This window comes from Limanda limanda, chromosome 23 (assembly GCF_963576545.1).
Source record: "Limanda limanda chromosome 23, fLimLim1.1, whole genome shotgun sequence".
In the NCBI taxonomy this organism is placed as follows: Eukaryota; Metazoa; Chordata; class Actinopteri; order Pleuronectiformes; family Pleuronectidae; genus Limanda; species Limanda limanda.
Genome location: NC_083658.1, coordinates 3,357,317 through 3,500,583, shown reverse-complemented (window position 1 = coordinate 3,500,583; position 143,267 = coordinate 3,357,317). Strand labels below are relative to the sequence as shown.

Sequence of the window (143,267 nt, the reverse complement as noted above, 5' to 3'; positions counted from 1 at the left end):
TAGGAGAGCAATACAGGAGCATCTGATATCCCACAGAATCATGCACTACATATTTATATCCGAGGCCTGAGTACAGAACCTGAACCTGTGCATGCATGGTGCAGGCGAGTGGTGAAGAGAATCCACATGCATGAAACAAACAAGATATTACGAAGGAACTGCTGCAGGATTGCGTTAGGATCTGACTCAAGGTGCAATACAACAAAGAGATTCTGCAGAAACTGAAACACATAACGACACCACATGAAAAACCACATTGCAGAACAATAACAACACTCGCTCACACTAACATACACACACATACGCCTGTGTGTGTCTCTACGAATACATATTTATGCAGGAGTGTGTGCGCGCAGCCCTGAGCGCCTCCTCATCATCACCGCGTCCAGGGCACAACGCGTGTACAGTGGGAAGCACTAGCTCCCTCCTCCATGCGTAGATTATGTAGGGCAGGTCGGGAATGCATTGTACCTCCATTCCATTTGAGAAAAACCCCGGCCGGTGAATGTGAGCAGAACCAAAAAAAGGGGAAATTCAAATCTAACAAAGCCACCTTCTCCTTCTTCCTCCTCCTCTTCTTCGGTTTGACAGAGGCGGAGTGGCGCATCACGACCTGTCTATTGTGAAGCCAAGGAGAAGAGAAGATGGACATCACGGACCAAGGAGCTCAAATGGAGCCGCTCTTACCAACGGTAAGACAACACACCTTTCACGTTAATCTACTGTTGAATCAGAACCTGAGCCTTTATGGAATTCCTCTTTAGAATAAAGCAGGCACAGTTTGGATGGAAGGGTCCCAACCATGTAGCTGGGATTCATTTCAATACATGCGTTTCAAGATGTGCCTCATTCTGACGGCTTCTGTGGCGCCAGGACATCACAAAGGATGTTGCGCACCAAAAATTGACAAAATGGATATTTTCCTCGTGTGCACTGTTCATATACTGCTCTCTGCAAACGCCTACGCCTTCTCACTGGAGGCATTAGTGATGTACTAGAGCTGGTTAAAATCTAAAATATAATCCATGCACTGTCTGAACAGTTTAATATCTATAGCAGCCAAATCATATGGTTTATCAATCGACCCAGTTTTTAGTTCCTTTATGTAACCTGCTGAGGATTCAGTGCTGCAGGTGCAAGATGTTGAGATGAAAACACATGAGACAAGACAAGAGAAATCTATGTCAAATGTAATGTAATGAGATCACTATCTTTATCATCATTGTTTATTCCAGTATTTTCATAATCTCAAGTGCAGACCTGCATGTGACACAAGCATCCCAGAGAAAGACTGATTTCACTGAGGCAAACAGTGTAGTCCCTCCAGTGTGGCATCAGGTTGTATCACCTATAAGAAGAGTACAACAGGGCTCACACAGCATCTGAGCCCACGAGCATCACATCTCAAGCACCACACACTGAGCCACTTGAGGGAAGACCCTCCTGTGGTCAGCTTCCCCTCTTTAGCATTCAGGTGTGATTGTGAGAGAAAGAAATCAGAAAAGCATATCCAGTGCCTTGGATGCACCGTCGATGCCACAGGAGGAAGATGAAATATATGGTTTCCCCACGTTTGAAGGCAGCCATTTCTCTGGAGGCAGATCAATACTCTGCCTCTATTTGTGGACGTGTTACATGAGGAATCATTTTCCATTCAGCAGCAGCAGCAGCAGCAGCAGCCAGTGAGAGCTGGTGTCAGGAGCTCCTGTGCTGTGATGGCTGTTTCCTCCGCAGTCTAGATGCTGTGTGGTCTGCTTTCCTGTCACCGTAAGACATTGCTGCTCCCCCCCACAAACATCCTTTTGCCTGCGCAACAAGCAAATGTGTTGTCATGGTTTCACCAGAGTGTGTATGGGCATGTGAGGTGTTCGTAAGGTGATAATCTCAGGGTCTTCACACTACACAACATGGATAAAAAAACTATTGTGCCCAATTCTAGCAAGTTACCAGGTTCCCAAGGTCAAGCATCAGAGGAAGTTCAATTTACAGCAGGAAGGCCTGTGTCTGAATGTATCATTGCTGTATCTCTGAGCTGCCTTCCAGTTTAGACAGCTCACTGGTTTCCTATATGCTTCAGAATCTGTCATGACAGTAACACACCAACACGACTCACTTTTTGTCCCATTGACTAATTTCTTGATGTTCTTCGACTTGCAGGAACAAAGTTCCCAAGAAAATGCAGATGTGGTGAGTACATTTCTTCACTTGGTCTGTAGCCTGCAAAACAAGGTCATATTGATTTGCTGGGAAATAACAATGATAACTCAATTTAATGCACTCGTTAAAAAATGGTTTCAAAACGCAGGATAAAATCATAACAAATCAATAGTTAAAGCAATAAAATAGGAAAGAATAATATAGAGGAGGTCATAAAAAGGCACAGACTGTGTAGTGGTGGAACTTAAATAGTGATCTTACTTTCTATACTTTTGCAAAATCATTCATCTACTACCTTCTGGGGAAAAATGTACCTCACAGTATATGTTTATCTTACAGCTATAGTTAATTTGCAGATGAGATTCTTGTTGTCTTCTAAAATATTTAAATAGATATCACATGCAATACTAAAAATACAGCTAATGCACGTATGATTCAGTAATGTCCTCATGACTCATATAAATGAGTCATAGGAGGGAGAATACTTTTTCCTATGATATTTGAGGTATAACTTGTTGTTAATCTGTCTAAATGTTAACTTAATAGTTTGAAGGCAGGAGTGGTTTTGCAGCTTTGTTTTGGTCCTTTTGTTCAGTTAAGGATCTAAATGATTTTTCCAGCTGAAGTTTTCCAGCTCAGGACAAGATGGTGAATATCCTCTAAAGGTTTAATGGTCTTCCGAACTAATTGGTGATATGTCGATAAATAATTAAAACTTAAAAGTGAAAGACACAGAGGCAGATAACAGGCCGGTTGCTCTCATTTCCTGATTGATCCGATGGAAAAAGCCTGATTCCATTCGGCTTCTATAATCAATAATTTACAGTAACATTGCACAACTCTATTTGGCTTGTATCTTTAATCAAGCAGCTTGTTAGGCTAGAACACAATGGCTGCTGGTGTTGCTGTGAATCCAGCAGGCTGTGAACAGGATGAATAAATAATAAAAGATAATGGGAATTAAGTGGAGTTCAGGCTGTGAAAAGCTCACAGAGTAAGCAGAGGCCTGAGAGGAGTTCTGATGCATGCATATCGTCGGACAAAATATTGCTTATGCAACCGTGGGCCGTGAGCCAGACTGAGGACAAGACTGAGCAAATGTCTGCCACTGACCAAACTGTGAATCTTCCACTCACTAAAGCTTTTTATTTATCCCACATTACTATTAAGAGGTGTCCCACTTTTTGTTGCATGATATCTTATTATGAGTATGTGAAATCAATATGTAGAAGGGCCTATTTCCAAGTGTTATGGGTTACAAGTTTGTTGTGTGAGTATATCAGGTTGTTTTTTATTGATATATTTTTGAGTAGATTAAACCCTCTAACTAAGTTTCCTAATGTCCCATGCTGAAGAAAATACGCACATATCCACCTGCAAAACCACAATGTGTCCTTTTACTCGAGGCTGTTTCATTGCAGTCTAACTCGTCTAACCAGGGTACAGCTAACAACGGAGCCACAGATATGAGAGTGTTTATTATTCAGTCATTTTACTGTTCAAATAGACTAATTTCAAACAATTCATTTAATCTTTGTGAATTTTGACTTGACAATTCGACCTGTTTTTACTTTCTTCTTGTTCCGGGTCAGAGTTTGACACTAGATCTAGATTTATTAAGAAAAAGTATGTAATTTAATTAATGTTTTGTTTATTTCACGCTAGTATGAAAAGACGATTGTCTGACCTGTAGGAGTTTGTGCATGCAATTGTGTATAGTCATGAAACAATCATGCATTTACTGATTACTACATATCTTATGCAAGTAGTTGTAGCAAGTCGTAATATTTTACTGATTTCATATAATTTGAGCCTGGATTTGAATTGAATAGATTTTAAAGAACAGCTGGCCGCTGCTCCCAGGATTTGTCTTTGGTGACTGTATATACTTTATCGTATATTTGCCTGTCAAACACATCATAAGGAGAAGGGAAGTGGCCCCGGTCCTGGATGTGACTCGGACCTGACTGCCATGGTCCTTATTACAACCCTGACATAAGAGCAGGCGCTCTGCCAGGCTGCCAGTTAGAGCTGGTTGAGTGGCCGGGTCAGAGAAGATCAGCGAGGACAGACGGAGGAAGTCGGCTAGAGTTTCCCGGTTGCTTGCTCTCTTGAGCGTGGTGTTCTTGGATCAGTGTGAAATCTCTGTTCGAGATCGGTGATCCCACTGTGCAGGCAGGATGCCTCCCCACCACAGCTAGGAGCCTGGACCGGCTGTGTTCCTCTCCACGGTTAATTATAGCCGTGTCAGTGGAGGAGATTGAAGAGGACATGGAGGTAGGTAGAGCGAGAGGGGGACGGAGCTGGATGGAGAGTGGGAGAGACAGATGGTTAGGTGGGAGAGAGAGGATAAATTAGATTTTGCAAATATTGTGTGAATATCTCACATCAGCCACCAAGACATCGTCAATGTAATTTACAGTCATATCAGGCAGTGCAGCAGAAATACTGTAGCTGCGTGTTCCTGTTTGGCGCACACCATGTCTCCATCACACTTTTACTGACAATGCACAACTGCCAGAGCTGCTTCTTTCCCTCAGGTAGATTCTGCAGACTCACACAAACATACACACACACACACTTAAAGATACACTAACCCTGCTACTTCTGTTTGCAGTTTGTGGTGAGCACCGTCAGCTTTAAGGTTAGCAGGGGCTCTGTGAAGCTACAAGGAGATGTGGTCTGACTCCCTGCCCCGACCCAAGGCATCTCTTAGGTAACAGAGCCACAGAGCTCGCAGGCTCAGCAGAGCAGAACTGTGCATGGCACAGCATCGGTGATGTCAGAGCGCTAATCTCTCTGGGGGGGATTGGCGGATGGACGCTTGTCAGAAACATTAGATGCTACCCTGGATGACAGTCGTGGGAGGCAGAGGGAGATACGGAGGCTGAGGCAGAGCCGGAGCTGTGCTGAGCTGAGCTCCCTGCTCGTGGTTTTTATGCTGCGCCCGTGGTGCTTTCGGAGCGAGGTTGCCGGCACACTCCAGCATGGGACGGATGAGCTGAGGGGAGGGGGCTGAGGAGTGGATAGGGTTTGACTTGCGAGCTCCACAGATAAGCTGACTCTGTCTTTCTTCGCTAGTCTCTCTTACTCTTCGCACACAATCCCAGACGCATTCTCTGAGCTCAGACTGGGGCTCCGGCCCTGAGCCTTAGCCTCTCATCTTACCACTGCCGCTAACACAAGGGGAGTTAGCGGGCATCCTGCCCCAACCTTTAGGAGACACCATGCTTTCAGTGGACCATCCTAAAGGATTTAATTATCAGGTAGGTTACTTTAACTTTGCACTCAAACGTATTCAGTCTTCGGGAGGGTGAGCATTTCTTTGACTTTCTTGCAGTTAAAATAGTAATTAGTTCAGCACCAGTGACTTTACTCGATATTGGCATCAAGCATCATCATGCATTTGTTTCTGGTTGAGTTTCAGACAATGTCATTATGCACTATTACTGTGACATGGAAGATAAACTGGGAGATTAACAATATTTATTGGAAAAGAAGCTTCCATGTAATCCCTTACATTGTATTTCTAGACCGTCTTCGTCTTTTTAATGCATGTATAGAAATCAGGCTGTGGGAGGGTTGGCTCCTGTGCTGCAGAGACGCCAGTTGTGCTGCAATGCAAAAGGTCCGGAGGAGGTTGGCTGACAGATGGGACTGTCATTCTGGGGTCAGAGTGGAGCTTATACCCGCTGCACTGACCCCGGTGATCGCTGAGGGACAACTGGGTGAACAAAAGCCAGGGACACCGGATTTGTTGGTCACATGTAAAAAGTATTTTCTTTTTGTGCTGTTGGGACATGCAGAGAGTTCGCCAACTGTCTTGAAATCCCCCAAAACATCTTGCCCTCCCTCCCTGTTTTGCTTTTTCTCATCTCCCTTTGTCCGACAAGGATATAGAGAGGCGATGATGTAGAGATGATCCCAGGGTACTGTACTTAGCATATTCTTCCCTGTGATGCTGCCGATGCTGATCCCGCTGCCATTGCCACGGTAACCATGGCCATCTGTAGGGATGAAAACCACGACAGCAGAGGCAGACAGCCAATCACAATGCTTGTACAACTGCCGATAATCCATCTTCTCTCTCAGCTGGCTGCAAGCTATAGAACCGTTCTGCCTCTTAGCTCATGTAGAAAGTCCAGTAAAGCAGATTGAAAGTAAACAGATTTACATTAAGACCCACTCTAATGGATTTTGCATGAAACGCCACGTTCATGTAGAGAATGCACGTACCCTACACCATCCCATCGAATATGATTTTTATCTCGCACCTCCTGGCCTAGATCTCACGGCAGAGAGATGTAAACATCCATCATCCCTGCTGTTGTGAAAACCTCAGGAGAGATCCCTGCAGAACATAGAAACGAGGTCACCTATCTGCTTCCCACTGCGAGATATGATAATGGACACAGATTCCTGGAGAGGAGCTTGGGAGAATCAATAGGCCTGTAATTTATCCTGGCCAAGAAAATGGAATATAAGCCAGTGTTGACACTTGAAGACAACCTCTGTGTTGTTTTATAGGAGGCTAGGCAGGAAGAATAACATCACTGGACAGTTCATACACGCTGACAGTGTTGGGTTTGCTGAAGTTATTTTTCCATTATGCCTTTTGTTTTCATTCCCATGCACTGGTAGAAATCTGACGATAACACTTGAGTTTTACTTTCATTTTTGTTTTGGACTGAGCCTCATTCCACTTTGGAATCGCTGTGTCTCTGACGCTGAAAGCCAAAGCTCTGGTTTCTGTTTACATCAATTTACCAGGCTCTCGAGTCTGTGCTTCTTGAGTCATAAACGTGAAGCTGCAATGATTCTGTCATGTATTTTTTCTGCAGTTTACATGAATTCAGAATTAGGATTTTCAAAGGATCACAAAATAGGGCTCCAAATTAATTTCAGCGTTGCTATTTAACATGACAGTTTAGAATTCCTTCATAACTTGAAATGGCTTGTAATGTTAACTCTCCTAATTAACCACATATTCAAATTTCACATAACGTTGTCTGTGGGAAATAACAAGTAGACTTTATTGTCCAGAACCAAGAGTACAAGCAGCTCTGACTTTATAAGACCCTCACTGGCCCCTTAAAGCCCCTGTCTTTCATACTCCACATCCACTTTACAGCCGTAGGAGACATTATGCAACTGGTTTCACGGGTAACTCAGGCTTCATCTGTAAAACAAGGAGAGTGCTCCTTCAAATGAAAACGCTGTCTCAGGTCATTACAAGTACAGTGGTCAGTACAGTAGCTTCTCGCTATGCACAGGCCGGATTACAGTGGAACGCTCGTGTTGAGGTTCAGAGCTGTGGCAGGGTGGTCTGCACGTTAGGGGATGCTGACTGGGCCGTCACTTTGGGAGTGGCATTCGCTCATAACTCTATCATCACACAGGGGTCAGAGTCGTGCAAGAAACTGGAACAAGATGGAACTGGAGCATGCTGTTGACAAGGGTTAGAGATGTGAGGTGGAGAGATTCTTGTCAGAGCAGGATGATGGAATAGCATCGTCTGAGTTCAGACGGGTCACTTTCACTGTTGTCTGGGTTTATTTTGGGACTGAAGGCCTATCAAGTGTACAGAACCATGCTGCAGGTACAGCGTCCTTTGTCCAATGACAGGTCAAGAACATCAGTAGCTCTCATCACAGTTGATAGGATTTCCATGTGTATGTGCACAAAGACAGCATGTTCGGTTGTTCTATTGCTTTCCCACAATGGTTGTTATTTTGTTCTGGTCACCTTCAGTCACCAGATGTCTTCACAAAAGCTCAGTTTGGGTTAGGGCCGGCGGTCCGGTGATACTGAGGACACGGTGGCTTTGTTGGCCATTTTGGGGCAATCACTCAATCCAAAAAGTCATTAGGAAGAGTGGTCGGGGCTCGGACCACACGTGCAGCACTCTGAGGCGTGGATCAGGGGCTCAGTGGTGTCAGATGAGTCCGTTTAGAAATAGGCCCAGCGTGTGAGCTAATGCATTACTTGGTAACACACTGCAGTAATGTGATTACTTTTCCAGGAAGCAAAAGTACAAGGGATTGTTATAGTTTTATTCGAGAACTGAAGTGTGTGTGGAGCTAGCTGCTGCAGGACAGCCAGTAAATTGTAGGACTGTCTTAGTATTTAATCACACTTCCTTTTTCCCTTGTTCCCTTTCAGAAACCGTGACTGCTTCTATAAAGTCCTGAATTAAGGGTCTGATTGTTTTACTAATGAAATCTTCAACTCAATTAAGGGTTTACAGAATGTGTTGAAACCTCCACTTGTAAAACCCTGGGCAAAGAACACTGATGCTACTGCAGGATATTGACTTTAAAGCAGAATGTGCCTTGAATTAAAATGAGATGAAGCCTTTGTCTTGAAGGTCACGATGCCCTCCTCACCATCACTGCATAAATGCAGGCGCTGTGCTCACACACAAGAACACACGTGCACGATGTAATATAACAGTGTGTGACATTAAAGCATCCCCTGCTCTTGGGTTCATGACAGGCCCGGAGCCTTTTGCACTCGTCCTCTGTGTGCTGCTCATTCATCCACACTGCTCCTCCCCATCACACCACGCTCCCTGCAGACGAGCTTTGTGCATTAACATGCCTATGCATGATGTGTGACACACCACAGCTTCCGTTGAATCGAATCTGTACATATACGTAGATTGTGTAGCACTAGTGTAAGTACACACAGAAACAAATCAATTACCAGTAAAGGAAAGAGGATTTACAATAAAAAATCACTTCAAGGTGAACAAGTGTAGATGTAATTTACGTTCATGTGTCTATTCATCATGCCTGGTCACATGTCTGCCCCTCCTCCACCTCTCCCATCCTTACTCCCCTGGAGTCTTGGTCACGTGCTTGCTGCTCCCGTTCGCCCTGAAGCCTTCCTCACCAACCAGCGGACCAACCGAGAAACAACTGATTTAATTCACTTGCCGCAGTGCATGCAAGGCCCTCCATCGCTGATCCCGTGGTTAGAGACAAGGTTTTATCCCGCCATAAAGGCTGGCAGATTAATCTCAACCCAGATTGGTAAGCCTGGGATGTGGCTCTCTGGGCTGGTCTGGGGTCAGCAATATGAAGTGGAGGAACCAGTGTCTATAAATAGACGTAGGGACCTGCAGGCGGGAGATTCTGGCTCATCTGTCATGCTGAGCAGGGTAAAGCCTTGTTTGGGACAAAAAAGAGAGGTGCACAGTATCAGGCTTAGAAATATCAGATATCACATTATTTCTGATAAACTGTTGGAACTGAAGATAGAGAAAAAGATACAGAGCGGAAGCCATTAGGGAAAAAGAGGTAGATTTTATTCTGCTACATTCACAGTTTTCAAGATAACTCCTTATTCGTTGTTTGTTAATAACAATCATGCGTTTCTAGTCAGAGGGCGAAAGGCGTAAGGATGTCATGCACAATAATGTCTGCATCAGTGAGTAATAGAATATAGCATGCACATGGCAGAAAATTGATTTCTTGCTTATTCCTGCGGAGTATGCAGGAACAATGTCAAAATAATTTAAATGTATGTCCCTTGTAAACGTCCAGACGAGTGTGAGCACATCACACGATCACTCATAATAATTATTACCATGGCAACAAATGAAACGTTGAAATTGACAATGTATAATACAAAATCAACAGTAGCAGTGGAGAGTTACATATAAAATTTGACTTAAGTCGATAAGCCTGTTGTCCTGGTGCATGCTGGGAGGCTTTCCTCACAGGACGCTACAGCATTTAAATATCATTGTCTGTGATGTTGTTTATTGCTGTGACAATTGTCTCTACTTAAGGCCACTAGAATCCAGAGAAATGTGTTGAGCTTTCTGGGGCTGTTTCTTTATATGGATGTACTGTATGTACAAGCTGGTGTACACCAGGTGAGATTGATTGTATATTAGTCTATTTATCAGTATGTGATGATATACATGCACACGTGTGTATTTTCTTGCTCATACAAACAGTTCTAAAGTGTACAGGTCGGACAGCAGAGCGGTGCCAGGATGCAGGATGGACATCAGAGGCTGCACGCTGTCTTAATTCAGTGCATTGCAACAGTGGTTTTCAAAGCCTCATCCTGTTGCCATCTGGTTGTTTTCTCCTTATTGGAGCTTTGGACTGCGCACTAGCTGAATTTAGTTGTGTGTATTACTACAAACAGGGAGACACTGTGTGTTGCTGAGGCCGAGGGAGTTTCCCTGGGGACCTGCACGGTCAACCAGCAGTGCCAGCCCCCCAGTCCTCTCCCAGGCTTGTCACAGACACTCACAAGCATCTGTGGCCATGAGGGCAGATTCTAGAGTTCTAGACATTTTCCTGTTGTTGTGAACACGTCAGATCTGTACAATCTCCTGTTGCGTTCTTCATATGTGAAAGACAAACTCTGGAAAATGCCCTAACCTTTTCATGTCTGATCACAGCAATGAGACAATGTCTGCCTCTCAGATTACCACTAACAGTCTGCCAGGGGAAAACTAGGGAACATCTGTCTTCAGAGAGTTGATGCTGAATCCTCAAGTGGGCCTGTGTGCGTGTGGTCGCATGTTCTCTGCGAGGGACTGAATGTAATGTCCCTGTGTACAGTAAGCCCATCATGTCGGCTCTCAGCATCTGTCCACACACTCCTTTGATACGCTGGCTTGTTTCTCACGTGTTTGTCCATGTGTGCGTCTGCGTGTGTGTGTGAGAGACCGTGTCCTACCACCAGTTGCTTAATCACAATGGATCAGAGATTGGAGGCCAGTGTCAGCCATAAGCCTCATATGTTTTAGCCCTCAGTTTATCATGTGCGTGACTATTAATTATTCTATTCATTACAAAATTGAAGAGCCACTTGTTGTCAAAGACGAGTCCCTCTTTCTTTTAATGTGATTGCTATTTACAATATGAACTAACCAGGAAAAGCACTTTGTTGCATCGGTTAGCACCAGCCTCTGTTCCCTGCACTCGACACATCCATGTGCATCGCTCTCCCTCCAGAGAAATCCGTCCTGCCAGAGATGTGGGAGGCGAAGCATTCACCTCCAGGCTTACGCACAAACAAGAGTTCTTGTTCGAGCCATGACTCAAAAACGGTGACACCTGCCACTCAGCAGATGAGCGTGGCTTTTTCACATTGTGATTGGCTGCCTTTTGTTGCCATGGTGACAGTCGATGGGAGTTAGCCTTGTAATGCTGAGTTTCTGTGTGTGTGTGTGTGTTATTTGTTTGTGTGTGTGTGTTTTTGTGTGCTCATTCAGGACATGTCCTCACAGCGAGGAGAAGGGGGGCGGGGCAGTTTCCTCTTATGTAATGACAGATGATAAAATACTCACATTGACTGTTGGCACTGGTGACTCATGTGGTTCATGTATTAACTCTATATATGTTAGGAGTGTGATAGGCTCTCTGTGTTTGTGTGTTAGTGCTTAATAACAGCCTCTTGTGTCTCTCTCTCTCTCTCTCTCTCTCTCTCTCTCTCTCTCTCTCACAGAGAACTGATGAGGAGGCGGTGGTGGACCGCGGGGGCACACGCTCCATGCTCAACACCAACTTTGAGAAGGAAGAGCTCGAAGGTAAAACCCATAAGTGATTTTTACATTGTTGAGTTTAGACACGTTGTTAGAATTGCAAAGTTAAAGGACACAAAATCTCCAACAGTTGTGTATCCCATGTTTCCCACAATGCAAAAAATCACTTTTAAACTCTATGAAAGGTGAAGGTGACTCAGACGGATGCATCAGGGGATATGTCCTTGTATGACCTTGCTTTTTGGGAAAGGCATTTTGGGAAACAAATTATTACTGAAACCATTAGGACTCCTTCTCATATAATACTCTGACTGCTCCATCAGTATCTATTGTTGTCATGGCAACAAGGCAAAGGTCTCACTCTTTGGTTCTGACACAGGGTGAGATGGGTGCTTTCATCTCAAGGACACTAATCGTTTGTCGATGGTTTCCGTGATGACTAGTCTGACGTGCAGGAGAAGGACCATGCTGTTGTCAGAGGGTTAAAAAGAGACAGCGAAAGTGTTTTTGAAGAATAAAGTCCTTCGCACATCAACATTGCAAAATAGTGAATAATTTGGAGGCGAATTTTTCCTGGGCCGAGTAGAAGCCACTGAAATGTGGCAGTAGAGGAAAAGAGAAAAGACATGCCATCAGCAGTATAGGTCAGGCCTGGAGGAGGAGAGCTATTTTTGTAGAGTCCTCCACTCATGAGTCGTGCCTCATGAACTCGGCTCCTCTACCTTATTGTTCCAGTCTGCCGGAATGGGCCTTTATTGTGAAATTCATTTGCAAAGTCAGTCTCTCCTCCTCCCTCTTCGTCCACCATACATAATTTACCAGGTGCTAACAGCAATTTGCTCCGGATGGTCGCTTCCACTGCAGGACAAGCTCTGACAGAGTGAGACACACTCCCTTACTACAAATGTGTTTTGACATTTTTCATTACGCTACCGCGAACCCCACTTAACCTTTATCCTGGATTTCTTTTGGCGAAGGACCCTGCATCAGCGACTGTCTTTACAGATGTCACTGTGCTCTTAGGGGATTTCCTAATATTATGTCTGTGCAATGCTCAAATCTGGTTAGTGAGCCATGATGCGATTAGTGACGTCTCCAAGCAGGTGAAAACTATTTAAGGTATTCACATATATTTTCCTCTTAGACTAAAATTAACTTAGACATGACATCCTTGATTGAATTATATTTTATTTTATATTTTGTAACACAGATTCTTAGGGTAGAATAACGTTATATTACGAGACTTGTGTCGCATTTAATGAGAAAAAAGTTAACAAAATGTTCCTCATTTAACACAGACGACAAACTGATCTGCAGTTGTCGCCCCTCTAACATGACACATAGCATAAAATGAAGACTCTATTCGCTCAATCGCAGATTTGTTTTCACCTATATGTGGCCCTAATACTCCTGAACATGAAATTGCTCTGGGTATCGTTCTGTTTGGTGTCACATTATGCTGGACGCTGTGGCGCCTCATTCGGTGCACGAGTCAGATAACGAGAACAGGGCGCCGATAGTCTTGTCTGTGTCCGGCCACTGAGTCATGGGCCGGCGGGAAGGAAGCAGCAGTCGGGCAGATCGGACGGAATTAAAAGAGGAGAAAGTCAACTCGGATTAATTTCATGCCGACCCCGAGGATGCACACTTCACACAAACACACACACACACAGCAGAGGAAGGTCTTTGTGCTCACATTAATACCCTTGCAGAATCCAAGCCTCATTATTTGTTCTGTATTGATGTACAATGACAAATTATGTCATCAAATTTCAAAATCCATTTCTGTATCCTCAAAGAGAACAATAGCTCCTTGTTTAGACACACGATGAGAAGGAGTCAGCAGTTTATTATGTTGCTCACGCTCTCATTTTATCCTGTCGCATAGTTTTTACCTTTGACCAAGTCGGCATCTGCACGACTTAACAGCGAGCTACAGATTTATTCCCTTTCCCACGATTATAAGGGGAATTAAACCATGTAGGAAGCTTCCTTGAATCGGATAATGTGATCATACCTCTGGCTTCTACTACTGAGGAAGAAGTGGCTTGGATATATTATAATAACATATTGAGACACTTTATTTATTCTCTTGCTATAAACAGGGGTCTGAGGCAAATCAGTACTGTTCGATAGAAAAATGAAAAACTTAGTAACGGACAGCATGATGAAAACATGATGCAGTGAGTGCAGACTGAAGGACAGACTGAAACTTGTTGCCTCTAGGTCACCGCACTCTCTACATCGGGGTCCATGTGCCCCTGGGCAGGAGGTCGCACCGACGTCACCGTCACCACGGACACAAACACAGGAAGAGGTCCAAGGAGAGGGACTCCTCGGCCGAGGATGAACGAGAATCCCCCTCGCACAGTAGGTGTCAGGAATGGACAGAAGCATGCACATGTTTAAGGAAACATTTACACCAAACTATTTGACGATTCCATATTCTTTCCTCCTCCTTTCCCAATCAATACTCGTCCTCCGCTTGTCCCGCTGGCTGCAGCAGACACACCAGCCCAGAGGGTGCAGTTTCTCCTGGGGACAGAGGATGGGGACGAGGAGCACATCCCTCACGCCCTATTTACCGAGCTGGATGAAATCTGTCTCAGGGAGGGAGAGGACGCAGAGTGGAAAGAGACAGCCAGGTATGACAGCTGTGGCATTCTCTGTTGCACCTGAGACTTTGATTCTGTTTATGAGAGAAAGCTTTTATGATGCAACTTTTATTATAGCTTCATAGCCATCAGGATGAGTCATCTACTTCTATTTGGAAAAGACACATTAAAGTTCTTTCTTTTGTTTTTCTGTGCAGGTGGTTAAAGTTTGAGGAGGATGTGGAGGATGGCGGTGAGCGGTGGAGTAAACCATATGTAGCCACTCTGTCTCTACACAGTCTTTTCGAGCTCCGCAGCTGCATCATGAACGGCACTGTGATGCTGGACATGAGGGCCAACTCGCTGGAGGAGATTGCAGGTAAACTCTCAGGGGCTGAAACATGTATGTCCCATAATCCTGTGCAGCTCAGTGGATAAACCTAGAACATGACTGTGGAGTTCCTCGCTCCGTTCAGGATTTGTAACAACATGGACCAGATCAGCAGATTCTATGTAAATTTAGCTTGACTGACGATCAAAAATGCTACAGGCTCATTTGACCTGGTTTAGGAGGGAATGAGGGAACTGTGTGTTAGTTTTTGAGGGCATCTGATTGTAGGAAAAACTGTGCTGTTGTAGAGATCTGCTGAACTGCGATGAAATCAGCAACAGTGGGTTGGTTTCTTGTTGTTGAAATAATCAGCTTAGCATTGCTCGCTGCCGCACCGGAGCACACACTGTCACAAGTCGCCTCTGTGAATCTCAAATGAAGTGTTTAAAGAATAATGTGGAGGCCTGTGTTTGTTTTTGCTTGTTTTTTTCCTCAGACATGGTTCTGGATCAGCACGAGGCGTCGGGCCCCGTCGGTCAGGATGCCAGGAAGAGGATCCGCGAGGCGCTGCTCAAACAGCACCACCACCAAAACCACAAGAAACTGGCCAACCGCATCCCCATCGTCCGCTCCTTTGCTGATATCGGCAAGAAGCAGTCAGAGCCTCATTCCATGGACAAGAATGGTGAGCATATGGTCTGAATGCACCTGTATATTGCCAGTTCTCTGCTCTTCCATGGTGACCATATATATGTTGTTGTGTGTAAATATGTACACAGTATTTTCCATGTTTATGTTGTAATCCTCTGCATGATTTTTCCAGTGTGCCCATCTGTGACTTGCTGTTTTACTGCTACTTGATATCTCATTTTCTCCTCTTGTGTTTTTCCATGTTTGTGTGTTTGTTCTCGTCTGCTGTGTTCTGCATGTGTGTGTGTACTTAACTAGTAAATGGCCTCTATTATCAAACCATAAAGTCTCCCAAACAGCCTGAAAAAGCACTCCCCAGGGACGCTTCGCCCATAAGAGCCTTTTCCTGCGGGGCATGGCCCCAGTGCTGCATGCCATGTCTGTCCACCCCTCCATCAGCTTTGAGCTCCTCCAGGAGCCATGGCAACATGACCCCAGATGCACCCTTTGGAGATACCAAGGTCAAACGTCTCAGTGTTCTTCATGCAGTCGCACAAGGCTACTGTCCCATCACACAAGAAGACACAGAGCTGGAGATTTGCACAGGCAACCAGGATGCCTCAGCTGACGCTATGCACTAAAAGTCCAGAGATAGTAGTAGTTGTAGTAAAAAGAAGACATTGGAAGAGGACAGTATCATCATGAGAGGTTAAAAAATGTTTATATGCAGGACGTTTCCCCCTGTTCTTATGCCTGAAAAGAGAGAAATCACCTTTTAGAACAATTTATTTGACGTGACTAGTTTGGTCCATGTCCCATTCACTAACATGGAGGAGGAGGGAGGAGCTGTTGTGTTCAGTCAGGGCTTGTGCAGTATATCTGTTTTCATGATGATGCTCTCCGCTTAAAGCCATTGTCGACAGTATGCGAGATCCTTAAACCCATATATGAGAATTAGGAATCATAATCTAAACTAAACTAATTACAAATAGTGGAAGTTATGCACAATAACGTCACCATCCTTTAGGACTTAAAGAAATAGTTAAACATTTCATAAATATGCTTATACCCTGTGTTGTACAGAGGAAGATTGATACCAGTCTGCATGTCTGTTTGATAAATTTGAAGCCTGCACCTCCCAGGCTTACTAATATAACATATTTTTTTGTTATTGTAAATATAAGTGTACGTCGTTTTGCAGATTTGGCTCTAGCTTCATATTTAATTTACAGCCATGAGTCAAGAAAGTGAAAAAGCATATTTCACCAAAATGTCAAACTATTGCTTTAAACAAAGTATTGTTGCACCCTCACTGAAAAGCCTTCCCTTAACATTTACTCAAACGGCTTCACATCACAAGATATTTTTTACAACTGACACGATATTAGGAGCAATCTTTGACTTGTTTCAGCAAAACTAAAATAAATGGAATAAGCCATTTAAATGAACACAAATAAGACCTTAAATGGACATTTTATGAAAGAAAGTTAAAGATTGCACCTCATGTAGATTGATTGGGAATTATTTAGTCTAAGTTTGAGTTTAAATCACCTCCGATCTTTCACATGAACCCTTAATATTAAACTAACACAGCAGGTACACTTTGAAAAAAAGGTACAACATTGCACCTTTTGTTAATGAAGGCGCAGCACCTACAGCAAAAGTCCACGGTTGTACCATGTTTTTTCGGAGAATGTAACTGTACCCTACAGTCACTCACTGGAGCCCTTTGTCTTTGTGTGGGAACGGAGTGTTGTGATAGGCTGAACGTTGACATGCTGTTGGTTTCCCGCTCTGCCCGACAGGCCAAACGGTCTCGCCTCAGTCCCAGCCGGCCAACAACGAGGGCAAACAGGACGTCAGCCGAGAAAACAGTGCTGTGGACTTCAGCAAGGTGAGCCAGCAGACCCACTGCTGATCCTGCTGTTTATCCACAGACACTGATAGCACTGGATATTTAACCAAGATTGGGTTACCAGTCTTTCCATGGGAAACTGACTAGAATTCAACAGGAGCAAAGATTATTTTCTTTTCTTTTATTGTGTGTGCGGAACGTCAGATCCAGACATTATTTAGAATTTTTATATCTACCTCTATATCAAACATTTATCCTGATGTCTTGTACAAAAGGTGTTTTTGTTTTTCTTTCTGTCTCACAGATTGACCTCCACTTCATGAAGAAGATCCCTCCCGGTGCTGAGGCGTCCAACGTCCTGGTGGGGGAGCTGGAATTCCTCGACCGCCCTGTTGTGGCTTTTGTCCGCCTGTCCCCCGCCGTGCTGCTCAACGGCCTGGCTGAGGTTCCCATCACCACCAGGTAATACACGGATCTCATCTCCTTTCTTTATTGTATGTCAAGTCTTGACAGATGTCTTGACAACATGTTTTCCTCTGTGGTGGACAGGTTTCTCTTCATCCTGCTTGGCCCTCTGGGAAAAGGTCCACAGTATCATGAAATTGGCCGGTCTATTGCCACGCTGATGACTGATGAGGTGAGGCATGTGATGCAAGAACATCAAGGTTAAAATTGCAAAAAGGGCAAAACTAATATATCAACCTGATTTTATTTGAAATAGGTTCTTTGTGTTTTGTTTTTGTGTGGAATAAATGTACTGGGATAAAAAGTGCAACATTTATCTCTAAAATACATTAGAGTGTAAAGTAAAAGAAAGTGGATAAACTTAAGAGACTCAAAACTACACTAACTGTGCTAAACAAGTAGAGCACTTGAGTAAATGTAGTTTCCATTGTTTACTTACTGTCGAAGAAGAGAAGAGATGTGAGCTGCACGTCTCCTAAGATGGTTTGGTATTTGGTTAAAGAGTCTTTATTCATAGAGTTGTCCCAAACAAGGACTAATAATTGTCAGATATTTTTACATTTAGTTTGATGGTTATATAAAGGATTATTATGGTTTGGGGGGGAAAAGAGAAAAAAAAACATCCCAGGTTTTTATTTTTCTCTAAGCCCGGGTCTCTCAGCAGAGGACGACCTGAGTACGTGACAGGATTTCCCACTGGGCAGAAATGAGCTAATGTTACTGACCACCGCCACTGCCAGATGTTACCTTGCTTCTCCCTGGCCCCAGACCCTGTGGGATGTATGAAAATAGAAGTATAAGGACGTGAGCCTACTGGGAAGGATCTGTACTCATCCATGTGTGCATTGGTTTTCAGCAAACACAGTCTGCATTCTATTTAAATAAATTGTTCTCCTATTCATGAAAAACAAATGACATTTCAGATTCTCAAAAGCACCTTATTCCTCTGAAGATTCACTCTCTATGATAATGTTCTGAAGTTTTTCGAAAATCCTCATCTCATCCTCATCTCCTCCACAGGTTTTCCACGATGTTGCGTACAAAGCCAAAGACAGGAACGACCTGGTGGCCGGCATCGATGAGTTTCTGGACCAGGTGACGGTGTTGCCCCCTGGAGAGTGGGACCCCTCCATCAGGATAGAGCCTCCCAAAAATGTGCCCTCTCAGGTGTGTGCTTCTTATATAAGAAAAATGAATGTGGAAAAAAGTGAAAGCACACAACGCCCCATTTTGTGTCTGCTCAGAGTCTGAGCTTCTCTCCCGATATGACTGTTCCTCCGTGATGCAGCCTTCTTCTCCGTGCCGCCTGCTGAGCCATGTTTAAACATCGGCATTCTCCTGCTTTGATGCTGCTCCCCAGGGTTCTGCTCTCAATAGCGACAAAACATTTGTTATTTTTTCCTCCGTTAGTTATTTGGCTGTGATTTGAAAACCATCCGCCATCTTGTTTGGGATAGAATCTTTCAGAGAGCTGCTACAGAAAAGGAATGAGTTTGTTCCAGGTCTTATTTAAAAGCCTCTGATGTTTGTTATTGTCCTTATGATAACGACCGCTGACAGTTGACTGACAGCGATCTTAACCACACAGGAAAAGCGCAAGCTTCCTCCCGTTCCCAACGGTGTGACGGATCTTGGAGAGTCCGAGGACCACGGAGGGCACGGTGGCCCTGAGCTGCAGCGCACGGGGAGGTGAGTGTTGGAGACACACAGCACAATCGGTGATGCACAGCCCTCAGCTCTCCAAGCGCTTTGTCAACCCGTCGCCTGTGAGCGGCCTCCTCGTCCCCAAACTGTAAATTTAGCTCTCTTAACAACTAGACTGATCCATTATCATTCCTCACACTTCAGCTCCACAGAGTCCTTTTATTTGAGTCCTGCCCGCTATGCCACACATGAAGTCACATTGTCAAGTGGGTGTACTCCCTCACAAGTAATGCCCACTCCTCCTCTCAATCCTTACTGCAAACACACACTTGATGAAATGCTACTTTATCTTCTCCCCACAGCAGTCACACTATCCTACTTTATACTTTACAAGTCAGATGAACTCTTACCCAGTGGTGTGTAGTTTTCTGACACGTGACCCCCAACATGATGACACAGGGATTATGTACAAATGTTACCAGCAAATGGCTCTTAAGTTCTAACCAGATGTAGAAATGTTTAGCAAAATTGCACATTTTCACAGATATTTTCCGCAGGTCAATATCTATAGATTTACAGAGGGGGTTAAAGATGAAATCACATCGTCATCATGCAGAAATCACCCCATTACTTCCAGGGAAGTCTTGGGCTGCAGGGGGATTCTGTGTGCTGATAGTACCGGGTGTTCCGTGGATTAATAGCAGAGGAGCGAGTGATGTGCTGCCGAGCTGCAGTGTGATGCAGCACAGCCTCTTATCCCAGCTCAGATTGGCCCAGGCCCAGCCATCAACCCCCACCCCCTCCTCCTGGGACACGCCATCGCTACTGCACAGACCAGAGATAACGCCCAGCCCACTGTTGCTATAGCAACCAGCCCCAGCTAGTTCACGCCGGTCCGGTGTTCCTGCAGCGGGAGAGCCGACAAATCCTTGTGCACACACAATCCTTTAACCCTTTTCAATATTTTTTCTTGTTGTTCAAGTGTGTAAATAAACTGGAAACAGCTTTAGTCGTCTGCTCTCTTTGTTCAGCAGAGAATGGAATCCCAGCATCTCTGCAGGTGATGCAGTCACAGAACATGACGCAGTTTATTTTAAGCAGTAGTTTGGCATTTTGTGAAATACGCTTGTTTACAAAAATAGATACGAAAATCAAGTTGCACAAGATCCCACATTTAAAAGCAACATGGGACGACACATTTTCTCATTTCTCCTCAGATTGTTTGGCGGCTTGATCCTGGACATCAAGCGAAAGGCCCCCCACTACCTGTCCGACTACACAGATGCCCTGAGCCTGCAGTGTCTGGCCTCCTTCCTCTTCCTCTACTGCGCCTGCATGTCACCTGTCATCACCTTTGGAGGACTCCTGGGGGAGGCCACAGAGGGTCGTGTGGTGAGAAACGACTACATGGCCGCAGCGCCTCAGCGTGAAAGTCAAGGACGCTGTATTCATGAGAGAGGGGTTTTGAAACAGTTTTCTGACTTCTGAGGTCGGATGATTTCTTAAATTTACATATGCCCAGGGAAAACACGACTCAGGAATCGGAAAGCTTTAAGAACTGACTCATCTCACTGAAAGGCACCTTGAAACAAATTGCAGAAAGATAAGAACATGCAATCTCCTAAAATAAGATTAATGACTCATGATATCTCAAAATTTGAATCCAATCCTTTACTTTACTTTGTTTTTAATGCTACTAAGCAAACAACAAAAAATGTAAACCTGATAAGCCTCAGGTGATTTTAAGAACAAGTTTATTTATTAGTGAGAAATGTCCTAATATCAACTGAGAGCAATGTGGAAGTGCGTGAGCGAAATAAGGACGTTAATCAATTGACTCATTATTGATGTTTCCAGAGCGCTATCGAGTCCCTGTTCGGCGCCTCCATGACTGGAATAGCCTACTCTCTTGTGGCGGGTCAGCCTCTCACCATCCTGGGCAGCACGGGGCCCGTTCTCGTCTTTGAGAAGATCCTCTTCAAGTTCTGCAAGTGGGTGACTTTCTTTTTTTTTTTGTTTTAGTATTGCTGGTGGATGTCCTGTCCTTCTGCTTGAGTAGAGATGCCATGTCTGATTGCTTTTCCCTTCTCTCCTCGTGTGTGTGTGTGTGTGTGTGTGTGTGTGTGTGTGTGTGTGTGTGTGTGTGTGTGTGTGTGTGTGTGTGTGTGTGTGTGTGTGTGTGTGTGTGTGTGTGTGTGTGTGTGTGTGTGTGTGTGTGTGTGTGTGTGTGTGTGTGTTTGTGTGTGTATGTGTCTGTGTCTGTGTCTGTGTCCTGTCTCTCCCAGGGAGTATGAACTCTCCTACCTCTCCCTGAGGGCCTGTATTGGCCTGTGGACGGCCTTCTTCTGTCTGCTGCTGGTGGCCACTGATGCCAGCTCACTTGTGTGTTACATCACACGCTTCACTGAGGAAGCTTTTGCTTCACTTATCTGCATCATCTTCATCTACGAGGCCCTGGAGAAGCTTCTCCACCTGGGGACACATTACCCCATCAATAAGAACAACAATCTCCAGACGCTCACACAATACTCGTAAGTGCTTCTTTCTTTTTCATTTGTTCTCTTTTAACTGTAGTAGACTGGATAGAAACTTTTTTCACAAGTTTGATCTAAACTTGAGAATAATCATCATATCTTTAAGTTGTTTTAAGTTTTACCTCTTGGAAGCCTTGAGGGAATTTCTTCAAACTTGGTACCAACTTTCAGTTAGACTCACAAATTAAATGACTAGATTTATGAGGTTAAGGTTAAACGTCAAGGTCACAAAACATGTGTTGGCCTCTTGAACATGATATCTCAAGTCAGTTGTCACTTGAAGATGATGTGGTTCGACTTCAGTGGTCAAAGGTCATGTGACGTCCTATAAAAATGAAAATAAATACATCTCATACTGCACTGGTGTGGCGGAGGCACACAAGTGCATAGGTTTACTTCATGTAAAAAATGTAGTCTTTGTTAGTGCAGCCTGTGTTGCATGCATGTATCACATATACAAGCATGTGCTTAAGTGTATTTGCTGCATCATGAAATGACAGATGGGGGAGTGATGTAGCCGTAGACACACTCAGTCTTCTTAGTAATGGCTTTTGCTTTATGGTGAGTAATCCCATGTTGAGCTTGTGTCGGGAGCATCATGCATGATCCAGCTACATTAGCGGGTTAGTGGGCGACGTCCAGCCAAGAGCTGCTCCTCTGGTTTGGTCTCTTCCAGTTTAGTGCACTGTAGGGGATGCTGACATTTTGCCAGCACAATGAGTCATGATGTAGATGGTTGGACCTTTTTGGAAGTGGTGTGTAATGGAACATGTGGCTACATCATCATTGATTAAAAATCCAATAAGAATGCTTTGGTCCCGAAGTTTCTGGTTGATTTTATCATTCATAATAAAGAACTGCAATCCTCAGCCTTTAACACACAAGTAATTAAAATCAAGCCTAAATATACTCTTATAATATGAAAAATATTCTCTCGATAGATGTGCGTGTGTGGAGCCCAGATACCCCAGCAATGACACTCTACAGTTCTGGGAGGAGAGGAACGTCACATCCTCACAGGTCAACTGGACCATGCTGGAGGTCAAGGTAAGGAACATACATATAGTGTAATACTTTAGGTTAAAGGATCATTTACGGCCTCGAGATACACAGAAACAAATAGATGGTTAAGATGTGGCTCTGTAAACTGTTGAGAAAAAGCAATCACAGTGTGAGTCAGACAAGAGGAGATACGTGATAACCTTTTAATAACAGCTGCTCGCACCGAAATTAAACCGCATGCAAAGAAGACACCAGAGAAAGTTTGGGGATATTTGTCACAGTCTGGCTCCGTGTTGTGTCTCACTTACCCCGCACGCCGCTTTATCAAGACGCGTCATAAGTCTAGGCGGGGATTAAGAGAATGTGGGCAGGATTTCAGAGGGTTTAGCGGCGCAGAATGAAAATGGAGATGCAGCGTGAAGAGTGGATTCTCTCACTGTGGATGGATCAGTCATGCTGGTGGCGTGCTGCTGCATCACTCCTACACACGTTTGATAGACGAGGCTGTGTGGCAGCGAGCGTTTCAGGATGTGGGGTCACATGAGGCCACTGGGATTCTGTGTGCTGTAAATTAAGTATTTATATGTAGTATAAAAACATAAAGCGTCGGGATGCATAGATATTTCTTTTTAGACTTCACTAATTCATCACTGACATTCATTATTGCCCTTATCCTCCCTGTCACTCGAATCATTTCCCCTGGCACTCTGCCTTCGCCTCATCATCCTGAATATCTTCATTATCTTTGCCACCATCATCATCATCATCATCATCATTATCACCGTGTCCTCTGGTGCCAGTAGGAGTGCGAGATGTTGCACGGCGAGTTCGAGGGCACGGCCTGTGGCCCCCATGGACCCTACGTCCCTGACGTCCTCTTCTGGTGCGTGGTCCTCTTCTTCTCCACCGTCCTCATGTCCGCTTTCCTCAAGGAGTTCAAGACGAGTCGTTACTTCCCGACCAAGGTACTTGTCACACTGTTATCCTACACAAGTAATAAAACACACATATACACTTACCCTCTTGGGTTGTTTTATCCTTAAATGTGTTTTTTTCTGTTTAAGTACACACACAAGTTACTTTTTCCAGGTGCATGGCTGCTAGAAAAGGATCAATTATGAATTTCTCCAATTACTGTCCTGAAATTATACAATTATAAATTTATAAAGCATCATTTTAGATTATTCTGCCATCTACTGGTTGTCCTGTGACACAGTGAAAGCCCTGCAGTCTTTGTGCACATTCTATGTGTGAGTTTTCTATGATTTATCATTGAGATGACACTCATGAGCGAAATATGTGGCGTGATGCTGACACACTGATGCGTAGTGTACCGCCGCCACCTTGTGGTGATGAGCAGTAACAATGTAGTCTGCTTGATTTGTGCATTATCTCAATGGACTTTCCTCTGACTTTGTGTGAATCGTGTCTTTGTTGGTCTTTGCAGGTTCGAGCCATCATCAGCGACTTTGCCGTCTTCATCACCATCCTCACTATGGTTCTTGTGGATTACGCCCTGGGGATCCCCTCACCTAAATTGCAGGTCCCCGACAAGTTCAGAGTAAGTCCAGAAAAAGCTTTATTTACAACTCTACTGTATATGCATTATATATCATAGTATATCATCATCATACATCATTTGTGTTCTTCCTTTGTGCCTCAGCCAACCAGAGACGATCGTGGCTGGCTCATAAACCCTGTGGGGCCCAACCCCTGGTGGACCACCATCATCACATTCATCCCAGCTCTGCTCTGCACCATCCTCATCTTCATGGACCAGCAGATCACGGCCGTCATCATAAACAGGAAGGAGCACAAACTGAAGGTTTTTAAGATTCTAGCCACAAAGGAAACTGAATTATTGAAACTCTACTCGATCTAAATGTCGCTGCTCCTTGTCCGGCTCCTGCAGAAAGGCTGTGGCTATCACCTGGACCTGTTTGTGGTGGGGGTGATGCTGGGAGTGTGCTCTGTGATGGGCCTGCCGTGGTTCGTGGCAGCGACCGTGCTCTCCATCTCCCACGTGAACAGCCTGAAGCTGGAGTCTGAGTGCTCCGCCCCCGGGGAGCAGCCCAAGTTCCTGGGCATCCGAGAGCAGCGCTTCACCGGCCTCATGATCTTCACGCTGATGGGCTGCTCCGTGTTCATGACCTCCGTGCTGAAGGTCAGGACGGATCCTCAGAATAACTATTTCATTTGTTATTAATTATTATATATTACAAGTGTTAGAAATGGGGGCAAGTGTTAGTTTGGATAGTTTTAATCCTGATCCTGAATATTTCTCCTACTTCAGTTCATCCCCATGCCCGTGCTGTATGGGGTCTTTCTCTACATGGGGGCTTCCTCACTCAGAGGGATTCAGGTGAGGCCAACCACTGAAGACATTTATTCATCTTTATTATTACCTCCAGGAAATGATTCTGGATGAACTCATAAACGTGTGTCTGTGTATCTGTGCAGTTCTTTGACCGACTGAAGCTGTTCGGCATGCCGGCCAAACATCAGCCAGACTTCATCTACCTTCGTCACGTCCCTCTGAGGAAGGTGCACCTCTTCACCATCGTCCAGCTAACCTGCTTGGCCCTGCTGTGGATCATCAAGACGTCCAAAGCTGCCATCGTCTTCCCCATGATGGTAATGTCACGATGAGCATGTTTGTCTGTCTTATTTCTGCTCATACTGCTTATTGATGTCTGTTTCCCGCGGCTCCAGGTCCTGGCCCTGGTGTTCATCCGTAAATTGTTGGACTTCGGTTTCACCAAGAGAGAGCTGAGCTGGCTGGACGACCTGATGCCCGAGTGGAAGAAGAAGAAGTTGGAGGATGCGGATGAAGAGGTGCAGCAGCAGAGCGTGGCTCAGATGTCGGAACTTTAAGTTTTCACCAATGCAGCTGCAACGCTGGTGCATGTGTTTCAGATTTTCTCTTTTGTCTCTTTCTCTAGGAGGAGCCCAGTATTATAGTTGAGGAGGAAGGCATCGTGCAATTGCCACTGGAGGGACCCTACAAGTAAGACATGTTCATCTTTAGTCATGTTATTTAATCACGTGAGTCGTACCGAGAACATTCTGCTAAACGCTTTGATAAACACCATGAAGAGCTTATGTTGTGTTTATCCTCTGTGATGTGTTTTCAAAGGAGTGACCCAGCCACAGTGAACATCACTGACGAGATGTCCAAAGGTTCCTTCGGGAATGTGTGGAAGAGCGTCAGCCCTGTGGAGAGCGCCAAGAAGGAACCAAGCGCTAAGAGGTCAGCCTCCTCCCCCACACGGCTCTCAGATATCCACACCACAGATACCTGCTGATTCCAGGACCTCAGTGTATTTTTACAGTGTGTTTTAGTGTTAAATCAAGCAGTGGCAGATATTTGTTATCGAAGTGTTATGGAATATTTAGGTTATATACTTTTCCAGGAAACTGAGTCGCCTGTTTGTTTAGATGAAAGGTTTTATCTTAGATCAGCGCTGCCCGCGCATATTTCCAGCAGAGTAGACTAACATAGTATCTCCTGCCTGCTTCTCTCATTCCATTCCACCCTAAGCTCCCCTTCCTAACCTCTCAGAAGCTGATATCCCAAAGGTAAGTGGTTCCCAGTCCCCGCCAGCATGGAGAGTGTTGTCCTGTGTGTTTACTGCTGATTGCTGCATGATGACGATGGTGTTGGTCAGTGATGGAAGTGGTGATTGAGATCAGTGAATAGATAGTGAGATAATTTGTCACAGCATGGCCTGGGGCGTGCATGTTACTTCAAGGACACATTTTATGATGTTCCCGCATGTTGTAAAAGTTATAAATGTAATAGCACTATAACTGCTTTCAGATATGCACTGATGTCTGGACATTTTTCCTAGTGAGTCCATGTGAGAACACAGCAGGATGCAGACGAACTTGGAAAGCAGATGAGGTTTTCCTGCTACCTTCTTCATATGTGAAAAGAGACTCGGGAAAATGTCTGGACCCAAATATCTGAACGCTTTTGGGAGTCCATGTCTGAAAAAAAAAAAAAAAAAAAGCCCTGAAATGCAAAACAAAAGTGTGAGATAGATGTATTTGCATGCTGTCTGATCTGGATTGATGCATATTTGCACCTTGTATTTCAAATCTAAAGTCCCTACAGAGAAGATGGGCCTCATTGTTCTTGTATTTTCCTCTGATTTTAATCTTTATTTTTACGGTGCAGTTGTTCCAGAGGCGGCGAAAAGCGCGAAAAGCGCCAGAAGCGGCGGAGGCACGACAAGAGCTTGGACAGGGAGACAAGTTTGTGATGACACATACTGGCGGTGCCATTGTGCTGTCGATCAGTCGATCAAAAAACAAAAAATCTGTACCGTGCCACACTCAATCACCTTTGTACTGTGCTACACTGTGTTTTTGTCATGTAAGTCTGTGTGCAAGTTGTGTAAAACTACAAATTTGTTAGAAGCAGTATTAATGCTGAGGAGCCGAGACACATCTGTGTTCTTTTTCTATGTATTTCAGTGTTTGGTGAAACCAGCAACAATAGGAATCCAGAATTATAAGACACTTACAGTAACTGCTGTGTTGACGGGCCAATTACATAAACATTTTAAACAATTTTTAAATCCACTTGATTTGTATTTTGTATGTTTTTATATTTTTCCAATATGACTCCTTTTAAAAAGCTGCCACAGGAAAACCACACTGTGGATTTTGAGTGCAGCATTTATTGACTTTATGCACCTCACAGTAGAATCACTAAAGAGTAGATTTGCAGATTCTAATCTATTTCAGTTTTGTCTAAAAGAGTTGGCAACATAGCGAATCTAGTACCATTTCTTTTTAAAGTATTAAATATACATTTTATATATTCTGTATATCTAAATGTTTTTGTGACAGTGACAGCTCATATCACTCCAGGTTTCTCCGTTGCTCTTTGACATACAAGTGTCTCTCCTCCGGTAAAGTATTTCCCCCGGTCACTTATTTGGGCCTTATATATTTGGGCCATATTGAAGGAAAAAATAGAGATTTGGAGACAAATATTGTAATAAAATTCGTAATTAAGAAAAAAGTCATAATTTAATGAGAAAATAAGTTGTAATTATCCGAGAATAAAGAAAAGACACTTTTAGGAAAAGCTTTTGCTTTTTAACTTTATTCACGTAAGATTCAGGCTTTGTTTCCTCAAATGTTAAATCTGTATTCTCGTCATATTGTGACTTTATTCTTGTAATGTTAGGAATTTATTCTTGTAATATTACAACAGTTTTTTTCTTTTAAGTGGCCCTCACGCGTCACATGTTGCTTAGCTCAGCATGAAGACTCTCTTTAGTTTATTCTGGACAAAAACTACACATTTGTTAAGTGTAAAAACATTTTTGCAATTTTGTGTTTTTTCTTGGCTTGTTGGTGTTGCTGCATATTTTACCACTCGGATAATTCTCGTCATCTTAACTCTTGAAAAACAAGAGCATATTTTCTCAAAATGTCAAAACTATTTCTTTGAGGACAGCGGGGGCAGTTTATTGGAAAATTACATTTTGTGAGCTCGAACATAGTTTGAAAAAAGCGTCTCAAGCTATTCGGGCCTTGTCTTTTTAAAAAATGTTCGAATTTGAGACCGTACAGAGAACTCTTTGTTTTCCACCTGCTCCCTAGTCGTCATCTTGTCAGTAAGTGTCATCCGTGGACATGTGATCTCCTCTCCAAACGACCCTCGGCGTGTGTTAGCAGCGGAAACGAATTGTTTTGAGGAAAATAAACGACCATCTCACCGCAGGACCTCGGTTTCGTCTAGAGATGCAATAATACCTTTTTTCTGGGAAGGGCAACATGTAATAAACGGTGAAGAGTCTTAACAATGTATAATACATAGTATATTTTATTCATGTAAGATGTTACTAATATATTACTAACATGAAGTCAGTGTTGAAGGCAGGATTTTGTTGTAGATGTTCTTTTTCCATTGTCTAATTGATGGTTCTTAGTTGATTAGAGACACTTAAAATGGGTCAAAATTATATCAAATCAATTCATTTGACCACGTCTGTGTGGAATTCTGCCTTAAATTTGGTAGTGATAGATGATGTACACTTTCTGTTTGATCATTTAAGTCACATGTATAGAAGGTTCAGTTCAGATCCGTTGTTCAACTGTGATTCGTTTCATGAGAATGTGAGAGAGAGAGAGAGAGAGCGAGTGAGAGCATAAATAAAGACATGGAAAAAACTGCGCTGGGATTTAACTCTGTGTCTTTAAGAATCCGATATCTCCAAAGCGCCTCGAAGAAAATGTTTTCAGATTGGATAGAACTGTTCACTTGGACTCGAGGATGAACTGCTGAGATTTTGGTGGTGAAAGGTCAAAGGGCAAGGTCACTGTGACCTCATAGAACACATGTTCATCTTCTCAGGATATCTGTGGGGAAGTTTAGTACAAATAGACTCAGAGATGTGTAGATATTTAACTGTGAACATTGTAAATGTATTTTAATAGATTAACTGAAATATTTGAGTTGACAGCAACCATAAAACAATAGTTTACCCTATATATATATATATATATATTTTGTGTGCTGACGATAAACTGTCCTCAACTCGAGGCCCCAAAAACACCTAAACTAAATATTTATAACTTGGAACCAATGGGTTTGTTCTGACATTTATATGGATGGAAAATTTAATAAATAGAGTATGTGTAATTTTAATATACGAACACAACTTTACAATGAAAATCTTTATTTTGCAGAGCGGTTTAATGACACACTATGAAAACCAACGACACTACAAGTGTTTTCTATTCCACTAACCTGAGATTTAGCTTTTTGTGTTCTTGTTTTCACTTTAAAAATATAGACAATAATTTAAATTTTGTAGAAAAAACATGCCCTGAATTTCATTTCCATAAACACCATAGAAGACTAGTCGTTTTTTTTTTGTTTTGTATCTTTGCATCACATGAAGTAAAAAACAAATTTAAATAGAACGGTGACATGTCAACATGCAAAGCAGAATGGCTTCCTGTTCCTCCTGTGTATGGCTTCACGTGCAGCACATAGCCGGGTCCCTTCCGCAGCGTCTCATTGGTCCTCTTGTCCCTTCTTGCTGCGAAAAGAGAGAAAATCACAATCACGCCGCCAGAGGAGTTAAAACAGGTCCCCGGCCTTCATCAGGTCGCTCGTGTGACTCGGCTTTACCTTTCCCCTGAGGGCTTGGAGGTCATGACCCACAGTAAATACTCCTTGGCAGCCATGGAGTCAAGCACCTTGTTCACATCACTGGTGAAGCTGCCGTCTACATGCCTCCTGCTGTCCTTCTCAGATCTGAGTATGTACACAGGCACACAATATAAACTCTGCCCACTCACGCTCATCATGTGGAAACCTCGGCGCTCTCAGAGGAAAGAAAATCATCTTTTCATCACTGATGTTTCTGTGTTCTCGTGATCGAAATAATCATCACATGTCAATTAACGCGGTGCAACAAGTTCAGGTGATTTATTTTCAGCACAACAACAAGAATCATGGAGAAACAGAAGCAACAGGAGGACAGAAACGGGCACAAGAAGAAATGTTGATTCGCTTTTTCCCTCTGATTCAACTTCTCCCTCTGTCTTTGTCGTCACGGTGGAATCAGACACAGGCAGGCGGCCATTAGGGAGCTTTGGTACTGTAGCAGGAGGAGGAAGAGGAAGAAGGAGGCCTACTCTCTTCTGACTTGTCCAGACTTGAGCCTGGCAACAAAGTCTTTGAGCGCCTGGTCCTCCAGGAAGGAGCTCACGTCGCTGGTGAAGGTCCCGTCTGCGTGGCGCTTCTGTGGAGCTCTGAGAACACAGAATCAACAATAACATTAAGATAAGAAAAGATGCTATTTTTACAGTTTGAAGGAAAGTATACTGACAAATATTGATGTACTGTGTATATTAATTTTGCCACATACCTATAACAACTTTCATTACATTCAATGCAGTATTTTTACATTGTCGTACCTTTATTTAAGTTCAGAAGTTTATTCTAACACCCTGAGCTTCAAGTGGTTTGATTGTTAAATGAAAATGAGAAGCCATTGGTTCCACACTGACCCGCTCCTCTTGTTGTTCATCAGCCACCGAACAAAGTCCTGCGCCTTCCTGTCCTCCAGGTATTTGCTGTAGTCGTTGGAGAAGGTCCCCTCGGAGTGTCTCTTCATGCTGGGCAGCTGCCTCAGCTCGTCCACTAGCGTGTCCTCCGTCTCCAAACTACAGCAGCAGGAACGCGGTTTGAAATGTAACTCTGAAAGTCTTATATTTCCTTTCTCTTGTATCAGCATGCTACTTATTCACATTGATAAAGTTTGACAGAGGCCTACTTGATGAAATGTATTAGGAAAGTTTAAAAAAACAGAGAACATGAAAAATGAAAGGTGTGTATAAATACAGTGAAGTCCACATTAACACAAGAGGAGAGGTTCTGCATCCGTATTTTTTTCCATTTGCCCAGACTTGACCTTCACTTTGCCGTCGATATCGATATTTAAAACACACTTGCAGTATTATATTCCCTCTGGACTATAGGTAAAGTACAGTATTTCCATTTGAGAGTACTCTGAGTACGACTACCTGGAGCTGTCGTCGGACTCTTGCAGAGGAACCTGCCAGCTGCTGTGGACAAAGCCCAGGAGCAGGAGGATTCCAGCCAGGGAGTGGATGCTCTTCATGGTTCTGACCTGAACAACACAAAGCTCACATGTACTTTCAGATAGAAACGGGCACATGAGCGGATCAGGAAAGAAAACTCACCGTCTCTTCTCTCTGTGCAGGTACTTCCTCTGCTTGTTGCTGGTCAGTGTGTGTCTCACTCTCACCTTTAAACCTTTTATACTGTAAGAGGTGGAGCGGGGGGGCGAGGCCTCCCAGGTGGACCGGTTTACAACTGCACCAGGCCCACCGGTTACTTTCGACCCATTAGACACAGAGCCCCGACACATTGGCCGAGTGGACGAGCGTTTGTCCAGAGAGGTGGCGTTCATGCGTGATGCCAGCTGGTACTTAGGTGTCAAGATCAAACAAGCGCGTTCATCCTGTTAAACAGAACGTGGGGGAGATGCTCTCATGTGCAGCCGTGTCATCGTGATGGGGGGGGATGATAGGTGCTGCTGTCACATCCGGGCAGATGAGCCAGTATTTGTCAGTTTGAGAAGATGGGAAATATTGACTGGTTTTTGCATCATTGGCAGTTATCTGTTTTACAAGGCCAAAGTCAAATAGAGATCTGTGCAGCTCGGGGAAAACACAAGTTCATGGGCTGCTGCTGCTATATGACTCTGATGGATCGATAGATGGATGGATAAATAGATAGAAAGATAGATGGACAGATGGATGGATAGATAGATAGATAGATAGATAGATAGATAGATAGATAGATAGATAGATAGATAGATAGATAGATAGATAGATAGATAGATAGATAGATAGATAGATAGATAGATAGATAGATAGATAGATAGATAGATAGATAGATGGATAGATGGATAGATGGATAGATGTTTGGGCTTGAGTTCATGGTTTCCTGTTTCCTGTGTCTCTCCCTCGTTAATTGGCTGCTCCGCCCTCATTAGTCTCATCTACGTCTCGTTAACTGTTTCTGTCTTTTTCTCTGTCCACCATTTTCTTTTCTTTGAGTCTCTGCTGTATGATGTTTAATATTCTGTCTCCAATGTGGTGAATTCTTGTGAAACACAACCTCTCATATCGTTTCTATGCTGATGAAGTGCAGACAAAAGAGTTTTCTGTTTCTCTGTTTAATTCTTTATTATTATAGAAAACAATTAACACATCAAACAGTAAATTATCTCATAAATCAAGTAAAAATATATATAATTCACTTTGTAAAGTTAAAAGAATCTTTATCCGACTGAGTATACGTAAGAACAAATTTCACAGAATGATTTCTCTTTATCCAGTTTATGATCCAAATGAAAACTTTAAAAAAGACATCCAGAACAATATTAATTACTCCTGCATTTAAAATTAAAACAGTTTTTATTCACATTGAGAAAAAGATCATCCGGTGGATTTCAGGCAAAGCACCTCTGCAGGAAGTGGCTCATGTGGGTGTAGACGTGCTGATAGGCCGCGCCCCCGAGGCCGTGATCCTTGTCTGTGTACCACTGAAAGAAGAGCATGTTCAATGTTAACGACACGAGTCCATGTCATCGAGCAAGTTCTATATTTAAGTGTCTTTTTCTCTAATAACTCACCATCGCCTCAAAGTCCACATGCTCCTCTACCAGAGCCTCAGAGATCTCAGCTGCCTGCTGGAAGTGAACGTTGTCTGTAAAAACACAACAGAGAAAAACGTAGATTCAGGAAACATTTCAGGAAATGTGCTTCTGCACTTAGATGAGATAATAATAATATAATTTGTTTTCATGTACTGACTTATTCTCAGTCTGATACCGGAACAAAATATTTGAAAACTAGCAACATTTATTCTGGGTATATTAAAAAAGAGTCGCTGGTATAAAATTATACTAAATATATATATATATATGTATGTGTGGAAAAGTGGAAAATAACCACACAGATGAATAAGTTCCTGTGTGACTCACCATCAGCTGTTCCATGAACCAGGAGATACTGCACCGAATGGAAATTCTTGGCCCTGGCAGTGACTGTGGTGTTCTGCACACAATCACATGTGTGTTTGTTAATGAGGCAACAACACGACTGAGAGTTCAGTGTGATCACGATACGACAGCGTGTGAAACTTACAGCGTATCCGTCAAGGTTCTGTGAGGGCGTCACCATGTAGCGCTCCGTGTAGATGGAGTCTGGAACAAACACATCAGTGCAGATACCGTGAGTTTCCTCCTTCTGCAGGATTCTCTGACTCACTCATGCAAAAAGTACAGATGGGAAACAGGAAGCTTGGAAGGATGTGGGTCAGGAAAGATATTATTGACATTCTCACCAATTTCCCAGGAAATCATTCATGGATCTACGTCTGATACTGAACCCTAAATTGCCCCTGAGGGATCTATGATGGAGAAAGAGCTGCACATCCTTTACCTCCTTCGTTAATGACCTGCTCCGCCTTAATTACTTTCACCAGTGTCTCATTCACTGGGTGTTTGTGTCACTTTGTCTCATTACTCACGTTCCTGTATTTTCCTCCCTATTGTTTTTAAACCTCACCTTTCACTTTTTAATTCTTTCATACTTTCCTCATGTTGCCTCTGGCATCGTCACATGTCAAAGAAATGCCTTAAAATAATGTATTTTGTGATTTGGTCCTATTCAAATACAATTGAATTCACTAGTTAAAGTGAGTAGATCAGTTGTGGAAAAGGTTGTAGACGTGAATTTGCTTGAAGAAGATAAAAAACAACAAATAGATACCGTAATATTTCCATTTGGAAACCGGGGCCACCGCCATCCCACATTTGAAAACTCCGCTGCCAGATCCCAGCGCCATTGACGTCACATATCCACCATAAGACTGTGTGTGGGGGGGGGGGATGAAGGGATCATTACTGTGGTTCATCAACATCACATCACTGAGCTCTGCCTCTACTCACCCATCCCCAAATAGCCACTCTGTCTTTGTCAATGAAGCCCATTTTGATGAATTCCCTAAAAACCAAAGAGAAGATTGTTCAGGCAGGATCTGAACTTGTCGGCCTCAGTGTGAATCAGGATATTCCCAGTGAGTGTGTGTGTGTGCAGCATCTCAACCAGTGAAACGAGTCAAATCCAGTTTCATCAAGCTTTTCCTTGCAGAGGCTGAGGCTGTTTGTTTGAGATGCACTGACTTGTCTGAACCGCTCCTCGCTTTCCTTACTTGGCCGCTGTTATCTGATCTTCCACCTCATAGGTTCCCAGACGTTTGTAGATCTGATGCATTAACTTGTCGCCCTGGAAACCACTTCCTCTTCCGTCAAAGCTGGCCACGATGATTTTCTCCGTGCTCGCCAGGTAAGTGGACCAGCTCACCCTGTAGATGTAATCTGCCTTCTGACTGCAGGGCCCTGCGTAACTGGAAGGTCACAATCCACAATCAGTCTGGAGAAGTAAAATTCATTTAATTGCCTTTTCAAAAAGTGATTCTTACACGTCTATCAGTAAAGGGTACTTCTTGGATTCATCAAAGTCTGGAGGCAAAAACATCTGGAACCACAAATCTGTCAAAAACACAAAAAATAGATGTAATTTCATAATTCTGTTTTGATATAACTAAAATGAGGAGAAGTACTTGGATAATAAAAGAGCAAGTATAAATTATACATAGCATAAGTATAAGAGCAAATTTAAAATCAACTTTGAACTAAATCTGGGCCTCAAACTTAAATGAAACCATGTGGGAAATACAGATGGGATACGTCTAATTGCTGCAACTACTTAATAAATACTTGTACACATTTTTACCTTTAACAGATCTTCAATTGCTGAATATGCATTTAAAAGTACAGTATTTCCCTCCACAGTCACTTGTACAGTCACTACTGAATAACTCACCGAATCCGTAAAGTTTGATGCTTGCACGACGCATGCTGGGCATCCGGATGTCAGAGATCAGGCAGCTGAATGCTCTGTTGTCCTGCAGAACCTTCATCTCTGCAAATGTAGGAAAACACAGATTAGATCAAGTGTTTTCTGCTCCTTGGTTTTAATTCAGCTTCAGCTCTAAATGTGTAGAATACCTTTCTTATTATTCCTGTTATCCATGAGAGAGTGGTAAGGAATACCTGGACCTGTGAACACAAAGTACACAAGTAGTATTCCAATGTATAAATACAGGAGCCTGGAGGAATCGTTGAAGTATAACTGACCGCTGCAGCTCATTCGGTAGAAGGAGGCATTGTGGCTGAAGTAAGCTGAGTTGTATTGACATTTTTCTGCGTTTAACGAACACGTCAGACACTTGGTCCCTTGTTTTGTCCATCTGAGACACACAAACACACAAACACACACACAAACACACACTGTGAGTCTGAAAAAACACTTTAAAATCAGAAATAAAGATCAAATACTGTAAAACTCTTACTCATAAACGTTCCTTTGTCCTGGCTTGCCACCCGCGTTACTTGAAAAATATCTGTGGAGTTCAGACGTTACTCAAACAAGTGTGTTAAATAAAATGTAAGTAAGGGATTTAGAAACATTTTTATAGTTTAAACCAAATCACAGTCACAGTAACTTACACACTATCTGCAGTGACTTTCAGAATGTCAATGACTTCCCATTCTCCAGAGGTGATTTGTGTCGCTGCTCCCTGTTTGTTAGAAGCACAACAGAATATTTGACATATAAGACTTTGCCTTTTAATAAAAGATCACACTGTAGTTTTCCTGCCACGTACCCCCACCACGTGGTGGATGTGCTTGTATCCCTTAGGGTCACTCATCAGCAGGTAGTAGCTGTTCTTGTCTGCAGCGACGACAGGTTCTGCTGGAGAGAACTATAGGAAGAAAAATGAACGTGAGAATATATAATTCAAAAACCAATAATTAATCTATATGTTCTCATTGTGAAAAGAACCAAACCAGCCATGTGTGTCTCTAAAGATATGTCCGAAGTTATGGTTTCATTTTTAAATTCATCACAATTGCTGAGAACTGTTATCTTAGTAAATGTTACTGAGACAGGAAGTGGTGATCTGGACTATATTCCTGTGAAAGGGGAACTGACTGTTGGTTTGGTAATGATGTAGTAACTTACATCATACATTGATTTTTCAAGTATATATACTAGTAGAAAGAATAGTTTTGTGTTCTTTGACGTACCCGCCCGATCCAGCCTGTGGAACTCTTCAACTCCAGAGGCTGCAAAACAAGGAGCAACTGGTGTTTAGAGTTAAATCAAGCAAACATTTTATAAAAACATCTGAGATCTGAATGAAGTCATAATATCACAAGAATAAAATCGTAATATTGCGAGAAGTCGCAACTTTCGGCTAGATGTGATGTCAGAGAGAGAATATAGGAACATCACTCTGTCGTCTGGGTTAAAATGAGGAAAGTGGAGCATCTTTAAAATAACAAAATGCTTCATATTCAGGACTCTGCAAAGAAACTTGGTCTATTCTGAAGAAAGAACCAGAGACAGTTGTCTATTTACTGGAGGAGGACATGTTTGGTCGTATCTCAGCAACACCTGCTCACGACATGATGTTTTTACCTCGACAGGATCCCAACTGGTTCCATTAGAGTTGTAGGTCATCAGGATGAGGTGGTTCTGTTCTCTCTTCAGCCACTGGACAGCGATGCGGTTGTCTGTCACCCAGGTGACAGTGGCCAGGTAGTGCTCACTGAGGGCGAGAGGAAGGCAACACTCTGGACACTGTCTATTTCTTGGAGGCTTGCAGATAATATGCATAATCTGTTACGTACCTTGAGCTGAATGAAGCTGGAACAACGACCTCAGTAATGGCCGCCGTGTTGTCAGTGTCCACAACGAACAGTTTGACGACAGGGTTGGGAGTTCCTGGCTGCACAGAGAGTAATGTGAATAATGACACACAGTTCACTGACATGCAACAATATGAGGCCAGTATAAGCTGTGGATGGACGTCCCACCTTTGGATATGGGATGGAAACAGTGGTGGGGTACTGGTTGTCTCCGTACCAGGAGTACTCTATGGTGTGGACCTCTGTGTCGTTAAACTCTACGTAGGCCACGTACTTCCCCCCCGGTGACCACCACAGGCCCTGGCTGGATGAGAACATCTCCTCTGGAAGGAAGGAGAGAGAGATGCTGCGTTAGCGTTCAGGACTTCCTCTTGCTCGGGTGAAGATACGGACCACATCTGTGTTGTTGTGTGGAAACATTCCTGCGGTTTGTTTTACTGTAGCAGAAGAATTCCATCACTTCCCCCAATAGGTCACTATTCTACTTTTTAACAACGCTGCATGTTCTTGTGACGTGCAGAGAGACACGAGTTACACAAAAACGCTCCAGTGATGGTTTGTGACACTTTCAATTTCTGCTTTCTAAGAAGTGATCAGTGGAGGAAGTAGTCAGGTCCTTAACCCATGCATGGTCGTTTCATTTTGTTTCCCTTGTCTAATTAATTTGTAAATCAAGGAGCAGAACTGAGATAAGGAGAAGACTCATTAATGCCCCTTGTGCAGAGACAGATGTCATGTAAATATCAGATGCCTCACGACTTCACGTTCAACCACTTACCCTCATACACCCAGTCTGGGATCCCATTGAAAATCTGATTCTCCTTGCCGTTGACTGTGACCCGCTGTGGGGCGGAGCCGGGGCCGGTCTTCACGTACACGTCATTGTTCCAAACAAAGGCCTGGAAATACAAAGTTCATCAGAGGTTTGTTTTCTGACTCCTCTGAAGTCCCTCTCCTCGAGTGTTTAACCAGCACCCACTTGAAATTACATTGGTGTCACACAGGGTTATGCACATATAACCAATCATTAGTCGGCACGGGCTCACCAGTTTGTTCCCTTTTGGCGCCCAGGCAAAGAACTGCACCTCATCAGGAATGTCGGAGGGTGTGACAAATTTGCTGAAAGGTTTCAGAGTAAACATCTCAGAGATTTGCACGAATGAAGTGAAGGTTTTTCAAAACTCACAGCTGAGGTACTCACTTATTAAGCCGGTCATACAGTGAATATGAGGCTGTAAACGAATGTCTCCACAGCTGACGGGACAAAAACAACACAAGAAGCCGTGTGGTCACTCAGCAGCAGTAGACACACATCACACACATTTACAGTAAAGGTCAGTGTACCTTGGAGAAGTTGCTCATGAAAGCAACATGGCTGCGGTCGGCAGACAGCTGGTAGTCGTACGCTTTTTTCTCCGTCTGTGTTGGAGGAGAAACAGAAAAGTTTCGGAGATGTCTCAGACAACACTGAAGTTTCTTTGGGGGAGTTTAAACAAAAAGAAACACACGGATGCACACGACTTACAAAGTTGTCTCTGCTCAGGAACTCCTTGTGTTCTCCACTGACCACATTGTGGAGGAAGACCGTACCCTCGGACCTCTGCAGATACTCCTCATCTGTGGTGAACCATTTGCAAAAAGGGTGTATGATCAGGCTTTATCAGAATGGAAGCACATTCAAATTAAAGTACAACACATATGTTAAAGTTATATTTTTTAGCCTCTGAAACTTCAGTTTTAATCCCTTTTCCTGGTTGTCCTGCAGTTTATAGATTAACAGTGAGCGTATGATATATAATGTATATAATATACAGCAGCTGCCTCTGTCCATTTTCATTTATATATCTATTATTACTTCAATGTGGTGAAAACCTGTGTCTGAGGCAGTGGTTATCACAGAGGCAGCTCTGTTGTTAAACTGTCCAATAAAACATGGATTGGTTAAATATTCAGCTCTATCTTCATGATGTATCACATGATAAAACTCTGAGAACACGTTTGAGCTTCCAAAAGGAACTCATTTCAAAAAGCTGAGGACAATAGAGGCAGCAGCACACGAATAAATATATTAAATAAAGGACCTGCTGAGATCACATTTGTTTTTCACAAGTTTTTAAAGATATTTAGTCATTATTTTAAGATACTAGGTCAATATTTTGAGTTTATGAGACTTTTTAGTAGATACTCAGTCATTCTTTACAGATTTAGAGTCATTATTTTGAATTTGTAAGTCATTATTTTTGTATTATTGATAAAAAAACATGTCAGTAACCTGGTTATTTATTAAAGCAACAGTGATACATTATACATCCTGTCGCCTCTACAGTAAATCTTAATTTACGGCACGTGTTTTGTTCTGTACTTTTATAAACTGTAAACAACAGACAATGCCATACACGTGCACATACACGCGTGCACGTGCTTAGCACTGGAATGAAGGGAGTGAATCAGTAACCAGGACAGAGCAGAGAAAAGCAGCTGATGATAATAAAGCATCTTCAGGGACACGTTTACTGCCTCCATGTCCCTCCTCCACCCTGGCACCACTCCTCCTCTCCATATCTGTGCTCCTCGTAAAGCGTGTCCCACCTGAGATCCACCTCATGCTGTAGCCCGCTGGCTTCAGGGAGCTGTTGAAGACATCCTCCAGGGTGAAGGTCCTCTCCTCGCCGCTCCCTCCCTGCTCCTCTGAAACGTGCGTGAGGACAGTGAGAGCCTGGCAGACGAGTCATAGTTCACAGATAATCACAGTCACATTATAGCCTCATCATAAAAGAAGATAAGAAGCTGGAAGTGATAGAGAGTTTATCCGGTGTCACTTCTTCTTTGGGAGCAATAGAGATGAACTGAGATGTGAGAGATGATAATATACAACATCATGAATGGGATAAAGATTTAAGAAAACAATATATGGAGGTGCCATTCCACAAGGCTCCAAGCGGATCGTGCGTAAAGACGCGTGCGTAATTCTCCTGGAGGCATTTAACGGTGCGTCAGCGCGATGGATCCGCTCTGTGTCAACACGTGAATCGTTTAAAAAGCAAACACTCACTATTCAGGAACAAGGTCGTGGGCACCGCGATCAGAATGACGACGATCGCGACTCCAAAAAGTCCCAGCAGCACTTTGGCGATGGTGCCCTGTTCGTGGGGTTGGGCGCACAAGAGTCAGGAATTAAATCAAAAAACATTCCACAACATCTTCATGTGAGAGTCTGCAAACCAGCAACAAACCATTTTTCTCTCTTGGTGGGGGATGTGAACCAGTAGCCCTCCTGATCACAGCTCCATCGATCCACTGGGTTCCACTGACCCACAGGCTCTGAAGTTATGCGACACTGGCTTTGCAGTTAAACATTATCTGGCGTGGAGTTTCAAAGGTGGGACAATAAACGTCCTGCGGTGTAAAGTTCGTCAGGTCTCAGTGTTTTTGAGGAAGTGCAGCTCGTCACCAGGCTCTTCCCCAAACCGCTCCGGCTCCACACATCTGTACAGACGGTTTGGATGTGATTCATTTGTTCTCTGCTGCAGCTCATGTCGAATAACGGGCTTTGGTTTATAGCTGCGGCAGAAGAGTTGACAGGGTGCATCAGTGCTGTCTCACTGGGAGTTGTACTGAGGAGCATGGACTGGTCATTGTGCCTCTGATATGAAACTCATGTCATTTTAATCCTTAATAATATCATTAACCGTCTGGATCTGTTGGCTGCACATGAAGATGGATGACACGTCTCCTCCCACCTTCCAGAAGTGAAGCCAAAACATCCCGGATACTGTTAGGGTTTCAAAATGTAGCTAGTCTGTGTCTGACTGAACTCTTTGCAATAAAGGCAGGAGGGGGGGCATGAACAGTTTGGGTCAGATATTATGCCTTCATACAAATGATTTTAATAACCGTTGCTGCTTGGTGTTAATCATGAATCTTTTACTTGTTCTCATACTTAACTTTTACATTATAACGTAACTCCCTTAGCTGCATTCGACATCAGACAGAGTTCAAGGAGCTGTCCCATCTGGGGCAAAGACAGAGTGACATTGTTTTCTTACTCTAATAAAACAATTCAGCCGATATAGCAGGAACATAATATTCTTTACTCCAAGGACCTACAATGTGTCAGCTATCAAGGAAGAACCAAGGACTGTTATAAAATCTTACAGACGCCGGCTGTTTGATGCGTTCTGATGTGACTCGAGTCCGTCCGGGGCTGCTAGAGTTCCGGGCTGTGTGTTGGATGCCCGTTGTTTTGCTGTTCATACTTTTCATTGCTTTCTAAATAAATACTTGATTGAACAAAACCGAGTTCGGCTCATCTTCTCAAATTTAGGATAAACGACCACGCAACGACAATACGAGCGCCGCCATGTTGCACTGCCAGCGCCAGAGTTAGAGATTCAATGAATAATTCAACTGTGCAGAAGGATTTCAAACGTACAAATGATATTCACCATCTTGTCCTATATTCTAAAGTGACTATTAAACCTCAAGGTGATTATGAGGTGACTTCCTGGCTTGTTTCGACACTAGGTGGCGCTCACGTGAACTTTCCAAGTCGCTAACGTACTTTTCCAGTGCTGCTGAACATCAGCATTAGTACGACAGTATTCTCAATAATAATCTCACGTCATCCTTTCTGCCAGCCTGACATTAAGGAGCAGTTGTTCTCCTGGTGTCGGCTCAGGTCATGTTCAGGTATGACCCTCAGCTGACTCCACATAACATCACTGATCCACCCTCATAAATCCCATACCATGTATTTACATAATCAATATCCTCCTTCCTGTTTTTGTCTGATTCCTCAATAGAACCTCGAAAAGGAAATCTCTCACGTGATTATTCATGAGAACAACATGATGTTCTTTACAGAACAACATGGCAGCGTCCAGGACACTTCAGAGTTGGACTGGGAAATAAAATTCCATTTTAGCCCGTGGAAGTTTCCCTTTGTGTAAGTGCAGAGCTAAAAGCCTGTTAAAAGCTTAACAAATATAAAGCTGTGCCTTTATGAGGAATAGACATCATATTCTGCACACCGGACATCCTCAGCAAACAAACAGACAGTGGACGTCTTCCCTAATGCCCCGTGGCTTGTTTGAAGAGCGTCACTTCATGGGTGTCTCCATTAAACTGATACTAAACCAGCTCAAATCATTGATAGGTGTCACTTTGAACACACTCGGACAGATGTAGTGTCGATGTGTGGAAACAGAAAGAGAGAGGGAGAGAGGGATGGTGAGTAAGAAAGAAAGTGAAGGAGCCCTGATTTATGAATGAATCCTGTGTATAAACTGAATTTACTGAGGATATAAAGGACATACTTTTATATTTATAAGTCATGGAAGAAGATGTAATCAAGCAGAACTCACTTCTAGAATTAAAACAGAAAACATGATCATGTTATCTCTTCTGTCTGTTTTCATCATCAAATCAAACGATGGAACAAAGCATCAGATTCATTCATCATAACAAAACCTAAAAGTTTCAAGTGAATTAAACTATTTGTGACTGTGTGTATAACCTGCAACATTTCTATGTTCTGTTGTGTTGCCTCTATTTCCAGCATGTGTGTGTATCTGGTTGTGTTTTCTAACTATTGTCGTCTTTTGACTGTTTTATTCTCATTGTAACATTGTTAAGGAAAGTTCTGATGTTTGTCTGAATGTGCATGTTGCTTGTGTTTTAAGTTGCAGTTCCGTGCACATTCCAGATGTTTCGGTTTGCAACACATGTTGTTACTTCCAAACAAAGAGCAGCACTTTGGTAAGTGTTGCACAAACTTAGCTGAACTGAGGTTAAACACCAGCATTTCTCACTTGTCAGCTCCAGTGCACAACACGGTTTTTATCCTGTTTCCTCTCGGGGATAAACAGAGAAGCTGGTTTTCATTCCGACAGATGTGGTGACAGTGTGAATGTTCTAATGGAATTCTTGGCTTGAGGTCGAGGGCGTTTTTTTAGTTTGGATGTTTTTGTTTGGGAGAAGCTTTAAGGAAGCTTCCACTAACATCCTCACAGCTCTGAGTGAATCTGCTTCATGTACTGAAGCAGCAGCTGATCTCAGATCTGTCTCTGGCACAACAGTCACTGTGTCACAACTATTATTTACTGTTGTCAGGGCAATATCATAATAATCTGGAGGAAACTGCAGGTTTTTCCATCAAGATCACTTTATTGTATTGTTTCATTTTATTTTATTGCCTCTTTCATTCTTTCACAACATAATTTCCACTCTCTGCTGCTGTAACAAATTAATTCTCTGACGTGGGCTCCACAAAGTCGATCTTATCTTATCTTATCTTAATAGTTTGTCAAGTCATTTCCAGTTGTTCCATTTAAAGCCATGTTGTCACTTCAAATTCAGAACAAACCAATGCGGGCGACTGACAAAAACTTCCCATTATTCCCATAATCTCTCAGATCTATATCACAGGACATTTACCTTCATGGTTTGCAGTGTCATCCTGAATCCTCGCCCTGCTCCTCATATCATGTGACACGCTGCTTGTTCTGCTGGAGTCACTGCACATTTCAGTGGAGGGTGAAATGCATTGAAGGTGTCGCCCTCGTGGCTGCAGATCCTCTCACCTTGTATCTTCAGATAAATGTCTGTCACGGCTGATTATCTTTGAGATCGACAGGATGCACGATTTGTGAGCATTTTATACATATTGTCCTGAGAGAAGAGGAAACGTTTCTGTCCTGAGGGCCTTCATCAGGTGAGGTGAGGTTTACCTGATGAAGGCCCTCAGGACAGTGTGCAGGATTCATCCTCTCTCACCTGCATCCGTTCACTGTATCTTTGAACTTGTGCATTGGCCTTTCTAGTGTTATCTTTATTTTCCTGAAAGATAAAGTGATAGTTTGGTGTTCCTTGTAAGTTGCAGCTGAAATATTTCAATTTCTCTTCATTTTCTGTACTTTTAAAGCGAGTCTGTGCCTTGTGCAAATGACTTTGAGTCCACCTGTTCTTCTTTTATTTTTACATATGAAAATCTCACCTTGCTTGACCTTGTTTTTATAGAAATATGATGAATTGTGGTGTTTTGTTCATGCAGCGTCAGAAATAGATTCTAGAGCACCCCCTTGTGTTGAAAGAAAGAAACGCAGGAATGACATGTTTTTTGTCTCATTTAAATGTAAATTGAATCTACAGGTTCATGAAACAACAAGTATAACATATAAGGGACGCACAAATGTAAAATAAGATAAGAAAATATTATATAAGATAAGATAAGATAAGACAAAACTGGAAATATGATGAATTGAGATTTTCTGTTGAAGCACCCTCTGGTGGTGAAAAGGAAGAAACGCAGGACTGACATGTTTTTCTATTTTTAAATATAAAACTGAATCATAAGCTTCATAAAAAAAATATGAATTAAATGTTAAAGACACTTTTTCATAAACTGGAATCACATTAAAGTGTCTGGGAGTTGTACAATCAGATAAAACTGGAAATATGATGAATTGAGATTTTCTGTTGAAGCACCTTCTGGTGGTGAAAAGGAGGAAACGCAGGACTGACATGTTTTTCTAATTTTAAATTTAAAATTGAGTCAAACGCTCCATAAAAATATTTGAATAAAATATAAAAGACACTTTGTCATTAACTGGATTCACATAAAAGTGGCTAGGAGTTGTACAATCAGATAAAACTGGAAATATGATGAATTGTGATTTTCTGTTGAAGCACCCTCTGGTGGTGAAAAGGAGGAAACGCAGGACTGACATGTTTTTCTAATTTTAAATTTAAAACTGAGTCAAAAGCTTTATAAAAAAATATGAATTAAATGTTAAAGACACTTCTTCATAAACTGGAATCACATTAAAGTGCCTGGGAGTTGTACAATCAGATAAAACTGGAAATATGATGAATTGAGATTTTCTGTTGAAGCACCCTCTGGTGGTGAAAAGGAGGAAACGCAGGACTGACATGTTTTTCTAATTTTAAATATAAAACTGAATCATAAGCTCCATAAAAAAATATGTATAAAATATCAAAGACACTTTGTCATGAACTGGATTCATATTAAAGTGGCTAGGAGATGTACAATCAGATAAAACTGGAAATATGATGAATTGTGATTTTCTGTTGAAGCACCCTCTGGTGGTGAAAAGGAGGAAACGCAGGACTGACATGTTTTTCTAATTTTAAATTTGAAACTGAGTCTAAAGCTTCATAAAAAAATATGGATAAACTATTAAAGACGCTTTGTCATAAACTGGATTCACATAAAAGTGGCTAGGACATGTACAATCAGATAAAACTGGAAATATGATGAATTGTGATTTTTCTGTTGAAGCACCCTCTTGTGGTGAAAAGGAGAAAACGCAGGACTTACATGTTTTTCTAATTTTAAATTTAAAACTGAGTCAGAAGCTTCATAAAAAATTATGAATTAAATGTTCAAGACACCTTTTCATAAACTGGAATCACATTAAAGTGGCTAGGAGTTGTACAATCAGATAAAACTGGAAATATGATGAATTGTGATTTTCTGTTGAAGCACCCTCTGGTGGTGAAAAGGAGGAAACGCAGGACTGTCCTATATTTCTCCCATGTTAAATGTGCAGTGAATCTACAGCTTCATGAAACCACATGGGTCAACCCTTAAAACACACAAATGTAAGATGAGATCAAACTTTATTAATCCACATATCGAGAGAATTCAGTTGTTACAGCAGCAGGAAAATGAGGCAGACAAGAGAATAAAAAAAGTAACATAAAAATAAAACCTTAAAACCTGTCTGTACGTAAACACAAATGTGCAATAATATATTTTCGTCTGGAAATAATGCAAATAGCATAAACGAATTTTGAATAGTATAAGATAGTGTAAGTTAGTTACTAAGCTTTGACACTTTGAGGTTAAATATTTGGTGATAGAAATTGACTTCTATTAAATTCAGCTGTGTTGCGCTCAGGTAACTTTTTATGTATGTAAATTACGAGGTTCAGTGAAAGCCACACGGAGTTGATGGGCGGTATCTTTTTCTCCTCCTCCTCTCTCATTTGTCAACTGGGCTGTCAACTCCTTGCACTTCTGGAAACTGGCGCAAAACTCGGAAATGACGTAGGTGCAGTGTTCAGACAACCAGGAAGTGACAGGCGTGCTAACACAGCGATCACCAGCGACTCTTCAACGACTCTGAGCTTCTCCTCTTCTTCTCCTCTTCCTCTCGTCTCATGGCTTATCCGGGATACGGCGGGGTGAGTACAGTGTGTGTCCGCCGCCATTTGTCCGGCGTTCACCGAGCTGCAGCAGCGAGCTAACATCGGTTCCGCTCAGATTCCGATAGCTGTGGTTCAGCTTCCGCTCGCTTCCTGTAACAAGGGGATTCTCCACTTGTTCTAATGTCTGAGTCGGTTTCTGTTTAAATTTCACTTCTCTCGTAACTCCATTAAGATTTTAACACAACCTGGAGTCATGAAATCACACAATGTGAGTTTTTAGAGGAGATCATGCGTCTTCCGGGATCCAGGCGAAATAGTTATAGATGAACACCGAAGAGATCCATAAAAAAGAACAACTATACGATCATGTTAATACAGAGGTGATTAGTGAAGTAAAAGTACTTTGGTTTAATGTACAAAATAATGTCAGTGTGTTTTTTTAAGTTACTGGACCTGGAGATAAATATACTGCCTCACTCAGGACCCCCCCAGCCACCTATATACACCCACCCCCCGTCACGTGACTCTCCACCAGGAATGGTCCTCATCTGTGAGACGTTATGAACAAGATCTGAATTTAGAGACCGAGCTTTGCTCCTGATTTAAAACTCTGGACACTCGACTCACAGCAAAAACCTTTTACAAATCTGACGTGGATCCCTTGTGTGTCATGTCTCCTGTGGAAGACTCACAAAGTACATACACATTACACTGCTTTCTATTGAACCTTTGTTATATTGCTCATGATGAGACTGTGTCAGGACAATTATTGTTGTAGTTTTATTGTCTTGATCTTTGTGACTCATTAGCCAGGAACAGTTAAACAAAAACCAAGGCTTGGAGGTAATAAGCTAAAGGTCAATGTATGATTTTCCAGCTGTCACTTAGTGTTGTAGTAATAATAAGATTCAAAGTATGTGTCGCGCCCTCGTAATGAGACAGTCGCAGGTTTCCATAAACCATGTGGGCTGGACTGCACCTGGTTTGGATTACCCAGGATGTGATGTGCTTGTTAATACATTAGTAGCACTACAATGGCACTTACCAATAGCACTTTGTAGTTTTGCTTTATTTCGAAGAAATTGTACTGTCTTGATTCTTGTTGTTCTGGGTTTGTTCCCTCGGGGTTGAATGCACTTATTGTAAGTCGCTTCGGATAAAAGCGTCAGCTAAATGAAATGTAATGTAATGTAATTAGTAAACACGCAAGATGAGAACATGTAGTTGATGTTTTCTAACTATATTATACAACGATAGAATATGATAAGTTGAAAAACAACACAGGACAGTCAAAAGCTTTAGAGATCATACCTGTCTTCAGTTTAATTTTGAATCCAACCACTAGGAACCAGTGTAGAGATGCTTGTACAGACGAGATGTTGTGTTTCTCCCTCTTACTGCACTCGCTGCAACTCAGACACAGATAACTCTCTGAAACTCCAAAGCAGGGAACAGCAACAGTCCAGTGGCAAATAGATGAAGCCATTACAAGACACTGTTCACAACACTGGTGATACGTTGGTTGAACGTCAACACCGGGTCCGGGATGACACCTGGGAGGTGACCTCTGATCGACAAGGCCCAACATGCTCAACATGACATGCCTACTAGATAGATAGATAGATAGATAGATAGATAGATAGATGGATAGATGGATAGATGGATAGATGGATAGATGGATAGATGGATAGATGGATAGATAGATAGATACTAGATAGATAGATACTAGATAGATAGATACGTAGATAGGTAGATAGATAGATAGATAGATAGATAGATTACTTTATTCATCCCCGAAGGGAAATTAAGTCGTCATAGCAGCCGGTATATTTGAATACAATAAAATACAATACAATAGAATAAAATAATAAATATTGAGGTAGAAAGAATAAAAACAGAAACACAAGATAAATAGGTAGATAAGGTGCAGTGGCAAGATGATGGTAATAGTACTGATGATATGATGGTAATGTTATTGTTAGACAGTATATAAAAATAGTACAGTATATATAGTATATAATATAACATAATATATATTTATATATGATAGTAATTATACCAATATAATAGCAGTATATAGTAATAATGGCAGCAACAGTATATATAATAATAATAGTAAATATAATAATAATAATAATAACATGTATAAATATGTGTATATACAAGAATATACAAAGAGTATGATATAATATGATATGATATATAGTAGAGGTATAAATATAAGTATTTGACTATACAATAGATAATATAATATACTATACTAATAGTGTATATCTACAGGATCTATATGAATAATCCTGGTATCTTTATAAAGGTAACACATGATACATTTTGTCTGAGCTGCTCCATAAATTCCAGCCCTGTCTCCTGTTGTCTTCCTCAGTATGGGGGTGCGATGCCGGGCATGCCAGCTCAGGGGATGCCACAACAGGGAATGCCAGGAGGGCACATGGGAGGTCCCATGCCTGGGCAAATGGGTGTGCCCATGGGAGGCGCACCCCCCCAGGGAGGATACTCTGCTTATGGAGGAGGCTATCAAGCCCAATATGGTGCCCCACAACTGGCTGCCAACGATCCAATGTGGGGCTACTTCACAGCCATAGCAGGCCAGGTAAGTGTGTGTGTGTGTGTGTGTGTGTGTGTGTGTGTGTGTCTGTTTGTGTGAGTGTGAGCTGCAGCTTCATTTCACTGACGTGTTGCTGCAGCTGTTCCACGACCGACCTCCTTTCACTTCCTAGTTTCATGTTTGGACAAGAACAAGACGCTGCTTCAGGCTTCATGAAACCCTTCATGGCTCAGAGAAGTTGGGACCAACTCGGTTTTACCTGTGGAAATGAATTAACGCTGTGTTGGTTCACACATAAATCAGGACTTGTACAGTTTCTACTGCTGAATTTGATGTGACATGATTTCAAGTATATTTTGTCACATTCCTTTGTACTCAGTGGATGAAAGACAGGAAACAGGGCGAGCGTCTTTCCTTATTTCCTGAGGTTTTCACTCAACATGTGTAGCAACATGTGGATTTCTGTCTTCACCTCATGTCCCACTTCAGTCCGGTCTCTTGAAAACTGTGATTATTATTATGTGACTGAATTTCACTTTCTGAATTTCACTTTCTGCCCTGTACAGGACGGTGAGGTGGATGCAGAGGAACTCCAGAGGTGTCTGACTCAGTCGGGTTTCACTGGCAGCTACCAACGTAAGTCCACTACTCTCCCGCCCACATAAGATGTGACACACAAACAGGGGAACTGAGAGAACTGATGTGTTGTGTATCAATCAGGAATCAATATTGATGCAGCAGATGCAGAGATGTGTGTTTTAGTCTGCACGTTCTTACTCCTTATTAAAGACCAGCTCTTCCATTACCCCCAGTACAACCCGAACAAACAAGAAGTAGCGAGGGCGGTTACACCATCGTGCTTCTAAATGTTCAATATTGCAACAAGCACATAACCTGAAGCAGTGGATTTACTGTGAGCAGGTTTTACTGATTCTGAAAGTTATTGGCTTTTTGAATAACTCATCTGACTCCTGTCGACTGTAGCAGCTGCTTTCCTAGTCTTTTGTGTTCAGTGAATGCTGTATTTGTACCAGCAATTTCCGGGATGGGCCTTTGTGCTGTGTACCCAACGAAAGCAGCCACTGCATGAGCGAAACCTTTTGTGTGTGTGGAACTCAATTTGAAACTTAATTTAAGCAGCGTCTTGATAACAATTCAGTCTGGACCAAGTGATAACAAGTGCCACATGTTTTTTCTGGAAGTTGAAAGGCAGCTTCTACATGGATATTCATTTTTTTGATTTGTTGAAAGAATACTTATTTTGAATTCCTTTATTAAATTGACCTTGTTAGTCGGTTGCAGCCAGTTGCAGCAGAATTACAGACTTTTAAAAATTACTCTAGAGAGAGAAGCAGTTAAATGTTTTGTATTTCTTTTTTCCACTGTACCATGAACATACCGAGCTGTGATATTCATGTAATCTTAACATGTTGTGATTGTTTGCAGCTTTCAGCCTGGATACTTGCAGGATCATGATCGCGATGCTCGATGTATCCTTTGTTTATCGTGACGTTAATCTTCTGTCTCCATCTCTTAATAACAGGCCTGTAACTAAAGCTCACACTGATGTTTAGTGGACACACTGTACCCGTCACCTTTTCCTAGTCCAACCTTATCATTCATACTCAGTGTTGAAGTATGTGAACGGCAGGTGTGGCTCTGCCTCGGACCAGGTTTAACCAGCTGCTCCCTTTAGCACTTGCACCCTGCTGTCAGTATCCAGCTATGACAACCTTAACTCGAGCGTCACCAGAGGGACCACACGGGCAAGATGGGTTTCAACGAGTTCAAGGATCTGTTTGTGGCTCTGAACGGCTGGAAGCAGAACTTCATGATGGTGGACCAGGACAGGAGCGGAAATATCGATCCTAACGAGATGTCTCGGGCCATCAACGCTATGGGTGAGAGTCCGTAACAGTTTAACACGATGGATATTTAGTAGCTCCCCCTAATCGCACATCCAATGGAGAGCGGACACTTAATTACACCTAATGGAAGTCGGTGAGACTTTAATCTGTGCTGACTGGTGTGATCTGTCTCATTACGCTTTTGATCACAGCGGAACAATTAGCTACAAACTGCTGACACTGTCAAGTCTTCATAATTTACAGCTCAGCAGAGGAAAACATTACACCCTCACACGCGCTGCTGCTTCCTCCAGCAGGATGTGAAATCCTTATCAGATCCATGTTAGAGTAGAGATTAGGAGGAGGAATTATGGAAGAGATTTGGCTCAGACAAAACTGAAAAGTCTTAACCAAACAAGAAACAATCTGTCACACACACTATCTACATATTGTAATGAGATTGTTTTCTTTCAGGCTACCACATCAGTCCTCAAACTCTCACTGTCATCATCAAGCGCTACAGCAAAAATGGCCGAATCTTCTTCGATGACTACGTGGCGTCCTGTGTCAAACTGCGCGCTCTCTCAGGTACCACACACAAGAACCAGGATCCGTGTTGCATAGAAGTGACCTGACGTGCTCAGTGAACAGCCACTCGAGTGCAGATGCACGATTTCCCATTTTGCTTTTCACTCCACCTGTGATTCCCTCTCGTGCGCTGTGACATTCTGCTCAGCTCAGTGCACAGATCTGTGTCACAAGCTGTGGTGAAATCAGGTTTGCTGAAATCGTTGTGAGCTTCCAGTGTCGTGAGCGTTTACTCTTCCTGTTGCAGACCACTTCAGGCGGAGAGACACCATGCAGCAGGGAACTGTCGCCTTCCAGTATGATGATGTGAGTCCCAGTTTCTTCGTAGATCTCTCACTGCTTCACATGCTTCACAGCTTGAGGCGTTTATTAGCCTCAAAGGGTCTTAAGGGACTGTATGGAAGTTACTGGGATGTGTTGCGCATGTCACAGATGTTTGGTTTGTTAGCCGGCACATGATTCACAAACTCCCTCTCTTTGTCTCCCCTCTCTGCACCCCCCCATGTCAACAGTTCATCCAGTGCACAATGGCAGTCTAAGTGCTGCAGTCCGCCCCGGCACCACGAGGTAAGGGCGTCTCACGGACCGACCGGCGGCTGATTCTGGAGCAGTGCCTCACAGGAATGCAAAGGGAGGCCAGTAAATTAGACTTTGAGGCCATGAGCTGCAACATGAAAGTACAAATTGCTTGTAATGCTTAACATAATGCTTTAGTCTTGTATGTCACTTGGGGATGAGTTGAGGGTGTATGAGATGTACACACACGCGCATATATATACAGAGTATGTATCCACCGTAGAGGGAATATAATAGATTTCTATAATAAAGTTCTGTGTCTTGATACTAAAAAGGATGATGTGGACACCTATTGTGCCATTATACTCTCTGAATGTATGGTTAAATATATTAAAAGGTCATAACAAAGGCAGCATCACGGTTAATGAGTAGGTGTTAGCAGCATTAACAGATGAACAGAAGGTAGACATTCAGACGGTTAGGAACTCTTAGCTTGTGCAGTGTCTGTGTTTAAAGCATTTTATAAGAAAGAAATATTGTGTACTTCTGTTTTATAAAACTTGTATTGAGCCTTATATTAACCATTAATAGATACATATTAACCTTACTGTTTAACTTGATAAGAAGCCAAAGTGACTGAGCTGAACAACACTGATATTAACATGTTGCCATATATGTAGTTTATTTTATTCAAGAGTGTAGTCTTTCAGTTTGAAAGCAGGACTTAATGATTTGGTCATGTTTCGACTGAGAACTCTGTGCTTGCACTCTCCACATGCTCAAACGTATCTCTTTGGAGTTTTTCCTCTGCTCTCCAATTTTAATGTGCAACAAATCTCTTAAATTTCCCCAACCAATTGAATGGTGTCGAGTTGAAGAATTAAATTCCCAAAAATCCAAGAGCAGAGGAAAAGATCCACAAGAGCAGAGGAGAAATCTGAATGCAAAGGCTGAAAGACCAAGCTCTTGAATAAAGATGTGAAAAACCCATCGTCACGTAGTATAGTTCATATACTTAATTTTTGTTTCCTTGTTTCATAAACACAGCCAGTTTTTTGCAGTGAAGTCAAATCTCCTCACACACCTGGTGTTGTAGGAAATATCATATTTTGTTAATCATAATAAACACTTTTTAATCAGTATGCATTCTGTTTATTCATTTATACAATTGCGCATTTTATCCCCTCAGTATATTTACACAATACAATTAAATTCTTTAAATATAGTTCAGAACAAAAACATTCAAATTAGCTGTTAAGTGTTGCATTGTATAAAATACAGTGGCAAACATTTAAAAAAATGCATAAAAACAATTGTGAACAGCACTAGATTTAAAAAGTGACCTTTATACCCAGTACAGCATTTACACATTTTTTTCTAATCTCTGTGCAATAGTTTGCAAATCCCATGAAAGTTCAGAGGAAGAGTCTTCAGGTGCCGGACGTGTTGACTTGAGCAACTTTTGTTCTACATGTGTGTTCGAGAAAGAAAAAGAAAGGACTCCGTTCTGCTGCAGACATTTGTGTTGTCCTGTGAAAGTAAAGCTTTCTCTCAGTTCCGTCCATTAGCTCATAGCAGTTATTTGATTCTCTCCCATGCATCTGACAGAACTACATGTTTCCACTAGGGTTCAGGAAGGCGCAGGTTTTGCAGTGGGGCGACAAAATGAAGCCCGGACTTGTTCCGGTGCCGGGGGTTTCACCGTGCCCCTGTTTCAAACTGTCGAATAAACTCAGAGGGAGAAGTTGATGTGGAAACTATAGAAATGATACTAAAATCAATGTGCAACATCAGTCAAGTTGAACTAACTCAAAACGGCGTGCACTTGACGCGGCGCCCAGCTTTCCGTGCTGCCCGTCGCTGAAGTCTGGCTTGCTACATCGAGAGGCTGTGCATTGCATTCATCGTCTTCCCATCAGCACTTGAACTCACATCAGGGTCTTTTTTAAAGAGCAAATCAGTTACATAGAAAAATAATGGCAAATTAAAGACTTTGATATAGAAAAATAGGTCTTAAACTATCTGGAAATCTTTGTGTGTGCAGTTATGGGCCGAACCCGACACATTAACACACACAGCTGATTGAGACCCTTTGAAAACATAGTCAAGTGCAGTCTCCATGCAGTACGTGAGCGCTTGTTGGAATTTGTTAAAAAACTAAAATGACTAATTGGTTTAACTCATGCAGTTCATGGTTGGATACATTTACATCTGTGAAGGTGGAGGAGCAGGTTTCTACTGCGTTGGGTTGATGTGGTTAAAGGCTAATAAAGCTAAGGCTATTGAAGGCTGAACTTGTGTGTTCATTCAGATGATGCTCTGTGCTGATGATGCTTTATTTAGGAAATTGTACTTGTTCAAGAAGATAATGGAAGACCTAAAGCATGCAACCAAAAGGTGTCGTGGAGGACGGTCAGAGTTTCTCTCCAGCAGTTTAAATATGTTATATACATATAAGGACATTCATGTCGAGGCAGGTTGGGGATGATAATGATTTGACTTCATTAGAAATATTGGTGGCAGAGAAATGTGTAAGATGTTGTGTTGATGAGCATGTGGTTGATGAGTTACTGATTACTACTCTGCAGGTGCTAGTATCCCATCTATAATTTTTTCCCTTTGAAGAGTCTTTTATTTTAACGGTTGTTTTATTCATTTTAACATTAGGTGAAAAAGATCAGGTCAGTTCCTAAAATTCAGAAGATGCAGGAGAAAGTTAGTTTTCTTCATTTCGATCTCCAAACTGTCTCGACATTAGTGCCCATAAAAAGATTTACTGCAACATGCTTACATTGATATGACACAGGCAGCTTTGTGGTAATTTGTGTGTTGAACTTCAAGCATTCGTGTCTTGAACATTTACAGTGAACCTCCGCTCGCTGAATTCACACACACACACACACACACGTAGTTTGATAGTCGATATAAATTAAATCAAACACAAGGAGCTGCTCTTTTTCTTGGATCAGGTCGTAGAAAAACGAGTTCGAAAGTGTATTAAACTCTAGAAACACCCGAGTTCAGTGTGTTTCCCTGAACTGGTTCTTCATTATTGCAAGGGGAGATAAAAGTCTTTTTGTGCTGTGCCCTGTCCACGCAGCCCCTACGCACATTTATTTTCATTATTACACTGTTTGCAAGTTGTCCGCTGAAAGCCAAAGAGTGATTTCCATGTGTTGTGGCAATGTGGTGTACGGTAGGCACGCTAGATATACACACTGATCTCTTTGTGAGTTTGTAACTGTGTCAATTGTTTGGAGCTGCTGATAAAACAAGATGAACCTTGAAGCTGGAGTCTAGAATCGCCTCAGGAGGAGTTTCAAGTAGCTTTGTCCTCTGTGAAGAGGGACGAGTGGTAGAAAATGAGACTTGAGGGCTACAGTGGTGTGTGAGCATGCCAGGGACACACCTGAACGCCCGGTGGGTCGAAGCGTGTGTGAGGAACATGCAACAGAAAAGAAAAGAAAACATGAGGAACTGAAACATGCATGTAAAAAGCACATTAGGTGCCTTGTGTTGCTGGCAGTGTTCTATTGGAAGTATGTACAAAGCAGATGATGACTTTACATAATGCTAATAATATAGTGTATAAATACCTCTGTATAAATGGACTTTATACATCTAAATCAGAGAGTAGGAAGGGGCGTTAGGCCTGGGAGTGTTTCCGAAAAGGAATGGAAGAAAGTCAACAGTTTGTTTTCCTTTGCATATTCAGTCTCTTTCTTAGACCCTGAGTCGAGCTTGATAGAAGACCTTCCGTCAGTGTCGAGAGGTCGGGGGCCGAGGCCTACTTTCCTGGAAGCCCCGGGTCAGAAACTGGCCTGTGGAGTCCCAACATTCCTGAGCTGCTGGGGACGTCTGGTAAAGAGGCTTGTCGGCCTGCCGGAAACCGCGGTGGCTCTTGATGGTGTTGGTGGTGTTGCTCTAGAGAGGGCGCGTCATTTTTCTTGTGTTTCTGCTCCGAGTCTATGTCGCTGTCGAGCAGGCCACCAAAGTTCTCATCTTGAAGAGTCTCTGTGTGCAGGAGGACCGGGGAGGATTCTTTGGATTGGTTCTGGGTAACCTCTGGGCCAGGGCTCTGTGGGAGGCAGTGGGCAGAGACGCTTCAGACGTGTTCAGACAGCTACTAAACAAAGGATTGTGTGATATTTTTTTCTGATCAAAAACATGTGCAGCATAAAATTAAGTCTGAACCCTGTCTCTGTGTCTACATTGAAAACATTTCCAGTATTCCTCTGCACAACAGACTTAAAATTAGCTTAATACCTTTAAATCCTAAATAATTAAAGAAGACAGATGTTGCTTTAGAACACATGAAACACTATGTCTGCAGTGTAAAGTTTTCTCCTTCCCTCTCGTCTGGTACCTGTGGCAGAGGCGGAGCAGGGCCGAGGCTCAGCTCTGTCTGGATGGCACACAGCGGCTGGACCCTGACAGCTGGTCTCTGGTACTCTGGGCTGGAGGTGACGGTGCTGTAGGCTGGAGGCCCGGCCGTGGTTTGTCTCTGGAGGAGCTGCAGGATGGCTTGGATGTCTGCAGTCATCTGGGACTCCAGTCTGATGGACAGAAAGACGACAAAGCCCCAACCAGAGTAATTGCTCTGCAGCTCTAGGCCTACGCCATCCACTGCAATTTAAATCTACATATATTTTTTTCTCCAGAATCAAAAGAGGCGACAATGACCTTTAACCTTTGACCACTGGATACTTATCAGTTGATCTTTAGGTCCAAGTGAACATTAAAACCAAATTTGAAAAACACAATGCCTCTGGCCACTGGGGGTCGCCAACGTGGAGGAATAAAAAGTGAACAAAAAAAATATTTTGAAGAAAGTTTCTTTAATTTGACATTGATGACGAATTAATAAATGTACTTAGTGGTATCATGCCTGAGGATCAAGGACAATATATATGTATAAAATATAATATATTATAATATGTAGAATGACTTAGCATCATCCTACTATCTAATGCTTACAAGTATTGGACGTGTTGTTTAATTTGATTTATAAAAACATATTCAAACTGACAAATCTTAGATATAATTACTAATAAAATATACAATCTCCTCACCTGCGAGTCTACCTGACTTGGTATATTCCAAAAATATATTTAGAGAAGAATCTTCTAAGAAGGAATCAGCAGGTGTCTGACCAAGTAGCTCAGTCTGTTGGAGGAGGACTTTTTTTCAGTTTTCAGACGACAAACTAACCTGTGACTTTTTTACCAGTTTTAAAATGACATGCTAACCTATGACCTATAACCTATGACTGCATCGGAGATTCCCAACCAGTGTTCAATGGTAGTGTTAAATGAGTCAAATGTTCTCTCCGAGAATCTGTCCAGCTGAATGGCTCAGATGATAAGAAAGCTGCCCCATAGACCTATGAATCCAGGTTCAAGTCTTGCAAGTAGATCATTTAGAATATGTACCGACACATCTGAGAATGTGGGTTCAATATTTATGTGCTGCAGTAAATTTATCAAGATTGACATACCAAGTGTAAAGTTAAAACCGCCAGGAGAGGAGTTCCGAATGCCGATGATGCTCGGTGGCGTGGGGGCTTTGTGTGCCGGCTATGGAGCCGGACGGCCAGTCCAGGAGAGGCTTGTTCAAACCTTGCCTGAGTATCTGATGCACGACATATCTCTAGAGGACGTAGTGGGTCACAGTGGGAGGATGTGGTATACAGAGAAGGAGGAGGTAGTTAGGGTAGGAGGAGGAGTTCATAGTCAGAGTGGGAGGATTTTTAAATGGGAGGAGTTTTTAAAGGGAGGAGGTGGTAGTCAAAAAAAAATACTGATAAATTAATCCAGATAAAGTTAGTCAGAGTGACACACACGCTCACACAGTGTGGGTTGGTGTGTGTGAGAGAGTGTGAGAGAGTGTGAGAGAGTGTGTGTTAATCTGATAATACAGGAGGAGATTAGTAAAAAGAGTAGGAGGAGCTTAATGTAGGAGAGGGTAGAGTAGAAAGGTAAAACAGAGATATGTTTTGTAAAAAATCTTTCTGAAACATTCCACTCTGACTAAAATCTCTTCCCACTCTGACTCACTATCTCCTCTAATCACATATCTTGAAAGAGTTACTCAGGCAGGATTCGAACCAGGCTCTCCTGGACTGGCCAGCCGGCTCCATAGCCAGCATACAAAGCCTTCATGCCACCAAGCTTCTTTCACTTCTGAGTTGCTTCTCCTGGCGCTTTTAACTTTACACTTGGAATGTTGGTATATTTATACAAATTAACATAGCAAGTGTAAAGATAAAACCGCCAGGAGAAGCAACTCAGAATCAAAGGATGCTTGGTGGCATGAAGGCTTTGTGTGCTGGCTGTGAGCCGGCTGGCCAGTCCAGGAGAGACTGGTTCGAATCCTGCCGGAGTACCTCTTTCAAGATATGTGATTAGAGGAGATAGTGAGTCAGAGTGGGAAGATATTTTAGTCAGAGTGGAATGTTTCAGAAAGATTTTTTACAAAACATATCTCTGTTTTACCTTTCTACTCTGGCCCCCTCTCCTACATTAAGCTCCTCCTACTCTTTTTACTAATCTCCTCCTGTATTATCAGATTGACACACACACTCAGACACACACAAACCATCTCACACACACACACGCCCACACACCATCTCACACACACCATCTCACACACGCCCACACGCCCACACACTAACCCACATTGTGTGAGCGTGTGTGCCACTCTGACTAACTTTATCTGGATTAATTTATCAGTATTTTTTTTTGACTACCACCTCCTCCCTTTAAAAACTCCTCCCATTTAAAAATCCTCCCACTCTGACTATGAACTCCTCCTCCTACCCTAACTACCTCCTCCTTCTCTGTATACCACATCCTCCCACTGTGATCCACTACGTCCTCCAGTGATATGTCGTGCATCAGATACTCGTGCAAGGTTTGAACAAGCCTCTCCTGGACTGGCCGTCCGGCTCCATAGCCGGCACACAAAGCCCCCACGCCACCAAGCATCTTCGGCACTGGGTTCTCCTCTCCTGGCGGTTTTAACTTTACACTTGGTATGTCAATCTTGATAAATTTACTGCAGCACATAAATAAAGAACCCGCAATCTCTGATGTATCAGTAGATCCTCTAAATGAGAGACTTGAACCCAGGTCCCAGGGTCTATGAGGCAGGCTTCTAACCATTTGAGCCATACAGACATTGAAACCTTCTCGTCCAAAGACCTTTAGGAGTACCTCCACACTACAGAAGACCAATGGAATAACTTCAATCAGGTGACTGATGCAGTGGCTCAGAAGGTCAGATAGATAGAAAGCATAGACGATTGTCCAGTTGCATGGCCCAAAGGGTTAGAATCCTGCCTTATAAACCCTTGGACCCGGGTTCAAGTCTCTCAATTAGAGGATCTACTGATACATTGGAGATTGCGGGTTCTTTATTTATGTGCTGCAGTAAATTTATCAAGATTGACATACCAAGTGTAAAGTTAAAACCGCCAGGAGAGGAGTTCCGAGTGCGGATGATGCTTGGTGGCGTGGGGGCTTTGTGTGCCGGCTATGGAGCCGGACGGCCAGTCCAGGAGAGGCTTGTTCAAACCTTGCACGAGTATCTGATGCACGACATATCACTGGAGGAGGTAGTGGGTCACAGTGGGAGGATGTGGAATACAGAGAAGGAGGAGGTAGTTAGGGTAGGAGGAGGAGTTCATAGTCAGAGTGGGAGGATTTTTAAATGGGAGGAGTTTTTAAAGGGAGGAGGTGGTAGTCAAAAAAAAATACTGATAAATTAATCCAGATAAAGTTAGTCAGAGTGGCACACACGCTCACACAATGTGGGCGTGTGTGTGAGATGGTGTGTGGGCGTGTGTGTGAGATGGTGTGTGTGAGATGGTGTGTGGGCGTGTGTGTGTGTGAGATGGTGTGTGAGTGTGTGAGTGTGTGTGTTAATCTGATAATACAGGAGGAGATTAGTAAAAATAGTAGGAGGAGCTTAATGTAGGAGAGGGGGCCAGAGTAGAAAGGTAAAACAGAGATATGTTTTGTAAAAAATCTTTCTGAAACATTCCACTCTGACTAAAATCTCTTCCCTCTCTGACTCACTATCTCCTCTAATCACATATCTTGAAAGAGTTACTCAGGCAGGATTCGAACCAGCCTCTCCTGGACTGGCCAGCCGGCTCCATAGCTAGCATACAAAGCCTTCATGCCACCGAGCTTCCTTCACTTCTGAGTTGCTTCTCCTGGCGCTTTTAACTTTACACTTGGAATGTTGGTAAATTTATACAAATAAACATACCAAGTGTAAAGATAAAACCGCCAGGAGAAGCAACTCAGAATCAAAGGATGCTTGGTGGCATGAAGGCTTTGTGTGCTGGCTGTGAGCCGGCTGGCCAGTCCAGGAGAGCCTGGTTCAAATCCTGCTGGAGTACCTCTTTCAAGATATGTGATTAGAGGAGATAGTGAGTCAGAGTGGGAAGAGATTTTAGTCAGAGTGGAATGTTTCAGAAAGATTTTTTACAAAACATATCTCTGTTTTACCTTTCTACTCTGGCCCCCTCTCCTACATTAAGCTCCTCCTACTCTTTTTACTAATCTCCTCCTGTATTATCAGATTGACACACACACACACCACCTCACACACACCACCTCACACACACCACCTCACACACACCACCTCACACACACCACCTCACACACACCACCTCACACACACCACCTCACACACACCACCTCACACACACCACCTCACACACACCACCTCACACACACCACCTCACACACACCACCTCACACACTAACCCACATTGTGTAAGCGTGTGTGCCACTCTGACTAACTTTATCTGGATTCATTTATCAGTATTTTTTTTTGACTACCACCTCCTCCCTTTAAAAACTCCTCCCATTTAAAAATCCTCCCACTCTGACTATGAACTCCTCCTCCTACACTAACTACCTCCTCCTTCTCTGTATACCACATCCTCCCACTGTGATCCACTACCTCCTCTAGTGATATGTCGTGCATCAGATACTCAGGCAAGGTTTGAACAAGCCTCTCCTGGACTGGCCGTCCGGCTCCATAGCCGGCACACAAAGCCCCCACGCCACCAAGCATCATCGGCACTGGGAGCTCCTCTCCTGGCGGTTTTAACTTTACACTTGGTATGTCAATCTTGATAAATTTACTGCAGCACATAAATAAAGAACCCGCAATCTCCGATGTATCAGTACATCCTCTAAATGAGAGACTTGAACCCGGGTCCCAGGGTCTATGAGGCAGGCTTCTAACCACTTGAGCCATACAGACATTGAAACCTTCTCGTCCAAAGACCTTTAGGAGTACCTCCACACTACAGAAGACCAATGGAATAACTTCAATCAGGTGACTGATGCAGTGGCTCAGACGGTTAGATAGATAGAAAGCAGAGATGATTGTCCAGTTGCATGGCCCAAATGGTTAGAATCCTGCCTTATAAACCCTTGGACCCGGGTTCAAGTCTCTCAATTAGAGGATCTACTGATACATTGGAGATTGCGGGTTCTTTATTTATGTGCTGCAGTAAATTTATCAAGATTGATATACCAAGTGTAAAGTTAAAACCGCCAGGAGAGGAGTTCCGAATGCCGATGATGCTTGGTGGCGTGGGGGCTTTGTGTGCCGGCTATGGAGCCGGACGGCCAGTCCAGGAGAGGCTTGTTCAAACCTTGCACGAGTATCTGATGCACGACATATCTCTAGAGGAAGTAGTGGATCACAGTGGGAGGATGTGGTATACAGAGAAGGAGGAGGTAGTTAGGGTAGGAGGAGGAGTTCATAGTCAGAGTGGGAGGATTTTTAAATGGGAGGAGTTTTTAAAGGGAGGAGGTGGTAGTCAAAAAAAAATACTGATAAATTAATCCAGATAAAGTTAGTCAGAGTGGCACACACGCTCACACAGTGTGTGAGATGGTGTGTGTGTGTGTGAGATGGTGTGTGTGTGAGATGGTGTGAGTGTGTGAGTGTGAGTGTGTGAGTGTGAGTGTTAATCTGATAATACAGGAGGAGATTAGTAAAAAGAGTAGGAGGAGCTTAATGTAGGAGAGGGGGCCAGAGTAGAAAGGTAAAACAGAGATATGTTTTGTAAAAAATCATTCTGAAACATTCCACTCTGACTAAAATCTCTTCCCACTCTGACTCACTATCTCCTCTAATCACATATCTTGAAACAGTTACTCAGGCAGGATTCGAACCAGTCTCTCCTGGACTGGCCAGCCGGCTCCATAGCTAGCATACAAAGCCTTCATGCCACCGAGCTTCCTTCACTTCTGAGTTGCTTCTCCTGGCGCTTTTAACTTTACACTTGGAATGTTGGTAAATTTATACAAATTAACATACCAAGTGTAATGTTAAAAGCACCAGGAGAAGCAGCTCAGAAGTGAAGGATGCTTGGTGGCGTGAGGGCCTTGTGTGCTGAGTAGGAAGTCGGCTGGCCAGTTCAAGAGAGCCTGGTTTGAATCCTGCCTGAGTAACTGTTTCAAGATATGGGTTTAGAGGAGATAGTGGAGTGGGAAGAGATTTTAGTCAGAGTGGAATGTTTCAGAAAGATTTTTTACAAAACATATCTCTGTTTTACCTTTCTACTCTGGCCCCCTCTCCTACATTAAGCTCCTCCTACTCTTCTTACTAATCTCCTCCTGTATTATCAGATTAACACACGCACTCACACACTCACAAACTCACACACACTCTCAAACACTCTCAAACACTCTCAAACACTCTCACACACACACACACTCTCACACACCCACACCAACCCACATTGTGTGAGCCACTCTGACTAACTTTATCTGGATTAATTTATCAGTATTTTTTTTTGACTACCACCTCCTCCCTTTAAAAACTCCTCCCATTTAAAAATCCTCCCACTCTGACTATGAACTCCTCCTCCTACACTAACTACCTCCTCCTTCTCTGTATACCACATCCTCCCACTGTGACCCACTACCTCCTCTAGAGATATGTCGTGCATCAGATACTCAGGCAAGGTTTGAACAAGCCTCTCCTGGACTGGCCGTCCGGCTCCATAGCCGGCACACAAAGCCCCCACGCCACCAAGCATCATCGGCACTGGGAGCTCCTCTCCTGGCGGTTTTAACTTTACACTTGGTATGTCAATCTTGATAAATTTACTGCAGCACATAAATAAAGAACCCACAATCTCCGATGTATCAGTAGGTCCTCTAAATGAGAGACTTGAACCCGGGTCCCAGGGTCTATGAGGCAGGCTTCTAACCATTTGAGCCATACAGACATTGAAACCTTCTCGTCCAAAGACCTTTAGGAGTACCTCCACACTACAGAAGACCAATGGAATAACTTCAATCAGGTGACTGATGCAGTGGCTCAGAAGGTCAGATAGATAGAAAGCAGAGCTAATGCCCAGTTGCATGGCCCAAATGGTTAGAAACATTACACTTGGAATGTTGGTAAATTTATACAAATTAACATACCAAGTGTAAAGATAAAACCGCCAGGAGAAGCAGTTCAGAATCAAAGGATGCTTGGTGGCATGGAGGCTTTGTGTGCTGGCTGCGAGCCGGCTGGCCAGTCCAGGAGAGCCTGGTTCGAATCCTGCCTGAGTACCTCTTTCAAGATATGTGATTAGAGGAGATAGTGGGTCAGAGTGGGAAGATATTTTAGTCAGAGTGGAATGTTTCAGAAAGATTTTTTACAAAACATATCTCTGTTTTACCTTTCTACTCTGGCCCCCTCTCCTACATTAAGCTCCTCCTACTCTTTTTACTAATCTCCTCCTGTATTATCAGATTGACACACACACTCAGACACACACAAACCATCTCACACACACACACGCCCACACACCATCTCACACACACACACGCCCACACACCATCTCACACACTAACCCACATTGTGTGAGCGTGTGTGTCACTCTGACTAACTTTATCTGGATTAATTTATCAGTATTTTTTTTTGACTACCACCTCCTCCCTTTAAAAACTCCTCCCATTTAAAAATCCTCCCACTCTGACTATGAACTCCTCCTCCTACCCTAACTACCTCCTCCTTCTCTGTATACCACATCCTCCCACTGTGACATGCTACCTCCTCCAGTGATATGTCGTGCATCAGATACTCAGGCAAGGTTTGAACAAGCCTCTCCTGGACTGGCCGTCCGGCTCCATAGCCGGCACACAAAGCCCCCACGCCACCAAGCATCATCGTCACTTGGAAGTCCTCTCCTGGCGGTTTTAACTTTACACTTGGTATGTCAATCTTGATAAATTTACTGCAGCACATAAATAAAGAACCCACAATCTCTGATGTATCAGTACATCCTCTAATTGAGAGACTTGACCCCGGGTCCAAGGGTTTATGAGGCAGGGTCCTAACCATTTGAGCCATGCAACTGGACAATCGTTTATGCTTTCTTTGAACATTTGACTATTACTATACCGTTGGGTTTGGGCATTGATAATTTCTTGGCCGATGCAAGAATTGAACCAATGTGCCACAAGCTACGGAGAATGGAAAACTGTCGCTTGTCATATTTGAATTAAGAACCTTCTTGTCCAAAGACATTTAGTATTACCTCCACACTACAAAAGGACAATGGATGAACTTTAACGGATGTTCTATATCTAGGGTACAATTTTCACAATAAATCTTACAGCGAAACTCAACGGGTTTTGAACCAAGAACCTTCTGCTATCAAGACCTTTTGCCTTTCCTCTACACTACAGGAGAATTCTGGCAAAACTTTAAACGGTTAGTATGTTGGTTTAAGACTGGTTTTAAGACTGGTAACATAAACAACAACCATTAAAATTATTCCATTGTCCGTCTGTAGTGTTGAGGAAATGCTACAGGTCTTTGAACCAGAAGGTTCTTTGTTCAAATCTGACCAGAGACAATTTACATTCTCCCTTTCAAATCCATTCTGGGGCAATTTTGTATTGTTAACATATTACAAATGAACTAGACACATTTATTATGATCATTATTATCTATATCTTCAGATATATTGGTATTTATGATAGTAAATTATATATATTATGGGTTTGGTAGGGCTGGGTGATAAAACACTATCACTGCAATGTTAAGGGACATCTAGTGGTGAAGTTGCAAGTTGCAGCCTCCCCTTCCAAACATGACAGAGAACCTGTGGTGGCTTCAGATTTCATAGAAACTCAAAAGATGTTTAGTTTTTAGTTTTTGCAAATAAAATTAAAACTTTCTTGGAGGTTTGTTATTGTGGTCTTAATGTATCCATCATCCATCTGAGACAGATATAACTATATACTATATATATATGTATATATATATATATATATATATATTTATATATTTTTTGATAAATCCCTGGAAACTTGGTGTACTGCAACGACTAAAATGTGCACACCTGCACTGTGTCATCATAGAATGCAGCGGGTTACATCATGGCCCAAAATGTCTGAGATGGTGAATCACCTCTTCTTACTGCACTCTGATCAGCGGAAAGGAACCCGAGGGAGCAGGGACTCTCCGTCGAGCAGGGGAATTCCTCCTTGTTGCTTTGCCAGGTGCCTGATTTTGCTCTTTGCTGTAAAGGGAAAGTGTGCAGCGGCCATGCCTGCTGCTGCTGCTTCAGAGGAAGGGCGGCCAGCAGTGAGGAGGCTCCCTGGAGATGGTGCAGAATCTTGAAGACCCCTGGTCAGCTGAATATCTCTTAATCTCACACCACTATATTGACATGTATTTAAAACTCTACATCACCTTTACTCCAAAACTCTGCAACTTCACCATGGTGTCTTACCTCACAAGATGATGTCAAGACTCTTTACGGCGTGTTTGCATCTTGTGGCTGCGTGCTACAAATGCACACTGACCACACACACACACTCTGTGTAAATTTCCAGCCAATTATAGCCGAAATCACAAGGGGTTGCACTGCGAGCTGTGAAAGATGACTTTGTTGCGATGAAGTACAATAAAAGACATAATTATGGGAAACGGAGCCAAACACCATCCTGAAGGTGTATCTTGTTATCTAAAGGTCAAGAGCACCAGCGCTAAAACACACTTTGTGCTTCAGACGTCAGATCCGACCCTAAAAATATATTCATTTGATTATTTGTGGTTTCACCTCACACTCAAAGAAAGTTCATGAGTCATGATTTAAAGTTAAAAGGCTGTTATTATGCCACACATTCTTCTCCCAGGCGCCTTCATTACCCACAATGCAAACTAACTACTGGAAGTTCAGCTGGACATTCAGGTGTGTGATAACCGGTGCGACTGTAGCCTCAGGTGGAAACGAAGAGGGCTCTACAGACAAACTCGTCTTCACACCCACCCGCCTGTGATTCAAGAGAAATCACTGGAGGACATTTATCTGACGTCACTCAGCTCCCTCTGGAGACACTGAGCGCTTTATGCAACTGTTTGTCATATGCACCAGCGCTTGTAAACAAACACTTTGATGTGTACAGTCGCTGGAGTTCCCCTTTAAAAAGGAGTGAATACCGACATTGAAAGTGCCACATGATTTTCATCATGTCCTTTTAAACCACAATATAATGGGATCTAAGATAAAGAAGGATTTTATAAACAAGGGCACCGATCACCAGCTCCTCTTTCTTCACAGTTAGAGAGTAAATATCCGTCTCTTACTCTATATTCCACCTCAGCTGTTGCACTGATGGCCCTGGATGTTAATAAGCAAACTAAGTAGTGAGTGGAGTCCAGTGTTTGCACTTGAGCCGCTGCCACTCTGCCAAAACAAAACGATATCAGAACTCCACCAGCCTGTGCCACTTCAGTCCAAACACCTTTTTCTTAACTCAGGTCACAGTGACCTTTGACCTTCAACCACCAAATTCTAACCAGTTCTTCTGTGAGTGAGCATTTGCAGAAAATTTGAGAGAAATTCCCTCAAAACATTCTTGAGATATGACGTTTAAAAGAATGGACAGAAGGACACATGGATGGACAACCCAAAAACATAATAACTTTGGCCACTGGGTGTCGCCAGCGCGGAGGCATTAAAGTCTCCTAATGACCAACAGTGACCAACGTCCACACCCCACCTGTTGAGATGCTGCTGCAGCTGGTCCAGCCGTTGCTCCACCTCTCCGTAGGTGAGGTCTGTGTCGCTGTCGTCCTCCCCGGCTGGCGTCTCCTGACACTGGGCGGGCTCCTCGGCTTTCTCTCTGGGACGCTGACGCACCCACTCATCTGCATCTGGTGGGAGAGATGTGAACGCACACGTAAACACACACAGAGCTTTGTGTCATCTCGTCATTTAACTTTCCTGAGCTCTGATCCCCTCACAGAGGAAAACACACATCTGACCCCCGGAGACCGTTGCACCCTGGCAGAAATCCTCTTATGGCTGCAGCAGCTGAATTATGGGATATCACTAACAAATCTACATGCTCACACACTTTCCCCACCTACAATCACTCCCAGTTTAAATGCAATCCTGCATTAAAGCTATTGTCGTGTTGCTACATGTGGGAGCCTTCTTCCCACTGGATGGTTTTATGAGGATTGACAGTCGTGTGGGGTCAAGCTGTAAACACAAAGCGGTGTGTGCTCACACGCTGGAAGCTGGATGTGAGATTTCCTGCGAGTGATGCAGCTCTTTGTATGGAAGCTACTCAGTGGACTTGCTGGGACTCTGCGGGAGGATTTCATTAATCTGATTTCCTAACTTGCTCCCCGTGAATGGTAAACCTCAGCACTCAGATTTCCTGAAAAGATTTCCTGTGACCTCACTCACCAGATAACACCACAACATGATTTTACCTAATGTTTACTGTTAAACGTTTATTTGGTCGTGACCTACGATCAAACGTGCGGTGACCCCCGAGCTGTTTGCTGGATATAATCCTCTTACCTTTTATTACTGAATGGGTTTTAGGTTTCACCCTAATGACACATAATCCTTGTTTTGATTTTTAATAGGTGTGACATTTCTCCTCTGGTGCTTAGGGGTGTTTTCTAAATTAAATTCTGAGCCAATTTCCATTCTGGTACAAGTTTAGAGGACAAGCTGAATTTATGTGTGTTTAAAAAAGACAGTATAATAATAGAGATTTCATTTTTTCCTTTCAGATACCCATTCTGATACCTGGGGTGATTGCAGATCCCACCAGTGCATTTCAAAAATAACAACTACTATAAAATTCCAATGCTGCTATCGTAATTGGAACATCCCGATAAAATAATTTATAATTGAAATTAAAACAGCCTGAACGTTTTATTTTCTTTCTTCTGTAGAATCAGTTTTTTCTTTGACAAAAATATATCTTCAGGAGGAAGAAAAGGCTTTTCAAGCTGTTATTTTTCAAAAGACAAAAATAAATCCCTCATTATTAAACACAAAACGATGGAGGGACAAATGAGGTGGATGTTTCCATCATCACCTTTATAGCCCTGCTCCTGTGTGTTGTCTCCAGCCGGTGCATCCGGAGCGTTGCTCAGCCCGAAGCCCAGGGAGTGGTCCCTGACTACAGGGTAGCCCAGCACACCAGAACACAACGGCCTCTGCTCCTCTTCCTCCTCTCTGCCTTCCTCTTCCTCCTCCTCCTCCTCCTCCTGCTCTTCAGCCTCTTCGGCAGACTCCCTCTTCTCCTCGGCTGCTGAGGAGGCGTAGATCTGCTTCCCCTGCTTGGCGTCGCAGTAGGTGGCCACCGGCTCCTTGCTGTGGGAGCCTACAGGGAGAAACGGTAATCAGGAAATCTGCTGAGGGAACACCGGCTTCTATGCCGACTTCCTCTGGGGAGGCCCGCGTTGTCTCATTATCTGTGACAACACGTAGCGAGTGTTTTGCTTCGGGGGTGAGGCGAGGACAAACATGTTATGTCACTGACGGTCACTTGAAATCATCGACAATAAATGAATAGCTCATTTGGCTCAATTCCACGTCCTCACACCTGCTACGCACGTTCTCCATCCTCACTTGTGTTAAATCGGGAGATGGCGATACTGTATTCAGATGGCCTGTAACCATGGCGACCAATTAGATCAGCCTGAGCTGCAGCCGAAATGCGGCGTGCTGCTGTGTGGCGGAGGCTCGGTCTCCACGGCCCGGCTCTCCTGGCTGATCCAAGTCAAACACAGAGCGTACTGTCATCCCAGTGCTGAGGGCAGGGACGCTACTGTGTTTATCTGTGGTGCAACTGATCTGAGGAGAGAGATATTTATAACTCCATCACACTGCTCCATTGTGTGATAGAATATCAGGGTTTATTGTGAGGAGCCCATCTTGAATGAGCCTAAAAAACTGCACCAAGATTAAGCTTTTTCATGAAATGTCCCCTTATGAGACCACATTTAAATTCACCAGATCTGTTTTTTTATCTGGATCTGCAGCAAATTGCACACGATCATAAATATCAGTCTCCATATCACAGCTTAGCCAAGTTTTGTGGGAATCCATTCAGCTTTTTTTTGTGTAATCTTGCTTAAAAAAACAACAGTTGACGCTATTTTTATCCTTAAATGCAAATAGTTCAAAAAAGATAATAATGAAATAATTACATTACCATCTTACTGTCAGAAGAACATATTCACATTTAAAAAAAACCTGTCTCAATTAGCATGAAGTCATGACCCAACATCTTTGCACAGATATTAATTCGGAATCACTTTACTTTAATCTCTAATGAAGGTTTAAAGGGACCGAGATGTAACGACACACGCGTGTAGGATTTTAATTGTAAAAGAACTTTCTGATTTAAAAGCACTTGATGATGACTGACCTGTGGACGACTTCCTTTTGTAGGACGCTTGTCTTCCACTCTTCATTTCATCCATGTTGGACTCAGCTGCTTGTGGGTGTGATGTCTGTAAAAAAAGCAGAATATATAATTAAAGCATCTTAATATAGGTCATAAATGCAGCCTCCTCCATGTTAGTGAATGGATCAAACAAAAAATTCATATCAAGTAAATTCTTCTCAAGGATGGTTTCTGTTATTTTATGCAGTTCTTATCAAGCCTATGTATGTACGTGTTTTCCAGTTGGTTTGGATTTAAATTAAAGGCAGCATTCATATCTTATATATTTTGCCTTCATTTCTTCTATGGGAGGAAGTGGAAAAGGCATCGTTCATTTTTATCATCAGAATTAACCTTTGCAGATCTTTGACTTAATTTTGCAATAATAAGATGAGTAGTGGCTGCTTGCATTAAGAACTACAGGTTATAAACGACTTCCTCTCTTGTCGGTGCATCACGTATCTCCTCTTTTTCGATGTAATCCTATTCAAACCTTCTTGTGTCTCCCTCTCCTCTTTCCAATCGTCTGAATGAATAAGAAAAGGCTAAGTTCCCATCCTGCTCTCCTTATAAAATATAAATAAAATAACTGTCACAGGCCTTGCACATGTTTCCACTGCACTCAGTTAATCAGAATTACAGCCTGCATCATCCCCTCTGTCTGTAACGTCCACTGTCAGTGCTCGACTCCAGCTCTCATTCAAAATGTCTCAATTAGCCATGTGCTTTTATTCCCACAACCACAGATACACTGAGGCACTGAGGAGAATTAATAACAAAGCTACTGCTCCAACTTAAATGGCAGAGCTATGGTGCAGGGAACAGACTGCTTAATTCAAGTTAATGGTCTCCACTAAGTGTTTTACTGTACAGCAGTAAATCAGAAGTACTGTATAAAAGCCTTGAAACCATTTCACTACCTCCTTCATCCCAGTAACCGGAGACAGGGATCTGTGCCGGCACCTGTGTGGTGATTACCTTGCTGGTTTCGTCCCGGAGGTCAAAGGTCAGCTCCAGGTTAGTGAGGAAGTGGTCGGCGAACTCCGGGTACATGTCCAGCACCTCGAGGATCTCCTCCCTCTGGATGGTGTGGAGGTCGCAGTAGCTCAGCGCCCGCACGTCGGCGCAGGATTTCCCCGGCTTGGCGAAGAGGTGGATCATCTCGCCGAAGATGTCGTTCTTACCTGCAGAGGGAGCAGAGGTTCAGTGTGGGGAAGAAAAGAGGCTACAGGGCGTAACATTCACCGTTTGTGGTGTATCTGCCTGAAAACAGCTATTATATTATCAAATGTAACTACCTAGTCAACCTAAAATATTCAATATGTAATTAAATGTGTATATTATGTATATGTATATATATATTTCTATTTTGATGATAAATTAATGATTTACATTGTTTGTTTATAAGATTTATTCCTGATATTTCTATATATTACTATATACCCTTCTAAACACTATATATAAGGAAAATGTTCAACTACTGCTGTGTATTTGATTTGCTGGTAGAACAGAAGCTTTGTCATTTCCTTGGTAACTGCGTGTTTCCACCTCCTTAACATTACATTGGCTCCTGGGAGTCCCAGCATGCACTTGTCATGCACGGTGCAATGTAATGTAATGCATGTTCACGCGGCGTGGAAATGGGTAATGGAGCCATCAGCAGTTTCTCCTGCTGTAGCGGAGAAAATGTTGCTGAGTCGTAACTGAACATGACCTACAACTTCACCCTCTTGCTAATCCTGACCCTAATGTGTCAGCGCTCTTCATCAGAGGTTAATAGGCTGCAGGGAAAACAGTCGTTAAAATGGAAAACAATAGCCTCGGTGGGATTCACCTGTTGGGAGGAGGAGGAGGAGGAGGAAGAGGAGGAGGAGGAGAGAGGAAGGAGAGAAGCGGTGCAGGACCAACCCCACGGAACTCTCCAATCCCTTCATCTGCCTCTTTTCTCTCTTATATTTCTACCCCACCCACTCGCTCAGCTCTCCCCCTGCTTCCAGTGTCATCTATCTATTTGAAAGCAATCATGTTCTCCTTTTCCTCTCATCGACACGTATCCCATGTTACTCTCGTCCCACCATGTGTCCTCCCCCACGCTTCTCCGTCCTCCGCCTTCATCTCTGGCACGACTGCAGGCAGCAATCACACCGTTCTTTGAAGTGAGTTATTACAACGTGCCCAACAGGGATCTCAGCTGCCAACCCAGTCCCAGACATATCACAGCAGCACAGAGGCGTGCTTACTTCACTGCCCCCCCCGCCCCCCCGTCTAGGTGAGCTCGGGCTGGGACGACAGGAGGATCTGTGGTGGCTTTTGAAGTGGTTTGGTTTTTGACTTGGCTCATCAATGGCTAATTAGAAATGTTGAGATGTTTTGTGTACGAGAAGTTTTTCTACATTGGGTATGCATGGCATTGTCTCCTTCCTCTGACCTGGTATCCAACAGCCTTTTAAACACATCTATGTCCAGTAGAAGGTTTGACATTTTATTTTATTGTTCAACAGAGATATATCCTGAATAGACCCAGAGCTTGAGAAGAGAATGATAATGATGTTATGGAGGTGGAGAGTATAGACCTACCAAGGATGGCCACCACCACGTCGTCTTTTAGGATTTCGATGGAGCCGCGCGAGACAAAGTACAGCGCGGTGAGCACGTCTCCGCTGTGGACCAAGGTGTCTCCGGGGGGCGCGTGGGTGGTCTTGAACCGCATGGCCAGCGCCCGGAGGCAGCCCTTGGTGGCCCCGCGGAACGCTTTACAGCCCTGGAGGAGGTTTGTGTTGAGGTGGAGGCAGATATCCGCCTGCAGGCACTCGGGGAAACCCTTCAGGACCTGAGTGTGGAACGCACATGGTTACAGTGTGACGATATGAGATACTGAAGTGTTTTTTTATTCTCTTTTACAAGCTGTCAGAGATGATGTGCCGATTTTTAAACGTGCAGTTTGGTTGCAGGTCAAATTGAGCAGAATTTTGGTACAATTGCCACTTGTGTTCTTTCCTTCTTCTCAAAACCTATAACCTGCCGCAGTAGAGAAACGCCTGCAGAGCCCTCCAACACAGAGCTCATGTTTCCACTGAGCCTTTCAGCCGACAACACACAACACTTAGGGACTGAGAAGCTGCAGATAAATGACAGGTTTGTTTCGCTGCCTTTATTCTACGAACCATTACCTGGAATGTGCATGAGAAAAAAGAAAAAATTATAATTAATCTTTAAAACATTCCTCGATATTATGGGAATAAATATTCAAATTGAGCTTTCCTTCTCATCCGAGTTAGCCCGGGAGATTGTTAAAATCAAAATATACAATAAAGAGAATCCAACTTGTAATCCACTTACCCTTGTAAAGACAAAGATAGAGAGCACGGACAGAACGGACTGTAGAGAAACACTTTACTTAAACACGACACCAGGGCAGAGAGAGGGGCTTCAAGGACACAAGGGGGACAAGACAACACTTATTTCATCTTTTGTCATTTACACATACAATACAATGTGCTACTGACAAGAGAGGAAATGCAGACCGAACTGGTTTATCGGGCTCTGACGGCCTCATTATTCGTTGTTGCTCAGAACAAAAGCCGATCAGTAGATTTGGAAAGGAAAGACTGAACAACACTTGGCAAGCGCAGGTGCCGCCGCGGAGCGTGCAGCCAAGCCTCCAACGGCGGGAGGGAAACCTGGCAGCGCCCGGCGCGGCTGTGCCCACTCCCACAGGCATGATTCACTCTGTCTCTGGTAGCAGATGAGCATCATGGGGTTGTGTTTGAATACACAGATTTCATGCAAAAGACAGGGACCTGGAGGCAGGGCCACATGCAAGTCTACCACTGATAGACTATTACTGTGGCCTGCAGGAAACACTCAGTGGTAATGTGCCTTGGCATGCAAGTTTATCTGGTAAACCCATTTATGATGCAACAGGTTACAGTGTGTTTGGGTTTGTCTATGTCCAGTAAGTTGTGTAACAGATAAAAGAGTGCGGCACCTTAATAACATGCATGTTTGGGACAATAGTGACAAAAACCTCAACATTACACATGTGTTGTCTTCTGTGTGTTAAAGCTAAGAACTTAGAGCATTCCACTACGAGTGTCAGGCACAGCTAAGCTCTACCACTGAGCAACATATGGATGTTAGTTGTGTTATTACATGTACCTCCTGCTCTTACCAGAGTGGTGGGGTCATTCCATTTGACATGAGGCAGACATGGAAAAGACAAACTTATATAAGAACAGCATCATGATGACAAACGCTGCAGTTACCGTGTGCATGAGAAGCAACTGCAGCTTTCATTTCACCTGCGGCTGTGACAAGAGGTAAGAGCATCTTTCAGGGACAAGATATTTACTCAAATATGGTGAAAAAATCACACAAATTAGTCTCGTCCTCAGACTAAATCAAACACACACACACACACACACACACACACACACATACACACAACCACACACAACCACACACACTCTCCTCTCGTACCATATTCATGTCGATGCCGTTGGTGTACGTCCAGGCGTGTTGGAAGTACTCCTCCAGCCGCTGCCGCAGCGGGTTGGGGATCTGGTGGAAGCGGATGAACTCTTTGACCCGCAGCATCTGGAGGTGATACCTGGCTGTGCCCGAGTACAACCGCTGGATGATGGCGGACACGTTCCCAAAGATGCTGGCGTACATTAGAGCTGGGAGAGAAGCCATACAGGTGGAGCGTTGAGCTGTGGAAGCTGAAGCTGCTCATATAAAATATCTACATCTTCTTCTGTTTATTCTAAACACAGCATTTGCTTCCTGATGCAGAGCAAAGGCTTAAATTAACTGTGTATTATGGGTTGTCACTCTGTAGGCTCAAATGTGAGCTTGTGGTATTCTAATATATTCAAACCAAATGCAATGTACAATTTGTTCGAAACAAATTTGTGAATGTTTCCTTTAGAAGGTTTAACTATCGAAAAAATGTCTTGTATCAGAGTGCTTTTCTTTAAAAACACTCCATTAAGGTTAAGATTCTCCATGAAATACAGTGTGTGTGCTGCAGCCTGGTTTTCAGCGATGACAGGATCATAATAACTGTCTGAGTGTGACTCAGCTGCTCACTCACATCCAATGAGCATGACGCAGATGGAGAAGATCTTCTCAGAGTTGGTGTTGGGGGAGACGTTCCCGAAGCCCACACTGGTCAGACTGCTGAAGGTGAAATAGAGCGCTGTGACGTACTTATCTTTGATGGAGGGACCTGAGCTGGGGTCGCTGTAGTTGTACATTTTTCCTGCAAGGCAGAACACAAATAGAGTACGTTAAAAATACTACAAAATGCGTGTGTCGTGTCTTTGGCATCAAAAGATAAACAAAAGGTCACCTATGGACACCCCCAGGTTGTCCAGCCATCCGATCTTGTGCTCGAGGTACGGCTTCTCCACGTTGCCGATGGCGTACCAGATGCAGGCCAGCCAGTGGGCGATGAGGGCGAAGATGCACATGAGCAGCATGAGGACAGCGGCGCCGTACTCTGAGTAGCGGTCCAACTTGCGGGCGACGCGCACCAGCCGCAGGAGACGGGCCGTCTTCAGCAGACCAATCAGAGTGGTGGTCTAAGAAACAGAGGGAAATCGGAATCAGGACAGTTTTTTGCTGAAAATCAAGATCATGGATTTTTTTTAAAGGTGATAATCTTTTTTTTTAATAAAAAAAATCTGAAATCAGAGGGAGTTTGCTGCAAAGTGAACAAGTTGTCTGTCTGCTAGGGAAATCATGGAAATCGTGCTTTAAGAGAAAGTGGAATAAGGACATGAGGGATGATGATGAGGCACTTTTGAACATGATGATTGCAAGAAGATTTTTTTACAGCCCCTCATGTACAGTGCACACACATCGCCTTCTTTAATAAGTAAGGGACTGGGGAGGGGGGGGCAGCATGCAACCACAACTTAAGTCCTGATCTATAAGTGGTGTACAATCTGTAAACACAATAAGTGAGACTTCGGGAACGCTTATAGGTCGTACCGCTCCCTGTCGCGCCTGACAATTATCTTAATCTCCTCGGGGAAATCATTACCCGCTGCCACTTACTGTAGTTCTGCCTCCTCACGTCTACGCTCATCGACGCCTCACGTACAGGTGAGAGTAAACACCACGTGGATTATTCAAAGTGGAAGCTAGAGGGAGGCTGGTGGATTTTTTTGAAGGGAGATGAATCAAGAGGGAGGCGAGAAAGACGGGTCCATTAAATCCCCTGAATCCCCGGCATCACTCACCGCTGCGCAAAAACAGTGAATAAATCATACGCAGAGAAAGATGAGGCCTGAATGATCTGCTCCGAGCGTTCACCAGCAGCGCCATGTTCTACGCAGCCCACAAAGTGTAGTGTTGATTAAAATCTGGTCTCACAGTAAGTCGGATGCGTTTTTCCGCTGAGGAGTGATACTAAATCTCCCATTAGCAACCAGCTGTATTAAACACATCCACTGAATATCCCTCAGGCCATCTGGCGCTTTAAAACACCACCAGAGCTTTGGATGTAAACTTTGGATGTAATTGACATTGACACTTTCACACCTGAAACCAAGGTTCATGTGTTTTGACTATTGTCTGACAAACATTTCTTTCTGTCGTCATCACCTCTGCTTCACATACATCTGCCGTAAAAGCCTGTGTGTGCTGTAGTGAGCAGGAAAAAGTTGGTTGCATTTGTTTACGAGCACAAATTCACTCTGGCCTGATCAGGAAAAAGACTTCAGGATTTGCAATAACCTCCCATTTGACCACTGCGTGATTGTGAGTCTGGAAGTCAAAGGCAAATAAGCCTGAACTGGATACTGATATGAAAATGACGGAGAGGCTCAAAGGCCTCCGCAGGCAAATTCACCACCGCGCCATTTGTTTTCATTTGCCAGCTTAACTCTGACTGAGACTCAGAAAAAACGAATCTCTCCAGGGTGATTTTAAAGCTGCTATGTTTCTAATGCAATAAGCAAGAAAGAGAACAAATCTGAACATTGTCGAAGACGGTTTCCAGGCAACAAAGGTGCATGAGATCACGTCTAAAAATAGTCCCCGTCTCTGCGCAGAGGGCTAAAATAACACACCTGAAAGACGAGAGCTAAAACTGTACATGGATGTGTTATTTTCAGTTTCTTCTGGAGAACGGAAGGAACTAAAAATACATTTTTTTGTCAGTGTGAGCCGTGACGGGAGGACACGTTCTGTCAGCGCACCGGTCGTCAGTCTGCGTGAGGAGGACATACATGGTGCCGCGGTGCCGCTCAGCTGTCGGCTCCCTTCTCTCCAGCTGCCAGTCAGCGGCAGCCTGCAGCCACGGACTCCCTCACAGAAACACACCTCGTCTTAAATACTGACTCAGCAATCCAGCGCACTGACAACAGGGCTTTGTGTGTGTGTGTGTGTGTGTGTGTGTGTGTGTGTTAATATCACATATCCTTCACACATTTTACATTTAGTAGTGTGATTCTCCTCAATGTGTTTTGGTTCTGCCTCAGTGTAAAAACTAAATGATGTGACTTCATTATTGTAACGTCATGTCTTTTTTCTCATATTTTGTTCTCTGAAAATGTAACATTTTGACTTGGAAATTATAAAATTGCATCTTATCGTCCTCCACTCTATTCTCAGTACATACAACATGTATACAACTGATAATACTATGAAAATAAAGAATATTACAGGTTTAACTCTCATAACCGTAGGACTATATGTTTTTCCTCTGAAGTGGTTGTTTTACTCTGTCTACTGTACAGTAGATGTTCAGTATCTCAGGCTCATGTTCAGATTGATGTCCTCTGCTGTAACTGCACTCTCTGAACCTCTCTCTCTGAGCATTAGATAACTCGCTCAGCCGACTCCCATCGGACGTACACGGACAAAATAGTTTCTCGCAGCCAGATTGGCGAGGGAGGCAGAGACCTTTTTAACTGATTGTGATCGCCCGAGGCCTTCCAGTCCTGGGAGGGAGGAGGGAAGCAGATGTGACAGCCGAGCGTCAGATTGGTTTAGTTTTGTAAACATTCAAAGAAATATGACCGCCGGAGTTGTGGCTGTCGTGACACATGAGAAACCCAGATGGGACGGATTGGCTGCAGCTCTGGCATGAAACAACGCAGACGGGCAATGTGTCAAAGACGTTTGTGTGTTTGAAAAGTAGAATCAGGAGCATGAAACTGTCCCAACGTGAGAAATGTCAGGAGTAGATGACAGATTGATAAACTGACTGTCCCCCCCCCCCCCACTCACCTCATCTGACCCGGAGCCGAAGATGAGCAGGTCAAAGGGGATGGCGGCCACCATGTCTATGAGGAACCAGCCTTTAAAGTAGTGGATGGCGATCTTGGCCGGGTGGCTCACCACCTCCTCGTTGATGTTGACGTAAGTGGTCCTGAAGTTGATGAGGATGTCCACGATGAACATGATGTCCACAATCAGGTCCACCACGTTCAGCGGCGAGCAGGCGTAGCCGCACTTCCGCCTCCCCTGCTCCTCGATGTCGTTGAGGAGGAAGGCGGCGGAGTAGGGCGTGAAAATGGCCGTGTAGATGACCAGCAGCAGGATGAGCCAGTCCCACACGGCCTTGAAGGGGCTGTAGTGGAGGATGGTCCACTTGTCGATGCGCGTCGTCTGGAGCTTGTACTCGGGGAGAACGTCTGCGCCCAGAGACAGAACCTGAGGAGGAGGACGGAGAATTTACCAAAGCAGAAGATCAGAAAAAATGAATACTACTCAAGTGTAAAGCAATATATAGTCATTGTGTCTCTCCTTCCGGGGTACAGGGGTTCAAAGAATGGCAAATAGATTCTATGGGTCCTGAACCAATAAGACCAGACGATAACACTGTGGCAACTATATTCAATTCACATACTTTAATGAAACGGAATCTTATGTTAACACAACTTTTCAACTGCCTGAGAAAACAGGAAGTTCAAGTTAATTTTTATGGATTCAGTTCATCAGGAACAGATTCTACTTAATAAATTCAGTCAAATAGAAATACAGTCCAATATACGCCTGCAAGTATTAGATCAATGAGTAGATTAATGTGGATGTATGAGATGAACTACCACTGTACATGCTGTCCCTACCCTACAGTCCTAATGCATGTGCAGATTACTCACCAGATAAATCATTCAGGTGGTAAGTGAAGGATGAAAAACCTGCTTCTGGCCAAATAATTTAAAACTTTTACCGTGCATCAAATATTTTTTTGCACAGAAGCAGGACCAGGATTTCATAAGCTTGAGAAAAACACTAAGATTACAATTACAGCTGAATAAGATCACCTGGGGGAAAAAAGTATCTGGAATCTTGCAGAAAACTAAACCATTTCAGGTAAAAAAAAAGAAATAATCAGCCTCCATGAAATCACAATGTGTATGAGAGTAAAATCCCTCCCAGCCACTATCAGTACCTCTGTCTTTGCAGTTATCATATATACCCACATGGCTTTTAACATCAATATTATAGCAGCGTCACGGACCATTTGGGATAACAGCCCCAATGACTCGGAAGTAATTACAGGTGCGGGCGGAGGACACATCTATTCATCTGTGTCTGACACTTCAATAAGCAGCTCTCACTGCTGATTATTGTCGCTGCGAGGTAAAGAACATGAGCTGCGAGGGCAGAGAGACAATTACCGTGCGACAGTGAGGAGCGAGGGGACGTGACAGGAAGAAGGGACCTGAAACGACTCTGGCATCCGTCGCCTATCACACGTCCCCGTTATCTGTGGCCCGGTCGCCATTACAAGCGAGAGGGGGAGGACCGAGGTTACAGAGGGACGATCTAACGCTCGAGATAACGGCTCAAGTGTTAATAATTGGATTGGTTATTAGAAACCCTTTGCGTGGTGCTGAGGGTCAAACGCTATGGGATAACCTCTGGAATCAATCAGAAACCCACAGTACAGACAATGGGAACGTGTTCTATTATTCATCGAGCTGCCACTTTATTAAGGACGGGCGATTTGAATGCTTTTGTTTCACTTCGGCCACAGGTCAAAGTGAAATTACTGCTGACTTTTGTTTGAAGATAGAGGAACAAGTACAAAACAGAAATTACACCACATACAAATTGACCTCAATGTTTTCAAGTTGAATGCCTCCAGCGACCACTGCAGTGTCAGTGTCTGTGTTTCTCCTCACATGAGGTCACCATGACCTTTGACCCCTGATATCTAATCAGTTTAAGAAATTCTCCGTTAGATGTCGCCATAACAAGGCAGCGTCATCATGCAGAGTATGATGACCAGTGATGATACAAACAAGACGGTAACTCTGTACCACACCAGCAGCTTTGAGTATTGATGTGTTACAGCTCGGGAGCCCGGGAGGAGTCGACTGACGGCAGAATGACAGTCTGTTTCTGAATAAAAGATTCCATCTTAATTATTTAGCACACCTACTGTAGCTAAGTGCACTTGGCGCAAATGAAGTCCCTGGTGAGAGACTGCTCGGCTTGTTCCTTTGTTTGGCTGCGCTTCAAGCAAACATGCACACGAGCATTAGCTTTCTCCCCTCCGCTGGTTCTGTTTCGGTCTGCACTGTCGGGGTATTATTTATGAGCGGAGGGTTGTTCCATGTTTCTGTGGTAAATCCTCCATCATTAAAATATGACGCAGGCATCACCGGTTTGATTTCGGATTCAGTTTCAATCCAAACACAAACGGAAAATAGTGCTCGGGACGCATGCCGTGAGAAAGTGTAGGAAACAGCATGCGAGCTGTACGAGTGTGTTTCTACATTTGCTTGGTGAGTGAGCCCTCTAGTATCTGCCTGTGGGAGCCGGGAGAGTGTGTGTGTGTGTCTGCTCAGGCGCATTGATCGTGGCTTCACATAAGCTCAGAGGAGTCCGGAGCTGCTTTCAAGACATCTGCTGTCGCTGTGTGTTCCCCGCAGTCGAGTGTGTAGAGGAAGTGGAAGATCTGTGCCATCCCTCCATGTCTTGTGTGTCTGTTTGTTGGTTTAACATTTAAAATTCCTAACAGCGTGAACCTAGTGGGAGACCAGGGGTGTTACTGGTAAACATGAATCTGACAATGAAATGTGATATGCACAGACTCTATAAGAAGATCAAAGACGCGTCTCTACTTCCCAAAATATCTCGGCTACGAATGCTGCCATCTTACACGTGCTCGACTAATCCTCAGTCAGTCTCAGCTGTCAATCATGACGCTTGACCCCTTTGTTTATAGCATCACATGACTAATTAAACGTACAATATGTAACTTAGACCACTATAACAATAACAAAAAACGTGTTCAAGTCAACAACATATATAACATAGGTGTAGTCAATTGTAGACATTTAAATAAAGAATTGTTACACATTATATATTTAAAACCAAACTTAACACAATTCAGTGTGATAACAACTACTTTTGGCCCATGTCCCATCTGCCAACATGGTGGAGGCAGGAGTTATGACTATACTGCAGCCAGCCACACATGCACACACAAACACACACACACACACACACACACACACACACACACAAACACACACACACACACGTCACTCTTTAACCAAACTCACTTTACTCGCCGCCAGGTTTTCCGGTCGTCTACTGAGCCAAAAGTCCATTAAAAGCACATTACGCAGCCGGTCCTCTGTGCTGCTTCATAACTTTGACTTTAACGCTGGACGCAGAGGTCACCACAGTCGGCTCCGTCTCTGCCGCTGGCTCCAGTCCGAGACCTTAACCTGACGCCGAAACCTTTGAGCAGGGCTCCACTTCTGCCCTCTATCCGTTAAACCTTTAATGAGAGACCTGACCAGTGGTTTGGGCGGCTTGGGCCCATCTCTGGTGATACATTAACGTACAGAGGCTGTCTCTCTCCGCTCTAGCAGGGAAGGTGAGAACGACCTCTAACCCTGTCGGTAACTCTAGAATGACGGCCCGAGCTCTGGATGCTGTCTGGCATCGGTAAGAGGATCCTGCCACAAGAGATAGACACCTCCGCTGTTACATGTACCAGACCCTTTGAGTTTCAATTAATCACCCTGAGGCTCCCAGACGGCAGGGCGTGTGTGTGTGTGTGTGTGTGTGTGTGTGTGTGTGTGCGTGTGTGCAGGAGAGGCTACAAATCAAGCCTGCCTGGTTTGTGATGACAGCGACTGATCTTCTGAACATTCCACTGCTTCCCAACTTCAGATGATTAACAGGTGCTGGTTTGTTTTATGGGATTTTTAACATATTTTGAAAAGATTTGTGTGCGTTTTACCTGCGTGACCTTGTCTGTGACGTTGTGCGTGCGGTCCTTGACTTTCGGGGCGATGATGGTTTTCTCGGAGGACGGCGACGAGGGGCACTTCTTCTCGTTGTTGGCCTCGGAGAAGTTGAGCGTGATGAGCGGGATCTTGTTGATGGCGCTGTACTTGTTGATGTTGGACTCAGAGGTGGAGCCGAGCAGGCTGGATTTGATCTGGCTCAGCGGGCCTGAAAGAGAAAGCGACAGCGGGGGGGTGTCATTGTTAAAAGTCGCCGCGTCTCCTGCCGTTGTCGGGCTATTGTGGATCTAACGGGCCTTGTGATTTGATCAGGGAGCGTGGATAGTGAGAATGGAGCGGCCCCCAACCACACAACACGGAGGATACCACAGACGCTGAAAGATAAACTCCACACCTGTGATTGACCCGTCTAGGATGAACAGGCCTTTCAGAGTTTCTCATAAAAGGATAATGAAGAACACGGTTGGTGGATTCAACGCACAATCAAAGAATGCAACTTCACACAGTTAGTCAAAGCAGCCATCCGTCTAATGAGGAGTTTACAGACTCACACAATCTGACATTAACGCCCTGGATTCTGTGGAACGATTCGACACATTCGTAACAATACTTGACAGCACTTCACACACACCACACATGTGGCCCGATGAGAGGGATCAAAAGTGAAACAGAGAGAATTGCTGATTCAGCCCCCCAACCCCACATGTTCACAACAGTACAGTACGGTGATTGAGAGTCAAGGACGGAGGAGCGGACAGCAGAGGATGAGAGATTGCATGCGCAGCTTCGATACATGCCACAGTGAGGAAAAATCATCGCAGTCGTAAAAAATAAAGCAGAACTTAGAAAAGAAAACCCAAAAAAAGCTGAAGCCATACCGCCAGCCATCCAGGAGCGAGATACTAGCAGAGCAGGAGAGAGAAGAAATAGGAGGTGAAGGGAAAAGTGGATTTATGGAAGGGTGCTTGGATTGCAGGGTCGAAAAACACTACTGGATTATTCCGTGTCAAGTCAGCACACTTCTGGGCTACACTTGGAAATCTGGCAAAATATATTAATACTGAAAGTAATGTGAGTCCAAATTGCACCTAATTCAACACATCAAGAACTTGGTCCTAATTTTAATATTGATATAAAAGTACATAAAAAATTCAAAATTTAAAGCCATTTCCCTCCCTGCGCAAAAGTGTGATGACTCGACAGGGAACGACCTCAGTTATCACATTCATCAGCACTTCAGCAGCTCTGGGAATTCAAATATTCATAAAAGTGACAAGACACAAAACACATCAGCATCTGTTACAGTAGAATTCTGATCACATTTAAACATGAGTGTGCGTCACTGAACAAGACAGTGACCTGGTTCGGTCTGGAGAGAATTCATACAGTGAAATGCATGCTGCATAAAATACAGATCCATCGCATTTAATTAAAGGAGAAAAACGAGGGAGAGCAACACCGTCTCTTTTCATTCTCTCCGACATGGGGGGCAGAGGTTAGAGGGAGAACAGGTTACAGAGAGTGGGAGGTATCATTCAGGGAAGCTTCATTGATTTTCCTCAATGAGCGAAACCAGGAGAGAGGTTTTAACGCGTCGCTTCATGCAAGAGCGTGCAGAGGTCAGTGTCTTTGATTCTCCCGAGCCGTCCCCTGGGCGCCGAGCGTGGACTCAGCAGCTCATGTGCACCGAGACTTGGCCATTTAGTGCCGTGCCTGCGGTTTGAGGCTCCACACAGAGAACTTGCAGTAACACACTGTCAGTCATGTGGCATTTTTGCATTCAACACAAACCTCAGTCATGTGGGAAAGTCATGCAGCAAGCAGGCTTTATGCAGCACATGTGTATTTATCTAAAACTCCACAAGCCCGGATGCAGCACGTTACCTCTGAGGTTGCGACCGTTGTCTGTGACGGCGGCGACACGGCGTCGGAGAGGGGAGAAAAGGGGGAGAGTGGGGATGAGAGACGGACTTCTGCTTTTATAAAGACAAATGGGGGCTGGAGTTAACCACAGTCCCCATATACAATTCATTACACTGAAGTAGATATATGAGTCTGTCAGGCAGTGGGAGCTATTTGAATGATGACTGCAGATAAGGGATTGGCCCGGAGAACTCCGGGCTCGTCTCGGGCGCCTCTACCCTGAAAGCTATGATGGGCCAAAAGGCTAATGAGCGATTTAGATCAATAACACACGCTGTAGATGATGAATCACCATAAAACTGATTAAGAGACTGGCACATCTCGCATCTCCTATTTTTGGGATTAACAGAGAGCTTGGTTATTAATATAGTGAGTGTTTGTCATGAGGAATATGTGAGAACAAAATGTTTGAGACAGTTGCTCCGGGTGTTTTCTGGAACTTTTCCTCCCAGCTCTCCAGTAAAATGACTGGAAAATGTAATTTGATTTAATATTTTAAACATTCACAAAACTCAAAACCCCAATATAGAAAATGTTGTGGTGTGGGTTTGTTAGTTTTACAGCAAACACCTGGGGCAGAGTAGCAGCAGCATCCTACCTTCACTGGCATGTCTGTCTCTGAACGCCATCTTGGAGTTGGCCCCGAAGCCTTCCATGTCATGCACGGACGACGCTCTGCGGATACTGCACACGCTCTCTCTGGAGGCGGTGGGCGTGAGGCCTGGGATTGACGGGACGGCGTTAAACGTGTCCTCCTGGTTCAGGTGCTGGTTCTGGGTGATGGCCCGGTCCTGGTACATCCTGTCCCAGGGGCCTTTGGGCGACGAGTGGTCCAAAGGCCCGGACACAGGGGTGGAGCAGTGGCTGGGGGCGATGAGGGCCCGGGTGTCGTTGGCGTAGGAGGGGCTGCAGCTCTCGCGGGTGGTGGGGAGCTGGTAGTCGTGCGTCGCCACCGAGCCGTCGCTGTGGCGAGGGGAGTCCACCAGGACGGCGTCGGGGTCTTCCTGGGGCAGGGACTGCTTGCTGATGCCCAGGAGAGGTAAGGCCGGGAAACGGAAGCGAAAGAATCTCCCTTTCCCTGACGGAGGAGAAGAGAAAAGTGTCACTCTGAATCTATTGCTTCGGAAAACATCACATAAATTCTGAGGATTGTTAAATCACTCAATTATTGTTACATTTGCTCGCACAGCACACAACCAGTTTCTTTAATGAGCCCGTGGGATCAACACAACCCCCACTGATCCTGCATTGTGATTTTCCTCGTGCGCTCGCTTCAGACCGTGCTTTCAGTCTTCAACGTCCCTGCTGATATTTCTTACTTGTTTGCCAATAGCAGTGAAAAGCCTGCCAATGCAGCTATCTTAAAAAAAGAAAAGACCACTAATGCCCACTCCGTCTCAGGCACGGGTTCAATTTACTTCAATTATTTATAGAGGAGGACATCTGCTGAAATATTATAATGGAAGTGGGGCATTGAGATTTGAGTGATTGATGGTTCCTGGGGAGATGAAGGAGACAAAGTGATATTTATGATGCTGCTGTCTTGGATAAGGCGAAGAAAGAGTTCACATGAGTTCTCTGCAACATGCACACACACACACGTACCGTTTGCAAACATGCACATTTAGAATGATCTGAAAATATCTGCAAACACGTCATGTGAGAGTCGCTCACGCTCACAGCATCTCACATATGGACGGCAAAGCCTGGCCTGCATGTTGTGAATCATTTAGTTGCCTGAACATATGCTTTACATATGAGAATGCATGTCTCACTCTCAGTCTCACTGCTGAACGAGGGGAAACCTGAGTTTATTGCCACGCCCCTTCTGGATTTTAAGCAAATTAAAGCACATTTTTGTTTATTTGTGCATCTCTGCAAAAAGTGGAGCAGCCGAGGATGTATTAAGAGACACAATAGGAGGTAAACCAGAGAACAGGATTAATGTTTAAGGCTCAGCAGGGAGCAGCGTGCATCTTTATCTTCCTTATTGCCGCTTCCACTAGGATGAGAACGAAAGAAAGTAATTTCCCACAAATTGCTCTGCGTCTGTTTGACTCAGCGTAGAGTGTTTAAATAAAGTCTCTCGTCAGATGCTGAGGATGCCGGAGAAGATAATTTGCATTTAAGTGGTGATTCAGAGCAGGATTTGAAGCTGCAGCTCAACCTTGACGGTGCAGCAGAAGGAAACAAGTCGTAAATCTTATGGAATTACAGTTATACCGGTGTTCTTGTGACGGCGAAAGTTTTTTAGTCATAGTAATGTCACTGAACAACGTGAACAAGACTGGAAGTGAGTCATCTATTATCTCTACTGCTCATCCTTTGAGGGTCAGGGAGCAGGATCAGCGCAAAACACCCATTCACACCTACCGGCCCTGAATAACTGCCCATCGTCTTTGGACACAAACACGGGAAGAACTTGCAAACTCACAGAAAGACCCCCGACCAAACCAGGACCTTTCTTTCTGTGAGGTGATATGTCGGACTACTGCACCACTGCAATGCGACCATATTGGTATTTTCATCAATCGATCCTGCTCTGCAGCTTTTCACATTTTCGACAGCTCGATTTAAACGCTGTTAAAATGCCACTTTCACAAAGTAATGAACGGCAGCTCGCGGGCATCGATGCGCTCGGAGCTCTGTGCCGAGATATAAACAGACATATAAACACATGCCATAAATCTCTTTTTAATTAACTCATAATTCAGTCACACATTCACGGCGCTGAGAACACGGTAAGTAGCTTTATTTAATTGTGGTTTTGAAAGGACTGAGCCTTTGAGTGCTGTTACATTGTGTGAGTGTGTGTGTGTGTGTGTGTGTGTGTGTGTGTGTGTGTGTGTGTGTGTGTGTGTGTGTGTGTGTGTATTTTACATGTGTGCCTCTCCAGCCCTCTCGTTCTTTACCGGCAAAAACTCACCCGCAGCTTCACACAGCCAATGGACGCTCAGTGGCCCCTGTTGCTACGATACCAGATAGCAATATTTGCATTGAATATTAATTGGGCCCTCAGATCCTCTTGTTGGGAGTGAAATGTCTCTCTGTACTGAGAGCGTGATTCAGATGTCAGGGGGTGAGAACAATAGGCCTCCATCCTTTCTTGTCCTTTTGTCTCTAATTCTTGTGCTTTTGCTTATGTTTACGCAACAATGCAGTTAATATGTTCTATCACCCTGAGGACTGTTTACCAGGGCTCCCAGTTCTGTTACTCATCAGCAGTGGAGAATAACAGGGAGAATTCTGCTGTTTCCCCACGTTGCCCTGCCCTGGTTTTATACCCAGAGAAAATTAAAGTGTGATTAAAGTGAGATTGCAATAAAGCCTGAGTAATTTTTATTGCAATTTTCTTTCATGAAAATATTCATGGGCTGAGGGTAAACGACAGGGGAATAATGTGCGATAATTGTCCCTAACTAGAATCGAACTGGAGGCAATAATGTTGCATGTGTCGCACAATGTGATCTTGTTCCCACTTTTTTCTTTTGTACTCTTTTACACCAAAGCTGCTCTACCTGGGCTTTTTAAACGTTAATGAATTTGAGCCGTTTCATCCGGTTGGGTGTAAACGCCCAGATCGCTGCTTCGCTGATCGTTTCAAAATCACATCTCGGTGGTTGTTAACACTCTGACTCACTGGATCGCTGTGCGGACAACATGCTAATGTATGCAAATGTCTGCCTTTAGTACGAGGCCTATTCTGTTTTACTCTCCTCCTGATGTGCAGCTTCACTGTTGGATGTGTACAAAGGCGTCTACTTTGCGTTTCAAGCTCTGATCCTGATCGGATACATTTTATCCAATTATGTCCATGTTCAAGAAAGGAAAGAAAAGCGAGCATAAACTAATTTATAGACCGAAAGAGTTTATCTGATTCTTAACCAATAAAAATCAACCGTAGTACAATATCGGCTCAGGACATCCCTAATCATAAAATAAATGAATCGCCTGATATTCCTCGGAAATCAGTAAAAGCATTTTACACTTCTCTCCCTGTCTATTAGTCTTGAGGCCATAGCCGAGGCCCATAAATTAACATCAGAGCGAAATGAGAGAATCAGAGCGAAATGAGAGAATCCTCGCCAGTTTCAGAACGGATGAATCGTCCTTAAGGGAGGAAAGCAATCGATAAGAAGCACCTAATGCAAGCTGCTCATTCCCTAGAAGGAGCGGCGGTAATGCAACACATGGATCATCGACTGGCTCTGAGCACAGGCAGCTGCTCCTTAGAATAGAAGCACTGCACCGTGGGTTTCACTGAGTTGCATCTGCAGCAGCTTCTCCGTCTGTGACTTTCTCTAAAGTCAAGAGTTGTTCCTGGTTTGTGACCTCTGTGCAACTGCAAGTAAAAAGTGCTCGGAAAGGTCTGCAGAATCAGCCGAGGGAGGAGGAAAGTGATGAAATACCAACGCTCTCCGGTGAGTCCTGCGACGGCAGAGGTTGTGTGTATATATATGTTATATGTTACGAGGTTATGTATTATATGGTATATGGTATATACTGCTCTGATGACGCTGTAATTGGTGCATGTGACAATAAACTTTGATTTGATTTGATTTAGTCAGAGAGAGAGAGACGGTGTCGAGCAATGAGACTCGACCTTGTAAACAAATCTGGACCTCACCTCTAAATTTGCAGGGACTCCCACGTTGATATGAAGATATGTGAATTGGCTTTAACTCATAGAGAACTGCTCCATCAGGGGATTGCCTTTATGCTACGGCTGAACAATTCCCTTGGAGGAGCGCATACAGTAGTCTTGTGTGTGATGTGCACACAAACACACACATAAAACACCCACTTAAACACTCGACACACACGTCTCCAAACTCTTTTAACCACACACCCCATGAGGCATCAGCCTGTTCAGAGCCTCATCCAATTACAGCCATCGTGAGTTGACCTCTGCTCCCCCGTGCTCCTGCTTTATATGTCACTGACGGAAAAATGGAGAAAGACGGAGACAATGAAGAGGGAGGGAGGATCAAGAGCATGTTCAAGAGCACCGCTGGGGAATGGCATTATACGCTATTACGCCGACAGCTCTGGGAAGCGGAGGGCTCCACAGCACTGCTCCAGTAGTTCATCAGGCCATCCTGGCATGCTAGGAGCTATAATTGGGCCAGACCTTTGAAATGACGGCAGGCGAACACATCAGCGTCTCCTAAACGCTGGTGTCAACATGCCAAAGGAGCTGTCTGGGAGGAAGTTCCTGCAGCTTCACGCCAGATTACTGCCCCGAGCCGGGGCGAACGCACAAGCCGGGTTTATGAATCCTGCTACAAAAGCGAGATGCCAAAGAGATGAATCAATTAAAGGAGATGGGGATGGCATGAAAGATGAATAGTGAGGTCGTGTCAAATCCTCAACATACACTGGGGGATCGGGTAAAGACACAAACAATGATAATGTTGGAAAGGTTACATGTAATAGGTCATGCCTGCTACATGTGACTTGCTCTTTCTTCAGCTCGAGTACACGCAACCGTCTGAGGATGCGTTCTACGTGTGCGTTTGTTGCACGACACCCACACAGTGGGGAATTGGGAAAATGTCATATTGTTTTGCAGCACATTTCATTCTCTAGAGTCCGTATTTGTCCTTTACTCACGTTGCTCAGCTTTGGTAGGCGAGGTGTGGTTGAGTTTCTCCAGCGAGTCGCTGCTGCCCTCCTCCAGGATGTAATCGAAGTTGAGGATGAACATCATGACCACGCCCCCCTCGCTCTTCACCGGGATGATGTGGGTGGCGCACAGGAAGTTTGAACCTAACCAGGAGGAAATTTAATTCACAGTTAGAAACAGGTGATAAACTTTATGTTTTGGGTTTGATTGAGTTGTAAAGTCACTGCAGTGTGGTTATGAAATCCAGAAATTACGAGCCCCATCAATCGTGACAGCGCCTGATTAAAAATTCAGAGCTTTTTCTCAGCCAAACAAAACACTTAAACCTGATCAAAGCTCTAAAGTAACATGACAGCTTCAAGCGAGGACGCAAATAAAACATTCGCCTCCTGTGCCGAAGTGAATCCATTAAACTTCGGTGAACTTTCACCCATGATATGAGCCTGAGTGTATAATTAATTGCAATATTAACTTCTATTTCCAGAGTTTTTACACAGGCAATGGCAAACTTGAGAAAACGCAGAGTGATTTTATATTTCAGTACGAGTGAGATGTGACCTCCTCCAGCGCGACGTGTCCACACTCTCTCATCCTGCTTTACCGACATGCACAATATAAAGTCATCGTTCCTGATAAAGACACGAAATTACCCATGAATATTTCTCACTCATTATTTCCTCCCTGAACTTTCTCAGCCTCGTGGTGGAAAAATAATTAATTGCTCTCAAACCTCAATAGTTAGAGCTGCTACGGCAAATTGAACACGACCCTGCTCTCCGCTAATGCCTCGTGACTAAATGTCCCTAATTCATCAAACAACGGAGACGAGGTTGACAGAGAAGCGACAGAGGAGTCGCACTGTGAGGTTAAATGGTGAAGGCGCACACATCGATTCACAGAACAGGACACAGACACACGTTCACACACTATTCACACACTGTCGGCACAGCATCCAGGGGCTTTGGGGTTCGTTAGGGCATTTGCTGACTGGAGATCAAACCACCGGCCTTCTGTTAAGTGGACGACCCACTCACCCTCCTGAGCCACAGCCGCTTAGCTGCAAATAAAAGATTTTAGAGAAACAATGACAAAATAGCATCTAAGTAAGTTTGGGATTAAACCGTGATTATAGAGTTATTGCTAAATGGAATGCACAGATGCTATAATAGAGTTGATTAATGTAGAAAATGAAATGCATATGAAGTTTTAAATAATTAACGTGGACATCTCTGGAAGATGCTCTCCCTCACATTAGGCTCTAAGTCCTGCTGTCACCAGGAGGCTATTTATAGTCCACCCAGCAGGCTCCCAGCCTCCAGCGTTTCTTCTCTGGGAGACACAGACACGCTGCTGCATAAACACCCGCATCCCTGGTTCCACTCGCTAAACGTGTACGCAACACACAAAAAGAATACAACTGTACATTTCCAGTGTGGTAGTTCTGTATCATCAGGCTTGAAAAATCCTATAACAAACCGACTGCTTCCCCGTTCACCACACCGGGGTTTGATTTATGCATCAGGGAGCTGGACTCCGCTGGACTAAGCAGTGCGCCGCCCCTAATAGTACATCAGTGTCAGCGTGAGTGGACGAGGCCATTCATTCCACACCGAGGGAGTTTGGTGGCGATGGGCGAGCAGCATCGCACCTCCTCCGTCTTCTGTGACAATATGCAAAAGATGACCAGTGGAGGGGGCCCCTGCTTTCGTGGTTTACAGGAACCGTCCGAGTGCACAGCAGCCGGGGGGGGGGTGTGCATAAAAGGAACGCCGTTGTAAAAAATACAAATAAAACACAAATGTGTCTGTCTCCATGGAAACAAGTGAGCGCTCCGGAGAGAAGCACACTCGCTGTGCCGAGTCAGATATTACATTCATTTGTCTCCGGTTCAACCACCGTCCTCAAGTTGAATGAGATCCTCTTCATTCCGCCGCAGATAATGTGTTTGTGGAAAACTCAGACAAAGTGGGCACAAATTGTTAGGTTTAAATACTCAGATACAAAATTATACAACAGATTTGAATGTATCCTGTATTATACAGTAACACCAGGGGCTTGTAGTGATGCTCGCAGGTGCGACACACAGAAGGAGAACAACTTGAGCTCAGGAGAGTCTTCTTCATCACCTCCCTGTGGATGAATCTCACTGCTGCGTGTGTGTGTGTGTGTGTGTGTCTCTCTGTGTGTGTGTGTGTGTGTGTGTGTGTGTGTGTGTGTACATGCAACACAACCACCTCTAAAGGTAAAGAAGTCACACATACACATCGCCTCACAGTACACGTTCACAAACCAACACACACACATGCTACACTGTGTTCAGTGTAACATTTGCATAAGGGGACGTCAGCCCAGCTTCGTAAAGCAATCAGTGGTTGTGTGCGCGTGTGCACGTGCAACATGCACGCTTGCACTCTAAAAATAAGCCACTTGGAATCCATAGACATTTATAATTCATAGGAGCTAAGTATTATGTTCCAGAAAGCATAATGGAACGACTTTTTGGGGGAACACAAGAATGAGAGGAGGCTCGGTGGTGCTGTGTGTGTGTGTGTGTGTGTGTGTGTGTGTGTGTGTGATGTGTGTACTCAGGAACCTTACATGGATACGAATGAGAAATGCATTCCTGAGATTAGCTAAAAAAAGCCATCTTTAGTTCATCATAAAGTTAATCGATGTTTTGCTCGTGCACACGCTGAGTTTTACATGTCACGTGTTTCTACTTTGCAACAATGGCTCAAATCCTGTCATGCAAATACATTTGAATTTGAAACGAGAGAGGAAGGTCAAGAGAAGTGCTCGCGAGCCTCAATCACATGCGGGGACAGGGGTCACAGATGGATGTATGTAGCTTTTAAATATAGACATGACACCAGACCAAGTGGCAGCTTGTGTCTGAGGGAGTTTTAAACATGTCAAACACGACAATAGACCGTCATGTACATGAGTGTGATGAGGTGCAGCAGAACGAAACTCATTCAAAGTCAAATCAATGTGTCAATGTGATTCATTTCCCATCTTTCCCCTCCATTTCCCATGATCCCTTACTTCACTCACTATCGGCCTCCATCACTCTTTCTCTCTCCATGTCTTTGTCTGTCCGCCCCTCTCTTCCTCTTCAATGCACACTTTGGTTCTCATTTGTTTTCTTTCTCTGTTGCCATCTTTCTTACTGTACCCCTCGCTCACTCTCTCTCTCTCTCTCTCTCTCTCTCTCTCTCTCTCTCTCTCTCTCTCTCTCTCTCTCTCTCTCTCTCTCTCTCTCTCTCTCTCTCACGCTCTCTCTCTCTCTCTCTCACGCTCTCTCTCTCTCTGCAGAAAGGGCACCGGACGTGTTGTAAGTGGACAGATCAAACAGATCCCCGGTGCTGCTGCTGCTGCCGCTCATGCTAATTTCTGCCTGTCTGCGTATCCCGCCCCAGCAGAGGGTCAAAGACAAACACACGCACACACACACACACACACACACACACACACACACACACACACACACACACGCAAACAGAAATAACATTTACATTTCTCCATAGCACACAGACAGCGATGCACACATACATGCATGCAGGCACACGCACACGCTAATGAGGCTCACGGATCTCAGTTCAGCAGTCCCAAACACACACACACACACACACACACATACACACACACACACGAAGGCTGCGGGCAGCATTAATTAGCCGAATGTTCTCTGTCCAACTAAATCTAATACGGCAGCGATGGAGCTGGTTTCCCAGTGAAATGAGTGAATGCACCTTTCAAAGGCACTAAAACAACTTTAGTCATGAGCGTCTCTGACATGAATATTTATGTGGAGCTGCAGAGCAAATCTGAGTTAATGTGAAACATCAGGTGCCATCTCGGCTTCTTCAGAAATACAAATGACCTCTTCTGTTTTTAGAGAAAGCAGCGTGACTCAGTGCTGCTCCAGTCATGATTGGGCTGAAACAGGAAAAAGAGGCTTATTTTAGTCTCTAATCCTCTGAGGACGGGGGATAGAGGAAAGTGCCGACTTGCGTTTTGTGAAAGAGGCGAAGAATCTCCAAGCTTGGCAAGGTGAAGGTGAGGGGATAAACACAGCAAACTGTCAAACAGACACATAAACATTACAGTATCCTTGGGCAGAAGCAGTTAATCCTCTATTTTTATATATATACACACTCCTGGTTTGTCAAAGTCGAATCCTTGAGCCGGAGTGGAAATCTGGGTTTTTATTGATTTAACCTTTTTCCTCTCGGCTTCATTTCCTCACCGCCTACCTGGATTAATGGGTCTACCTGTTAATCTGTTGCCACACAGATGGCTGGGCAGGATGACTACCAGGTGGATACACGGCATACGCCAAATTACATGCTGAGGGTGAGGGAGGGTGAGCGGGGGTGCTTTAATGTTTCCCGACCAAAGCTGCTTTTGAACACAGGACTACTCTGGTACTGTGAGGATTGAGCTTTAACTTTGATAAAAAGATTAAAACAGGCAGGTCTTCATACACAATGTCACCTCTGTGCCGGTGGGATTAGACTACATGTCTCTGCAATAAACGGCAGCCATGCCTGGGCCACCTGAGGACACGAGTCCTGGATGTAAACACAGTTACACATGCAGACAGATGGAGACTCCTGCATCGACTCTGGAACAGATGCTCCTGGCCAAAACGGAGATGTTTGGAAACGATGACACTGTTGTGCTGTTCAATTCGGATGCGGAGCCAAAACGCTTGTGTGGACTATTGAAAACAGTTGCAGATTTGACCTTGACCTTTTGGACGGACAGCGGCGACACTGTTGGTTCACATGAGGACGGATCAACTGACCAACTGCTCCTTCTGTCTTCATTTAACAGAGCGATCCAACACACACACACACACACACACACACACACACACACGCACACACACACACACACCATGCTCACCTCACTTGACGGCCAACTCTCCATTATTTCCTTCAACTCATATTAAACCCACTCCATCAGGGTTGTGTCAGCGGGGTCTCGTTTTAAGCTTGAGAGCTCAGCGCTGCTCTGTGGCGAAGGTGATGTATTCCCCCTTTTATTCTCAGTTTCATTTCATTTCATTTCCCTGAATCAATCATGAGGCAGTGATGGCTTTGAGATGAGAAACACTGTCGCTCCTGGGACATGAAGCTGTTTCTAAAAAGATTTCCTAAAACAAGTAAAAATCTAGTTTGGCATTAACCTGTTCCCTAAGGTCTGCTTTGTTATCATATGTTGTTACAGCTACGTTTCGCAGACTGAAGAAACCTAAATAATTAAGCAAACATCGCTGAGTGCACGGCTTCATGCTCATAGGCAGCGCAGTGAGACGAGTTTTAGTTTCAACAAGCTGGAAATTTCATTCGATTCTATTTCCACCATCAATAATTAAGACAATGCAGCTTAACGTGTGTCCACCGCGGCCGGGGAGCTGAGACGCACACGTACACATCGATCAGCTAATGTGATTAAAATGCATCTGATCAAGTCATTACACACAGACACACACAGACACACACACACAGAGCAAGAGAGACCAACATCTGCTGCCTGCTTGTGTCTGACAGTGATTGTTGGAAAGTTGCATGTGGGAATTTTGATAACCATCATTTGGAGAAACCGCTGCCAAGAGTATCGCAGTCAAAATCATTTTAAATTGCAGCCGGTGCTCTTCCCCCCCTGGCCCAATAGACACGTAGTGTGTGTGTGCACATCATTAGGTGTGTGTGTGTGTGTGTGTGTGTGTAATGTGAGTGACACTGATGTGAGATGAGCCTCCAGCAGCAGGGAGCTCCATGTTTCTTTCTGGCCCTGTTCAGACCTGGTTTCACATCTGTCCGGGGTGATCCAATGACAAGTGGACAGCTCTAAGTACAGTTTTTATTCACACTTTATATAAAGATGGACGACACGTCTCTACTTCCTCCCACTGGACAGAAATGAAGCCCAAATATCCTGCATACAAATGATGCCATTTTGCCACTTGGAGCCAGAGAATGAATTCTTCATTTGTTATATAGTTTGACAGTCATGACACAAATAAATAAATATAGGACAAAAAAACAATTACTTCCTTTAAATAGCTGTAGAAGAGCAGCCACTGTTTGTTAAATACAGTCGACGTTGCTGTTTTGCTCGTGGGACAGTGCAGGACAACTGCTGCTCTGGAGCGACAAAGAAAAAGAGATTTATCAGAGTGAAACTAAAACACTTCAGCAACGCGGTATCGGATTTGTACAAAGATTTGCATCCTCAACCAGGCCCAACCCGGCAGTATCAGAGGCATTTCCATATTTTTATACTAAAATCATATTGCATTGTAGTCTTAACTGTAGAAATGACTTACAGAAAAACTTTTACACGAGTAAATCACTTAATTTCCTGCAGAATCTTGGACATAAGGTGAAGTCCTTGTTTGCAATTCAAAAAATGGACTCTAGCTTATTTCTCGTCTTTCTCTTTAATCACGGGGAAAAGCTTATCAAAGTGAAAAAATGACCTTCCAGAGGGAGGAAGGCTTATGTTCTTGTCCACCATTCCAGGGAAATGTGATCCCTTCGCCTTCTCCCCCTGGGTACATGCAGTTGTACTCTGAGCTATTTAGCTCTGATGTCGACTCTCTAATCCAGAAGGGAGAGTGCTACCTTATCCCCAGGGTTACAGTATCATCAGTGGCAGCACGTTGGGCGGGCGGGTCGAGAGACTGCGTCGTAACCAGGAGGTCACAAGAGAGAGGTTTGCTAATTTCCAACAACAAAAGACGCCAAACTCCAAAAATTCAAGAGAGATTCGAGAGCTTCTGGTGATAAGGGCCGACGCCGCTGTCAAACAATTCAAATATAAATACAAAAAACATATGAAACAGATTCTTTAAATGCAAACCAAAGCTGTGTGTGCGCTCTGGATACAGAGAATGAGTCTCGAGCTGAATACAGATTATTTAGTCATAGTTAAACTTTGTCCTTGATTTTTGGGGATGTGCTTCATATTCATGCTTCACTCTCTCGGTTGCTAATTTGCTGCCATGTTTTTGTTTTCGTATACAAGTTGCAAACCCCCCCGAGGAGCGTAAATGGAAAACTCTACTGCGTCAGATTGAGTTTGTTTGAACATCTACTGAACATGTGAAGCTTTTGTTCCAACCTCCTGTGCAAACTGGGTCTCGTCCTCAGTTATTTTCCAAGCAAACCATGCTGCACTCGTTTCTCACGCTGGCTATTTCCAGAACCTGCATCTTGTGGCCTATGTTGTAGAAATACAACATGTTTTCATTGGTACAACATCTCTGAGCAGCTGTATTTCTGATCTCATCTTGGAGGAATACATTTGCTTCAAAATACGTCAGGCTTGAGACCAGAGATTTCCACTGAATCTGTGAACTCTCAGACAGACATGAATACTTTTCCCTTGCAGTACACGACACGTGTCAATATTTTGCAGAGTGTAAATGCAAACAGACATAAGCTGACATGAGGGTTTGACATATACAAGCCAACGTAACTACGATAACTCCGGGATGAAACAACTCTACAAAAGCTCGACAGGCTCCGGCTCCTCTCACCTCTGTGCGACGACATAAATGACTTCTGTCAAACTGACAAGGATCCAGCAGCACGGACTGAACAAGCCTCTACCAGAGGGAGAAAAATACACTGCTGCTCCATTAAAGGACAGGATTGGGGAAACCTCTGAAAAGTGGAAGACGAATCAAACCCTCAGAAAAGGTTTTATGTTTTCGGACCATTTTTCCAAGATTTCGTTTCTGACATGGACACATCTAACCAACCGGAATGGTGTTGTTGACAGCATCACACTTTGAATCATTAGTAGGAGGAGCAATTTCATCCTCTATCCAGTTTAGGATCAACCAAGCTGCACCAACCTTCACACACTCACACACATCAGTTCCTGGAAGAACGTTTTTTTTCTTTATCATTTATCCGCTAAACCATGTCACGCTTAATGGGATAAGTCGGGTGCATCAAAATTCTGCTCTAAATGATCCCCTCTGTTGTGCCGTTTATTTGCATCTTGTGCAGATATAATATCAATACTAATACTGGACCAAAAGTGATGCCCACATGAATGAAATCGGGCCAGTAGGTGATGTGGTGAATGAGCGAGGCAGAGGGGAGGGGGAATAATGAATGGCTGCTCATTCACAGATGTGATCTCCGCACATCCAATCTGTGAATGGGAGCAAAGCGGGGGATCACGGACTGAAATCACACACTGACTGTGATGTGACGAGTGGCTGACTGGGGAGGAGGCGGAGTCAACATGTTTCTGAATTAACCTTTTAGCTGCACGTCGCGTGACGCCCTCTGACGCCGGGGTTTCGTCACGTTAAAGAGAAAAACCTACATAATCTGAGGAAAATTGTGTTCTCTTGCTCGTGCTGAGCTCCAAATTCCTCATGGTCTCATGGTATCGCACGTGCATGGAGGGTGAGCAGCTGAGCAGGACCCTAAATACGGCAGGAATGAGGAGAGACGAGGGGGAGGAGGGAGCTGTGGAGTGAGGTGTTTGAGCAGGTTGGGGGAAGGGGGCTGTCAGACTGTTTACTCTCTGTTTGTGGTATCAAATAATGCTGCTGTGTGTGTCTGTGTGTGTGTGTGTGTGTAAAATCCATAGATCCAACATGACCCGCATTCATCCACTGGCACCGTGCCTTTAAACTGTAAAACAGATTTCATTAGTACGAGGTGAGGTTACACTGGTGTATGTGCTGGAATAAATATTGTATATCAGACAGATGAATGGGCAACGTGCATTCAAATGTTTCATCTGCTTTACTTATCGTTAGAGTGCGAGCATGAAAGTAAAAGACGCTTCATCTCCAGTTTCAGTCTTAAATCTCTCCCCTGTCTCAGAGTGTTGCTTTGAGACAATTCAATCTGTCTACATTTTGTTCCGAGGACACAAAAGAGTCTTGGGATCTCACGAGGACCTTTAGCATGTGCGGCCTCAACTCGTCACGACGACCTTCTGGGAGTAACCTACGTCAAGATCTGAGACTTTAAAGAATGAACCGACAAGACAGGGGTGGCCCCTGAAGGAATGGCTTATTGATCCCAGGGACCTTCGTACAAATTAAGTGGGAGGTGTCATGCGTTTCAGGACAAGCAGGTAAAAATGGAGCAGAAAACCATTTATCTGTCTGGGGACGTGACCGTTATTCTTATTAGAGGCAAAGGCAGCTGCTTTATTTTTTACAACTCAATAAATCTACAAAGTCCAGCTGGAAAGATGTAAACGGGAAAAACTATGAGATATCTATTTTATTGTGTGTATGTGTCTCTGCATGTATAGACAAATATGCATGTTTATAGAGATAATGTAAGCACTACACATTGCCTAAACATATATATATTGATGAAGGATATATATAATATTGAGATAAATGAAATAAAATAAAGATACTCTCATATATAGTGAAAATGTACTGTACATCTGATAAATTATACAAAAGCTCATATAAATACAGAATGATAGGAAAACAAGGATATTAGATTTTAAATAAACAATAACATTAAATACAATACATAAAATAATACAAATATATAATTAAATATTATAATAGTAATATGTAATGAAAGAGACCAGACTGAATATAGTGATTGTAGGAATGAGTCTTAAAAAGAAATGTCTGCCGCACTCTCCTTGAGTATTTCCCAACATTAAGAATCAGTGCATGAGATTGTGTGTCACCGAGTCAAACCCACTGACTCACACTCTGCCTCTGAGCTTCTGGATGGTGCGACCGGGTTCCCGTCGTCTGCTGTTCTCCAGCTTCCAGCGCCACAGGCAGACGTGCCAGGAAGAATTCTACAGCCGCGATGCTACATAATGGCTCAGTCAGCGGTTGCCAGGACAACACGGCGCTGTGCCGCACACGAGGGTGTTGACAGACAGGAGGAAATTCATCTGAATAGTTCAGAGGAGAAAATGTGCAGGTTGCGATAGTGAGGTGTGTTACAACGTGACTGGAGGAGCACAGCAGGAGTGTTTACTGAGTAGTTTGGCTTTAAACCACTAAAGTTTAGAACGGCTCCTCTAAACCAGCGTCTGTGCAGCCGCTCGATCGAAGAGACTGAGAATAAATGAGATCCTCTGTAAGGCCTGAATGCTGTAGAGGAAATCGAAGGCTTTCCCACAACACAAATCTGTCCCTGTCACTTTAGATTGAGAGTGGAGGACGGGCGGCTCGTTACTCTGCTGCTCTCTGACTCGTGAGAGCCGAGGAGAACAAACTGGACTGAACTCCAAGGAGATAGAAGACAGAAGATAGAAGATGGAAGATAGAAGATGGAAGATGGAAGATGGAAGATGGAAGATGGAAGATGGAAGATGGAAGATGGAAGATGGAAGATGGAAGATGGAAGATGGAAGATAGAAGATAACAGATAGATAGAAGATAGAAGGTAGAAGATAGATGCCTCTTCACTCGCTCCATCCCTCAGAGACAATTGTCAAACTTTACACTTGTCAAATCCTCTCCATCCCTCTGTCTCATTTACGTCTCCTCTCTCACTTGTGCACACCGGCCACTTTGTGCCACCTGAGCCCAGCCGGAGAATGTGAGAGCTTATCTTGTTTGCACAGCGGTGGATCTACGAGAATTGGTTTTGCACACATAGTTTCCTTCCATTGAACTCAGGTTGCTCCAGGCTAACAACCAACGTCATCTCATCATCAGTTATCATGTGCAGCTTGCTCCGAGGCGATAGAGCCTCGTTGACTAGTTGCTTGTTATTCTTAAGAGATGCCCACAAAGCATAGGGCGGCATATGCTGCCAGAATAATGTGCACCATAAATACACTTTAAACTGGTTTCTATTGGCTTGGATCCGTCACATCTGTTTGAAAGTGTTCTATAACCAATATCTACACATATTGTCACCGGTGTCGTCCTCACAGCATCGCTTGTTCATAAAGTCCTGATTTGCTGCTTTGTCGTCACTTGTCTCCATCTTAAATAAGTATAGTGAATAATCTTCAGGGTAATTGATAGTAAAAATGTTGTTGGTGAAATAACTAAACACGAAAATGGGTAATAAATCTATTGTGGGACAGATGGTGAGTTGAGTGAAATTATTTTATATTTCTGACAGTGAGCAATGATAATTTAGAGACAGGAGGGAAACAAGGTAATAATCTCAGCGAGTGTCACTGAAGCGCAACATTAATCTATTTATAGCGTGACATTTCCCGTCGTACTTGCTGCTTGCGAGCGAGCGAGCGCATTAGCTGCGCACTGAGCTCAGGGATTTTCTTGATTCTGCTCTTTATCGTGGAAAAGCAAGACGCTGTAATTATTCTGTTTGAATATCTGAACGCAGATAGATTGAGTGTTGCTGAGTAAATAAATGCCGGGCTGGTTAGAGGTGTTTATTTTCACTTAAGACGAGGATTTAAATGCTTAATCACCGATTTATTTGCAGCGCTGACGGCGAGTATTAGTGAATAAGAGGCTGTCGATTAGGAACATTGACTGTTAGCTGCAGCAGGAGCAGAATGGGATGTGAGACAGGTGGACGGCTTGTTGTGTTATGAGAACAGATCGTCTCCAGCATGCACATCAAACTGTTCTAGGCTATTTCACTGTCTAATTACATAGTGAAGCATTAGCATTCACACAGTGTTAACAACCACAGGGGTTTTTCTTTACAAAACCTTGCCAGAGGGAAATAAATCCTGAAACCATCATCTGGCACAGCTCTCCAGGATTTACTGTGAGGCCACACAACAGAGCCACTTAGTCACTGAATTAAATAGAGAGGAGGGTTTTAGGTCTTTTCCTTTTGCTCCTAATGCAGTTTAAGCAGATGATGCTCTGTATGGACGTCCCGTTGTAAGTTTGGATTAAAACTCCTGAGTCTACAGGATCAATTGGCACAAAGAGATTTTCATGGACAAGGCACAAGTAGGGGTGAATAAAGACGTTTAATAAGATTAACATGGTAAAGGCTATGAAGGCTTATAAATACACTTATCTGTTGTATCTAAATATATTTGTACATTTGTCCTATAAATGTTTACTTGCTTCTTTATGAGTCTTCATGCTTCTAGAACACATCACAGCCCACCCACACACTCCCTCCCTCACAAACACACTGCATTATTGTATGTGTAACGATGAAGGTCATATTCTCCGTTTCTTTCATGCAGTCACAGTTTTACTTGTTGGTCTCAAATGGACACAAATGCATGACTGTGTGGGATGATGACAGAGAAACGCATCGGTTTGTCTCTCCCTGTGTTGCCTGAGTTAAAAAGAGGCACAGTTCAGATCATATCTCTGGGTTAGCATCAAATACATAACCAGAACTCACATTATAAACAGTTTAGCCTTAAGCTATTTTGGCCTATAATGAACACTGTGATAAATATACTTACAAAATCAGGAATCTCTTTGCATTTCTACTAAAAAACTACATCTGTCACACTGATGTTACAGATGATAGTCTGAGGAAAGTCGCTCAGTAAACAGCTCAGACTCTGAATGTCACAAGCACAGCAGCTTTTTTCTTTTTAACGACAGAAACTTCTCCAGCAGAGGTCGTGGAGATTTGTGCACCGGACGGATAAAGGACCAGAGTTTTTAGCGAAGGCGCGAATCATAAAGCATTAGGAGTGGGCTCAGAGATTGTGCTGACAAGACGGAATCTCCTTCACGGAGTGTAAAGGACGGCGGGCGATGCGTTTATGAAGACCCCGGGTCATAGGATTAAAAAGAAGGAGATTGCCTCACACAAACCCCCAGTGGTCTGACAGGAGCAATCAGCTTCCCACAATGACATTTCCCCTGGAATTCCAATACAGGACTTCAGAGATAGGGGTTGAGAGCTGAGTGTGTGTGTGTGTGTGTGTGTGTGTGTGTGTGTGTGTGTGTGTGTGTGTGTGTGTGTGTGTGTGTGTGTGTGTGTGTGTGTGTGTGTGTGTGTGTGTGTGTGTATGTGTTGGATAAGGGGGAAAGGACAGAAGAAGTTAAAATAAAACCGGTTCTTAAATGGCTGCTTCTAAATTTTTAATCAAAGTATATCTCTTGTTGTTTTACGCCGAGTTTTTATCCTGCATTGTTTTCGTTAAACGTTTTGTTCAAAATAACCCATGCAGCACAGTTTGAGTCTTTTCCACTGGAGCTGCCTCCTTCGTCTATCGATTATTGTACAGTTTATAAATAGTTACACCCATGTCTGATATCCAGTGACAAACCAGGATGTTAAGATCTCACATGTATTCGTCTCTAGTTTCCACGATTACAAGGCCTGTAAACATCTTTTCAGGTCAAAGCCTGACCTGCAGTGTGGTTTATCGTGCAGCCACGCTGGCTTGTGACAGAAAGGAGATCACCGGAGCGGTGTTCTCGGTTAAAACAGGTGTATGACCTTCCCTGGAGAAGCTCCGAGTCAGGTGAGAGGAAACACTGAGGTAATTAAAGCCAAAGGATACAGAATGGTAATGAGGCCTTTTCCCCCGCCGCAGGGTCTGACAGTCAGAAGCCCTACGGCTCTTTTATCCCGAGTCTCCAAGGGCCGGCCAGCGGAGGCAGGGCGTTCGGCCGCCATGGATTTCCCCTCTGCGATTCACCGGTTTTGAAGATCAATGCAACATGAAAGTATTCGTGTCCTCATTAATGCTGTTTGCTCAGCGGATCAATGCAGACTGAACGTCCCCGCCCAAGCCTGGCTCCGCTCACAATACGAGAGCCTGGAGAGGCATCCGGCCCGTTATGGTCAAGTACTTAAATTCTTGACCTGGCGAGTCGCGACGTAAAATAGACTCCATTAAGGATAAATGTCCTCCATTCAAAACGCAAAAGAACTAAGAGTGCGTCCCCTCCTGAAGTTTGTGCCATGTTCCTTAAAGCCTAAAAACAACATGTTTGCTTAATTAGCTCCACAAACATCCCCACAAGGTTTCAACACAACATTATGTTGTTGTTCACTAATGGTCCCTGCACGCTGGTTTTTAATCACAGACGATTTAGAGAACGTGTCTTGAAGGTGTTTCAGCTACATTTCCATCCCGAAGTTCTTAAGAAACAACGATAAAACTCTTTAGAAAGTTCCCCTACGGTCAAAATATATAATGGTAGTGTTATCTAAATAACTAACTAATGTACGGTCACTCTCAGGTTAATATAGTATTTCCCTCTGGTATATATCCAAGTATTTACAACAGAGTATTACGACTTTCCTCTTCTAACATTATGACTTTTGGTTCTTATTACTTATTACTTTATTCCTTTAATATTACGCCTTCTTCCTTCCATCAAATGACAACTCTATTCTCTAAATCGCAATTACTCCATCGTGAAGATTAAATTTAGTATTTGAGTAAAGTGGCTTCTTCGTACCGGGACAGGATCTCATTTGTATCGCACTGGACCACAGGAAAAATACACGAGCAGGCATCTGCACTCTGCTTCTTCTCAGCAACTTTATCTCACTCTCTCCTCCACCTTTGACCCCAACCCCCCAATCTATGTCTCCAGGGATACCATCATTTGTAACCACGAGCCGTTTTCAACCCAATCTATTTCACTTGGCTACCTCTGGGTTTTCAATACCTGCACAAGTTTGAATCAGTCACACTCACACTCACACACACACACACACACACACACACACACACACACACACACACACACACACACACACACACACACATGCAAGGGATGTGCATTTCCATCAACGAGCTCGATGCAATTCAGATCTCAGAGCAGTGCCGACAATCTGATGCATAGATAAGGCAACTGCTATATTTCACCCCTATTGCAATGCAGTGTGATTCCCCCTGATCTCATCCCACACCATGTAACTCCACGTGGAACAGATTGTTTTATTTTTATTTCCCTGGTTCCTCTCACGCGCAGACTGTAAAATCATCAACCAATTAAAAATGTTCCCTTCCTATCATTTGTTTTCCCGTAGCTCAGCGCGCATCTCATTTATTCGGCTTCTAAAGAACATTTGATCTCACAAACAGGCTTTGTAGTGCAAAAATGTCTAAAGATAACAAACCCAGGCGTGGACGTCTTTTCTCCTTGAATCAGCTCTTCTTCCCTGTTCCTCGTCTGCAGTTACACTTTTGTAACCTCACACATTTAGCAGTTGCTGTAACTACCGTGCTGCTGGCGCTGCACATCGTGGAGGCGCAGACTTTTTCACAGATTCCGTGTGTGTTGTCAAACTGTCCAAACGTTTGGTTTCGATGGAACTTGACGCTCTTCCTCCTTCATCATCAACCGTGACTCACCTCCAACTCACACGAGACTTGGCGGAGAAATGAGAATTGAGATGGAGGAAGGAAGGAATCCATCAAATGGTGCACGACCTCTACTAATGATTATAGGCAAATCTGATCTAATCTAAATCTGATTTCCTGTGTTCCTCCCAAACTGTATCCGGTTAAAGATGATCTTAAACTTAGACACTAGAGTTAAATGTTTATATCACAATTATAACAACAAAATCAGTCCTGAAAATGTTCTGATTCACAAACTGAAGTAATTCCGCAAGCTACAACATTTAATATAGATTATTTCCTATTAATAAGAAATCATAAAAATAGCCAACAAGCTCTCAAATGTGCAAAACTGTTATTTTCAGAATGACACCATCGTGCTGAAACGCTGCAGAATGTCTCAACCATTATTGTCCTCATATACAGTCGAGTGGACATAAGACAAACATCTTTAATAATCATTGATCCACAGCTTTTATAACATGAATCCCCCCGACAGCAACTTGTCTCATTACCTATGACAACGTCTGTTAGGAGACATATGTCTGACCCCCACAGATACAACGCAAGATTTAAGTGTCGTTGATTTGACACACACACACGCACACACACACACACACACACACACACACACACACACACACACACACACACACACACACACACACACACACACACACACACACACACACACACACACAAACACACTGCAGTATCACCAATCATTAAACACAATAAAACCTGATGGCTTATCTCCACTGTGGTCCTACACCACACACCACAAAGCACATGTGGTTATAAAACCATTAATCCTCATATCCGCCATCATAACTGCCTTGAACATTATGCAAGGAGGCTTGTCTGAATACATATGCCTTTGTCAGAGGTCACAACACAAACTCTGCCTCAACCTGCACAGCTGATTTGACGGATTTAAACTTTCACTCTGCTTGTAACTCATCAAAAACTAAAGCAGCTGTCATATCGAGTCATCATCTGCATGCAATATGCATCAGCAGCATGCGCACGGCAGGAGATGATCCAAAGGAAACACAGTCACAGAAACGTGTCAGAGACGATGAACACTATCTTCACGTTATTCTTTAGGGAAGTGAGCTACATCCTATCCAGCGCAGGCTAATGAACATCTTCCTCAGCCGTGCATCACTTCAGAACAGGACTTCACTGCTGAGGAAACCATCACAGCTGCTCCCCCCCCCGGCCCCGGGGTTCCAAATGGGTGCACTCTGTGATTTGCTCCTGGAAAATGTTCCAGATAGAGCCGGGCGAGGAACTAAAAATTGCCTCCTGTGCATCCAGAGTGTTAAGACATCACGTAAAAGTCACTTATGCAGATGGGTCTGCAGTGTCACAAGGCCAAAGGTGCCAAACAGAGCCAAACAGGATGATTACTTACAAGACACACACACACACACACACTTCGCCACTCACCATCCTTTCGGTGGTAGGTGATCTCCACCTTGCGCTCCTCTGAGCCCAGCAGCGCCTGGGCCACTTGGGCCACAGAGTGCCGGCTGGTCAACTGGCCGTGCAGGAAGTCACACGTGCACGGCTTCTGCATGACGTCCGGCCGGGAGAAGCCCGTCATCTCACAGAAGCCGTCATTACAGTAGATGATGGCGCAGTTCTGCACCCGGGCATTGGCTATGAGGAATTTCTTATCTGAGGGGAGAATGGAAGCAGAGGATCACATAATTACATTCGGGGATCACTGGTTATATGATGTCACACATTAAAACCAACACAATAAGAGGGAAACATTTTAAGATCACAACATATAACAAGTGCGGTGGGTGTGTGTAATGGGTTTAAATGGGATTATCCTCGATTAGATGCCTTAAGAGTGGCTCTAAACTCCTCTTGTGAATAAACAATTTAACTTTATGGGATGTACTGTACATAAATAATTCCTATGAGGAGGGTGAACTTAATATAACATAACAAATTGAAAAGAAAGATGTAAAAAAACAGATTTTATGGCACAACTGATGATTTTGTTTCCACCAGGTTTCCAGGACAACGCATATTATCTATGAAACATTCACATAACTGGAAAATGTAAAGGTATAAAGTATTTTAATCCAGCAAATAAGAAATTACATTTTAGAGGTTGCACGGTAACAAAATACTTCAGATAGATACTTTAATGGAGCAAAAGATAATTTTACTTTACAGGTTTTACTGTTAAAAAATACTTGCTATGAGTGTGTGTGTGTGTGTGTTTTATTTTATTTTATTAAATCTAAAGAAAGATGTCAAACACAGATTTAAGGCACACCTGATAGAAACTCTGAAATTATGAAACTATGAAAGATTAAAATAACTTCAATAAATATATTTATATATATTTAATAGAACGAATAAGAAAATAAATTGAATAGGTTGCACTATTCATCACAACTGATGATTTTGCATTCACCAGATTTATGAGAGATCAAATAACCTGAGCTTTTATTAAGGGGGTGTTTAAGGTACATTATGGGATAAGATATTACAGTAATTTAACCCTTAATTGTTTCTTAAAAGCAGCTTTCATATGAGATAAAGCAGGTGTTAGATAAGGTGGCAGGTTAATTCTACTTCTAAAGACTTCCATGCAGCTCTGACGTGCAGTTTCTAATAAGGAATCGAAGCGTTGTGCGCCTGGTTGTGAGGGAGCGAGCCTGAAGTGATGAGAGGATGCAGCAGCAGGAGAGACACAAAGAGCGCAGGAGAGCTACTCACTTTGTCCCTCGAATTTACGAATAATGACTCCCAGGAAGGTGTTCTGAGGCGCAACGTGCCCCCTCCGGACCGGCATGGTGCTCCTCCAGGGGAAAAACACAGGGATGGATGGAAATATGTGGCTGCGCACGGGGGAAAACGAGCCTCTCCAAATACACAAAAACACACCAAGTTCTAGCGGGTGCCAGGCGCAGCCACGCAGGGGGGTGGTGGGGGGGTGCTCCCCGGTTCCTTTGTCACCAGTCAGTCATGCCTGTCAGCGGGGGAAACCTCCCTCTCTCCCCCGTCGGACCGGAGCCGTTTCTCCCCCTTTCAGTCCAGCTCGTCCCCTCCGGAGCGCATCGCAGCCGCTTCCCCCTTCAGACGTGCAGCTGCAGCCGTGCGCGCACAGGAGTCGTCGCTGCGCCGCTTCAGCATCGCTCCTCGAAAGCGCCGTGCACGTGGACGTAGGGGCGTGCGTGTGCATGTGCGCGGGTGGGTGGTGTCTGAGAAGGAGGAGGAGGAGACAGGGCATGCCGGGTATTGGATTACTGTAACGCGTTACTTTACCACTCCCTGTTTTGTGCCATACGCAGGCACATTTACGCGCAGTTGTATTAATGTGTAGCACTTTAATTATCCCCATCACACACAGCTTGGAACATTAGATCAATAAGTAAAACACAGGCAGTGATCCACATATAAGAATCCAAACATTAGATCAATAAGTACAGGCTGGTTTATGTTGGAAACCCTGAAGTGCAAATCAACACTGCACATTGGAAAATACAACAAATAAGAAACCACAACAGCAAATTGAACTTAATTGCTGCTTTTTTATCTGGTATGTGCCTTGTTATTTGGGATTGTGTTGTCTTATACTTGTCCTTGTTTCCTTATTTACGGTTGTGTTTTCCTATTTGCTTTTTGTGATTTGCACTTCAGTGCCAACGTGTGAAAACACAGGCAGTGATCCACATATTAGAATCCAAAGGAGCAGAACAACAGTGGAGGTGAGAAATGTCGACTTGGGATAATAAAACATTAACGTGACACACTGATGACTGATAACTTCACACCTGTGAGTCTTTCTGAGTCACACACCCTGTGGTGCTGCTGAGAGACGTCAGAGCAGCTCAGGTGTATCACGTGTCTCATTACCGGTGAGGCCCCCCCCGGCCACGGGTCTGTTGGACGGACATGTTCGAAATGTCTTCCGTACCCTGAGGTCTCAGCTTTTTATAGTTGACTCTTCATCACAGAGCAGGGACAGGAGGAGGAGGAGGAGGAGGAGGAGGAGGAGGAGGAGGAGGAGGAGGAGGAGGAGGAGGAGCTGACCATGGTGCTGAGATCTGATCCACTCACTTATACAGGGGGGCAGTTCAGGATTAGTGCCCTGCTCAGTGAATCTATCTATCTATCTATCTATCTATCTATCTATCTATCTATCTATCTATCTATCTATCTATCTATCTATCTATCTATCTATCTATCTATCTATCTATCTATCTATCTATCTATCTATCTATCTATCTATCTATCTATCTATCTATCTATCTATCTATCTATCTATCTATCTATCTATCTATCTATCTATCTATCTATCTATCTATCTATCTATCTATCTATCTATCTATCTATCTATCTATATATTACAGATAGATCTATCTATCTATCTATCTATCTATCTATCTATCTATCTATCTATCTATCTATCTATCTATCTATCTATCTATCTATCTATCTATCTATCTATCTATCTATCTATCTATCTATCTATCTATCTATCTATCTATCTATCTATCTATCTATCGATCGATCGATCGATCGATCGATCTATCTATCTATCTATCTATCTATCTATCTATCTATCTATCTATCTATCTATCTATCTATCTATCTATCTATCGATCGATCGATCGATCGATCGATCGATCGATCGATCGATCGATCGATCTATCTATCTATCTATCTATCTATCTATCTATCTATCTATCTATCTATCTATCTATCTATCTATCTATCTATCTATCTATCTATCTATCTATCTATCTATCTATCTATCTATCTATCTATCTATCTATCTATCTATCTATCTATCTATCTATCTATCTATCTATCTATCTATCTATCCATCCATCCATCCATCCATCCATCCATCCATCCATCTATCTATCCATCCATCTATCTATCTATCTATCTATCTATCTTTCTATCTCTATCTATCTATCCATCCACTGAATAACGCACAGATTCCTGCAGTTGCTTTACATCATCTAATAAATGGTATTTTTAAGGACACGTTGTTCATGGACTCTTCTGTGAGACTTGAAATTGTATCCTTTCCTTACCTGCAGCCCTGTTACTGTGTTAAAACAATCATCCCTCTCTTCTTGTTTCCCCCTCCCCATCTCTCCTTCACTCTCTCACCCACTCAAAACAAACAGCTGAACTCATAACACAGCAAATATCTCCTCTGATATGATCCCAAATCTGCTGGCTTCACACCAGAATCCCCCCGTGAAGGCAGTTTACATTGCTTAAGTTTCACTTAATAATTCATTACACCTTTAACAGCACCTTATGAATAAAAACAAATTCCCTTCTCTCACCGTGACTCACAGGCCTGGCCAGTTTCATAAGAGGCATTAAACAGATAAGTGATGTTCCAGATAAATGGAAAGTAAATACAGTTTTATCGGTTTACAGGCGTCGGCTCCCATAAACCACTGAGCTTCCTTGCCAGTAGCATCTGGCAGGAGAGATTCAAGTAGCGTGAGGAAACAGGAAGATGTGAGCATCTGCTTTTGCATATCTCCGAAAATGATGATCATCTGCAAATTACTTTTAAGTATAGTGTTCGGGTGATGAATGTGTTTTCCTTTTGGTTTGTTTCCAGTGATTTAAAGTTTAATCAAATCATTAACTATATGTTTTCTGAGCATCAACTGTTATATTAAAATTTTTATTTGCTGAGTTTTAGAAATAACTCTTCAGGAAGAGAAGTGTGATAAAATAAAAAGCTCAAGTTCGTATCCGGGATATTTTGGCTTCATTATTGAATAGTGTGAGAAAACATCACCAATGTGAAGCCAACATAAGAAATGGCAGCAGGTGCATTTTTCCCTGCAGGGAAATCAACCTATTGGCACCAAGTTTTTTTGTCAAATTTAACAGATTTTTTTGTTTTTTTGTGAGTTGGGCTCGTGGGGCAAAATCAATTAAGTGTGTCCGTAGCATCGTCTCGGTTTGAGACAGGATGGATGTTTCTCTGTGGGTTGTCGTGGGACATGGCCAAGTTGAAAAAGGGATAGAGCTGCAGCAGTCTCTTTATAATTGGAGCCGAGTCAGCAGATGAGTGATTACAGCGTTGCCCTTTGGGATCATCAGCATCATTATGAAGTATTGGAGGAAGAAAAATGGTTATTAGTATGGAGTCTAACCTTGCCTTGGGCCCTGCTAATTAGGAACACTACCAAACACTGTCAGCCGGTGACAAACTGTCACTCTTTCAGCGAGGAGGTCCAGATTCAGCCCTGCATGTTGTGAGTCTGCACCAGGGTTCAAGCCCTCTTCACAGCAAACATCCGTCCTGCTGAACCGTCTGAATTCCCACCAGCTCCTCAGATGTTTAGTCAAATGAGACCTTCTCTCTCCAACCAACACATCAACGCATAATCCTGCCTCCAGCTTCCACTGTAAAGTCATCGTGCAGAGTTCTCACATGCTGTTAAAATAGCCCCGGTCCACTTTCACCTCACACAGGCTTTAAAGCTCAGGGCCAACAAGGGGTTCATTCTCTTGCTTTTGTGAGTGTAAGAGCCCCAACACGGCCACCGACAAATCAGAAGTGATTTCCCCTGGTAGTTGTAAAGGATCTCTATTACTACCAGGCATTTTCTCTGACCTTAGCCCAGGAGCGAGGCTCAGAGCACTATTGCCTCTGCAGCAGTCATTAAATAAACCCTGTGCAGCCAAATCCACTCAACATCAGCTCATTCATGGCTTCAGAGAGGGACACGCAGCATGTGTGTTTGAGGGTATGAATATTTATATGTGCCTGATTGTATCTGGAGCATCTGGATATCCCTCTGCTGCAAGCTTCTGAGGAGCCACTCTGCAGGTTTCACACACCTCTAGATACATGTGTGCTGCACGGACGGCATTTCGTCAAGTGTGAGGGAGACAACACCTGCTCGTATAACTTTGTGCATTAGTAATACTTTGACCAAAATCATCTGGTCCCTGAAGATCCAAACACAATGCGAGACTGTGAGAATATATTATAGAAACTCTGATGTAATATTTTCACACAATTACTCCACATTTGTCTTGTGGCTTTTACAGTTTATGGCACACTGTTGCCCCGAGGCAAAACTGAATACCCACGTAGTGTGTACATGATTAAAATACATGCAGCAGAGGGATATGAGGATTGTTACACCAATACAACTCTGTAGAGACTAATCTGGTTTATGGACAGTGACAATTTTAAACCTGAAAGTCTGGACCAAGGTCCGAACCAGCAAGTCTTTGTTGTCTTTTGTTTTCACACTGCAAACAAACCGAGCCATGGTTCAGTTTGATCCACACCCAGACCCTCTCTTTGATATAGTGATAATGATGATGCTACGACAGGGTTTCACAGCCAAACAAGCCCTATTAGCGTGTTCCTTTGTGAGCAAATAACTTCCCTTCCGTGTATCAGCCTGAAGCCTCCTCACTGTTGCCACTCCTGCTGCTGGGAGTGTTTTTGAAAGGAGAATATCCCCCCATAAGCCTGACTATCAGTTCTGTTGGTCCATTCATTTTTAGCTTAATCTGTTCAGTATGTGGAGCAATTTAGTATTGGGCGGCCGGGCCTTGGCCCCTAATCCACAGATCACTCCGGGGCGAATGGCTGCCTACACCCAGGAATGACCCTCTCCTTTCTCCCCACGTCTATTTGCGTCTGGTTTTGTTTTCGTTGGCCCCTGAACTCCAGCTCTGACTTAAAGCCAGGACAATAAAATGGTACAAGGCGTGTCCGCCATCAGAATGATCACAACCGCATGAATACACAACCGAAGTGTCAGGAAAGGAGACAGGTAGAGTTCAAGTAACAAACAGATGAAGAATAACATGAAAGTCATGCTGTGTCTTATTGTTGTCAGTGCAGTCACTCATCCGTGTTTTGTCCCAGACTTTTTCCACAGCTGGCCCCTTCCACAGATAAATGTCTCACCTTTCCTCATCTTCCTGTCTTGCTATCTTTTGGGAGCCCTGGGGTTCATGGGAACTACGCGCTGGGGACGCAGTGTTGGCGTGTCAGCGATAACCCACGTGTCACCCCGAGATATGGCCAGTGGCTGTCTGTGTACGCAGGGCTTTGTCTTCTGTCAGTGTCGCCATCACAGCTAAACACCAGTGACTGCACAGCTCATCGCCACAGAGAGGTGTCATCCCAGAGATGTATCACGCTGCACATGTCCCTGTCTCTTTGTTGGTCCACTCGAGGTGGCAAAGGGGAGTGATTCTGACTCAGTGTAGTGTGTATGTGTGCATCTCTTTGTGTGTGTGCTTGGATGGCCGCACAAAGCTCACTTTGTAAAGTTTTCATTTATTTATTCTTTTTCATTCATTTAGGTACTTGTACAACCAGCACCTAAATAAAGCTGTGTACCGGCTAAGGAGCCCATGACTTACAGTAAATCAAACCAACAATCATTTAGATCACTATTTATTTCTACTTCTTCTTGTTCTTCGTCTTTGTTCAGTTTATTCGAAGTAGTCAACCAACACCAAGGTGCTTTACAGTCATCGACTGTCTCTTCTTCTTCTTCAAACTTTCTAAGAGTGCTCAATTCCCCTGAGTTATTTAAAGATTTATTTTCAAATTCATATTATGCCCCCACCCCCCACCGTTGCCATAATTAACAGGGATCAGAGAAAGGAAAGCCAAATCATAGACCCCAGATCAAAGCAGTAACATACAACTGTATCTAAGACATCAAAGGTCTACCTACCTATCTACCTACCTGTCTATCTATCTATCTACCTACCAACCTACCTAACTACCCACGGACCTGCCTACCCGTCTAGCTAGCCACCTACCTATGGGCTAGAAAGACCTTAAAAAGATGCTCAGTCTTACTTGATGTATTTGGCTTTGTACACTTAATGTAGTTGTAAGTATTGCGGGTCTTTTACAGCCAAATTCCATTTTGCTTACTTTTCTTGGTATGTGTCATTTTCTTGGTTTACTTGCACGTAACACACAGTCCAGTTCTATCCATTAAAATCCAAACAACGTGACAATGGAAGAAAAGAAGACAGTGCCGTTGATGTTTGTGCAAGTTCTGCAAGAAGAAAAGACCTTCCAGAGAAGTCTGGATGAAGAGGAGCCTGCTGTTTGTGTGCTGCCTGTGAGAGGTCTTCTGAGAAGCAAAACGGGAAACGCTCAAGCCAAGCCTAAGCAGCCACACAGGGTAAGGTTTGGACCTTCATCCACCAACATGGTTAAGGAAGCTGAGAGCGACAAGCAGTTCAGGAGGCCGGTATTTGTTGAGAGTGTCCTCAGTGAGCTGACTCCTGAAACTCTTCAGGGTTCGATCACACAGCTGAAGGATCTGAAGGAGGGGACGAACCTCACCTTTGAGAAGGCGATGGTCAGACCTGACTGCTCTGGACTTGATGCCAAAACAAACAACATGACAGAGGAAGAAAAGAAGAGCATGCCGTTGACTTATGCGGCCATTGTGCGAGAAGGAAAGACCTTGCAGAGTAGTCAGGCTGCACATAAGCCGGCCGTTTCTGTGATGCCTGTGACACAAAAGGCTTCATCTAACCTGAGAGGTAAGAGGGGACTCGCTCAAGCCAAGCCTGAGCAGCCACTAAGGGTTACAACTGTATGTCAAACCACCCAGACGGTTAAGGAAGCTGAGAGTGAGGAGCAGCTCGAGCACAAGAGACTGAGCTTTGTTGAAAGTGTCCTCAGCGAGCTGACTCCTGGAACTCTTCAGGGTTCCATCACACAGCTGAGGACACTGCACCTGTCCACTGAGGAGAGTCTGAAGGAGGTGGTGATCCTCACCTTTGAGAAGGCGACGGTCAAACCTGACCACTCTGGACTCTTTGCCAAAATTTGCTCCTGCCTCTCACTGGTAAGTCATGCAATCCTTTTACACTGTACATATATTCATATTAGTATCACTATGTTTACTAAGGAATGTGAGTTGAAATTGTCTAATCAATGTTTCTTTCTGGTTTTCTCCTTTTCAGGTCCAAGTCCCATCCACAGCTAACCCAACAGATGTTGTCAGCTTCCAAACTCTGCTTGTTGAGCACTGCCATGCAGAGTTTAACAGCATCTTTGGCAGTAATGACCTCAATGGGAAGAAGGAGACAACACGCAGTCGCTCAGTGAGCACCATTCAGTTCATAGGGGAGCTCTATAAGACACATATTCTGAGCCAGGCTGTCATGCACAGCTGCATCAAGGGACTTATAAATAAGCAAGATGCTGAGTCTCTGGAGAGCCTGTGTGAGCTCTTCAAGGTTATCGGCAAGGATCTTGAGGTGGTAACAGCCATGTGGGTCATGAATTCATACTATAAGCAGATGGAGGTCATGGCAAAAGAAGAGAAGATGTCCCCAAGGATTTCCCTCATGTTGAAGAGCACAATTGAATCAAGAAAAAAGTCATTCTTAAGAATGAAACCCTCTGAGTTTCCTCAGGCCAAAGATGAAGCTCCAGGCTCTACTGCATCGTCCAAGTTCACTGTGGATAAGAAACCACAGAGAGAATTGGACAAAACTGCACAAGAAGACACAACGATCCGGGGGAAGCTGGATGAAAGTGAGTCTGTTGTGTTGGTGGAGCCTTCCAGCTCTGCAAGGAAGTGCCAACAAGGGACTCTGTCAAACCTGAGGAAGAAGACGAGTGGACTCACTCAAACGGAGCCCGTTGTTTTTGTGGGAGATTCCTTCCGCAAAGAGTGGCCAAAGATTTATGTCCGTTTTGGTTTCTCTGAGGACCAGATTTAGGAGATGGAGCAAAGAAAGAGCAAGGAGCACGGAGGTCATCAACACTGTGCCACATGAGAAGGCATCTCCACTAATCAGATGTCTGGATGACTTTGTGTTTCTCCAACCAGCTGGTTTGTTGATAATATTAATAAGAAAAAGAAGAAGAATCCAAAGTCCTTTATTATCCATCAATCAATCAATCAAATTCTATTTCTATAGACCATATCCACCAGTCACAATTTGTCTCATAGGGCTTTAACAAGGTGTGACATCCTCTGTTCTTAACCCTCAACAAAAGATAGGAAAAAATTACAAAAAAAAAGTTTAACAGGGTAAAAAGAAGATAGAAACCTCAGATAGAGCCACGTGTGAGGATCCCTCTCCCAGGATGCCACGTGGTATGGAGATCCTTCTGGGAAAGATAAGAGTATTTGCAGCATTGATTGAACAGTTTTTTACTAGTGATTTTGTTATTGATGAGTTAAAACGCTGTTTACGTGTGGATGAGAGGAGAATGTTTTTTTTGAAAAAACTAATAAGGTAAGGAAGGGAAAATCAAATTTCCATAAACGATCAAATATCCCATTTGCATATAGCCTGTTAATAAAATGCTCCTTCTTTATTGAATGTTTGTTGTCTTTTATTATGCTGATCTATCTGTGTATATATCTGTATGTGTGACTTACACCTACATCACCACCATGGTCAGGGTTACTTTGTGTCCCTTACACTCCACCAGGAATTTCCATGTTTTTTTAATGCGTGTGCATGTACCCGTGCACGTGTGAGAGTGTTGTCAGTTCACGACGGGTTGATGGCTTCAGATGGCTCTAACCATTAAGAGGTTATCCCTCGGGCCCTTCTCTGCGATGGCCCCACTCCTCCTGTTCATTATTGTGCTGTTGTCAAAACCTCTGGACGCTCTCCAGCCAAGTGAAGCCATCTCACCCCCCCCGCCCTTCTCCTCCGATCTGTCTCTCGCTCACTCGCTCTCATTCTGTGCCAGCTCCACCAGCCGATCTGTTGGGGGGGGGGTTGATCAGGAGCCAAGGTTGCCGTGGTAACGTGTCCGACCCCTATCGCTGGATGGATCATCCCTTGGCTCAGTGTAACACACACACACACACACACACTCACGCAAAACAGACACAGGAGCCAACTTCTTCACCTCGGCCTCTTCAAAAAGGATTTTCCCAGTTTGATGTCTCGCTGTTTTCTCTGCACTTTCTGTTCCTGCGCAGCTTCTCCTTCATCCGTCACCGTGTGAGGAGGCTGAGAGCAGAGCTGCCGGGTCACACTCCTCTGTGGGATTTCCCATCATGCTTCCTCCACTGGCAAGGCATTAGTGTGAGTTAGTCGGTAGCTGGCAAGAATCACATCCCCAGTGGGAGAATCGGATATGTGCAGCTGTCCGAGCAGCGCAGGGGGGGGTTTCAGGACAGATACCTGTGCTGTGTAATGTAAACCTTGCATGCAGACAGCACAGGGATGCATGCGCTCACACACACACAGACAAAAACTAGGTTATTTCTTTACATGCAAAGTTGAAAGTCATCTATGCTTGTCCAACATTAAATGGACAAGCTCTCTTTGAAGCTCTTGAGACAAACTTCAGAGGCTGTGGTGGACACAGACTCACCAACACTGAACAATGAGCCTGGTCAGAGACACCTCGATTTCTGCCGAGGCTCCAGATGGTCGGCTGAGAGTTTGGCAGCAGAGGCATGAATCCATGGGCCCAACCTGTAGTGTGTTAACAGTCCAGGTTGCTTGTGGTGAAATGGGATGGGGTATATCTTCTTGCCCCATTTTGGGCTCTTAATACTAATCAGTCATGGTCCTCTTGTCCCAGTTTAATAAACTTCCGTGGCTTCCCATGTGAATCCAGTAGAAAAACTTTGAGATGCAATACAACGGGAGAAGTATTGTTCCTGTGGAATCCATGCCACAAAGATCTCTACCACCTGCATATCATCAGTTCACCTGTTCTTCCAAGCACAACACACAAATTGGCCAACTAGTAACAGTATCTGATCTAATTTGAGAGACAGCTGATGAATCAAGGTCACAAACAACTTTTGGCACAAATGAGTGGACACGAGTCTGCAGCCGCGGAGTCGAATGAAAGGTGAAGGAAAGATAATTTCATCTGAGAGGAACATAAAATCCACGGCACTGTGGTTTTCCCACGCAAACGTTGAAGCTCCCATGTCGACCTCATGGTGACACAAGGGGAAAAATCAGGGTCTTTACCAAATGTTGTGGTAAAACGTCCGGTAGCTGTCACAAAAAGCAAAGATGTGAACCAAAAAGAAAAACAATTTTCAAGGTATGTCTCCATAACAGAAAACATGTAAACTGTAATCCATGTTTGTGTTCATCTCACACTTATGTGCCTATAAATGTCTTAAATCATCAGCATCAAACTTCAGATCTTTACTCGCCAAGAGCCGCCTCAATCTGGTGTTGGCGTCCCGACCTCGTGCCACTTTCTGAGTCCAACCCGATGGGATTCACCTTTAACCTCTTGTCTTGTAAATATCAAGATGATACAAACTATTTCCCATCTAATCACAACCACTGCTCACGTAACTATTAACTGTGCTTGTTTTCAGAGTGAGCACCGAGCTGGTGTCGCTTAAACAATGGTGAAAAACAACCAGTAACCAAAGTCAGCCCTGGGTTTACTAGAATCGTAATTACACAGAATGAATTAGAGCTGCCAGCGGCCGATGGAGTGACGCCAGCGGAAGGCCTCAGTGTAACAGGAGCCAGCAGCTCAGCCGCTGCCTAGCGAGGGGAAACTGTAGAAGCGTCCTACAAACTTAGACCAGCAGGATTCAGTTGCTCTTGTGGGGCAGCTCCAAAAGCAGCTGGCCTCATTCGAGCCTGCAAAGTTACGTGGAGGTGAGGAGGGAATTCACCTGGAGAATCACCGGGACAAATTTACACCCTCCTTTGGTTTTGAATGTCAAACTTTCCTATACGAGCTAAATTTATCAGCGATGCTGCAATCACAACAGCCTCTGCAGGAAGGTGGCGTTATCCCCAACCTGAATATTGCATGAGGTGGTTTCCAGTGAAGCCGGGGGTGTTTCACTGCAAAGGTTGATTAGTGAAGGGCTGCCGTTTTTACAGGTGCACGGAAATATTACAAGTTAGTGTTTAAAGGGTTTTAACAGCTTCTGATCATCGGCATGAAAATAAAACTGCTGCTGATGTTGTTCTCTATATAAGAACTGAAAATACTGAGCCAATGCCGCCCTCTGCTGGTGAAAACACTTTAACACACCTCTGAGGGAAATTGCAATACGCAATAAGTAAATGTCTTTTGTCTTTTTGTCTATTTACCACTGTTATGACTGAAAAAACTGAAATTATCTTGGTTTTATCAAGTATTTTAGTCTCTCTTTTAGACATTACATGTATACTTTATTCAAATGTATTATATTTTATCACATTTATATTACGATTATGTCATTTTCATATATATTTATTATAGGAGGACTATGGGGGGGCACAATAAGCCATTATGAGGCCCACCTGAAAGACGAGCCGGGACTTTTGCATCACTGGGCGGCACCGACACACAATCCCAGTAGTCGGTTGACCTCCAGGTCTGCGAGGTCACGACTGGACTTGAGTGGTTTGCTGCCGGAGAAGCCGAGTATCCCCGGCCGTCAGTCTCCCTCCCTCCCTCCCTCCCTCCCTCCCTCCCTCTGTCTGCCTCCTCCTCTCCATCACTGTGGTGCATCTGTGCCGTGGAGCCCCCGGCTGGAGGCAGGAGGCCTGGTCGTGTCTGGAGAGGCCTGAGCCCCTCAGAGGATGAGCGGCGGCCTGAGCTCCCCTCAGACGTCCTGGAGAAGCCCTGTTTAGCCTCAGATAGCAGCTAAGTGCCCTGTTAGTTCACTCTATCTCCAACCCTTCAAGATCCAGTCCCGAGAGCTGCTTAGGGGATTCTGTGCAGAGGTCCCCCTCCTCCTCTATAAAGCAGCTGAGCTCAGAGAAACACATTTGTCACAGCGCTGAGCTTTACAGGCGTCCTCACCTGTTACGAGCCATCAAGCTCCTCATACAGTGCAGCTTTATTGACCCCGGCTACATTTATTCAACTATTAAATACAAGTATTTGCTTTTTTATCTCCTCCGTGTCTGAGCATTTATGAGTGAGCTGTATTCCCATCGTCAGTTCACTCTGGTTTTCAAGGACAACAGGGTGGTGAGGATCTATGTTTCTGTTCTTGAAGGTAAATCTCGTGAAAAGACCAAAACCAACATTGTGATGGTTCAGCTGTTTTCTGACGTTTCTACCCCTTAGCCCATTGGCCTACTAAAAAAATACAAATCTAAAATATGCGATACAGATTTTGAGAATAAGAACGTTGTAAAGTTATGAGAATAAAACTGTAATTTGATGAGCAAATCATATTATTTATATTGTTGTAATGAGAATAAAGTCAGGATATTATGAGACCAAAGAAATAATCAGCGGGGAGAACCCGTGCTCCTGAAATTCTCCATTCTCGTCAAATTATGAATTTATTCAAATGTATTACAGCAATTTACGTATTTCCTGTAATACAAATTTGTTACTATGACATTTTTCTCGGAAATTCCAACATTAATTTTGTAACAGTAGAAGAATCATATAAACTGATCAAGATCAGATTTTGCAAAGAGTTTGACTCAACATTAGAATCATTTGGAGACTTATTGGATTTGTTAACATTAAGAAAAATATAGTCCATCACAAGATTAATTAAAAACAACATTTTGCAGAGTTAGTGTGACTGTAGATGATTTGAACGTAACATGTGAACAGCTCTGTGCAGCAGAACTTGACTCCCTGTGAACAAGAACCTTATCTGGACTATAGGTTTAAAACCCCTGGGTTAGATCTAAGTATCAAGAGGAATCCTCACTGTACGGCACTTTGTAACATCTCTGTTTCAGGTGCACGGAGCAGGGCCTGGAGACGGAGGAGAAGGGCAACACATCCGTCCTCTGGCTGCTCATGTGCTGTTGTTTGGGTTCGACTGGGAATCTCCTAATGAGATTCAGTTAATGAATAAAGACTCTGAAGATCAGAAGTTCATCGTTTTAACAACCTAACAGACACGAGAAGTCATATTTCAATCCCCCTGTTTGTGTGGATTTGAGGTTTTTCATTCTGCAGACGTTCCATAAAGCAGGTGACCAGGTAGAAAATAACTAATGACTCTGTTTGATTGTTTTTTAAAATATTCATGCTGTCTACACTACAGGGGAAACTCTGTAAGGAGAGAACGTTCAAGTTTTCTTTCATTCCGATACAACCTCATTTTGTCGTTTACAGATCGTCTGACTGTCACAGCAACGGCGAGGAAATATATAGACATGAAAATAACTGTTTCTCTGTTTGCTACATCTTTTTAATCACCTAATATTTGCACAGGGAAAAGTCTGAAGGTTTTTTTTGGTGCAAAGCAACTGAGCATCTGTGACAAAATAATTTGTACCTGCATAATATGATTAAAGGTGAATTAAATTGTTGTATATAAAAAATTACAAAGGTGACAAATATGACTTGGATTAAAATAAATCTAAAATTGAATGAAACTGTTGAGATGCATCGAAAGGTTTAAACCGTGAGTGTTCATTACCTGTGTAACCAGCAGAGGGCAGTCTTTTTACATAAATGATGAAACCAGAACAATCCACTCCCCAAATTCTATTAAATCTATTCAGGGTGGAATAACAAAACACTTTTTGGACTATTTTATACTTTTATATTTGTAATTTCTCTTGACCTTATTCCTCTTACTATATTATTATCTCTTAAGATTTAAATATTACAAAAGGAATTCAAAGATGTGCCTCAGACATGTTTTTAAAAAATGTGCAAATAATATATAATATTAATAATCTGTCTGATTTAATTTAGTATTTTTAAAATCTAATATTTAAATCTTCATTTCAAACCTTTAACAACTTCCTGCTTTATTCCAACATCATAATTCCTGCATGTAACATACAAACTGACAATGTGAGCGAACGCCACGAACGGGAAAACTATATTTTAAACTGGAGCATTTAAAATCCTGTTCTGAAAGTATTAAAAACCCAGAATATTTCTATATTATAAGTTTTTATTATAATTGAAAACTGCATATTTATTCCAATACATGGATCCATCTTTTTAATCCTATTTGTGTTGCTTTACTTTGCAAGATTGTAAAACACTTCGGCTCAACTCCTGTTGTTTTAAATGTTTTATTCATGAATAAATCTGACTTCACTTGAAGAGTAAGATTTTGAAAAACAAATAGATTTTGTTCTGTACTTCAAAACATCTGCCCTGGAATTATTCCTGAACATTTGTATGGACCTTTTGTTTGAGTAAAAATAATCACCTCATGATCTTATAAAAATACTGAGTGAATAAAATAATAACTCTCTCTTTTTTAGATTAAAGATGCAACATACACATTAATTTTATTACATTTTCTTTTATATATTTTTAGTTTAGACAGCATCAAACACATGAATCAAATAATTACATGATGTTGTTTTCTGCCTTACGGTTCCTTTATTGAAAATATGAATCATTTTCTATTTATTTTACAGATTAAAAAGCGCAATTAGATAAATGAAGTATTTGTAACACTGGGATATATAAATTAAACAGACTTGACGTGACTATTAATCTACTTATTCTATTCTATTCAAATGTATTAATCTATGAAATACTCAAGGTTATATAAATAAAACACTCAAGTAATATATATAAATACTCAAGGACAAAACACTTTCAGAAATGATAATATTCTGCTTCTACACTCCAGAGGCTCACATGAATCTGTGCTTTATATTTTATCTCTAAGTTGTATTTCTTCTTATTAAATAAACACTCCTTTGATTTCTCATTATTTAACGATGCATTAAGTCGTATCGGAGTCAAGATTCATGCAGCTTTGCTTCCATCTCTGTTGCTCTCCTCTAAAAAACATTGATTACATTTCTTTCTGCATCATTTTGCAGACGTATTATGTGATTTTTGCAGCCATCACAGATTTCATCATGGAATGAGAGCTCCTTTCTGAGAGCCTGTCCCCTGTGACGCCACATCTGTGTCGGTCCAAGCCTTTTTCTAACAGCTCTTACCCAGCGTGTCCTCAGGGTGGCGATGAACATCAGGAAACATCATTACCACGATAATTCTGCCTCATTTCTCCCATAAAATATGTCCAAGTTAAAATGATAAAATAATTTAGGGATGAAATTACAAGCTGTTAATACTTGAGGAACCGTTTTTTAAATCCTTCCTAAAACTGTGGTCAGATGTGAGGAAGAGGCTGAGGAATCAAACTGTGGTTTCAACAGGATGAAGAACAGAGGATGAATATTTAAGTTATAAAAAACGTGATTATCAAGCGTCTGCCTCCGTGGCACAGATAATTACCACAGGATCCACTTGTTCTGCCGTTTCCTCGCACGTTTTAACTGATGGCGTCCAAACAGGTGTCGTCTGAAGGGTCCTTGTGTGTGTGTGAGGTCATCAATCTGATTGCGGCCTCTTTGTCTGCGTTTTCATTATACATGTGTGTGTGTTGAGGGGGGGGGGAGCAGTAGCCTACAGGTGGGCTCTTTCTCTCGGGGGCGTGGGAGTGGAGAAGGAAGTAAGGTAACTAAATCAATATTGTGTGAATTATTAAGAGCTTCCTCCGTTGTCACGCACCGTGGATCTCAAGCTCGGGAAGACGCTCCCTCCCTCCCTCCTTCTCATGTTTTCTCTCCCCCTCTTCCTTCATCTCCCTTTTTGCCAGTTCCCTCTCTCGCCCTCACATGAACACACACCTCGGCTCATGCATGCACACACACTATGCACTGCACATATCGCCGCAGCACTTCCACACATGCACTGGTCTTTGAGCTCACCCTTATTGGAGTGCTCATTAGTCAGTGCAGTGATGCAGAGTAGCCCTGTCATTAGCTGAGAGCTCTGTGTCCTCCACTCCCATCCCTCCGTTTTATTCTTCCTCCTCCGCCAAGGATTCGTCTTCATTTTATCTGTGAAGCCAGGGGCCTTCCGCAGATCTACATGACAAAGATCTCCCTAATCCCACTGAAGTCCAAATACCCTCTGCAGGCCGTCTTTATTAGCACAATTGAGATCAGGTATCGTAATTGCCTCTGCCACTCGTGTCACTTGTTACTGCCACAGCTGAAACTACTGAGGAAATAGTTTCTGTGTCTGATGAAAGCAGGTAGTTGAGTTCAGTGGTTCGCACACAAACAAACTGCTGCTGCACAGGTTATTATCTTATATATAATAAATGGTGAAATGTTGGATTATTGATTGTTCTTTAAATGAAACATGTCAGAATTTCATGCTCAAACTTCATAGATCAACTAGTCACTGCTTTTTTATAAACTGGTTTAATCTTTAACAGTCTAGTAGAAGGATGCAGTAAATGAGTAAGGCCTAAAATTCAGATTCTTATATCTTGGACTTTTTAGGATCCTGCAGAAACTCTGTTAATACAAATATATTTATTTTGTTGAACCCCATCGTAGGCAAAGGATGTGAGTACTACTTCCATCACTGCCAGAGCTTGACGCTAATAAAGAGGTTTACATGTGATGGGTGAACTGGTGTGGTCAGCACTCGGCAGGCCGGACATATGAGGATTAACTGTTTCAGAGATCAGAGAGCAGATCAACCACCTTTAAAAACCTCACGTTTGGATTTCTGTAGACTTTCACCTTGAGATACTTCCAGCACAGCAAAGATTTACTTTTATTTTTTTTTTATATTCCATGTGATTTTTGCATCTAAACACCAACACTGAATGTCAGGTTCGGCCGTCGGTCCTTCAGAATCAAAGACAGACGGCGGCTTTCATCCGTCTGCAGCAATTACGCAATGAGAAATGCATGATGGGAGAAGCAGGGATGAACTGTCTCTGTCGCTTTGATCCAGCAGGAACCAAACACCCGAGACAGGTTTGGAGTCGGGGGCTTGATTCCCACTTTTACTGGACCAGATGACCTCTCACTCTAACGTGCGATCATTATGACTAATGCCCCCTGCAACAAAGGGCATTGTGGGAAATGTAGGAAAGTACTACAGAATTGTTGGGACAGGATGAACAATTTCCACCTGAAAAAACGACTTTGCAGCTGATAGACGAGTGGATGAAGGACAGTCAGGAGGCCCTCCTCCTGTGTGTCTGTAAATCAGCAGGAATAACTCTTACACATTCTACTGCAACATGAACCTACAGCATCATAGTGTTGAAGGAACTCCCGACAGAAAAACATCCTCCGTCACTCCTTCCTCTCTCCCTCCCTGCTTCAGCTCTTGTGACACTAATGCTTGTTCGTCATGTTTAGCCCCATGAATCCGTCACAAAGAGAGACTTTCTAATTTGTCTGAGCGCCGACGGTTCGGACGCACAGACGGATGGGACACGCCGCTGTCCCCATGTTGTCCTATCAGTCTTCCCCCGGCTCTCCTGGCTTCTTATCTCCAAGTTGGCCTCTTGTTTACAGACGCCATCAGTTAAACACCAAATCCTCTTACATCAATTCAACTAACGACTGTGGGCGTGTGCGGATTGATAGATTCCACAGCTCAGTCCCACCCGGGGAGATTTGGAGGAACAATACCCACATTGTAAAGTTGAGTCAGGTGAAATTCCCCCTGCAGACCATCTTCCACCAAATGTTTCCAGGATGTGAGATGTTCCTGTCGCACAAACACTCCTCACACCCAACCCGCTGTGTTCCCGGCTCCCATCAACAATGCAATTAATGGACACAATGATGATAGCACCAGGAGGACAATCCTCTCTGCTCATCATGCATTCCGCACTGCATGCTATTACAAATGACCAAACACTCCATATAATAGCACATCATTTAGCCGATGTCCTCCGCTGGCTTGGCTCCCCACATGCTCCACACTGGCCATCAAAACCGACGCCATAGAGCACATTAATTACACCCATCCAGAGACAGCCATGATTACAATTTCACACGTTTGAATGGACCACAGCCATTTGCCGCAAAAACCGCACAGGCAGAGCGATGACTTTGGCAGGGAGGGGATGGAGGAAAGGGGGGGGGGGGGGCAGGGTCGCCTGTGATTCTCCGGAGAACTGCAGATGCAGGATATGCGGACGCATGGAGGCTGACAGCTCCGGCGTTTAAGCAATGGGCTGTAATTGCATGCAAATGGACCTGAATCTGTATCTTAACACATCTTCATTAGCCGGTTCACGAGTGTCCGCGGCTTAGACGGAGGGACAATGGAGGGTGGAAGTTAATTCTGAGCAGGGCCGGTTCTGTTTTTCATATTCGACAACTTTAATTAAGCGATAGATTAAGTTTTGAAGGGACGTTTAATGCATTGAATCCCATGAGTGCTCTAATAAACAGCAGAATAGAATCAGTCAGTGGATATCTAATGGGGTTGAAAATAGACACAGACGTCTATATTTCCTCAAAGTGCCCCCCCCCCTACCACACACACACACACTTAATGTACTGGTGTGTTTCATTGTATGATGTTTTTATAGATGCAATGGAGATAATTAGTGAGTTAAACTGAGGTTCTGTGTGAGAAAAAGTTAACGATTTAAACATTAAAAGTGTCAAATCAACACAGCTCAGAGGGTCTCGCTGTTTTCAGTCTTTATGAGACATCGACTGTAAATAAACATGGACGACATGAACATAAACAATATAGGTCATAAATCTCCATGTTAGTGGATGGGACATGGATCAAATGAAACGTTTTTCATATTAATGGTGGCTACGTTCATTTTCCCCGTAACTTTTGAGTAGTTATTTGACGCAGGATGACAAGTCATGATTGACAGTTGAGACTGACTCACGATTGGTCGAGCTCTATAAACAGAAGACGTTTGAGGTCTGACTTCATCATGAAAGCATCTTTGTTGAGTAGTAAACACAGACCAGGAGGAAGAGGAATATTATATTTATTCTCTGTAGCCGGTGACGGTGTCTACACTCGTTTCCTTTCCTTGTGTCTGGAATCATTTTGACCTGTAATCCCTGAGATTATCGTGGCTAAACTGCCCACTGTGTGTTTTCATGCTCTTTATCAACTCCTGGTATGCTAGGCTAAGAGGACCGCTGGCCTCTGGATGCCCTTACCCTGACATTCAGGGATCACGGGGGTGGCTCGCTGTGTGCGCGTCCATGTGTGTGTGTGTGTGTGTGTGTGTGTGTGTGTGTGTGTGTGTGTGTGTGTGTGTGTGTGGGTGTGTGTGTGTGTGTGTGTGTGTGTGTGTGTGTGTGCATCTAAGTGAGCCTGCGTGAGCTCTGCCGATGCCCTTGGGGCGGACACCGGCTCCTAGGAGGTACCAGGAGGTCAGGGGCCACGGCAATTAGGAGGCAGTAGGAACCATTAATTAGCCGATATATCACTTGCACTGTTGTTGATATAGACTGTGTAGCAACTGTACAGAATGCTGGAAATAACCTCTGCACAACTTTCCCTCTGCATCATGTTCCTTAATAATTATAAAAAAATAATTTCCTCAAATACTGGACAAAAATGATCATGGTGGAAAATAACCAATACGTAAGTGAACCTGGGAGACGCCGCCTCGCATTGAGAGAGAGACTCTTTCAACTCGCTGCCCGTCTGCAGGCAACATGTCTCCTGAATTCACATCAGGCTTCTTTCCTTCGCTCCTTTCCTCCGGTTTCAGAGGGTTTCACCTGTGAGCCGAGCCCACCTTGAGCAGTTTGATTCGCCTCTCTGTGCCTCCAAGCCAGGCTGTGAACTTTCAAAGGCTGCGAGTAAAGCCGCGGTGAAAACTCGGAGAGGCGAATCTAAAGCCTGCCAGCTCAGGAGCCGAGCGGTTGAAAGGGACGGTGGAATCGGCGGAGGCGCCCTCAGCCGGGGTTGTTTAGAAACCATAGAAATGTGGGTAGTAATGGGGATTGACAAGGCCACCTACGTGAGGGAAGGGCTGCTGTGACGGGGGAGCGCGGCTGCATGAGAATGACACGATGCGCACAAATGTTACCGCGCCAGCCAACCTCGTCACAGAAACACCGCGGAGCCCCCCCGCCAGGCGCCGTAAGTGGGGTGATATCCTCGCCACCAGCCCTCAGCTCCACGGTTCCCTGTGCCTCTCTAACCCGCAACCGAGGGATAAGCGAGAACACAGCGGCGCTCCTCGGGAGGAACAGAGGCCATTTTGTCAAGCCACTGAGTGAGTGACAGGAGCCGACGATAAAGGGAGAGAGGAGCGGCATTGAAGGATAGTGGCCTCGGTGATGGAGTGCTCATGGGGAAGAGTAGCTATTGAATCCCCGTTTTAATCTGTCTGTCAAGGTTATTGAAAGTGCTGTCTTCGTTATTACATGCCAGCCTTGGACTTGGAGGGGCCATAAGTATGAGGACACGCCCTGTTCCGGTGGGCAGATAAACAAGCACACACACACACACACACACACACACACACACACACACATACACACACACACACAGACTGATGTGCATGACGACAGTAAATGTGCACTGCGCCTCAGGGGTCCTCTCCAGTGAGAAAGTTGCAATAAAGCTTTTCTCCTGAATGAAAGTGGAGCTGCACGTGTGTGTTGAATCTGTAAAAGCTCAGAGACGCATGGACCACTGATCCCATCGAGTCCTGATGAGGATTTTCCCGTGCGCTCTTCTCACCGACGGCTGTTCTTTTTTCCCCTGACACAATCGGCGTCTCCCCTCGTTCAATCGATGTTCATCAGCGGGTCGAGCAATAACTTGTCAATGGGATCCTCATTAGGATTCAAGTATGCTTTTGAATAATATTGTATAGCACTGAATCACGCTGACAGATGACTGGGTGAGTGGCAGTTGAGAGCTCGTCACGGAGTGAATTCTAATCAGGAGAGCGGATGGTGTCACACATACAGAGACGTGTCCGTATCAAAGCACTGATACTGCATGTTGCTTTTGTCTGATCATCTCTAGACGGAGATAATCTTGTTATATAGAGCTTTACATAAACCTTGCTTTTTAACACGTCGACCCTTCACCTAACAAACTGTACGTCTTTCTCCAGGCCTGAGCACCGGAATCACCTCAGCAGGTTAACGTGGATCAGCCGAACTCGACAGACAAATATCCTAATATTTTGTAGGAAGTTCCGCCTGCTGCATTAGTTATTATGTGTCATAATTAGGGTTGCTAAGGGGCGGAAAGTTTCCATGGGAAGTTTAGCTTGGGAATTTGGGGAATTTTGAAAAAAAAAAAAAATCCCTCAATTGTAAAATATTTTTACAGACGATTCCTGTTGTTTGGCTAACTATTTATATCTCTGGCATTGCATTAGTGTTTTTTACAAACTTTTTTCTCATCTTATTCTACAGAACAATGCCACGTGCACTATCTCATGTGTGGAGACATTTCACCCCATCCAATGTAGAAGGAAAGGCTGTGTACATTTGCAAATACTGTGCAAAGACCTATGTTAAGAACGACACAACGATGCAGAAGCATATAGTCAAGTGCCCAAAGTTTCCTCAGGACTCAAATCAGCCTATGACAAACAAAATGTTTATATTTATGTCTATAAATGACAAGGTAAATACAGTTAGTATAAATTACCCACAACATTTCCAGTTTATTCCCGTTAATTCCCGTATATTCCCGTTAATTCCGGTTTATTCCTGTTAATTCCCGTATATTCCTGTTAATTCCCGTTAATTCCCATGGAAAGTTTCCAACTTTGAATATTCCCGGAATTTTGCAACCTTAGTCATAATCAGTGTTTTCATATATTTTTTTAATGTTTGCATTGATCAAAGTGCAATCTGTCAAAACTACATAGAAACTACAAACACAGGAAGTTGATTACCAAACTTTAGTGGGGTTTTCTCGTTAGTATAGCCCTCTACACTCGGCTAGAAGCTGACCAGCCCCACAAGGATACCAAAACAAAAACTCACCTTGAAGTCGACCCGGACCGTGGAAGGTTTCCAGAACCAGAGATCTTCAAATCCAGCCGTCACAAAGTTGCACCTGAAAAAAAGAACAACCAGCCAATGAGATTCAGAAAGTTAACTTATCAAAGCAGTGAGTAATAATGAAAACACATCATAAAATAATTAATGAAGTTAATGGGACACTGTTGACAATAATAGAAAAATACATCGCAGCACTTATCTCACAACCGTTTGTCGACAGGATGTCAGTTTGAAGTGGAACGCAAACTTCCTGGTAGAAAAGAAAAAGGAAAACAATCCCCCGCGCTTTGTGAACCGCATGACCAACCAAACGGAACTAAATGTAATTAAGATCCACTCAAGGTTAATTTGGTCAGTAATGGTATTACGTATGTATGGAATAGGCTTTTTCTAAATACCAGTCCATTAAATCTGTGTTATTAAAAGGCGATAGTGAAATCAGACCAAGCATATACACATTAAAAATAATTAGTTTGTTCTGTGTGATTTTCTTGAGGGAAAGATGAGTGTGAATGTGTATTAACACTGATTGTGTCATTTGTTCCGTTTACTTTTCTCATAATTTGTCATTTCTCTTCGGTGAATGCAAAAGTGATGCATGTGCCGGACATCGATTGGTCGATGTCCACTCATTTGAGCGCCATTCAAATGACAAACAAAAGCCCGTCTTTTAGAATCGAGCTTGGCCAAGCAAGAATTGCTACTTCAAAACTGGCGTATATCCAGGAGAAATAACCTTCTATTCTCTGATTCATTTCATTTGAGATTGCCCTTAAAGAGAATCATTTTCATACGCCAAAAGCGTGGCTTTGTCGTCTCTTGCAAGGCTAGCTTCAATCAACAAAGTGGTCTGAAACTACCAAATAATCCATCAAGAGCCGCTGCTTTTCAGAGCTCGCATCAAAAGCTTACCTTGTATTCAGATTTCCCTGCATTATTTGACCACTCATTTCTCCTGCATAATAAAGCTCTGCAAGATAGAAAGTCTCCGGAAGATGGATTCTAGTGCCGCGAAATCACTTATTTACTCACCAGAAGCCAATAATTTGCGCTTGTCCCTGAACCATTGATGGCGATGAAAGCCATAACAAAAGCTAGTGCGTGTGAATACACTCTGAGTCTATTCAGCTCTTTAATAAGATAATATATGAATCTGCTGTTGAGAGTTAAGAGTTTGAGAGGGAGCGTCTTTCATTCTGTGCAGTGGCCACTAGTCTCTCTGTGTTTACAGGCATATGTGTGGAATATTTGTTTAAGAGAGAGATTGTTATCACCATAACATTATCAGCTACGGTTTACATCCCCAGCAGCAATTAGACTGTCTGCTCTTGTGTGTGTGTGTGTGTGTGTGTGTACATAGTGTAGATGTGCACTCATGTGTGTATGTGTATATATGTGTGTGTAGTCACAACATATGCCGGAGTCAACAGGGAATAGTTTTCCCCGGAGACGATTCCACACAGCCCTCCAGTCAGTGTTTCAAATTAGAGGGAGCAGCCGCAGAGCCGGGCTCATCCACTTTAATAGCATTTTAACTGTTATTGGAGCTCGTATATATATGAGCATTCAGTGATGCTGGTCATGCCGGCATGCCTATGAAAAGGACAGTGCCACAATAGCCCCCAACTGAACTGTGACAGGCCAATTAATGAGCCTTCATTGGGAAGCCGTCGTTACATAGGTCACCTAAGAAGTGTAATTAGAATGCATTGTGTATTCTTATTTTTTATTGAGAGCGTTAAATTGAAAGAGGGAGCGCAATCAATGGCGGGTTGTTATGACGATGTGGGGTTGATAGATTCGGGTAAAAGGGGAAAAAGAGAAAGGGAAAGAAAAGGTGAGTGTTTATGGCGGAGGCGCGCGGCGGCTCGCACGCAAGAGGCAACACACATAACTGTCCGGGGGTGAGGCTTGATAGATGTGTCACAGTGGGGACGTGAATGGGAGCCAATTACATTTATAATGTCAAACGCGGTGCAGAAATTAGCTTCAGTGTTATTATGTGGAAGCTAATTGCAAGGAAATGCTAAAATGATTTAAATCACCAGGGCTATTTCAAGACATTAAGACATTTTGAAGATAGCCGCGGCACTAACAATTTGTACCACCCATTTTATAATTACATTTAATAGGTTGTCTTATCAGTGCTCTAAAAGTGGATTCGGATTATCGCAAGGGCCGGAGCCGACCGACAGAACCAAATTGTATTTTTTCTTTTTTTTTTTTTTTTTTAAGAGTGATGAGTGCCGGCCATTCTGCTCGTATAGGAGACGAGAGAGAGAGAGAGAGAGAGAAAGAGAGAGAGAGAGAGAGAGAGAGAGAGAGAGAGAGAGAGAGAGAGAGAGATAATATTCTGGGGGTTAAACTCTTGGATTGCCTCTTCAAAAGGTAAAACGGAGCAGAATGCTATTGGCAGGGCCACGCTTTGTGTTTTCAAGAAGGCAGTCTGGAAGGTCTACTACTGGCATTCACTGCCACTTAACTACCCGGCGCAATAGATTTCCTACAGTATGCAAAGACACATACAGAGCATGTTGCCACGCCGTCCTCAGAATTGACCCCATCCAGCGGCACTGACCTCGCCATTGTCGGCGTCCTCAGCATTCAGATTGTATGCTAATAAGGCCGGGCCAATGGAGGCTAGGCGAGCCAGAGACATGCTTTATTAAGTGTGCGCCACATTGGAGTCGCTGCTGCTTATTAACATTCGGGGTCCCACACCTCAACAGTGGGATGAGTTATGTTGGTTTTATACTGTAAGTATTGTCCATAAAGGACGACTGAGAAAAGGTCAAAGGAATTAAACGCCGCCTTTAGGAGAAGCTCGACTACTTTCACGCCCTGAGCGCAGATGTCTTCGCACCAACTTCATTTCACCGGCTGCAGATTAGTTTGAAGGACACTCAACACTTAGTGCGGAGCGATTCATCCTCGCTGAATACAAGACGGCGAGTCCCGCCTCCAGGTGAGCGGCGTGTGTCACAGGTGCCGCGTTGACCTGTGACTCGGAGCAACACAAAGAGACGCGTGGGAGAAGGAGAGCTGCGGCGAGAGAGAGAGAGAGACGCTGATGAATGAAGGAGACGTGATCGGGAGGAGTGAAGGGGGGGGGGGGGAATCTGTATTCTGTGAGCGTCGGGGGGGCTCGGGGCTCCGTGTCCGCAGCACCTGGAAGCCTTATCCACAGGTGTACAATCAGCAACATGAGCAACGGGCCCTTTACCCTAAGACCGCATCATCCGCCGGCCGGCCGCGCACACCCAGGGCGCCGCTCGGAGCTTAGCAGGAGATTAAGGTGTGAGTCTTGTGCGGGGGGGGGGGGGAGATGTATCATTCATAAAGCAACGTTGCCTAATGGTGCATGATGTCTAACGCCAAGTCTTAAACATTTAACCTCCGGCTCAAATGAATTTCGGAAGATTCCAGTATTCTCACGATAACTGGGCTCCAGCATATCTCCTCCAGAGGCTCCTGCATGTGTCTCCTGCTGATGGGTTGTTTTTGTGGATTTAATCGATTTTATTCCAAATGCAGGCGGGATCGACAGCGTGTGCTTTCCCTGCGTTTCAGACATAACAACATAACAACCAGTGTAATGGTGATAGTGTACATATGGTGGGTTATGAATCCGGCCACCTCTGTGTTAGTGGATGGAACATGAACCTAAAAAGTCAAAGTACACGTCAAATACATTTTCTCAAAGATGATTTTCTCACATTTGAGGTCGTTTTTATCTGCTGTTTGGTCAAAATAAAATAAATTATAATAACAGCTAATAATGAATCCTACAATTCCTTATTTTGTGGCCCCTCTTGGAGGTTTGGATCCCTACCCCTGGTTCACAGTGAATGTTATTAACGTGCAGCACTTTCATGAATGCATAAAAAAAATATATAATAATATCATTTTGGCACGCACAAAATCATCTAAAGGGAAATTAGTTCTTTCTCAGAGCTCCTTCTTTACGTTTCATATTTAGCTCATGTCAGTGATAAGAGGTTTATGAAGCTCAGCCATGCATTTGAACAAAGAGACAGGAACCAGACAGTAATTTCACTTTTAGAATAAAGGAAAACAATCATAATTTCAACCTTGTGGTGTCGGGTAAGTATTTACTGTCCAGAACGTCATGGAACCCACAGGAGGTGTCAACCAAGTTAGTGTGGCGGTGACGGTGGTGATTAGTTGGTGGTAATCAAGCTCTGTGTGGAGTTAATTCTATGTTCCATTATGTGCTACATGCATAGGCACACGGTGGATGATTGTGCTCACTAACACACACACACACACACACACACACACACACACACCCCCACACAGAGCTCTATACGTGCAGCATCTCTGTCTCTCTCCCTCACCGCGAGTCATTAGCCATTCCAGACGCAGGGTGATCAGCAGAGCCAGCCTGGCCTGAGACAATTAGAGACCCCGGAGGTGGCTGCACATCACAATGAGCCCTGCGGCCATGATTAAAACATCAGCCGCTCACTATGCAACGCTGACGGGGAGGAGAGAGATGGGGGGGAGAGAGATCACAAAAAAAGATGAAGGGATTGAGAGTTTAGTTCCATCAGCTCCCTATGTTCCTGATTAAAAGAGGGGTTTGTTCATCATTTTATGAGCTGGAGAAAGTCATCTACACAGGGTCGGGCTTCCTGTTCTCTTTATACACGCATACACACATTAGAGAATTTGAAATAGCCACAGTCTTCCTTATTATTTCACCTGATGTATTTTGATGATTTTGACAAAAAATAGGGAAATAATCTCAGAGCTCAAACCCACAGACTGTGTAGGACAGGCACAGGGCAGGGGATTATCACTGCTGCCATGTTGCTATCTCCTTTGACATTTGTGCCTTTGATATGTATCTGGGCGAAGGCAGATTTAGATAACAAATCCCTCAAGTGCTCAATGGAGCCAAGGTGCGTTACCATTCACAACGCTCACGGAGACGGCCGCAGTGGAACGCCACCTGAAGAAGCTTTGAAGGAACTAAATCACAGAAGACGAGTCAAACCGTGTTCGATGGCAGTTGGTGAAGTTCCCGAGCAGGTCCACGTGAGGGACACATTCACACTTATTCATTTACAAACTTAAAGATTGGCGTTTTCTCATCGATAAGTAAATATAAAAACAAAATAAAAAAGGCAACGGTGTGTTTAACAGAAGAATTATTGGGTTTTTCTTCAATAAGACCACTAACATGGAGGAGGCAGGGCTTATGACCTATAGCAGTTATGACAGAAATCTCTCTCTTCACTATTAATACTCAGCCTGAGCCAACATTTACAAAACCATTCAGGGAAAAACCGACCTGCTCGCTGGTAATCCCAGTGAGATCTGCCCCGGTATCCCCAGTCCTCACCGCCTCGACCGACCCTCATCTCCCCCCTGACTCCTCCTCCAACCGCCGCCACCCTGCCTTGCTCCACCCCCCCCCCCCCCCCCCCGAGTGCCTTGCTGTCCTCTGATCTGGAGCGACACCCCCACTTACCCAAAGGCAGCGGTCCTCCCAGGGAAGGTTGAGCCATCCCAGAGTCCCCGTGGTGTGCAGCCCCCGTGCTCCTCTGGCTCTTCTGGTTCAGTTGCACCGAGCGGAGCCACAAGGGAGCTCCACTCCAGCGCCTGCCTCACCCGCCGCAGTGGTCCACCGGAGGGTCCCTGCACACCCGCCGTGCAGCTTGTTGTGATTCCGAAGCACCTGGGAGGACGACACGTCACGAAGTCTCAACTTTGGGAAAGAAAATAGGTGAACCGCTGAAGGTCAAAGGTCAAACATTGGCAGGAAAAGGAATAAATGATGCATAATTAGACAGAAGTTTGCTGGTTAGACCTAAATGAGGGGAAAATAACACGTGTCCAACCCAATATCGGATCTAATGTGTCTGGGTTGTGGTCGCAGACGCTGTCTCGTTGCATTTGAGATGTTGCCACGTCCCTTCCTGTCCTGACACATGCTATAACGGCTAATTAAATGTGATAGCTGGTATTATTCAATTCGGAAACAGTCGTACCTCAAAGAGCAAAGAAAATTACGAAATTGATTTGATGACAGCTAAATTGCATGCGAGGGCCTTTGATTTAACCAGCCAATGTAAATGAGTCCAATTTAGGATGGTGTAATGCGACGCTGCAGAACGGCGGCGGGGAATGATCAGGCCGGCCAGTCACAGATATTAAAATGAATTATATCTAATCGGAATTTTAGTCACGCTACATTAACTAATAGAAAGTTATTAACATTTCAAGAGCGCGAGGGGGGGAGAAGGATGAGGAAAAAAAAAAACGCTTTTGCCTGCAAAATGAACAGTGGCTGCGCTGACCTGTGGGCCTGCAGACGTGAACACTGTAATGACAGCATAATGACATATTTACATTTAAAACCTCACCGGCTAATATTCAGATTCAGAATTAGACGTTAAGTCGAGGAATATTTTTTTGTTTGCCCCCGTGGCCTCTCCGCCGAGCGTTTCTCTGATTTCAATAGTCCAACTTTTAATTTCCTTCACTATTTCTACATAATCTGTTTCTTTTATTTTTTATTTTAACTCCCCCCCCCCCCACTTGTCACTGCTCACTTTGATGTGGTTGTACTACAGTCTTTCATCTCGCACGTTACAGTAATGCCAACTCCTTCCCTTGTTCCATCTTAATTTATTTCCTTCATCTTTTCATTAGTGTATCTATAGAAATATTGCGTCTCCGCCCGTGTTTGTCTTTGTCTCGCTGCCTCTCATGAGGAGCCCAGTTTGCCTTTAAGGCTAGAAGGCCGTCCCTGACAGCTAGTTTACCTCTGGCAACAGAGTTTTGTATTTTAAGTGTTTCACTTTTATATCAATTTTCTTTCTGCTCACCAATATCACTTCAGTCTCTCATGCGTCTTCAATTTTTTCTTTTTTTAAGTTCAAGGGCTGCGGCGAACACAGAGCGGCGCTTAAAGACGCCGCTTTCGACTCCGTTGATACCTGCCAGGTTTCGCTAATTTTCAAAGTACAGTGAATATCCATAATGAAACAGCGCCCACCAGTCAGCCAAGGACAGCGGCGCATTCAGAGGCGTTTCATCACTTATCACAAGCTACCAACTGAGCCATTAGTATTCACAACATATTAGAAGTTTCATGGACATCACACGAGATGATTTGGATGAACTCAAAGCAAAGTAAATCCTTAATAAAGGCATCAGAATCTTTCAAAGTTTGTTTTCATGACCGGGGGTTAGTCAAATTCCAGTGGATTTTCTTCCAGTAGGTGAACAGAACAGTTTACATGGACCCAGTGTGATTATATATCTCTCTGTGTGTGTGTGTGTGCATCTTTCTGTGTGAGCTTTTGTCTTTGTGTTATTGTTTTTGGGCTCTGCCGGAGTTAGGCTGACCTCTGGCTCAACACGTTCAGCGCCAGACATCACCGCTCCTCTCTCTGCTCTCCTCATTTCCACTCCTCCGCTCGTCTGCAACTGCTCTGTTCATCCGCAGCGAGCGATGAAACTTTTACATGGCACAGCCTTTTTCATAATTTAGTGCAGATCGGGGGGGAAGAGCAGGAGCAGATAGCTGGCGCTGTGGCGTGAGTGATGTCTCCGATGTTTGATGAAGGACGCTGCATTGCTGCATTGTGTCGTTGTGGTTTTAACAGCTTGCAGGTCTGAGGAGGGGTTGGTCAGAGTGGGCATGCATGTGTGTGTGTGTGTGTGTGTGTGTGTGTGTGTGTGTGTGTGTGTGTGTGTGTGTGTGTGTGTGTGTGTGTTTGTGTGTGTCTTTGCACAAGGGAGACAATATCATGCATGTCAGGATCAACTCAAACAATGTTCCCTTTGCAAAATGCACAATGATATTTGAGATAAAGTCAAGTCTTGTGTTTCTTTGTCCTTTTGTGTTGACACGTTTAGCTTTTGACATTCATATACTGTGTGTGTGTGTGTGTGTGTGTGTGTTTGTGTGTGTGTGTGTGTGTGTGTGTGTGTGTGTGTGTGTGTACAGTAAGTGCTTGTGTATATGCCGTGCCTGTGCCAGCAAATAAGAAAAAAAAGCAACAAAGAAAGTCTTGGTGCGTTGACGTCCAGTCAGCAGACCTTCCTCTCAGCCCACCATCTGCTCCCCAGGTCACCAGACCCCCCCCCCCCCACCCCCACCTCCTCCCTGCCTGCGAGCTCAGTAACTGGTTCAGTATGCACTGATGTGTGAAGCGCTAAGAGACGCAGCTCGGACTGTCTGGCCATTTCTTTGTAAGACACAGCTCATAGTGCAGGAAACTCTATTGTACTAACACGTCTGTGTAGAAACACCTCACGCAGACCTCGGAGTTTGACTTTTCTTTTACCCAAAATATAAAAAGACAGAAAGTTCCAGAGAGTTTTCATGGAAGTGATGAAAAGAAAATGCTAAATATCAGTCCCCTCAAAGTGCCTGACGACAACACAAAGCTTCAACCCGACAATGGCAATACAAACGCATCATATAAGACAATAGAACAGTATTTGCAGGATTACAACACAACAACCTGACTTACGAGTGTATTTCTGGCCGCTGCGTCTCCGGATGTGATAAATGCACGGACAGCCTGTGTCACCTGTTTTTACATTTTTCTCATAGCGTGCAAAGGAAAAGAAACAGCTGCAATGTAGACGTGCACATTTCACGCAACCCCAATTCCCCGGCTCTGAGTAAAACACGTATTTGAGGATTGAGACATCCTGCGAGAGACCGATTTAACTGTTGCTTTCCCGACAGTCAAAGAAAACTCAATAATCTGCAACCTTGCCGAGATAGTTAAACATGTACTTTATGTAATTAGACAGGTTGAAGGTCTGCAGGTGAGAGTTGGGTTATCTATGTTTTATGTGTGTGTGTGTGTGTGTGTACCTGTGCATGCTGGAGGCCGAGTACAGTACACGGCACATGTGCGAGCTTGCATGTTTATATGTCGCGTCCGAGCGGAGGTGTCTGCAGCTCCGTCCGTTAGCACCCTGCGGAATGAAAAAAAAAAACAAAAAAATGAACAGTTAGTCTCCCCCCACCACTTTACAAATGAAATCAGTGCTGTGAGGCGGTGGATTAATATCATAAGGAAGGCCAGAGTGGGCCATTAGAGTGGTGTAATGTTGCTCCCGGGCCTTTTGATGGATGGGCACCGGCACTACGGCCCTATTTGCACACAGTCACCTCTGCGGTGGCCGCCATTAGCAGGACATGGGAGGTTCGGGCTAAGGGATGGCGGCGAGGTGCTTGGACCCGGGTTTTATTAGCGAGGTGTCAGTGTGTGTTTGTATTTCGCCGTGCACGCCCATGCGAGTGAATGATCATATTTGTGTGTTTGCAAGCATGTGTTACGGCAATTATGAGTGTGTGTGTGTGTGTGTGTGTCTCTTCAGCAGACAGATGTTGCGCTCCCCACCCTCCACTCGATCTAACATGTCTGTCTCTCTCGGTGGACGGCGGCAAACCCACTCAGTGTAATTAAGACAAATTAGCCCGGGTGGCAGCTTGCAATAGCAGCAGCATATGTCGGGAGGTTTGTGTACAGAGGAATACAATCAAAATCATCATTAGCGAATCACTTATCGTCAACAGAATCACATTGTGCACGTTAGCGCTCCTTAAGAACACTCCTCGAGCTCTTTCGGATAAATAAAAGTATTTATCTCACTCCCTCCTCCTTTAATCGTGTTGCTGTTTCTTTTTCCTGCCTTTTTCCCTGTCGCCCTCTTTCTGTCTGTCCTGCTCCGTCACTCTCTGTGTCAAAGCTTTGAGGTGTTTTCGTTTCACAGGTGCAGGAGAGCGGCGTCTCCTTCTCGGTCGCTGCCCCAAAAACTTGAAAACAGGCTGAAAGAATAACCACAAGAGCCTGAACTGAGACTAAAGGTGCACGTCTTTGTTTTGGGAAACACTGGAACAAATATCTGTACATATTTGAATCACTGTGGACTGTTACACACTTTTATTATTTAGTTGTTGCTCTGTTCTTTATTTTATCTTCTATCGTATGAAATGAAAATTCAGTTTAACCAAGTTTAGCGATGGCAGTATTTGTATTTTGGCTTCATTTGTAGAAAGTGGGAGAAAGTGGAGACACAACTTAATTCACAGTCTATGTTTTTAATTAAGAACCCTGATTAAGGTTGTTAATTATTTATATGATGGCTACAAAAGTAATGTTTGGGATGATTAGACAAATAAGACGCCTCTGTTTCTTTTCCTCTATTCATCTCATCCTCCCTCCCCAGCTCTTCATTTAATTCTCCCTCTCTCTTTGTTTCCCTCGTCTTGTTCCCTCCCCTTCCTCTCCATCTCTCTGTCTTGCTCTATCGCTCTCCATGTCACTCCCCTTCTCTTCACTTCTCTCTCCATCTCCCTCAACATTTCAAAAGAATGAATTACTTTGGGCTGTCACTTGGCCCTGGCCAAGAATTCATTTTTGTGGGTCAAGTGTTTCAAACTGTCATCTTTGACAGGAACCATCTCATACAGTAACTACATGGATGGACCTTGACTTGGAGTGCTTTCGTTTCTCCCCCCCCCCCCCCGCTCCCTCCTCTCTTCATATGCATGCTAAAAAGATCTGGGCTATTGTCGTGGAGGGACGGAGCGACGGGAGAGGTGGAGAGCGTAGCCATGAGAAAAGGCGGCAAAGCAGAGATCAATACTGGATTAATAGATTCAGCTCAACCACATGCAAAGTTATAAGAGGAGAGAAAACATGGAGGGCTGCAGCCTGGCACTGAAACACTCTGCTGAGAGGAGAAAGGAAGTCACTTGACACATCAGGAGTGCTGCAACATTTAGCTATGCCAAGGTTTTTTAAGCATAACTGATTCATTAAAGCAAAGGGAAATGCATTTAAAAATTGAAAGGCTCGGTGTGAAAAACACAAGGTGTGTGTGCACGTGTGTGTATTTGTGGGGAACAGCAGGGCTTCAGTGGCACTGGACTCGAGCAGACAATCTATTTACAGTGTGCTCAGGGGAGCTTATAAACAAATGTTGAGTAATTTCAGCCAGGAGTAATTACCCTTGCCGTTGACAAGGAGAGTGTGTTAGCACTCCCCTTCACCCTCGGCCCTGTCCAGAAGGCTTCGAGCACACACACACACACACACACACACACACACACACACACACACACACACACACACACACACACACACACACACACACACACACACACACACACACACACACACACACACACACACACACATGCGGACGTGCAGGGATACACATCCACACAGAAGAGAACTTCCTCATGTATGTGTGGCGTTTGTCCAGCAGTCGATATCACAAACAGACCTTCAGCCACGTCGAAGTCACGTTTGAGAATGAGCAGATGAAATATTCCTGCTGCGCCGCCTAGAACAATACTTGTAACCAGTGTTCTAGCATAATCTGGGTCTATAGCTCTGGATGCTTTCCACAACTGAGGAAGATGTCTTGGATTTCCCAGTGAGATTGTTTGTTGGTGACGTTTCTAACACAACAAACGCAAAACTGTTAAAATACAAATATCTGAAAAGCGTTTTGCAGAACTATAAACTTCATGAGTATACTTCAGTTTTACTTTTTATTGACATGTCCAGGTTTCAGTTCAGTAATATTGCAAAAGCATCTTGTAATTTAAGCTTAATAAATGAATATAGTACATATGAATATATAAATATAAATCTGCAGTTACTCCTCTCATCTAATTCTTGGCCTGAGAGTGACTGAGTGTGTCGCCCCATTGATTTAAAACTTTCCCTGGTCGTACCTTCACTTTCCCGGCCCCAGGAAATTCAGCCTCTGCATCACAGAGCGTTTGCATGTCTCACACAACTCCTCCCTTTTGCTGTTTAATGGTTTCAACACCAGGATGCATGTGACTCCCAGTTGCCAAGGGACCGAGCCACCCCTCTCACATCCCTTCCCCTGCTCGCCGGGAATCAAAGACCGGGAGAACAGAGCCGAGGAAGAGGGAGAAAAAGGCCTCGGCTGTGGCTTTTCAAGCTCCATTATTTGGGATTTGAAGAGCTGAATAGGAGAAGTAGCTTCTACACAGTAGCATCATGCTCAAACCTCCCAGCCCCCTTTGTTGTGATCTGCTATAATCTATTCTGATCCTGCGTTATTTCTCCAGTCGTTATCATCTCATCTCCTAATCATACCAGCGGCTGCGGAAGGCGTGGAAAAGCTGTTTGATTGATTGCGGAGGCGCGCGGATTGATCCGGCTGAATTTGCATGGGAATCTATTCGGTTTGAGCCGAGAGATCATAATCGATCAGCCGGGATAAAGCCTGTATCTGTCCCGGCTCGCCGCTCAAAGGTTGAGGTGAAAATTAATTTGCTTGTTCGTTAGTTACATTTCAATCCTGTAATTAAGTCTGGCAAATGATTAAAATGTAAAACAATGGAGCAATGAATGTGACTTTGATTGCCTGTTTTTTTGTTTTTTTTTATTCGATAACATGATCCGTTGGCCTGATGACCGTGCTCACAGAATCCTAATGAAGAGGAGGGAGCTGCAGATCTGTCCTTCTTCTTATGTTCTTACTCTTCACAAAGACTCACTGCTTTTCCAATTATTCCAACAGGATTCATCTGGAGTTTGCTTCCAAATTGAGTTGTTTAAATTTGTCATATATATAGAGTGAATTCTTCAATTATCATAAATACCAGAAAAACAAACAACCAACACACAGAGAAATATACAGCCAGCGTAAAGGCATAATTTAAACTTCAGACAGAGCCGAGTCGCTTCCTCCTGCAATAAAGCAATAAACATATTTCCCATAACATCTGTGTTTGTTTGAAGATTTTCCTTTAAGAACAGAATCTTTTATCTCTCTCTCTCATTTAAAGAAACTCTTCTAGCTTCCATCTCACAGGACTGTCAAGTTTTCTTCACATAAACCCATCTCAGACATGGAAATGTTCCCCAATATTGGGTTCAGATCATGCAGGAGCCAGGACAGGACGTGTTTGGTGAAGCCGGCCCCAAAAGCTCATGAATCCACATCTTCATATTTGCGTATGACACCTGTTTTTCATCCCCTCTGGAAGATTCCTGGGAAATGTCGAGAGATCAGTGCACGTCTGAAAGCAGCTGAAGCCAGGAAACCAATCTTCTATATCTCAAAAAATTAGCCAGTAACGTAAAATACATAACCAGGAGTTTAGAGCTTTTCTCACTTCAGCTTTGGTTCTGCAACAGCTCCTGAGAAGAATGTCTGTCGGGTAACTTTATCTGCAGTTTGGCGTCGGGCAGGTTGTTGGAGAAAAGTCACATTTTTTACTTTTGGCTGAACCATTTCAAAGTCAACCTGCTTTGTCCTCCCCATCATACATGAAGGGGAGCTGCACACTATATGCTCTCCACTTATGCAGAGAATTTGCATTTGAACACACTGTACCGAACAACAGCCTGTACCTGTGTGAGCACTGTGCCAGCACATGCTCCTGCAGAATACAATGCGCTCTTCTTTGTCCTGTCTTTGAACAAGTTTCTTCCCCCAGCTGATATCATATGCTGGGAGGGCGGTGGGCTGCGTTAAGCGCCACCGTGCTGCCTTGGACGAGGACTGCGGGAAGTTGTGCTTGGCACGAGGCCCGGGAGCAAGGTGAGGACAAACACTCGCTGACATCCACAAACCTACGGATCTGCTACATCAGTCGTGTGCGTGTGTGTGTGTGTTGTGTGTGCACGTGAGCATGTGTGTGTGTGTGTGTGTTGTGTGTGCACGTGAGCATGTGTGTGTGTGTGTGCACATGTATGAGCGGCTCCACCTTTCATCCTCACTGAGGTGTGGAGAGGCTTCACTCTGCACAGGCTCCTTAATTCTCCCTTAATTCATTTGTGCTCCAGATTCACTCGGCTGCTGGGATAACCTGGGAATGATAATGAAGAGAGGAGGGGGAAGAAAGTGAGAGAATGAAACAGAAAGAGAGAGAGAGAGAGAAACATCATAGCACATGGCTCCCTCTCCTATCTTCCCTTTGAATGTGTTCAGGATGGATTTAGGGCTTTTCACCGAGTCTTTTAAGAGAAGATGGAT

The 143,267-nt window shown here is 43.7% G+C and overlaps 5 protein-coding genes across 5 annotated transcripts; 2 read left to right on the top strand and 3 right to left on the bottom strand.

Annotated features, from left to right (window-relative positions):
- Positions 1–15,089: 15,089 nt before the first annotated feature.
- On the top strand, positions 15,090–26,951 carry LOC132996679 (sodium-driven chloride bicarbonate exchanger-like). Its single transcript, XM_061067013.1, has 22 exons — positions 15,090–15,278; positions 16,817–16,819; positions 17,029–17,117; positions 17,383–17,540; positions 17,628–17,715; positions 18,564–18,710; positions 19,132–19,232; positions 20,405–20,579; positions 21,045–21,178; positions 21,473–21,718; positions 22,663–22,768; positions 23,527–23,688; positions 24,171–24,284; positions 24,387–24,548; positions 24,636–24,887; positions 25,017–25,085; positions 25,184–25,357; positions 25,436–25,558; positions 25,666–25,730; positions 25,860–25,973; positions 26,265–26,302; positions 26,904–26,951. Exons 1-21 carry the CDS (start codon positions 15,092–15,094, stop codon positions 26,275–26,277), a joined length of 2,682 nt encoding a protein of 893 aa, XP_060922996.1. The 5' UTR covers positions 15,090–15,091; the 3' UTR covers positions 26,278–26,302; positions 26,904–26,951.
- Positions 26,952–29,762: 2,811 nt separating this feature from the next.
- On the bottom strand, positions 29,763–31,377 carry LOC132996865 (glucagon-1-like). The gene is made up of 5 exons (XM_061067229.1): positions 31,280–31,377; positions 30,764–30,919; positions 30,389–30,505; positions 29,880–30,005; positions 29,763–29,787 (listed from the first exon to the last, which is right to left on the bottom strand). The coding sequence occupies exons 1-5, from the start codon at positions 31,375–31,377 to the stop codon at positions 29,763–29,765; spliced, it is 522 nt and encodes a 173-aa protein (XP_060923212.1).
- A 1,237-nt stretch (positions 31,378–32,614) lies between these two features.
- Positions 32,615–40,480, bottom strand: LOC132996780 (dipeptidyl peptidase 4-like). Its single transcript, XM_061067138.1, has 26 exons — positions 40,302–40,480; positions 40,121–40,208; positions 39,658–39,756; positions 38,594–38,685; positions 38,413–38,487; positions 38,270–38,322; positions 38,115–38,187; positions 37,847–37,967; positions 37,237–37,391; positions 37,051–37,148; positions 36,839–36,968; positions 36,445–36,483; positions 36,021–36,119; positions 35,863–35,933; positions 35,706–35,756; positions 35,491–35,603; positions 35,362–35,412; positions 35,177–35,275; positions 34,773–34,842; positions 34,503–34,697; positions 34,240–34,294; positions 34,061–34,160; positions 33,434–33,492; positions 33,271–33,343; positions 32,920–32,993; positions 32,615–32,829 (listed from the first exon to the last, which is right to left on the bottom strand). The coding sequence occupies exons 1-26, from the start codon at positions 40,302–40,304 to the stop codon at positions 32,737–32,739; spliced, it is 2,229 nt and encodes a 742-aa protein (XP_060923121.1). The 5' UTR covers positions 40,305–40,480; the 3' UTR covers positions 32,615–32,736.
- Positions 40,481–46,148: 5,668 nt separating this feature from the next.
- gca (grancalcin) lies at positions 46,149–52,895 on the top strand. The gene is made up of 8 exons (XM_061066785.1): positions 46,149–46,275; positions 48,623–48,850; positions 49,372–49,441; positions 50,252–50,295; positions 50,559–50,706; positions 51,127–51,240; positions 51,488–51,546; positions 51,753–52,895. Exons 1-8 carry the CDS (start codon positions 46,252–46,254, stop codon positions 51,777–51,779), a joined length of 714 nt encoding a protein of 237 aa, XP_060922768.1. The 5' UTR covers positions 46,149–46,251; the 3' UTR covers positions 51,780–52,895.
- Positions 52,896–55,543: 2,648 nt separating this feature from the next.
- On the bottom strand, positions 55,544–107,340 carry kcnh7 (potassium channel, voltage gated eag related subfamily H, member 7). The gene is made up of 19 exons (XM_061066994.1): positions 107,265–107,340; positions 105,972–106,202; positions 89,264–89,419; positions 84,249–84,728; positions 83,612–83,632; positions 82,606–82,629; positions 81,721–81,935; positions 77,739–78,164; positions 74,851–75,082; positions 74,593–74,760; positions 73,977–74,176; positions 73,656–73,658; positions 72,075–72,327; positions 70,476–70,681; positions 69,480–69,564; positions 68,142–68,429; positions 66,801–66,954; positions 56,123–56,312; positions 55,544–55,834 (listed from the first exon to the last, which is right to left on the bottom strand). The coding sequence occupies exons 1-19, from the start codon at positions 107,338–107,340 to the stop codon at positions 55,544–55,546; spliced, it is 3,699 nt and encodes a 1,232-aa protein (XP_060922977.1).
- Positions 107,341–143,267: the final 35,927 nt, after the last annotated feature.

Excerpts from the sequence above, each read along its gene's own strand:
- LOC132996679 (XM_061067013.1), top strand. The coding sequence starts at position 15,092 with ATGGTTCTGGATCAGCACGAGGCGTCGGGCCCCGTCGGTCAGGATGCC. Across the intron at positions 24,549-24,635 it reads GGAAGGAGCACAAACTGAAG|AAAGGCTGTGGCTATCACCT; the intron begins GTTTTTAAGATT and ends CGGCTCCTGCAG. Across the intron at positions 25,086-25,183 it reads CCTCACTCAGAGGGATTCAG|TTCTTTGACCGACTGAAGCT; the intron begins GTGAGGCCAACC and ends GTATCTGTGCAG.
- LOC132996865 (XM_061067229.1), bottom strand. The coding sequence starts at position 31,377 with ATGAAGAGCATCCACTCCCTGGCTGGAATCCTCCTGCTCCTGGGCTTT. Across the intron at positions 30,006-30,388 it reads TCTGGACAAGTCAGAAGAGA|ATCTGAGAAGGACAGCAGGA; the intron begins GTAGGCCTCCTT and ends GTACATACTCAG. Across the intron at positions 29,788-29,879 it reads TCCAAGCCCTCAGGGGAAAG|CAAGAAGGGACAAGAGGACC; the intron begins GTAAAGCCGAGT and ends CTCTTTTCGCAG.
- LOC132996780 (XM_061067138.1), bottom strand. Across the intron at positions 36,969-37,050 it reads CCAGCTTCATTCAGCTCAAG|TGAGCACTACCTGGCCACTG; the intron begins GTACGTAACAGA and ends TCTCGCCCTCAG. Across the intron at positions 33,344-33,433 it reads AGAACCTTGACGGATACGCT|AACACCACAGTCACTGCCAG; the intron begins GTAAGTTTCACA and ends GATTGTGTGCAG.
- gca (XM_061066785.1), top strand. The coding sequence starts at position 46,252 with ATGGCTTATCCGGGATACGGCGGG. Across the intron at positions 50,296-50,558 it reads TCATGATCGCGATGCTCGAT|AGGGACCACACGGGCAAGAT; the intron begins GTATCCTTTGTT and ends GAGCGTCACCAG. Across the intron at positions 50,707-51,126 it reads TCGGGCCATCAACGCTATGG|GCTACCACATCAGTCCTCAA; the intron begins GTGAGAGTCCGT and ends GTTTTCTTTCAG.
- kcnh7 (XM_061066994.1), bottom strand. The coding sequence starts at position 107,340 with ATGCCGGTCCGGAGGGGGCACGTTGCGCCTCAGAACACCTTCCTGGGA. Across the intron at positions 89,420-105,971 it reads CACCTACCACCGAAAGGATG|GTTCAAACTTCCTGTGCGCC; the intron begins GTGAGTGGCGAA and ends CCTCCTGGTTAG. Across the intron at positions 70,682-72,074 it reads CGTGGTGGTGGCCATCCTTG|GTAAGAACGACATCTTCGGC; the intron begins GTAGGTCTATAC and ends CTCCCTCTGCAG.